This window comes from Loxodonta africana, chromosome 21 (assembly GCF_030014295.1).
Source record: "Loxodonta africana isolate mLoxAfr1 chromosome 21, mLoxAfr1.hap2, whole genome shotgun sequence".
Taxonomy (NCBI): domain Eukaryota; kingdom Metazoa; phylum Chordata; class Mammalia; order Proboscidea; family Elephantidae; genus Loxodonta; species Loxodonta africana.
This window is the reverse complement of record NC_087362.1, coordinates 13,805,075-13,949,253: the sequence shown is the minus strand read 5'-3', so window position 1 is coordinate 13,949,253 and position 144,179 is coordinate 13,805,075. Positions and strand designations below refer to the sequence as shown.

Below are 144,179 nucleotides of genomic sequence, written 5' to 3'. Positions count from 1 at the left end.
CTACTCTGTCCTATAGGGTCGCTATGAGTTGTAATCGACTCAACGACAACAGGTTTGTTTGTTTGTTTTTTCATATACCAATGCTACACTGCTTTGTGATACACTTTAAAATCCCGAGAATCTTGGAAAAAGGTCCTTTTAGCTCTTCAAGGCCCTTTGACATTCCATATGAATTTGAGAATTGGCTTTTCCAATTCTGCAAAAAAGGCTGTTAGAATTTTAATAGGAATTATAACTGTGGATCACTTTGGGTAAAATCAACATTTTTTTCTACTTTTTCAAAGTTTATTTTGTTGTTGTTGAGAATATACACAGCAAAACATACACCAATTCAACTGTTTCTATATGTACAATTCAGTAACATTGATTACTTTCTTTGAGTTGTGCAACCATTCTCACCCTCCTTTTCTGAGTTGTTCCTTCCCCATTAACATAAACTCACTGCCTCCTACGGTTCCTTTCTAATCTATCGAGTTGCTGTTGTCACTTTCATCCCGTATAGATAGTGCTTAAAAGAGCATAATGCTCAAGGCAGACATTTTTTACTAGTTAAGCTAAACTATTGTTTGGTTTTAAGAAGACTTTGGGGCATTTTTTGGTTTAAGGTTTAAAAAGATTATCTCAGGGCAGTAGTTTTTGGGTTCATTCAGCCTACATGGCTCCAGAAAGACTGAAGTCCATGAGTATTTGAAATTTTGCTCTGTATTTTCCCCCTTTGGATTTTAATCAAAATGTTCAGTAATGGTACCTGGACACTATCCAGTTCTTCCGGTCTCATGACAAAGGAGGCAGTTGTTCACAGAGGCAATGAGCCACACATTCCATATCCTCCTCCTATTCCTGACTCTCTTTCTTCTTCTGTTGATCCGGACAAATAGAGACCAATTGTTGTACTTGGATGGCCTCTTGCAAGCTTTTAAGACCCCAGGCACTACAGAATGAACCAGGAGGTAGAACAGAAGCACTCAGCACACTGTTAGGCCAATTAACTGGTATGTCCCATGAAACCATGACCCTAAAACTCCAAACTAAGGAACCAAATTCCATGAGGTCTTTGGTTGTACATAAGCAGCCTCAGCAGTTACTCCTTGTTCTTAGTTATCTAGTGCTGCTATAACAGAAATACCACAAGTGAATGGCACTAACAAACAGAAATTTATTCTCTCACAGCCTAGGAAGCTGGAAGTCTGAATCCAGGGTGCCAACTCTTGGAGAAGGCTTTCTCTCTCTGTCAGTTCTGAGGGAAGGTCCTTGTCATCAGTCTTCCCCTTCTCTAGCAGCTTCTTAGCACAGGGACTCTGGGTCCAAAGACATGCTCCTCTCTTGCTGCTGCTTTCTTGGGAGCATGAGGTCCCTCTACTCTCTGCTCTCTTTTCTCTTTTATATCTCAAAAAGGATTGATTCAAGATACAACCTAATCTCGTAGATTGTGTCTTACCTCATTAACATAACTGCCTCAAATCCTGCCTAATAAACATTATAGAGGTTAGGATTTACAACACATGGGATAATCACATCAAATCACAAAATAGTGAAAAACCACACGATACTGGGAATCATGGCCTAGCTAAGTTGACATACATTTTTGGATGACACAACTCAATCCCTAACACTCCTTTTTTTGTCATTGTTATAAATGTACCTATCACATAACTTTTGCCAATTCGACTTTTTACAGGTTTACAACTTATTGATAGCAATTACCATAATCAGCTGTGCAACCCTGTCTTGGTCGTCTAGTGCTGCTACAACAGAAATACTAGAAGTGGATGGCTTTAACAAAGAGAAGTCTATTCTCTCACAGTCTAGTAGGCTACAAGTCCAAATTCAGGGCATCGCCTCCAGGGGAAGGCTTTCTTTCTCTGTCGGGTCTGGAGGAAGGTCCTTGTCATCAATCTTCCCCTAGTCCAGGAGCTCTTTCTTGCAGGAACCCTGGGTCCAAACGACCAGCTCTTCTCTCAGCGCTGCTTTCTTGGTGGTATGGGTCCCCATGTCTCTCTGCTCGCTTCTCTCTTTTATATCTTAAAAGAGATTGCTTAAGGCATTATTTAATCTTGTAGATCTCATCAATATAACTGCCATTAACCCATCTCATTACATCATAGTGATAAAGTTTACAACACACAGTGAAATTACATCAGATGACAAAATGGTAGACAATCATACAATACTGGGAAACAGGACCTAGCCAAGTTGACAGACATTTTTGGAGGATACAATTCAATCCATGACAAACCCTACCCCTAATCAACACAGTATTTCTCTCACCATTAACCCCCTCCTTCCCACCTCTGGTAACCACTAAAAATCTTTGATCTCTATACATTGGCCTCTTCTTGTCTTTTTATATAAGCGAGGTCATACAATATTTGTCCTTCAGTGACTGACCTATTTCCGTCAGCATAATGTCTTCAAACTCCATTCATATTGTTGCATGTATCAAGACTTTGTTTTTCCTACTGGCTGAGTAGTATTCCGTTGTATGTGTGTACACATTTTGTTTATCCATTCGTTTGTTCATGGGCATTTAGGTTGTTTCCAGCTTTTCGGTATAGTGAATAGTGATGCAATGAACACTGGTGTACAAATAGCTGTTTGAGTATCTGTTTTCAAGATTTTTGGGTATATACCTAGGAGTGGAATTGCTGAGTCATTGGGTAGTTCTCCCTCACCTGTCTGTCAGTTTGTCACAGTGTAGGGGCTTGTGTGTTGCTGTGATGCTGGAAGCTATGCCACCCGTATTCAGGTACCAGCAGGGTCACCCATGGAGGACAGGTTTCAGCTGAGCTTCCAGACTAAGACAGACTAGGAAGAAGGACCCGGCAGTCTACTTCTCAAAAGCATTAGCCAGTGAAAACCTTATGAATAGCAGTGGAACATTGTCTGATATAGTGCTGGAAGATGAGCCCCCCAGGTTGGAAGGCACTCAAAAGACGACTGGGGAAGAGCTGCGCCCTCAAAGCAGAGTCGACCTTAATGACTTGGATGGAGTAAAGCTTTTGGGACCTTCATTTGCTGATGTGGCACAACTCAAAATGAGAAGAAACAGCTGCAAACATCCGTTAATAATTGGAACCTGGAATGTAAGAAATATGAATCTAGGAAAATTGGAAATCATCAAAAATGAAATGGAACACGTAAACATCAATATCCTAGGCATTAGTGAGCTGAAATGGACTGGTATTGGCCATTTTGAATTGGACAATCATATAGTCTACTATGCTGGGAATGACAACTCGAAGAGGAATGGTGTTGCATTCATCATCAAAAAGAACATTTCAATATCTATCCTGAAGTACAACGCTGTCAGTGATAGGATAATATCCATACGCCTACAAGGAAGACCAGTTAATACAACTATTATTCAAATTTACACACCAACCACTAGGGCCAAAGATGAAGAAATAGAAGATTTTCATCAGCTGCTGCAGTCTGAAATTGATCAAACATGCAATCAGGATGCATTGACAATTACTGGTGATTGGAATGCGAAAGTTGGAAATAAAGAAGAAGGATCAGTAGTTGGAAAATATGGCCTTGGTGATAGAAACAATGCCAGAGAGCAAATGATAGAATTTTGCAAGACCAAAGACTTCTTCTTTGCAAATACCTTCTTTCACCAACATAAACGGGGTGACTATACACATGGACCTCGCCAGATGGAACACACAGAAATCAAATTGACTACATCTGTGGAAAGAGATGATGGAAAAGCTCAATATCATCAGTCAGAACAAGGCCAGGGGCCGACTGTGGAACAGACCATCAATTGCTCATTTGCAAGCTCAAGCTGAAACTGAAGAAAACCAGAGCAAGTCCACGAGAGCCAAAATATGACCTTGAGTATATCCCACCTGAATTTAGAGACCATCTGAAGAATAGATTTGATGCATTGAACACTAGTAGCCGAAGACCAGACGAGTCGTGGAATGACATCAAGGACATCATCCATGAAGGAAGCAAGAGGTCACTGAAAAGACAGGAAAGAAAGAAAAAACCAAGGTGGATGTCAGAGGAGACTCTGAAACTTGCTCTTGAGCGTCGAGCAGTTAAAGCAAAAGGAAGAAATGATGAAGTAAAAGAACTGAACAGAAGATTTCAAAGGGATTCTCGAGAAGACAAAATAAAGTATTATAATGACACGTGCAAAGAGCTGGAGATGGAAAACCAAAAGGGAAGAACACGCTCGGCATTTCTCAAGCTGAAAGAACTGAAGAAAAAAATCAAGCCTCAAGTTGCAATAGTGAAGGATTCCATGGGGAAAATATTAAATGATGCAGGAAGCATGAAAAGAAGATGGAAGGAATACACAGAGTCATTATACCAAAAAGAATTAGTCGATGTTCAACCTTTTCAAGAGGTAGCATATGATCAGGAACCAATGGTACTGAAGGAAGAAGTCCAGGCTGCTCTGAAGTCATTGGAGAAAAACAAGGCTCCAGGAATTGATGGAATATCAATTGAGATGTTTCAACAAATAGATGCAGCGCTGGAGGTGCTCACTCATCTATGCCAAGAAATATGGAAGACAGCTTCCTGGCCAACTGATTGGAAGAGATCCATATTTATGCCTATTCCCAAGAAAGGTGATCCAACTGAATATGGAAATTATAGAACAATATCATTAATATCACAAGCAAGCAAAATTCTGCTGAAGATCATTCAAAAACAGCTGCAGCAGTATATCGACAGGGAACTGCCAGAAATTCAGGCATTTCAGAAGAGGACGTGGAACCAGGGATATCATTGCTGATGTCAGATGGATCCTGGCTGAAAGCAGGGAATACCAGAAGGATGTTTACCTGTGTTTTATTGACTATGCAAAAGCATTCGACTGTGTGGATCATAACAAACTATGGATAACATTGTGAAGAATGGGAATTCCAGAACCCATAATTGTGCTCATGAGGAACCTTTACATAGATCAAGAGGCAGTTGTTCAGACAGAACAAGGGGACACTGATTGGTTGAAAGTCAGGAAAGGTGTGTATCAGGGTTGTATCCTTTCACCATACCTATTTAATCTGTATGCTGAACAAATAATATGAGAAGCTGGATTATATGAAGAAGAACGGGGCATCAGGATTGGAGGAAGACTCATTAACGAACTGCATTATGCAGATGACACAACCTTGCTTGCTGAAAGTGAAGAGGACTTGAAGCACTTACTAAGGAAGATCAACAACCACAGCCTTCAGTATGGATTACACTTCAATGCAAAGAAAACAAAAATCCTCACAACTGGACCAATGAGCAACATCATCATAAACAGAGAAAAGATTGATGTTGTCAAGGATTTCATTTTATTTAGATCCACAATCAATAGCCACGGAAGCAGCAGTCAAGAAATCAAAAGATGCATGGCATTGGGCAAATCTGCTGCAAAGGACCTCTTCAAGGTGTTGAAGAGTAAAGATGTCACCCTGAAGACTAAGGTGCACCTGACCCAAGCCATGGTGTTTTCAATCACATCATATGCAAGTGAAAGCTAGACAATGACTAAGGAAGACCGAATAAGAGTTGATGCCTTTGAATTGTTGTGTTGGTGAAGAATATTGAATACACCACGGACTGCCAAAAAAACGAACAAATCTGTCTTAGAAGAAGTACAACCAGAATGCTCCTTAGAAGCAAGGATGATGAGACTGCATCTTACATACTTCGGACATGTTGTCAGGAGGAATCAGTCCCTGGAGAAGGACATCATGCTTGGCAGAGTACAGGGTCAGCAAAAAAGAGGAAGACCGTCAAAGAGGTGGATTGACACAGTGGCTGCAACAATGAGCTCAAGCATATCAACGATTGTAGGGATGGCGCAGGACCAGGCAGGGTTTCGTTCTGTTATGCATAGGGTTGCTATGAGTCGGAACCGACTCGACAGCACCTAACAACAACATGGTAGTTCTATTTTTAGTTTTTTTAGGAACTGCCAGTTTTCCACAACAGCTCTACCATCTTGCATTCTCACCAGCAAAAGTTAGGGGTTCCAATTTCTCCACACCCTCGTCAACATTTGTTGCTTATTTATTTATTTATTTAAATCTTATCCATCCTAGTGAGATGAAATGGTATCTCATTGTGGTTTCAATTTACATCTCTCTCTGATGCATCTTTCTGACTTTAAGGACCTTTTCATGTGTTTGATAGCCATTTGAATGTCCTCTTTGGTGAAATGTCTATTCAAGTCCTTTGTTTATTTTAGGATTGGGCTGTCTTTTTGCTGTTAAGTTAAAATTGATATCTTAATAATATTAAATCTTTTAGTGCTTGAACACAGAACATCTTTCCATTTATTTAGATCTCCTTTATTTCATTAACAGTATTTTATAGTTTTCAATGTAAATTTTGTCCACCTCCTTCTTTAAATTTATTCCTAGGTATTTTATTCTTTTAGATGCCATTATAAAAGCAATGGTTTTCTAAATTTCATTTTCAGATTGTTCGTTGCTGGTGTACAGAAACACAGATTTCTGAGTGTTGCTCTAGTACCCTGCAACTTTGCTGAATTTTTTTGTTAGTTCTAGTAGCTTTCTTGTGGATTCTTTTCAACTTTCTATACATAATAACATGTTATATGTAAATAGAGTAGTGTTATTTCTTCTTTTCTGACTTGGATGCCTTGTATTTCTTTTTCTTGCCCAATTGCTCTGGCTAGGACTACCAGCACAATGTTGAATAGCAGTGGTGAAACTGGGTATTCTTTTCTTTTTCTTGATCCTTGGGAGAAAGTTTTCAGTCTTTCACCATTGAATATGATGTTTGCTGTGGGTTTTCATAAATGCCCTCTATCATGTTAAGGAATTTCCCTGCTATTCCTAATTTGTTGAGTACTTTCATCACGAAAGGGTGTTGGATTATATAGAATTCCCTTTCTCTTTCAATTAAGGTGATAATATGAATTTTTTCCCATTCATTCTATTAATACAGTGTATGACATTAAATTATCTTCTTATGTTGAACGACTTTTGCATTCCTGGGATAAATCCCACTTAGTCATGGTGCATAATCCTTTTAATATGCCATTGGATTTGTTGTGCTAATATTTTGTTGAGGATTTTTCAATCTGTATCATAAGCAATATTGCTCTACACTTTTTTTTTTTTCCTTTTAGTGTCTTTATTTGGCTTTGTAATCAGGATAATGATTGTCTCACAGAATGAGTTACAAAGTGTTTCATCCTCCTCTATTTTTTGGAAAAGTTTGATAAGAAATGGTGTTAATTCTTTAAATGTTTGTTAGAATTCACCAAGTCATCTGGCCCTGGACTTTTCTTTGTTGGGAGGTTTTTGATTGCTGTTTCAATATTTCCAGTGAATATTTCTTTTCAATTATTGTACTTTTCTGCTCCAATATTTCTGTTCATTCTTTTTTATAATTTCTGGATGTTTATAAATATTCTCATTTTGTCACTGTATTGTTTTTTCTAATTTCCTTTAGTTGTTCGTCTGCATTTTCCTTTATCTTTATAACCATAGTTAATATAGTTATTTTATAGTCTTTACATAGTTAGTCTATTGTCTGAGCTTTCACAGGGATGGTTTGTCTTACTTTATTTTGTTCTTTTGAATGAGTCACCTTTCCCTATTTATTTGTAGGCCTTGCTATTTTTGTTGGAAATTGGACATTTGAATATTATAACATGGTATCTCTGGAAATCAGATTTTTCTCTTTCCCCAGGGAGTATTTTTTTTTTAATTGTTGAAGGTTGTAGTAGTCTGTTTGTTTTGTGACTTCTCCTAAGTATTTTTTGCAAAAACTGCCTTTTGGATGTGTGCAGTCACCGAAGAGTGCTTCCTTAGCTTGTGTTCAGCTAGTGTTTTGACAAAGAGCTAAAAGCACAACAAAATCTGTCTTAGTCTTTGCAGATTTGCTCCGTGCTGGAACACTTCAACACTTGCGTCGAAGCTGGGGCACTGAGCCTCAGGATCAGCCCAAGGCGAAAGCGTAGAGACTGGGCCAAAGTGAAAGCAAAGGATTTGCTAAGGTATTCTCTGGGCATGTGTATTTCTCTGGGCATCTGAGTGGCTTTCTAAATGCCCCCATATACACAGGAATTTTAAATGCCCTAATTTCCCAAAGAAGCTTTCTCCAGCTTGTCCTTCTATTCTGTATGCCTCTATTATACTATTTAGCAGCAGGTAGCTATAGGCAGTTTCAGCTTTTGGTTAATGCCTGCAACTTTTTTTTCCTGTGTGAGCTCTGAGGTAGGCCAGACAGAGGTGAACTCCTTGCTTCAGCCTTTCAGGTTGTCCCCAGAAGGTTTAGAATAAACACACACAATAGATTGAAAATAAAGTCTGTTTTGCTCAATCCAGAAACAAGGATCAGAGACTCTCAGAATGCAGACTATTGCAGGTTTAAGACAGCTGCTGATCCAGGGACACACACAGTAAATTACAAATGAAGTTTGCTCCACTCGATCCAGATCCAGGGACCAAGAACTCTGTGAATTGCACACAGCTTCAGGTTTAAGATTGCCGATTTCTTACTATTTTAAAGTAGTCTTTTTTTTGATTCAGCTTAGTTGCTGTAGACCATTGACTTGTTTCCAGAGGTCTGACAAAGTTGTCTTTGCCAGTTTCTGGTTGTGTATTAGTGTTTCTGGGAACACTGAACTGTATACACCACCATCTTACTGACATCACCATGCAATTTCTTATTGAAGACTAATACCATTCCATCGTGGTGGTCAGCCACAAATGGTTTTGTATCCAGAGTAAGTTTCATCATTTCCTGGCAATGACATCTGTTTTTTGTATGCTTCATGCTCTGATAAGAAGGAAAGTCAAGTAGAAACTGCAAAGACATGCTGACCAAAATGTTAGGCCCTGGACAGTATAAGAATAAGAATGTTGTTTTAACATAAACAGTACTAGTTATATTCACGCAACTTAAGGTAGGAGGTAAGAGGAACAGCAGACCATTTTCAATTCACTTGGCTTTAGAGTTGGAATCCCATACACCTTAATGATGGTAACCCTAGTGAAGCTCTCCCATTATGGGCTAAAACCTTCAAGGAACATAGTCCTAAGATTGGAATAAAATGTATTAGAATCATTTGGTTGTCTCAGGAATCCTCAAGCATTGGTTCAGAAGTATTGGCACACTTAAGTACCTAGTGGAAGGATTGGTAAGTTCTCTCTGTAGAAACATAACATAATGCAATGCTTCGAATTATTTCTATAATTAATTTTTCAAATAAAATGAGCAGCAAACGATCAAAGATAATAAGATACGAGAAGAGTCAAGGTAGCATGAGCCAACACCAGCAGTAACATGAGACAAAAACCAAATCCATGTGCTGTAGAGACCCATCTAAAACATCAGGATACAGAAAGGCTGAAAGTAAAAAGATGAAAAAATATGTTATGCAAACAGTTAGTAAAAGACAGAGGGTGCAACTATATTAATACCAGACCAAAAAAAAAAAAAAGAGGATATTGGAGAATTACAGTGGACTATTGAAAACTTAACCAGGTGGTGACCCCAATGACAGCTGCTGTTCCTGATGTGGTTTCATTCCTTGAGCAAATTAATACATCTCCTGGTAGCTGGTACGCAGCTTTTGATCTAGCCAATGCCTTTTTCTTGATTCCAGTTACAAAGGAACACCAAAAGCAGTTTGCCCTCAGCTGGCAAGGCCAGCAATATACCTTCACTGTCTTACTTCAGCGGTATATCAACTCTTCAATCCTAAAACATAATTTAATCTGCAGGGATCTTGATCGCCTTTTCCTTCTATAAGACGCCACACTGGTCTACTATATTGATGACATTATGCTGATTGGACCTAGTAATGAAGAAGTATTAATGACCGTAGACTTATTTGTAAGACATTTGTGTACTAAAAAAAAAAAAAAAGGACAAAAACTGAACCCCCAGCCTTTGGGTTGATTCCAACTCATACCGACCCCATAGGACAGAGTAGAACTGCCCCACAGGGTTTCCAAGGAGAGACTGGTGGATTATCCCGTGTGGTTACCAAGGCTGTAAATCTTTACAGAAGTGGGCTGCCATTCTTTTTCCCATGGAGTGACTGGTGGGTTCAAACTACCAACATTTTGGTTAGCAGCCAAGCGCTTTAACCAATGTGCTATCAGGGTTCTCTATTTGTGTGATAGAGGGTGGGAAATTAATCTGACAAAAATTTAGGCACCTTCCACTTCAGTGAAGTTCCTAAGGGTCCAGTGGTGTGGGCTGTGTACAGACATTCCTTCTAAAGTGAAGAATAGGTTGTTATATCTGGCCCCTTCTACAACTAAAAAGGAAGCACAATGCCTGGTGGCTTTCTTTGGATTTTAGAGGAAAGATATCTCTCATTTGAGTGTGCAACTCCATACCATTTATTGAGTGACTCAGAAAGGTCCTAGTTTTGAGTGGGGCCTGGATTAATAGAAGGCTTTGCAATAGGTTCAGCTGCTACACAAGCCTCTCTGCCACTTGGGCCATATGATCCAGCTGATCTAATTGTTCTTGAGGTGTCAGTGGCAGAAAGAGATGCTGTTTGGAGTCTTTGGCAGGCCCTATTGGTGAATTACAGCACAGACCCATAGGATTTTGGAGCAAAGCTCTGCCATCCTCTGTAGATAACTACTCTCTTTTGAAAAACAGCTTTTGGCTTGCTACTGGGTCTTAGTAGAGATTGAGCTATGCAGACTAAGCTGTCCATCATGAACTGAGTGTTGTCTGACCCACAGAGTTGTAAAGTCGAATGTGTACAGCAGCACTCCATTATTAAATGGAAGTAGTATATATGAGATCAGTCTCGAGCAGGACCTGAAGGCACAAGTAAGTTACATGAAAAAGTGGCCCCAGTGCTCATGGTCCTCACTCCTGTCACATTACCTTCCTCCTCCCAATCTGCACCTATGGCTTCTTGGGGTGTTCCTCATGATCAGTTGACTGAGGAAGAGAAAACTCGTGCCTGGTTTACGGATAATTTTGTCCAATATGCAGGCACCACTCAAAAGTGGACAGCAGCACTGCAGCCCCTTTCTGGGACCCCCCTGAAGGACAGTGGTAGAGGGAAATCCTCACAATGAGCAGAAATTCCAGCAGTACACCTGGTTGTTCATTTTGCTTGGAAGGAGAGAGGGCCAGATGTGGGATTGTATACTGATTCATCACTGTGGCCAATGGTTTAGCTGGATGATCAGGGACTTGGAAAGAACACGATAGGAAAATTGGTGACAAGGAGGTATGGGGAAGACATGTGGATAGACCTCCCTGAATGGGCCAAGGAAGTGAAGATATTTATGTCTCATGAATCATCACCAAATGGTGACCTTGGCAGAGGAGGATTTTAATAATCAAGTGGGTGGGATAAGCCTAGGACAGGACAAGGATGCATGTTAACGTCACTTCATTGCAACATTGTTCTGGAGTTCTAGCCATATAGCAGAGCAAGAAAGAAAATTATAAGAATTAGAAATGAAGAAAAACCAACTCTATGCATGCAAATGATATGATTGGGTGCCTTGACAATCCAAATGAATATATAGATAAATTATTACAAACAGGAAATTTTAGCAGTATTTCTGGGTATAAAAATTATTGCTGGAGGCGGAGCCAAGACGGTGGAATAGGCAGATGCTTTCGGCAAACCCTCTTTACAACAAAGACCCGAAAAAACAAGTGAAACGAGTATATTTGTAACAAGCTGGGAGCCCTGAGCTTCAAAGGCAAGCTTAGAAAAAGAACTGAGGGGCAGGGGTGGAAGAGACTGTTCAGAAGCGGAAAGGAGTTACCAAACCTAAATCACAGGGAGCCCTCAGGCACCATTCCTGGCTGGTACTAGTGTTCAGTTGCAGTTCCCTTAGGGAGAAGCAGCCAGCCACACAGCCTACTCATACCTCCAGAACCTGAGAAGAAGGGCGCTCTTGGCAAAACCTAAGTACTTGCGTATATTTTACTGCACCCCCGGACCCCCAAGCTGGCTTCAGCAGCTGAATTCCCTAGGCACTGTTGAGCACCTAGAGCCATGCTCCAGGCCTTGGGGAAGGAAAAAATTTGCATTTGGGGGAAAAGATAATTTGCTAGCTCTACTAACTGGGGGTGCTCAGGACAGAAGCAGATCCTGTCCAGGCATAAATCGCCCGTGGACTTTGAGCACCTTTCCCTTCTGCGTGGACCTTTGTGGGCCTATTTCAGAAGAATAGGCCCTTGTTGGCAGATTCCAACCATTTCAGCTGTGCGGTAGAGAGGTGGGTCTTTCATGTTTGATATTGCTTTGCCTATTAAACAAGGTCCTCACCTACCCACATCAGGGACCTAAGGACTGGTAGCTCCACTCAGGCCACCCAGCCACCTGTGACAGGGGTCCAAAGATAACTGGTACCTCCCAGTTCTTACAATCAAAAACATTGGGTGCCCATGGTCCACCTGCATAACCCACCCATCTGCATGCTCTAGGGAACAGGGACGTGCTTTCCTCAGAGACACTTGGGGGTCACTTCTCAACCCCCTGCCTTGTTCAGAGCAGGACCCTCTGCTGCAATCAGATACCAGTATATATGCTGATCACCCCTGCCCCTCTAAGATTCTAGGACAGATCCTGTACCACACACTTGATGATTAGCTACCTGGACACCTGAGTTGAATTCATACAAGAAAACTGAATGGACTCCTAGACTGATATACCTGATAACAGCTCTAGCCAGCTGGGGACAAGACTTCAGAGTTCCAAGGGTGAAAATAATCAAGCTAGCTCACTCAAGCAACCCATAGGGGTATACCAAAACAAAACAAAGCAAGCAGCTACGACACAGTAAGCAAGCATAAACTAATACGATAACTTATAGATGGCTCAGAGACAACAGTCAATATCAAGTCACATAAAGAAACAGACCAGGATCACCTCAACAGGCTCTCAAAACAAAGAATCCAGGGATCTTCTAGATGAAAGTGCATTCCTGGAATTACCAGATTCAGAATACAAAAGTTTAATATACAGAACCCTTCAAGACATCAGGAAGGAAATGAGGCAATATGCAGAAAAAGCCAAGGAACACACAGATAAAGCAATTGAAGAAATTAGAAAGATTATTCAGGAACATAATGAAAAGTTTAAAAAGTTGGAAAAATCCATAGGCAGACAGCAATCAGAAATTCAGAAGATTAACAATAAAATTACAGAATTAGGCAACTCAGTACAAAGTCAGAGGAGCAGAATTGAGCAAGTAGAAGCTAGAATTTCTGAACACGAAGATAAATCACTTGGCACTAATATATTTGGAGAAAATTCAGATAAAATAATTAAAAAATGAAGAAACCTTAAGGATCATGTGGGACTCTATCAAGAGAAATAACCTATGAGTGATTGGAGTACCAGAACAGGGAGGGATAACAGAAAATACAGAGAGAATTGTTGAAGATTTTTTGGAAGAAAACTCCCCTGATATCATGAAAGATGAGAAGATATCTATCCAAGATGCTCATCAAACTCCACATAACGTAGATCTTAAAAGAAAGTCACCAAGATATATTATAATCAAACTTGCCAAAACCAAAGATAGAGAATTATAGGAGCAGCGAGGGATAAACAAAAAGTCACCTACAAAGAAGAGCCAATAAGAATAAGCTCAGACTAGTCGGCAGAAACAATGCAGGCAAGAAGCAATGGGATGACATATTTAAAAAACTGAAGAAAAAAAATTACCTGCCAAGAATCATATATCCATCAAAACTGTCTCTTAAATATGAAGGTGAAATTAAGGCATTTCAGATAAACAAAAGTTTAGGGAATTCATAAAAACCAAACCAAAACTACAAGAAATACTAAAGGGAGTTCTTTGGTTAGAAAATCAATAATATCAGGTATCAACCCAAGACTAGAACACTGGGTAGAGCAACCAGAAGTCAACCAAGACAGGGAAATCTGAAAAAAACAAAGCAAGATTATAAAAAAAAAAGCTCAAAACAGGGTAACAGCAATGTTATTATATAAAAGCAGACAACATTAAAATAATAAACAGGGACTAAGAAAGGCTAGGCTTTCCATGTGGAGAGGAAGATACAGCAATACAAAGAAATAAAAGTTAGGTTTAAATTCAGAAAAATAGGGGTAAATAATAAAAGGTAACCACAAAGGAGAAAAACTATCCCACTCATCAAAATAAAATACAAGAAGGAAATAGAGACTCAGCAGAAACAAAACAACAACGAATATGAGGAAAGGAAAATATATAAAGACAATCTCCTCGGCACATAAAATTAAGTGGGAAAAAGAAACTGTCAACAACACACAAAAAAAGACATCAAAATGATAGCACTAAATTCATACCTATCCATAATTACCCTGAAAGTAAATGAACTAAATGCACCAATAAAGAGACAGACAGTGGCAGAATGGATTTAAAAACAAGATCCATCTACATGCTGCCTACAATAGACACACTTTAGACTTAGAGACACAAACAAACTAAAACTCAAAGGATGGAAAAATATACATCAAGCAAATAACAATCAAAAAAGAGCAGGAGTGGCAATATTAGTTTCTGACAAAATAGACTTTAAAGTTAAATCCATTATAAAGGATAAGGAAGGGCACTATATAATGATGAAAGGGACAATACACCAAGAAAATATAACCATATTAAATATTTATGCACCCAATGACAGGGATGCAAGATACAAAAAACAAACTCTGTCAGCATTGAAAAGTGAGATAGACAGCTCCACAATAATAGTAGGAGACTTCAACGCACCACTTTCAGTGAAGGACAGGATATCCAGTAAGAAGCTCAATAAAGACACAGGAGATCTAAATGCCACAATCAACCAACTTGACCTCATAGACATATACAGAACCCTCCACCCAACAGCAACAAAGTATACTTTCTTTTCTAGTGTACATGGAACATTCTCTAGAATAGTCCACATATTAGGTCATACAGCAAGCCTTAGCAGAATCCAAAACATGGAAATATTGCAAAGCATCTTCTCTGACCATAAGGCCATAAAAGTGGAAATCAATAACAGGAAAAGCAGGGAAAAGAAATCAAACACTTGGAAACTGAACAATACCCTGCTCAAAAAAGACTGGATTATAGAAGACATTAAGGATGGAATAAAGAAATTCCTAGAATCCAATGAGAATGAAAACACTTCCTATCAGAACCTTTGGGACACAGCAGAAGCGGTGCTCAGAGGCCTATTTATATTAATAAAGCACACATACAAAAAGAAAGGGCCAAAATCAAAGAATTGTCCCTACAACTTGAACAAATAGAGGTCAACAAAAGAAACCCACAGGCACCAGAAGAAAATAAATCATAAAAATTAGAGATGAACTAAACGAAATAGAAAACAGAAAAACAATTAAAAAGAATTAACAAGACCAAAAGTTGGTTTTTTGAAAAAAAAAATCAACGAAATTGATAAACCACTGGCCAAACTGACAAAAGAAAAACAGGAGAGGAAGCAAATAACCCAAATAATAAATGAAATGGGTGATACTACAACAGACCCAACTGGAATTAAAAGAATCATATCAGATTACTATGAAAAATTGTACTCTAACAAATTTAAAAACCTGGAAGAAATGGATGAATTACTAGAAACACATTACCAACCTAAACTAACACAAACAGGTAGAACAACTAAATAGGCCCATAACAAAAGAAGAGATTAAAAAGGTAATCAAAAAACTCCCAACAAAAAAAAAAGCCCTGGCCCGGATAGCGTCACTGAAGAGTTCTATCAAACTTTCAGAGAAGAGTTAACACCACTACTACTAAAGGTATTTCAGAGCATAGAAAAAGATGGAATACTACCAAACTCATTCTATGAAGCCACCATATCCCTGATAACAAAACCAGGTAAAGACACACAAGGAAAGGAAATTATAGACCTATATCCCTCATGAATGTAGATGCAAAAATCCTCAACAAAATTCTAGCCAATAGAATTCAACAACATATCAAAAAATAATTCACCATGACCAAGTGGGATTCATACCAGGCATGTAGGGATGGTTCAACATTAGAAAAACAATTAATGTAATCCACCACATAAATAAAACAGAAGACAAGAATGACACGATTTTATCAATTGATGCAGAAAAGGCATTTGACAAAGTTCAACACTCATTCATGATAAAAACTCTCAGCAAAATAGGAATAGAAGGAAAATTCCTCAACATAATGAAGGGCATCTATACAAAGCCAACAGCCAACATCACCCTAAATGGAGAGAGCCTGAAAGCATTCCCATTGAGATCAGGAACCAGACAGGGATGCCCTTTATCACTGCTCTTATTCAACATTGTTTTGGAGGTCCCAGCCAAAGCATTTAGGCTAGATAAAGAAATAAAGGGTACCCAGATTGGCAAGGAAGAAGTCAAAGTATCTCTATTTGCAGATGACAAGATCTTATACACAGAAAACCCTAAGGAATCCTCCAGAAAACTACTGAAACTAATAGAAGAGTTCAGCAGAGTATCGGGATACAAGATAAACATACAAAAATCAGTTGGATTCGTCTACACCAACAAAAGGAGCATCGAAGAGGAAATCACCAAATCAATACCATTTACAGTAGCCCCCAAGAAGATGAAACACTTAGGAATAAATCTTACCAGAGATGTAAAAGACATACAAAGAAAACTACAAAACACTTCTGCAAGAAACCAAAAGAGACTTACATAAGTGAAAAAACATACCTTGCTCATGGATAGGAAGCCTTAACATTATAAAAATGTCTAGTCTACCAAAAGCAATCTACACGTTTAATGCAACTCCGATCCAAATCCCAATGACATTCTTTAATGAGGTGGAGAAACAAATCACCAACTTCATACGGAAGGGAAAGAGGCCCTGGATAAATAAGGCATTACTGAAAAAGAAGAACAAAGTGGGAGGGCTTACTTTACCTGATTTTAGAACCTATTATACCGCTACAGTAGTCAAAACAGCCTGGCACTGGTACAACAACAGACACATAGACCAATGGAACAGAATTGAGAATCCAGGCATAAATCCATCCACGTATGAGCAGTTGATATTTGACAAAGGCCCCAAAACAGCTAAGTGGGGAAAAGACAGTCTTTTTAACAAATGGTGCTGGCATAACTGGATATCCATCTGCAAAAAAATGAAACAAGACCCATACCTCACTCCACGCACAAAAACTAACTCAAAATGGATCAAAGACCTACATATAAAATCTAAAATGATAAAGATCATGGAAGAAAAAATAGGGACAACATTAGGAGCCCTAATACATGGCATAAACAGTATACAAAACATTATTAAGAATGCAGAAGAAAAACTAGATAACTGGGAGCTCCTAAAAATCAAACACCTATGCTCATCCAAAGACTTCACCAAAAGACTAAAAAGACTACCTACACACTGGGGAAGAAGTTTTTAGCTATGACATTTCCAATCAGCGCCTGATCTCTAATATCTACATGATACAGCAAAAACTCAACTACAAAAGACAAATAAGCCCATTAAAAAATGAGCAAAAGATATGAACAGACACTTCACTAAAGAAGACATTCAGTTAGCTAACAGATACATGAGGAAATGCTCACAATCATTAGCCATTAGAGAAATGCAAATCAAAACTACAACGAGATTTCATTTCATTCCAACAAGGCTGGCATTAATCCAAAAAACACAAAATAATAAATGTTGGAGTGGCTGTGGAGAGACTGGAACACTTCTACACTGCCAGTGGGAGTGTAAAATGGTACAACCACTTTGGAAATCGATTTGGCACTTCCTTAAAAAGCTAGAAATAGAACTGCCATATGATCCAGCAATCCCACTCCTAGGAACATATCCTAGAGAAATAAGAGCCTTTACGTGAACAGATATATGTACACCCATGTTTACTGCAGCACTGTTTACAATAGCAAAAACATGCAAGCAACCAAGGTGCCCATCAACAGGTGAATGGATAAATAAATTATGGTATATTCACGCAATGGAATACTATGCATCGATAAAGAACAGGGAGGAATCTGCGAAACATTTCATAACATGGAGGGAACTGAAACGCATTATGCTGAATAAAATTAGTCAGTTGCAAAAGGACAAATATTGTATAAGACCACTGTTATAAGAACTTGAGAAATAGTTTAAACTGAGAAGAAAACATTCTTTTGTGGTTACGAGCAGGGGGGAGGGAGGGTGGGAGTGGGGCATTCACTAGTTCGATAGTAGGTAAGAACTGCTTTAGGTGAAGGGAAAGTCAACACACAATATAGGCCAGGTCAGCACAACTGGACTAAACCAAAAGCAAAGAAGTTTCCTGTATAAACTGAGTGCTTCGAAGGCCAGTGTATCAGGGGCAGGGGTTTGGGGACCATGGTTTCAGGGAACATCTAAGTCTATTGGAATAATAAAATCTATTAAGAAAACATTCTGCATCCCACTTTGAAGAGTGGCATCTGGGGTCTTAAATGCTAGGAAGCAGCCATCTAAGATGCATCAATTGGTCTCAATCCACCTGGATCAGAGGAGAATGAAGAACACCAAGGACACAAGGTAATTACGAGGCCAAGAGACAAAAAGGGCCACATGAACCAGCGACTACATCAGTCTGAGACCAGAAGAAAACTAGATGGTGCCCGGCTACAACCGATGACTGCCCTGACAGGGAACACAACCGAGAACCCTGGGAGCAGGAGAGCAGTGGGATGCAGACCTCCAATTCTCATAAAAAGACCAGACTTAATGGCCTGGCTGAGACTGGAAGAACCCCGGTGGTCATGACCCCCAGACCTTCTGTTGGCCCAGGACAGGAGCCATTCCCAAAGCCAACTCTTCAGACATGGGTTGGACTGGACAATGGGTTGGAGAGGGATGCTGGTGAAGAGTGAGCTTCTTAGGTCAGGTGGACACTTGAGACTATGTTGGCATCTCCTGTCTGGAGGGGAGATGAGAGGGTAGAGGGGATAAGAAGCTGGCAAAATGGACACGAAAAGAGAGAGTGGGCTATCTCATTACAGGGAGAGTAATTGGGAGTATGTAGCAAGGGGTATATAAGTTTTTGTGTGAGAGACTGACTTGATTTGTAAACTTTAACTTAAAGCACAATAAAAATTATAAAAAGATTATTGCTAAAAAATCAGCTTAATATATATTGGCAACAAAGAGAAAAAATGAAATAAAAAAAAGATATTGCTTACAATAGCATCAAAAATATCAAGTACAGATAAATAAACCCAGTAACAGATACGCAAGACTTCTGCAAAAACTGATAAATAAAATTACACTAAGAGATTTAAAACCAAAAAAAGCCAAAGCCGTTGCCGTCGAGTCAATTCCAACTCATAGCGGCCCTATAGGACAGAGCAGAACTGCGCCATAGGGTTTCCTAGGAGCGCTTGCTGGATTCGAACTGCCGAACTTTTGGTTAGCAGCTGTACATCTTAACCACTACGCCAGCAGAGTTTCCACTAAGAGACATAGAAGATTTAATTGAATTGACTTAATTGAATTGAAAGACATATTATGTGCATGGACTGGAAGACTCAATATTGTAAAGATATCTATTCTCTCTCAGGTTAATGCATGAATACAATGTAATATCAAACAAAATCCCAACAGAAGTTTTTTTTTTTTTTTTTTAAATACGTTTTATTTTTTAGAGCAGTTTTAGGTTTACAAAAAAATTGTGGGGAAGCACAGAGACTTCCCATGTACTCCCTTTCTCCCCTGCAGGTTGTTTCTCCTATTATTATTATCTTGCATTCACATGGTACATTTGTTACAATTAATAAAAGAGTATTGATACATTATTATTATTAGCTTTCAATCTTTGTGTTGTATAGTCCTATTACAGGGTATTTTCTTATTGTTATTGTTTATCTGTTCTGTTTTTCTTTTCAGTAGAATTTAAAAAGCTCATTCTAAAATTTATAAGGAAATGCAAAGGGCCAAGAAAAACCAAGACTCTTGAAAAAAACAGACACACACTGACTTACGACAAAAGTAATTTTGTAGAAGGACATGGATGACAATGTAGAAGAATAAGAGTATGGATGGATTTTTCGGTAAATGGTGCTTTGCCAAATGGGTACTAAGTTAAAAAAAAAGAAATTGGACCTCAATCTCCCCCTATACAGAAAAATCAATCATAATCCTAAACGGGAAAGGCAAAACAATGTAGCTTTTAGCAGATCATATAGAATACCTACTTAGGGATAAGGAGCTATTACTTAAGTCATAACAGTCGCCAGCTGTTTTAGTCATCTAGCGCTGCTGTAACAGAAATACCACAAGTGGATGGCTTTAACAAAGAGAAGTCTATTCTCTCACAGTTCACTAGGCTAAAAGTCCAATTTCAGGGCGCCAGCTCCGGGGGCAGGCTTTCTCTCTCCCTCAGCTCTGGAGTAAGGCCCTTGTCTTCAGTCTTCCCTTGGTCTGGGAGCATCTCAGTGCAGGAAACTCCAGTCCAAAGGATGCGCTCTGCTCCTGGAGCTGCTTTTTTGGTGGTATGAGGCCCCCAACTCTCTGCTTGCTTCCCTTTCCTTTTTATCTCTTGAGAGATAAAAGGTGGTACAGGCCACACCCCAGGGAAACTCCATTTACTTTGGATCAGGGATGTGGCCTGGGTAAGAGTGGTGTTACAATCTTACCCTAATCCTTTTAACATAAAATTACAACCACAAAATGGAGGACAACCACACGATGCTGGAAATCACGGCCCAGCCAAATTGATACACACGTTTTTGGCAGGACATAATTCAATCCATGACACCAGCCATATAAGAAAAGATTGATTTATGTCCCCTACATTAAAATACTTATTTAATCAAAAGTCACCACTACAGGGTCAAAAGGCAAACTAGAGTAGGAAAAGATATTTACAATCCGTAAAATTGCCAATGGGCTCCTATTCAGAATATATAGAGAACTACCACAAATCAATAGCAAAAGACACACCCAATAGAAAAATAGGCAAAAAAAAAAAAAAAAAAAAAAAAATCCTGAATAGGAACTTCATATTAACATGCAATCTTATGAATAATCAGGAAAATTGATTATATCTATACCATCTATACCCATTAGATTGTTAAAAGAAAAAAAAAGGCATAAAAATACAAAATTGCAGGAAAAGATGGAACTCTCAGACACTGCTTGTAGAAGTGTAAAAAGTTAGGAACTATCTAGTAAAGTTGAAGCTATGCAATACCCCTATGACTCAGCAACTGTTGTCATAAATATATATCCTACTGAAATGCACGCGCACACACAAACCCAAACCCGTTGCCATCGAATCTATTCCTACTATGTGAGCCACCCTATAGACATAGTAAAACTGCCCATAGGGTTTCCAAGGAGAGACTGGTGAATTGGAACTCCCGACCATTTTTTTTTTTTTGATTAGCAGCTAAGCTCTTAACCACTGCGCCACCAGGGTTCCACTGAACTGCAAGCACATGTATATCAGGGTACATGTACAAAAACTCCATGGCAACATTGCTTTCAATAGCCCTAAACTGAAACCAAGCCATATGTCCATCAATAATGTTTTTGTTGTTATTACCCATGTGTGACAAAGTAGAACTGCCCCACAGGAGTTTCCTAGGCTGTAATCTTTATGGGAGCAGATCGCCAGGTGTTTCCCTGGGAGCAGCTGGTGGGTTCAAACTGCTTTTTGGTTAACAGCCGACGGCTAAGTGCTGTGACACCAGGGCTCCTTCCATCAACAATAGAATAGATAACAAAATTGTAGTTTATTCATACAATGGAATATTTACTATAATGAAAAGAGTTAGTTAAACTATATACAAGTATAGTCTTACAACCAGAGTGAATTAAGCCAAAGATATCAGAATACAGACTACATAGTTCTACTTATATAAAGTTCAAGAACAGGCAAAACTAAAAAAAATATTTTTAGGGGTAAATATGGTAAAATTATAATGAAAAGTGTCATAGTAAATACCATAGAATGATAGAAGGGAGAGGGGGTTTATGACGGGGGCCTTCTGGGCTGTCAATCAGGGCTGACTATGTAATTAAGGGGCCCAGTGAAAAATGAAAATGTGGGGCCTCTCGTTCAAAACGCAGGAGAAAAATTCTTTTTCCTCTCTTCCACAGTCTCTCTCTGGGCCTGTCATGATGTTTTCTTATCTTTTATTGATTCTTTTTAATGGACACAGGGTTTCTTACAGGTTGAACGCAGAGCTTTACGGGGGTCCAGAGCCCTGTCCTGTGACTCAGTGTGAGGGCAGGGGTGGGGAGGAGCCTGCTTACCAGACCAACACTCCTGGTGATGGTGCTTGTGGATCAGACCGATACTGGAGGGGAGGGTGGAGAAAAGCAGGGACGCTGTGGGAAGCTGACTGGTTCATCAGCTACCTGGAGTAATCTAGGGCTTCAAGCCCCAGCTTCTCGTCCAGTGTTCCATTAGACTTCATTTGTAAAACACAAACACAAAGATAAAATTATAAAGAAGTTCATGATAGTGATTGTAGAGATTAAACCCCAAGGGGGTGGGCAGTGCAGTACACAGGGAGAAGGGCCTTTCAGAGCGTGGGGCTCTGTTTGGCTGCACTGGTTGCAGGCCCATGAATCTGTTCCTCACTTGGACAGATCCTTTTCAAGCTCTGTAGCTAATTTTGCCCCGGTGGTGCAGTGGTTAAGCGCTCAGCGAGAGGTGGGCAGTTGGAACCCACCAGCCCTCAGCAGAAGAAATATGTGGTGGTTGCTTCTGTAAAGATTACGGCCTTGGAAACCATATGGGGCAGTTCTACTCTGACCTATAGGATCGTTATGAGTTGGAATCGACTCCAGGACAGTGGGTACCTAATTTTGCATTGATAATTTTATATGCTTTTACTTAAAGAGGGCTCCTCAAATTATATAAGCTTGAGGTCCCCTAAAATCTGATTCCAACCTTGACTTTGAATTACACTTGAAGCAAGGAGTACCCACCCTGCATATGAAGATTTATAAAATAAATAATGAAATACGTTAATCATGAAAAATTTATTGAAGAGGTACTTTAAATCTGGTAGTAAGAATTTACATGTCACTTACTCTAGGAGTCCTTTCTACTTACCAGAGATTAATCATTCTCTCCTAGGTGCTATGTCTATACTTTTTCTCTAATTCTATGAAGGCCTGTATCATGCTCTTTTGAAATGTGCTTGTCAAGCCGTCTCCCCTAGTAACAGGTGAGCGCCAAAATGGCTAAGACCCTCTCCCAACTCTTTTTCTATCACCAGGGACTTAGAAAAGATCCTATTGTTGCCTGCTGTGGAGTAACCCCATGCACAATGGAACAAAATGTTGTGCGGTCCTGGACCATCTCCACGATCGGTTATGGATCCGATCATTGTGATCAGTAGGGTTTTCACTGGCTAATTTTTCAGAAGTAGATCGCCAGGCCTTTCTACCCAGTCTATCTTAGTCTGAAAGTTCTGCTGAAACCTATGCAGCGTACTAGCAACGGGAAAGCCTCCGCTGCCAGATGTGTGATGGCTGCAGGAGGTCTTCGGTCACGAATCGAAGTGGGTCTCCCTCATGGAAGATGAGTTGTACCACTGAACCAGCGATACCACAGAAAAAAGATCCTAGTATGCAATATGCAATAAACGAGTGTTTAATTGGATATTTTAGAAAAAATACTGTATTGTGTATAAAGGAGGTATAGCCACAATTCTTGACTTTAGTAAAGTTCATGTAAAACTGATACATAACTAACCCATACATACATACGTGAACTGATTTGGTCACATTTTACAGAAGATAAATTACAAGCTTGTAAGAGCAAGAACTAAACAATACCATGAATTTTTTTTTAATGTGAATTATTTTTTAAATACATTATAAGGAAAAAGGTTAAAACCCAATATCCCACTATTATCTTTGCTATATATATATACTTACAAATACAGCAGAAACTGCCTTTAAGATTGTCTTACTTTCTTAGTGCTGTAACAAAAATACCACAAGTAGGTGGTTTTAACAAACAGAAGCTTATTTTCTCACAATTCCTAAACTAGGTTAGAAGTCCAAATCCAGGGCACCAGCTCTAGGGGAAGGCTGTCTTTTCTGGGGAAAAATCCTTGTCTCAGCTTCTCTAGTCTTGGTCCGTTGGTGATCTCCACATGGCATCTATCTTTCCTCCATGTATACTTGCTTGTCTCTGTGTCTGATCTGTTCTTTTTAAGACACACCCTACACTGACAGCAAAGAAAACCCTATTCCCAAATGTGACTACATCCACAGGTATAGAGTTAGGACCCCAACATGTATTTTGGGGGGACACAATTCAATCTGTAACAGTCATTCCCAGATACTATCCCTTGGTCTCCCTCCCAAGATGTGACCACCATCCTGAGCTGGGGTGTATCCATCCATTCATATGTCCTCCTTTTTACCATTTAAGAAAATATATCCATAAACAGTATGCTTTAAACAGTGTTGTCTAATAGAAGTACAATGTGACCAATATGTGTAATTTTAAATATTCTAGTAAACCCCACTGCTGTCGAGTAGCATATTAAAAAAAGAAATAGATCAAATTAATTTAATATATATTATTTAACCAGTATATCAAAAAATATTATCATTTCAACATGTAATCAATGTAAAAATTATTAATGGACTATTCAATATTCTTTTTTTTTGTACCTAGTGTTTAAAATCCAGTGTGTATGACCTGACAGGGAACACAACAGAGAATCCCTGATGGAGCAGAAGAGCAGTGGGATGCAGACCTTAAATTCTGTAAAAAGACCAGACTTAATGGCCTGACTGAGACTAGAAGGACCCTGGAGGTCATGCCCCCAGAGCTTCCTGTTAGCCCAAGGCAGGAACCATTCCCTAAACCAACTCTTCAGACAGGGATTGGACTGGACTATAACATAGAAAATGATACTGGTGAGGAGTGAGCTTCTGGGCTCAAGTAGACACATGAGACTATGTGGGCAGCTCCTGTCTGGAGGGGAGATGAGAAGGGGGAGGGGGACAGAAGCTGGCTGAATGGACACTGGAATACAGGGTGGAGAGACAGAGTGTGCTGTCTCATTAGGGGGAGAGAAACTAGGAGTATATAGCAAGGTGTATATAAATTTTTGTATGAGAGACTGACTTGATTTCTAAACTTTCACTTATAAAAACTTATAGCACAACAAAAAGAAAAAAAAATCCAGCGTGTAGTGTAAACTTACAGCACATCTCAATTTAGATGCTATATTTAATTTTCTTAAAATTTAAGTTGAAAGGACACATTTATCTAAGTTCCAAACATACTAAACATTTTTCCATTAACTGATTCGCGTCAGTATTTAAATTTAAATTAAGTTCGTTTTTCAGTCGCAATAACCACAAACCGCTCAATAGCTATATATGGTTAGTGGCTACCCTATTGGACAGTGCAGCTTAAAAAACACCAAGTGCTTATTCAGCATCTTCCTTTTTCCCACTCAGTTTATTTACTTTTTTTTTTTTTTTCCTTTCCCATATCCTGGAACTGAAATACTACACATGAAAAGACGGCTTTGAATAACAACGTAGACAGCATTTTCAAACATTTTTTAAAAATCGTCTTTCATTCAATGTAGTAAGTCTAAGAGAACTTTCAAAAAGAAGTCCTGCCTGAAATATTAAGTATTTTTGTATAAACACTGGGATCGTTAGACAAGGCGTATCTGCTGATACAGGAAGCGCTGTAACGAAGTCACTGTAAAGCCGCAGCTTTCGTGTCAGCCCTCCCATCCTGTACCCCGCCCTCCGCATGCAGACGCGCACACACGCACGCACCCACATACACGCCCTTACACGCGCGCACGTGCACGCGCGCCGGGACGACCCAGGGATGTGGTTTCTATTTCCCCTCGCACTCCGGGGAGCTAACGCTGGCAAGTTCCTGAGGAGCCGGCCAGCCGCCTTGGCTTTGCCGTTGGTTTCACATTCTCTTAGACGCCGCCCTTTTCCGGATCCATCGGAGGAGAAATGGAAAGGATTGGGGGTGTCGGTGAAGAGCAGCCCTGCTACTGTCAGCTTGTCAGTGGCCCCACATCACGAAGCAGCTGACTTAGTGAGCCCCAAACCCAAACGTGTTCCTTGCAGGAATGTAGCAGGGTTTAGACACGGCCTTCAGTGAGGCATTTGTGAGGAGGACCGGTCAAGGGCGAGGGGTAGGGATGGGCGTTCTCCACCGAGCAGCAGATGCCCTGTTAATTGGGTGCGTGAATGGATGGGGCTGCTCTCCCCCGAGGGCCCGGAAAGCACCAGGACGCCCGAGTTCTCCTTGATTTAGGTTTCCCCATAAAGCGCGGTCACACCAAAAACTGTTGGCCACAGCGAGGAAAGCGGCCCCGAAACTCTGTTCCCTTCCCCACCCTCCCACAGGCTTACTCCTCCCGCCTCCGTTGTGCTTTGCCTCAAGAGTCGGCTGACCGCTTGGTCTGACGCGGGAGGTGTGATCAGTACACTGCCACACCACTGACTCCGCGAAATCCCAGGAGCTAACCACGGCCTAACTTCCCAGGAGAGACAAGTGCGGAGAAAACACCGTAACCCCCAATTACACGTCTCTGTTTACCCGGCGTTTCGAAAAACAAAAATAGAGTCCGAGAGCTTCCTCAGCCGCCCCGTCTCCGCGCGATGCATGCTGGGATAAGTAGTTCCTTCAACTCGCGAGGGACCCGGGCAGGGGCAGGGCGGAGCGCCGGTTGACTCCGCCGCAGAGAACTACAGTCCCCGTGGTGCTCCGCGGCAGAGTGGAGGGGGCGGGGAAGGAGGCGCGTCGCGCCTGCGCGGCTCCGGGGGCAGCAGGGAGGCGGAGGCGCGGCCGTCCAACTGCTGAAGACGGCATGTGACAGGGAACGGGATCGCCGCTCCAGGCGCCGCCCGCCTCTGAGTCCCGAACAAACAGTGTCCGCTGTCCCGGCGCCAGCAGACGCCAGCCGGCCCGGGACGCTCGGCCCTTGGCGGTGCCGCCGCCGGACACGGTGCCCAGTGAACTTCCCCGACACCCGGCCGGGCCCCCGCTGTCTCCCTAGCACCCCAGGAGGGAGGAGCAGCGGCCAGGCGGCCGAGGATTTCTGTCAGCGCCGGCGCCCCCGAGCGGGGAGACATGAACGGCTTCACCCCTGAGGAGATGAGCCGCGGCGGGGACGCGGCTGCCGCGGTGGCTGCCGTGGTGGCCGCCGCCGCCGCCGCCGCCGCCGCCTCGGCTGGGAACGGGGCCGGGGTGGGCGCTGGGGCTGAGGTGCCGGGCGCCGGGGCGGTGTCGGCGGCCGGGCCCCCGGGAGCGGCCGGGCCGGGCCCCGGGCAGCTGTGCTGTCTGCGGGAGGACGGCGAGCGGTGCAGCCGGGCGGCGGGCAACGCCAGCTTCAGCAAGAGGGTGCAGAAGAGCATCTCCCAGAAGAAGGTGAAGATCGAGCTGGACAAGAGCGTAAGTGCCGCGGGGGCGGCGGGCTGGGGGCCGTGCGGAGCGCGGGGCGGCGGGGCGGCTTGGTGACGGCGGGGCCGGTTGTGAGATCTCCGGCAGGAAGCGGGCGACACGGTGGCGGCGACGCCGACGGCCGCCCGGGACGCGCAGACGGCCGGCTGCACACGGGCACGCTGGCCGCGGGCCGCCGCCGCCCTCCGCGCGCCTCTCCCGCGCGCTCCCCGCCTCCTTCCTCTCGGGGCGGCCGGGAAGCCAGACAAAGGGCACCGGCGCTCCGGGCCCGGGAGGGGGCTCCGTGCGGCCCGGCAGCCCCTCCTGCCGTGGAGGCGCCTTTGTTTTGTCCCCAGAGCTGGCGTGGGGCCGGCGGAGCAGTTGCTCTCGTCTGGGGGAAGCGGGGTCGTGCAGGACTTTGCCCCACGCGCTAGGGCGATCCTGCTCGTTTCTGGGCTCCATGGCGTTCCCTGGAGCACCGGGGGGGGACCCGAGCCCCCCACCCGCTCCCGCCGCCCAGCAGGGAAGCCGGGTGGGGAGCGTTTTCTGCTCCGAACGTGGGGAGCGCGTCGCTTCTCGGCTGTCCGTCCGCTGGGCAGCCATCAGGATTTCTGTTTCCCTTCTTTCTGCGCGTCTATTCTCGGGCCATCCGTGAGGTTTTTAGAAACAGCCATTGCCACTTTTCGGAGCTCTGGCTTGACGGTATATGGATAACAAGATGCCAGAACCTAGCCCACCTCCTTTATTTTTTTCAGTTGCACTTAGCAAGCAAGAGATTTAAAAGCCTATAGCTCCGTCCCTAATTGTTCTTTTTAAAGGAATGAACTGTCAATGTATGAAGCCCAGTATTTCAAATGTTACTGTCCAGCTCTCAAGACTGTATGTAATTAAAGTTTTTGAAAAGTTAATTTGTGATACTTTCTGCCGGCTGAAACAGTTCTTCAAGTCGTGTTCATGAAAAACTTTTCAGGTGAATAGAAAAATTTCAGGTTGCTTTGATTGGAAAAACATTGTAGATAAATACGGTTCTTTTAAATACTCAGGAAGAAAAGTTTGTAATTGAAATTCATATATGGTTAGAATATGAAATGAGTAGCTCATTTGTAAAATGAATGTAGCTTTTGTATCTGAGATATAATTTGGATAAGTTAGAAAAAAAATCAGGAAGCATATACTAAAATATGCTATTTAAAAAGAGAAGATACTATCAAACAGACAATAAAATTGTGGACAACATCGTCTTTCCCCTTGTCAGTTAAAAATCCAGCAGTGAACTAACTAGTTAATTCAGTCCACCCTAGCTACAATTTGGTGACAAAACTCAGTGGGTTGGAATTTCTCAGTCTTTCTCTGCCTCCCTCCCTTCACTGTCTGGCACCCCTCCCCCTCTGTCCTATTAGCTGTGGTTGTATTACCAAGTTTGTCAGGCTTCTAAGTTTTAGCAGGGTGGAAGAAGGGCCTACAGAAACAGTGTTGCTTTTGACTGTTATTTTTAATAACTTAGTGTGGCCCGTGTGTTTTATTAGTATGTAGACACAACATTTTACTGTAATCATAAGCAGTCGGTGAAACTTTTCTGTTACAGGCAAGGCATCTTTACATTTGTGATTATCATAAAAACTTAATTCAGAGTGTTCGAAACAGAAGAAAGAGAAAAGGGAGTGATGATGATGGAGGTGACTCACCTGTTCAAGATATTGATACTCCAGAGGTAGGTGAAAGCCCCCGTGTGTTAAATGTAAACCCTAAACAGCCCATTATGAAACTTCATAAAAGATATAAGAACAATTTTTTTTAATGTTTAAAGCATCAGAAAACATGAAAATGAAAGCGAAATTAAATATACCCAGTTAACCTGCAGTTATACAGTTTAACTTGTTATATTTTCAATTGACAGTTCTTAGGGCTGTATTGTCTTATAACTTACTCGTCCCCTCCCCTGTTTTTAAAATGTTTATCCCCAAAATATTTAATATGTTTATAGTTTTGATTACATAAGAGACTTTTTTTGAAAAAAAATGAAATTGTTTTTATTGTGTTGAAGTTGAAATATTTGTAATTATGCATACTAATGGTAAGTTTTCTACAATTTTCAAGAACTAACTCATATATTTCAATTCTTTCTAGGTCGATTTATACCAATTACAAGTAAATACGCTTAGGAGATACAAACGACACTTCAAGCTACCAACCAGACCAGGACTTAATAAAGCACAACTTGTTGAAGTATGTATGAATTTTAAACTATTTAAACTTTAAATGAGCCTGTGGGTGCAAATAACGGGTCATTATATGCTAATGAAATTGTTAACATAGTATATGTAACAATACATCTCAGTTAGAAAGATCAAAGTAGAGTATCTACTGTGGAAAAATCTAGTTGTCTCAAAATGTTTGTCTGCCATTAGGAAATTCCTTTATGTCATGGCTGCTTGATGGATTGTGTGTAGTTTCCTTTCCTTCTTCTAACACTGACTTTTAAAATTACTGAACGAGACTTTTTCTATCGTCATTCTAGAAAGCTGTTCGTTTTAAAATTCCATTCACTCAGTAAGCATATATTGAACGCCTAATTGAAGCATAATAAAATAAATTAATAAGCCTTAACGTCTTTATTAGAATTTATATTTTGAAGGTTCTGGTGGAATAGGTCAGAAGATGAGCTCCTAAAAAGTATTCGCATAACTTTCTGGTTTAACTGTTTCAGAATTGATCTTTGTTGCTGTTAGTTTATTTGCGCATCTGTATTTTCTTCATATCTAGAAGAGGCAAGGATTAATTAGACTTTTATACACACTTATAGTTTGCTTCGATATAGGGCTTCTGTTACCCTGGTGCATATAGTCCTTTAGTGAGTTTTGAAAAGTCGGCTGAGTGTGTATGTTTTTTCAGGAAATAATAAAACCAAGAAATCTATGTTTCATATTATAATTTTTATGTATTTATATATTAATCACGTTTAAAAGAAAAATCTTTAACCTACTAGGCAGAATAGAAATGAAACCATATAAATTAGTTTTCTAATATTCTTCAGCTTGAATTTGGTAGTAATCCAACATTTTCTAAAACAGGCAAATTGAATGGAAGGTATAATTCTGTGGCAGAAGGCTTTTTAACATTGTTAGCATCCAGTGTATTTTACCCAGAATTTCTTCTTTACTTCTTACCTTGTTATGGTTAGTTGCCTTCAAGTCGGTTCCAGTTCATGGCAACCCCGTGTGTGTGCGGAGTAGAACTGCTTCATTAGGATTCTTGCCTAATTTTTCTTTAGATTTGATTTAGAAGAACCAGCCCTTTTGGATTCTACAGTACATTAATATAACATAAATATAGATACTGTCTACTGTGGAGAGACTGTATCAGATCCTAATTGAGTAACTACATCCTTGATTTGGGACAAATGCAGACTGATGAACTGATTATTTTTAACATTATGTTTGAATATATATACATACATATTTGTGCTCTATTTAAATATATATTTAAATGTATAAATAAGACCTGAATTTTTTTTTAAATACAACCTTCTAAAAACAGTTATATTATAGCTAGAGCTGTTTCTTTTAAAAAATGAGAAATTGCTGTAATTCAGATAACCATGAATGCTATAGTTTGCATAGTCAGAAATGCAGATATTTAAAAGTGTTCCCAGGCTTAACTGACTGTCCTCTTTAAGTCTCTTTAATTCTTGGGTAGATGGACTTTTTCTTTAAGAAATTTTGTTTTCTAAAATCTAGACATGCATATTGGCACCCCAGGCTAGCCTGCTATACTTCTGTTGGTAGTAGCAGTCCACATGTTAGCTCAGCACAACAAAAAGGCAAGAAAAGCAGATAAACAGTCTTCAGTGAACGTCTGTTTCTCCTCTCATTGTCCATCCATAATTTTTTTTCAGAAATTTTTTTTCAATGAATCTTAACTAGCAGAGTATTGCGAATGAATGAATAAATATAAGTTGCAGTGGACATATTTGTAAGATACCTCATGGTTTGTTTCTCTAAAGCCAAGAATGTCTTCAACTTCATATTTATCCTTTTCTCTGAATAGGATCTAAACCAGTATAGGTATGATGCAGAGGTACTCTTGACATTGTTTTATTTCATTGATATTTAAAAGTTGAAAGTAAAAATATTTACTTCCTAATCTAGATTCATATTATAAAATTTAAAACAAATAAAAGGAAATACACTAATTACTGTGTATTTAATTGAGTCCAAGGGTCCTTTGAAATCACACTATCTCTTGTTCATAACATTTTAGTCTAATGTGCTTTTCATCTTGTTGGTATTTTGTTAAATACAATTCTTTCTTCAAAGGATATAGCTCTTATCATCACATGTCACTTTTATTTTGATGAAACAGTATTTTTTTTTTTTTTACCTAATTTATGAAACCTGTTAATACTTATGATTTAATTTCCTCAATTTTTTTTTTTTCTTTATAGATAGTTGGTTGCCACTTTAGGTCTATTCCAGTGAATGAAAAAGACACCTTAACATATTTCATCTACTCAGTGAAGAATGACAAGAACAAATCAGATCTCAAGGTTGATAGTGGTGTTCACTAGAGAGATGGAATTGAGCCTAAGACTTGGATGTTCAGATGCTCAGACTGTTTACTGTTTTTTCACATGTAGAAATGTTTCTTGTGTATTTTTTCTACAGAGGATTTTCTCTGGTTTTATTTTCTTTCTTTCTGACTCTAGTAATTACCTGGAAACTCATGTAAAATGAGCTTTCCTGGATTACAAAGTATTTTAAATAAAGGTTATTACTATTATAGTTGCTTCAGTGTATTTATTTTGTGAAGCTTGATTTTTCTTTCAAACTGAATTTTAGGGACTAGTATTAATTGAGATTTTAATGTAAAGGTCCTTCATTTTGTTACTCCCCCCCTTTTTTTTTAATTCCAAGAAATTAACAGGTTAAAAAGAAGTAACAAATACAGCACATTTGTTTTCTTTGGGACAATCTGCTTTGGAATCAAAGACATCCTACATAGCAGTATTTTTTAAAGTGTTTTATAGAGCTAGCATGTTTGAAAAATAGATTTCCATTGGGGTACAACTTCTTATTTCCTTTTTTAAAAATTTTTATTACTTGATGAAGCATCAGGAAGAATAAATAGTTTTGTTTATATGCCTACCTCCTTACAAAGAAGACAGTGTGTGCCAGTGAAGATGAACACAGTGCTTGCAGTTGAAATGAAAGCACAGAATAGCTTTAGTTGTGTCTTAAATTTTGTCTTACGGAAAAGATATTTACATGCTTTAATATAGAAAGTACTTCTGTAATGACCCTTACTTCTCAGTCATGCCTTGTACTGTTTACACTTCAAATTAAAAATAATAAGTTAGAGAAATCTAAAAATCTACCAAGATCTTCATTTGAATTTTGGTCATAGGTAGCTCTCACTTGATGGATATTGTATTTTCTTTTTATATTTTGTTCTCTGTCAGTTTTGTAGTAAATATTTTTTAACTTCTTTTTTTGTGAGATTATATTGTTTAACCAAATTCTTAAAATGAGAAATCAAATTTTTAGCTTGTGATGTGAAAAAAAAGAAAAAAACCCATCTTTACTGAAATGTTCTGAGATCTTGTTACAGCTTTTAGGCTTGAAATAGATGAAACTGTTATTGTAGCTCACTCAAGGTTTCTCAAGGTTGACATTTTGGGCCTGGATAATCCTTTGTGTGGGAGGCTTTTGGATGTTTAGCATGGTGTCTACTCACTAGATGCCAGTAGCACCCCAAAGGTGTGACAACCAAAAATATCTCTAAACATTGCCAAATATCCCCTGGCGGGCAAAATTGTCCCTGGTTGAGAACCACTGTTGTAGTTAAATGTACAGTACTGGTTCATGAGAAGGTAAGCTCTTACTTTTCAGCGTCCCAAGTGTATTGACAGCTGGAAAATAAGGTGAACAATAAGCAACTGATCTGTGTTCTCGCTAAGGACATTTAAACATTTACTTGCTACTTTATTGATAAGCAGGGGCTGTGATAATTGGTATTATGGAGCTTGTTATCTCTGGTATCCCAGAAATCCCTGTGAGAATTTGTTTCTTAGCTGTACCAAAATGAATCACAGAAGTATGAGGTGAGGGGGTTTATTTGAAAAAAGTATTACTTCCATATTTTATATTTTTACCTAAAACTATAAAGACTTAAATTTTAAATAAATTTGTAGCTTGTCTGTAGCTTACTTTTTCTTATAAAAGTACACTCCTTTCTTGTGAAAAAAGCTTGAAATTACTTGCTTACATTAAAGTGTTTATGAATATAATCTTTGTCTAGCACTGTGAATTTCATGTGATTGTGTAAAGCATTGTAGTTGTATAAAAGATGAAAAAGGATAAGAGTTTGGATGGTGATTATACAATGAAATTAAATAATTGTTAGAGCAATTTAAAACATGAAATGTGGGGCCTTGTAAGTTGAGAACTTCTAGAACCTTTACCACAGACGGGAAACAGAAGCTGCAATGTAAAAGTCAAGTTTTATGAAAAAAAAATTTGATTCTATGCTATTGGGATTTTTAAATAAAGCTATGAATTCACTAGAAACCTTTTTACTCATCTATATTTGAAGAAAAAAGTAAATGGAAACTTGTAATTCAATAAGGGCATAGTTTATTTTTAATGTTAGAGCATCAGAAGAAGAATCTAAATTGGACTACCACTGGAATGGGAGAAAGAAAATATACTGAATGTGTAGCAGTGGCTCAAAAACTAAGTTACTTGGTAACCAACTTTTACTGAAAGACAGTAAAAGGCTAAATAGTAATGCCTGAGATACATTTCTTTAAAAAATATTCTCTATATTGTTTCTACATAACGTTTTGGTAGCAAAATTCTGATTATGCTATCTAGGCAAGTGATGGTCAAAAATAATTTTTTGCCATGTTATTGCTTATTTCTTTAATGGCTTTATTTTTAAAATGTCAAGCAAGCTCTTATAAAAAGAATTTCCTATCCCAGCTTCTTAGGCGTATTTCTCTTATCAATATATACGTATTTATTTCTCGTTTATCAATTATGAGTGCTGTTTACTACAGAGTTCATTCTTTTGGGATTATGCAGTTCTTTGTAGTTCTTTCTAGATAGCAGCTGATGGTTGCTATAAACTTTAGTTTGTAGTGTATTGTATTCTATTTTCCTTAACAGCCTACCTGCTAGACTGTGGCCTTCCAAAAATTGCTACTAGACTACCATGTATGTATTTTAGGACATTTTTTTTTTTTTTAACCCATAATACCCAATGGGTTTATCTTTTTTATTTCTAAAAACCTCTAGAAATACAGATCACATATATTCTTTTTTGTGGAAAATTGACTAGGTTTATGTTTATTAAATTCTTAGGATATATAGGCTGCATATGTGGCAGACGTTTCTCTCTAGATATACCACCACACAAAGATGAGCATATTGTGATACCATTCTGTAGCAGTGTATTGAGAAATTGAATTCTGTGCGAATTTACTATAATTTTCTGTTATCAGTTTTTCCTCAAAACTCAGAGAAAAGCTTAAGCTTAGGTTGTCGATTCAAGATTGATTTATATGTGTTTTTTTATATATATATTTCCTTTTGGGAAAATTATTTTAAAGCCCATAGTGCTTACTTATAGGATTATATACATTTTAAAACATCCACCATAATCTTTTGCAAAATGATTTATTATGGAAAGAACTCATATGTACCTGTTGGCCGTTATAAGGAAATTGAAGTTACAAAATGATCTGTGAATGTCCCTATCTGCCTCTCCCTTTCTCCAGTATTTGTTGCTCATTGTTTTGGTACTCCTTGTTGCTTCCAATTCTCTCATAATCCTCTAGGGTCAGTAACCACTGTGCCCCCAGGGCTTCTTTAACTAATCCTAGCAAACAAAAACCATCAAGGAGTGCCTATGGATTATGATGAAGAAAAGAAAAATTTTATCAAGAAGGGATAAACTATTAGTATTACTGTCAACTTTGTGCTTAGCACTGGGGGGTTCACAATAAGAAGAAAGATACAATCAAAGATAAAAATACAGAAGTGGTTATTTAGTAAGCATTTAACATATATAAGATAACTGAAAGGTACAATAGTATGTCCCATCCAAATACCTGTTTGCTTCCCTGAAAAGGAAATACATTAGTTGATGCTATTAAACAATGTTTTATAAGTCTAGATTCAAGAGTAAGACTTGGCATATTCAAAACCTGACTCAATCTCTTTGTATTTTTTCGTCCATAGAGCAGGGAGAATGACAGCACTTACCTCATTCAGTTGTAGTAAAACAGTGTTTAGAACAATTTTTGGCGCATAGTAAATTTTTTTACAAAAGCTTAGTTGTCTTTTCTTGTAGCTATATTGGAAAAATAAAGGATCTTATTCATTACTGTGATTGAATGAAATATTTGCTTTTAAGAACATATTTATCAAGTCAGAAAAAGTTACAAAAGGTAAGTTGTGTGAACATTCATGTTTTTACATTTAATAATTTAGTAACGTGATTAAATTTCATATTACAAAGTGCTTTCCAGAAAGGACAGAATGTAATGAAGAATGATCATCATAATCTATAAATTTCCATTTATGAAATATTAGCTTTTTTCCCAGTACTGTTTTTCTCATCAGGTTTTAATTGCCCTAAGGGAACTCTTATTAGTTGTTGTTGCCTCACAAATGCCTCCATGTGGATGAAATGGCGGTACTGAATCTTTAACACGTTTTTTCCTCAAGGAGAGTCTGTACCAAGTATAAAAGGAGACAGGTTTACTGATGGGTTTCTATGTTTACCTGTTCCATGCACTGTTGCAGCAAGGGTATGAGACTTCTATTATGTTAATCTGACTGTAATACCAGTCAGTTCAGTGAAGAAAAAAAGTCCAGTCAAATCACATGCTATGTTGATAAAGCAATTCATTTGATTTTTTTGATGGTTCTACTTCCTCATGCATGTTGTAGGAGATTATACTATTTGATAAACAGGTTCTAACTTGTGTTTGTATATATATTAAGAGGAACTGAATTCTGACTACCTGAGATTGATCCAGCCTAGTAATACTTACTGAAAACAATATATACCAGATACTGTTCTAAGTGTGGTCTTCAGAAACGGAGCAGGGACCTCAGAAGATGTATTTCAACGGAGCAATGTCACTTTTACTCACACAATGTTATCTCCTAGATTGGCTGCCTGGTATGGTGCTTCCCAGAAACCCTGGTGGCATAGTGGTTAAGTGCTATAGCTGTTAGCCAAGAGGTCAGCAGTTAAAATCCGTCAGGCACTCCTTTGAAACTCTATGAGGCATTTCTACTCTGTATAGGGTTGCTATGAGTCAGAATTGACTCGACAGCAGTGGGTTTATGGTCCTTCTCAACTTTTCCCCACAACAATACTTTATATAGCACCCTATACTTCTCATCTATAGCAAGCTTCAGATTTATAGATAATTATTTGCTTGTAGTTATTACACTTTTATTAGAATACATGTTCCCAGAGGTCAAGTCCATCTTATTCAGAAACTACTTCAGTGAGTAAACGCATACCTCTTAAACATCTGGGGGCAAAAATCTGCCTCTAACAATCAAAAAATATCTTTGAAGACACCAGTTTTATTTATTTTAAAATTTATGTAACTTTCTAATTCTCATCTGTTATATATTTCTTTTAATATAAAATGTGTTTTGTTATTCTCAAGACAAATTGCTACTCCAGGATAGACATCATGGTTTTAAGCACAAAGCTCTGTGTGTGTGTGTGTGTGCATGTGTGTGTGTGTGTTCACATGTGCTAGTGTATGTGTAATGGGGTTGAGGAAGTCTGAGGTGTGATAGTTAAGAGTTTTTCAGTTTTAGAAGTAGGGATATTAGAAAGAATATGGGTTTTGGGATTAGAATTGTGTTCAAATTCTGCCTTGATTTTCAGCAAATATCTTAAACTTGAGTTAGTATCTGATAAACGGGGCTGAGGATACTTACCTGGAAGTTGTTGTCGTTTTTAAGAGGCTGAAATGAAAATATACTTCAAGTACTTGGCATACATAATACATGTTCAAACATTGGCTCTCTTTTCCTTCTTACTAGAAAACTTCTAGTTTCCCTTCCAGGAACCTCAGTTTATACCTGGTTCTTTCTATTGAGTGTATATTGTCTATAACTCTCAACGAAGATCTCAAAGTGTTCTCAATCTTTGAGCCAAGATTATGGCAACTCAACTGAGAGAAAAAAATGCTTTTTCAGGTCATAGTGAACAACCTTGTAGATGAAAAATTTCCAGCCCAAATTTTTAAACTAGTGCCAATAATGTCCACAGAGAAAAATTGAATGAATTTTTTATTATTGCTTGTTTAACACTAGTTTACTTGTCCTGGACAAGTAAGACTCTATAGAATCTGTGCTCTATTGCACTAAATAGAAACTACAAATGCAGTTACACTGGTATAGTGCAGTTTGTGGGAGATTAGGGACGGCATGCTCCAGAATAGATGAAGATTCTCATTGATTGTTGCAAGGAATCACAAAAGAGATCTTTGGTCCAAAGAAGACATCCCTGAAAGAAATTAGAATAATAGTTAAGTTCAGCTGCAAGCTGAGGTATAAGTTAGTCTTTTCTGGGTTAAAAATGGACAGTGATTTCCAGGATTTCAGATATGACTATTCTTTTTAGGTGAATAAAGTACAAAAAGAATGAGTGGGAGGACTTGCCACAGGAGCAACGCCGACCAAGAAGGTAATCGATTCTTCTGCTTTTCCCCCATGTCCATTGATAATATGCTATCAATATTATCAATTTATCAATAAAAGAAAGGAAAGATTAGGTAATTTCAAAACTTCATCATCATATATAAAGTTTCATTTGATGTGGGTGGAGATGGGCCATAAAGTATGCCCATCTGCAAGTAAGAAACAGAAGATGGAAAATTTCTTAGGAAAGTCATTAAATAAAATTCTAAGTTTTATAAAGGAGAAATGTTAAAAAGCCATTCAGCTCTCTTCTGGTTGGAGAGCTCATAAAAGGTAAGGTGTAAAAATGCATGGAGTAAGGTAACATTTTATACATGTGCAGGGTGATATTATGCTTATGACTAGAAATATAATTAGCAAGGTGAATCTGCTGCTACTGGGATAATGATATCCCAAAATCAAATAGAAATTACTTTTGTATATCTACATTGCTGTTCTCATCCATTCACACAGCTAATCACAAAATTATAAACATAAGTCCATGTCAGCAAATTGGTTTCAAGTCATACAATTACCAAAGAAGTGAACACAATATTTTGATATTAGATAGCTTTTCATTTATGTAGACCAGGAAAAATTGATTTCTGTGTGAACTGTCAACTAAAATTCTTGGTGTCAAAGTTTAGTACAGTGATTCTCAGAATCACCTGGAGGGTTTGTTAAAACAGGTGGCTGGGACCCACCTGTAGAGTTTCTGATTCATTAGGTCTGGGGTGGGGCTCAAGGATGGACATTTCTAACAAGTATTTAGGTGATGCTGATGCTGGTCCTCTGCAAACCACATTTTTAGAACCATTGTTTTGGTAGGAAAAAAAATTGGCCCATGTCAGAAAATCTGGGTTCTAGTCCTCGTACTAGTTATATGAAATAGTGCAGTTCTACCTTGCCTTAGTTAGATGGTGATACTTGCCCTTCATACCTCACAGGATTCTTAGAAGAATGAAAATACAGGGGCATACATTGAAAGTAATTTGAAAAAGCTAACTTCAGTATGAAATACCCAAGATCACAGCACTTGAAAGATTCTTCAATAGTCAGAAAAAGATAATTTTAAAATTGAGAGCTAAGAATATTTTTGGATTCATCTACTATAGCAGCGGTTAAGAGCTCGAATGCTAACCAAAAAGTCAGCAGTTCAAATCCAGCGGCTCCTTGGAAACCCAGCGGAGCAGTTCTGCTCCGTCCTACAGGGTCGCTATGAGTCAAAATTGACTCAACAGCAATGCGTTTGGGTTTTTTGGACTATTGTTTTATGCTTAAAATACACCACTTTACAAGTCGGTGAATGACTTTTACTCAGCTCATTTTTGGTTAATTTACACAAGGAGCTACAAGGCTTTTCACTTACTATTACTAAACTTTTCTGTCCAGCTAACTACAGGTAGGCCCTGACTTAGGACGTATTCCAGTTACCACAAACCACAATTACGACCGTCCCTTCTTTTCTCTTTTGTAAATCTTATCATTAGTAACATGTACTACATACAACATCGCAGCACATGATTTGCTGGTTATCATTCTCAGGCCAACACCTGAAGATAAATAAATATGAGATTTATAAAGATGCTGATAATAAAAGGGAGTAATAATGAAAGCTAAGAAATAAATTTAAAATGAGGCGTTCGACTTACGTCAGGACAAACTTAGGACAGAGTCGATGGAATGGAACCTTGCCATAAGTCGGGAACTACCTGTACTTGATCCCATCTAAAACCTTTTATTAGTCAACAAATTGGTTTAAGATGGCAGCCTTGAGGTTGACTTCTGCTACTAGTTTTTTTGTGTGCGTGTGGTAAAAATCTATTAAATTCTAAATTCCGCTTCAGATTTCTTGTGGTAAAAATCTGATGGGAGATTTAGAATTTAATAGATTGAAGTGTTACTAATTTTTAGGATTTCATTTAGTTTTATTAAACTCTGTCAAACTCCATTTCTTAAATGAAAATATTCCTTACACAATGGTGATAATTCCAGGAAACAGCTTGGTTTTGAACAGTATTTTTACTAAAAAGTGTGATTAATTTCAGCAAACCCATTATGAAGGTGTCTTTAAAAAAGTTATGTGTATATTTCATAGCAATACATTTTATGATTGTGTTTTCTTACTTTGGGCAGCAGAGCAATTCGCTGAAATTGCAGTAACAGATCATCTCACATCCCTTCCCATCCCAGAAATGATTCTGGACGTTCACATCCATCTGTGTCAGGTCAGCTACTCCTTCCGGAAGGTTGTGGCAGTTGCCATCTCTGAGTATCTTTCTGTAGCAAGACAGGCGATTTACAGGCATGGCTTGGACTCCTAGCAGTAGAGTTAGCCCAACAGTGACCACAAGTGCCATAAATTTCATTTTGGCTTTTGGCCCTGGGATGGAAGAAAAAACAAAATGTGTCATTATTTGTTTTGCTAAAAAAAAAAAAGGAATCCATCTGAACATAAGGTTCTATAGCACTCTCATAAACTCTTGGATAGAAAGAATGGGAATTTGTCTTTTCTATTCTCTTCTTTGTACGTATTTCTCAAAGTGTAGTCTTATGACCACCTACAATAAAAACCACCTGGAATATTCGTTAAAAATCACATGCCTAAACTCCATGAAGAAATATTAAATAAGAAATGCTGTGGGGCAGAAGAACCAGAATCTGCATATAATAAGGACCCAAGTGATTTTTTTTTTTTGTATATTCAGTAGAGAGTAACTGCTTTGTAAGGTGGTATAACTCAGGTAAATTTCTAGAACAAATAGAATTGTTGAGTACAGTGGTTCTTGAGCTTGCATATCTTACATCCTAACAACAACATTGTCAAAGAACCTGGGTCCCACCTTGACAGAAACAAAAATCCCATTTATACTGACATTGACAGATGATAGTCTATAGATATAGTTCACCTAAGTTTCAAAAAAACTCCCAGAATAATTTTTAAGAGCCTCCCTTTTTGGGCAAATTTTTAGTAATGTGAATTTTTACCCCATATAGACTTCTTTATTTTGAAAACAGAGGTTCACATTCCCCCTAATAATCATCTGCCTTGTTCTTGAACACCTGTCATAATGGGAAAACCATTATTTGACTGAGTCAATATATTCCATTGATATAGTTCTAATGTTTTCATTACTGTAAAATATTTTCTGTAGCTTCCTCCCACTGGTCCTAGTTTAAACCTTTGGGGTTGTCCAAACAAGTCTAATTCCTCTTCCAGGAGACAACTCTTTAGGTATAGTATTTGTTAACTATGGGATATTCATTAACTGTTTAATCAGATCTGTCTGGCTTCCATATTTGACATGAAGAAATCAGAGGCTCTTACAGAAAAGGAAGAATAGCAAAATAGTGAATCAGAATCCACAGCCATTCAGATTTCATCTGTTGACAGGCCACAACACATCTTTCCTACTATGGAATATTAAAAAGAGGAAAAGACAGATGAATATTATGCTTTGAAAGGAAAGAATATTTTTGGCAGTAAATTTTAATATGAAGTTTTCAGTGGTTAAACACATTTCAAGTGAATCATTTAGGTAAGATAGTGGGTTTTTTAAGTAAACACATTCACCGCCTTTTTTTATTGTGATTTAAGTGAGTTTACAGAACAAATTAGTTTCTCATGAAACTATTAATACACAAATTGTTTCATGATGTTGGTTGCCAACCCCGCAATGTGTCGACACTCTCCCCGTGTCCACCCCAGGTTCCCTGTTTCCTTTCTTTCAGTTTTCCCGTCCCTTCCTGCCTTCTCGTCTTTGCTTTGGGGCTGTTATGCCCATTCGTCTTGGATATGTGATTGAACTATGAAGCATGTCCCTCGTGTGTGTTATTATTGGCCCTATAGACTTATCTTTTGCTAAAAGATGAACCTCAAGAGTGACTTCAGTACTGAGTTAAAAGGGTGTCCGGGGGCCATACTCTTCGGATTTCTCCAGCCTTTGTCAGACGAGCAATCCTGGTCTTTGTGTGTGCGTGAATCTGAATTTTGTTCTACATTTTTCTCCCGCTTTTTCTATCTGGAACCCTCTATTGTGATCCCTGTCAGCAGAGCAGTCGGTGGTGGTAATTGGGCACCATCTAGTTGTTCTGGGGCTCAGTATGGTGGAGGTTGTGGTAGTTGTGATCCGTTAGTCTTTTAGACTAATCTTTCCCTTGTGTCTTTGGTCTTCTTCATTCTCCTTTGCTCCAGCCGGGGTGGGACCAGTAGACGTACCTTAGGTGGCCATTCGCAGGTGCACTCACAGCTTTTTTTAACTTGAGAGAGGAAAATTACTTTCATATTCCTAAGAGTTAAAGATTTTCTTTATTTAAGTTAGTCATTATTGACTTTGCTTATATATTTTCTTAGAATTATACATATTCAGTTTAATTCTTACCTCCAAATATTAGTGGAAGAAAAGACAAAAATGAGATTTATTTCACTTTATTTTTTTTTCTGATTGGATGAAGAGTTCACAGTGTTATGTTACATCACAATCCAGCATATATATGATAACACCTTCCCATAAGCTTTTTGCAGACCATAACTTAAGTTTCATATTTTTAAAAATATAATTTCCAGAAGTGCTCTAATTCTCAGTTACTTCAGATTAGGACCATATCTATACCCACAATATATGCAGTGTAAAAAATAGCCATATCTCATTTCATTTTTTCAGGTTAACCTTCAAAGAAGGGTCACTAAAGCTACAGTTTATTGAGCATTTACTATGTGTCAGGAATCACTACAGCCATTAAGCTTTAAAAAACCTATTGGAGTAAACCCCTACTAAACAGGCAGAGTTTTTAAAACATCTTTGTTGAGGTATAATTGACATACAATAAACTGCAAATATTTAAAGCATATAGTTTGATTAAGTTTTGACATGTGTATACACTTATGAAACCATCACCACAATCAGGAGAATGAGCATATCCATCATTTCTAAGTTTCCGTGTGCCCCTTTGTAACCTACCCCACTTCCTCCACTCCCAGTCAAGCAACCACTGGTCTGCTTTTTGTCACCACAGATGAGTTTACCTTTTCTAGAGTTTTATATAAATGGAATCATAAAATCTGTATATATATCTTTTAAACTGGTTTTCTTTTACTCAGCATACTTTCTTTGAGATTTATCTGTACTTACTGTTGTGTGTATCCATAATTGACTCTAAATAGTCTGAAACTAAAATGTATTTCTCAATTTCTGGGTTTGTTTTTTGGTCAAAAGTAGCATTTACTCTGGTCAGCTAGCTCATACCTAACTTTAAAAAAAAAAATGTGTGTATGTGTATGTTTTTCAGAAGATTCAGTAACAATAGCAACCACCACCTGCCTTCTCTCTAACCTTCCTCTCCAGACCCCTCTCTATGAAAGAGCTGGGAGAAGGAGGTAGAGTTGTATGCTCTTTTTAATCTCAATTTTTCCTAATGCATTCAAGGAATTTTTCTATTATTTTAGGTCTTTGGCATTTTTTCATCTTTTACAGCTTTGATCTTCCTAGTTTTTTTACTCTGAAATCATGCTGTTCTTTCTTTTAGTAATCTAGGTAAATTTTGCCTAATTTTTGTGGCTTTTATAGAGTCATGCATTTAGCCAGCTTGGACTCTTATTACCGTCTTGCTGCTCCTGCATGTTGGTGTAGTTTGTTCCTGAGCTCATTCCACGACTGTTAACTGCTGAAACTTTCTTTCCATTAGATGGCTCTTACTTACAGTCATAAACCTGACAGGATATTTTCTTAAGAAAAGTACCTTTTCTTAAAAAAAATAAGTAATACATACTCATTGTAGAAATGGAGAAAATACCAAAAAACATATCTAGAATAAAATTCAACTGGAATACTAACATAGAATTTTCGTTAACATTTTGGTGTGTTTCTTTTCGGTATGCCTAGATCAGCTATATGGTTGGTGATGCTGTGAGTCTTCATTGCACCTTCCGCATAACATCAGCTTTCTTAAAAGTTTATATTCTTAGCCATGCTGACTCATGTCTTTATCTAGGATTTTGAGCGTGATCCTTATTTTTAGTGTTAAATATTCTTTATTTTATAAAACAATGGTGATTAGAAGCAGTAGATGTTTGCTTTCCTTTATTCTGAGCTTATGTCTTATACACATTGCTGGTTTTCAAAATTCTTTTATGAAATGATAGTGATTGGAGGTGGCAGCTGTTTTCTTAAGTCCCTTAGGGAAAGAAAAAAAAAAGTTGGTAACCTTATTTTAGAACTCCCACTTCTCTTGAATTGTACAATTCAATAATTTTTAGTAAAATCACTGTGTATGATCACTATAATCCAGTTTTAGAACACTTCCAGCACCCTCAAAATTTCCCTCATGCCTGTTTGCTGTTAATCCCTGCTCCCACGCCCAGCACAGGGCAACCTCAGAGCTGCTTTGTGGATAATATAATATGTAATCACTGGCTACCTTCACTTAATGATTTTGAGGTTCTTAGGTGTGGTAGTACATATCCTCAGTTTTTCATTTTCATTTCTGAATAGTACCCCATTGTGTGGATCCCTGGTGGTGCAGTGGTTAAGAGCTTGGCTGCTAATCAAAAGGTCAGCAATTTGAATCCACCAGCCACTCACTGGAAACCATGTGGGGCAATTCTAATCCGTCCTGTAGGGTTGCTATGAGTTGGAATAGACTCGATGGGAGCAGATTTGGTTTAGGTTTTGGTATGGATATACTGCATTTTTTTCCTTTTACATTGGTTACCAACCCCAGCACGCTCTCCCTTCTCAATCTTGGGTTTCCTATTACCAGCTTTCCTGTCCTCTCCTGCCTTCTAGTCCTTACGCCTGGGCTGGTATGTCCCTTTAGTCCCGTTTTGTTTTGTGGGCCTGTCCAATCTTTGGCTAAAGGGTGAACCTCAGGCGTGACTTCATTACTGAGCTAAAAGGGTGTCTAGGGGCCATACTCTCAAGGTTTCTCCAGTCTCTCTCAGGCCAGTAAGTCTGATCTTTTTTGTGAGTTAGAATTTTGTTCTATATTTTTCTCCAGCTCTGTCCGGGACTCCCCACAGTGATCCCTCTCAGAGCAGTCAGCATTGGTAGGCAGGCAACATTTAGTTGTGCTGGACTCAGTCTGGTGGAGGCTGTGGTCCCTCGTCTTTAGTTTTCATTTTCCCTTGCTTCCAATGGGGTGAGACCAGTGGAGTATCTTAGATGGCTGCTCACATGCTTTTAAGACCTCGATGCTACTCACCAAAACAGAATATAGAGCATTTTCTTTATAAAATATGTTATGCCAACTAAGCTAGATATTCCCCAAGATCATGGTCTACACAGCCAATTATATATACCACATTTTTTAAGTCGATTCACCAAGTGATGGACATTTGGATTATGTCCAGTTTTTTGGCTAATATAAATAAAGAATAAAGCTGCTATCAATATTTGTGGACATATGTTTTTAGTTCTCTTGGGTAGATTCCTGGGTTATATGGTTTGTGTGTATATATATATGTATTTTTTCGTTTGGTTAAGTTTTTTCTAATTGTGCTTTAAAAGAAAGTTTACAGATCAAGTTAGTCTCTCACACAAAAACTTATACCTTGCTACATACTCCCAATTACTCTCCGCCTAATGAGACAGCCCGCTTCCTCCCTCCACTCTCTTTTTTCATGTCCATTTCGCCAGCTGCTAACCCCTTCTACCCTCTCATCTCCCCTCCAGGGAGGAGATGCCAACATAGTCTCAAGTGTCCACCTGATCCAAGAAGTTCACTCCTCACCAACATCCCTCTCCAACCCATCGTCCAGTTCAATCCCTGTCTGAAGAGTTCACTATGTGAATGGTTCTTGTCCTCGGCCAAAAGACAGTCTGGGGGCCATGACCACTGGGGTCCTTCTAGTCTCAGTCAGACCATAAAGTCTGGTCTTTTTATGAGAATTGGGGGTCTGCATCCCACTGCTTGCCTGTTCCCTCAGGGGTTCTCTGTTGTGTTCCCTGTCAAGGCAGTCATCCATTGTAGCTGGGCACCATCTAGCTCTTCTGGTCTCAGGCTGGTGTAGTCTCTGGTTTATGTGGCCCTTTCTGTCTCTTGGGCTCGTAATTACCTTGTGTCCTTACTGGTCTTCATTCTCTTTTGATCCAGGTAGGTTGAGACCAACTGATGCATCTTAGATGGCCTCTTGCTAGTGTTTAAGACCCCAGATGCCACTCTCCAAAGTGGGATGCAGAATGTTTTCTTAACAGATTTTATTATGCCAATTGATTTAGATGTCCCCTGAAACCATCGTCCCCAAACACCCACACCACTACGCTGGCCTTTGAAGCACTCAGTTTATTCAGGAAACTGCTTTTGGTTTAGTCCAATTGCGCTCACCTCTCCTGTATTGTGTGTTGTCTTTCCCATCACCTAAAGTAATTCTTATCTACTATCTAATTATTGAATACCCTCTTCCACTCTCCCTCCCTCCCCCCTCTTGTAACCATCAAAGAATATTTTCTTCTCTGTTTAAACTATTTCTTGAGTTCTTTTAATAGTGGTCTTATACAATATTTGTCCTTTTGCAACTGATTAATTTCACTCAGCATAATGCCTTCCAGATTCCTCCATGTTATGAAATGTTTCACAGATTCCTCCCTGTTCTTTATCGATGCATAGTATTCCATTGTGTGAATATACCATAATTTATTTATCCATTCATCCATTGATGGGCACCTTGGTTGCTTCCATTTTTTGCTGTTGTAAACAGTGCTGCAGTGAACATGGGTGTGCCTATATCTGTTCGTGTAAAGGCTCCTATTTCTCTAGGATATATTCCAAGGAGTGGGATAGCTGGATCGTATGGTAGTTCTATTTCTAGCTTTTTAAGGAAGTGCCAAATCGATTTCCAAAATGGTTGTACCATTTTATGTTCCCACCATCAGTGTATAAGTGTTCCAATCTCTCCACAGCCCCTCCAAGATTTACTGTTTTGTGTTTTTTGGATTAATGCTAGCCTTGTTAGTGTGAGATGAAATCTCATTGTAGTTTTGATTTGCATTTCTCTAATGGCTAATGATTGTGAGCGTTTCCTCATGTATCTGTTAGCTATCTGAATGTCTTCTTTAGTGAAGTGTCTGTTCATATCTTTTGCTCATTTTTTAATGGGCTTATTTGTCTTTTGTAGTTGAGTTTTTGCTGTATCATGTAGCTTTTAGAGATCAGGCGCTGATTGGAAATGTCATAGCTAAAAACTTTTTCCCAGGGTGTAGGTAGTCTTTTTACTCTTTTGGTGAAGTCTTTGGATGAGCATAGGTGTTTGATTTTTAGGAGCTCCCAGTTATCTAGTTTTTCTTCTGCATTGTTACTAATGTTTGGTATACTGTTTATGCCATGTATTAGGGCTCCTAACGTTGTCTCTATTTTTTCTTCCATGATCTTTATCATTTTAGATTTTATATTTAGGTCTTTGATCCATTTTGAGCTCTTTTTTGTGCATGGAGTGAAGTATGAGTCTTGTTTCATTTTTTTGTAGGTGTATATCCAGTTATGCCAGCACCATTTGTTAAAAAGACTGTCTTTTCCCCACTTAGCTGGGGCCTTTGTCAAATATCAACTGCTCATATGTATATGGATTTATGTCTGGATTCTCAATTCTGTTCTTTTGCTCTATTATCTGTTGTTATACTAGTACCATGCTGTTTTGACTACTGTGGCAGTATAATAGGTTCTAAAATCAGGTGAAGTAAGGTCTCCTACTTTGTTCTTCTTTTTCAGTAATGCTTTACTTATCCGGGGCCTCTTTCCCTTCCATATGAAGTTGGTGACTTGTTTCTCCAGCTCATTAAAGAATGTCATTGGAATTTGGATCGGAATTGCATTAAATGTATAGATCGCTTCTGGTAGAATAGACATTTTTATACTGTTAAGTCTTCCTATCCATAAGCAAGGTATGTTTTTCCACTTATGCAAGTCTTTTGGTTTCTTGCAGAACTGTTTTGTAGTTTTCTTTGTATAAGTCTTTTACATCCCTCTTTATTGTTTTAATGTTGTCTTCTTTTACATAACATCGCTATTACTGTGTTTTGAGCATATTTTTATCTTGGTTTGTTTTTTGATTTCCTGTCTGGGTTGACTTCAGATGGCTCAGCCCAGTGTTCTAGTGTTGGGTTGATACCTGTTATTATTGATTTTCTAACGAAAGAACTCCCTTTAGTATTTCTTGTAGCTTTGGTTTGGTTTTTATGAATTCGCTAAACTTCTATTTATCTGAAAATGTCCCAATTTCACCTTCATATTTAAGAGACAGTTTTGCTGGATATATGATTCTTGGCAGGCAATTTTTTTCCCTCAATTTTTTAAATAAGTCATCCCATTGCATTCTTGCCTGTGTGGTTTCTGCCGAGTAGTCCGTGCTTATTCTTATTGGTCTCCTTTGTAGGTGACTTTTCATTTATCCCTAGCTGCTCTTAAAATTCTTTGTCTTCGGTTTTGGCAAGTTTGATTATAATGTATCTTGGTGACTTTCTTTTAAGATCTACGTTATGTGGAGTTTGATGAGCATCTTGGATAGATATCTTCTCATCTTTTACGATATCAGGGAAGTTGTCTATCGACAAATCTTCAACAATTCTCTCTGTATTTTCTGTTATCCCTTCCTGTTCTGGTACTCCAATCACTCATAGGTTATTTCTCTTGATAGAGCCCCACATGATTCTTAAGGTTTCTTCATTTTTTTTAATTCTTTTATCTGATTTTCCTTCAAATATATTAGTGCCAAGTGATTTATCTTCAAGTTCAGAAATTCTGCCTTCCACTTGCTCAATTCTGTTCCTCTGACTTTCTATTGAGTTGTCTATTTCTGTAATTTTAATCTTCTGAATTTCTGATTGCTGTCTATGGATTTTTCCAGCTTATTAAATTTTTCATTATGTTCCTGAATAATCTTTTTAATTTCTTCAATTGCTTTATCTGTGTGTTCCTTGGCTCGTTCTGCGTATTGCCTCATTTCCTTCCTGATGTCTTGAAGGGTTCTGTATATTAATCTTTTGTATTCCGCCTCTGGTAATTCCAGGAATGCACTTTTGTCTAGAAAATTCCTGGATTCTTTGTTTTGAGAGCTTGTTGATGCGATCATGGTCTGTTTCTTTATGTGACTTGATATTACCTGTTTTCTCTGAGCCACCTATAAGTTATTGTATCAGTTTATTGTATGTTTGCTTACTGTGTCGTAGCTTCTTGCTTTGTTTTGGTATGCCCAAATGGGTTGCTTGAATGAGCTAGCTTGATTATTTTCACTTTTGGAGCTCTGACATCCTGTCCCCAGATGGCTAAAGCTGTTACCAGGTATATCAGTCTAAGAGTCCATTCACTTTTCTTGTACAAATTCAGCTCAGGTCCAGGTAGCTGATCATCAAGTGTGTGGTACAGGCTCTGTCCTACAGTCTTAAAGGGGCAGGGGTGATTGGTGTAGGTACCAGTATCTGGTTGCAGCAGGGGGTCACATTCTGAACAAGGCAGGGGGCTAAGAAATGTCCCCCATGTGTTTCTTAGGAAAGCGTGTCCCTGATCCCTATAGCATACAGGTGGGTGGGTTCTGCAGATGGACCATGGGCACCCAGTGTTTTTGGTTGTAAGGACTGGGAGGTACGAGTTATCCTTGGACCCTTGTCGTGGGTGGCTGACCTGAGTGGAGCTACCAGTCCTTAGGCCCCTGTTGTGGGTAGGTGAGGACCCTGTTTAACAGGCAAAGCAATGTCAAACATCAAATACCCAACTCTCTGACGCACAGATAACACAGTTGGAGTCTGCCAACAAGGGGCTATTCTCCTGAAATAGGCCCACACAAGTCCTTGCAGAGGGGAAAGGTACTCAAAGGTTACAGACCGTTTATGCCTGGTCAGGAGCCGCTTCTGTCCTGAGCTCCCCCAGTTAGTGGAGCTGGCAAATTATGTTTTCCCCCAATTGCAAATTTTTTCTTTCTCCAATGCTGGGAGGATGACTCTAGGCACTCAACAGGGCCTATCTCAGGCCCAGGGAATTCAGCTGCTGAAGCCGGCTTGGGGGCAGGGCGGGGTGGGGGGCAGGTGCATAAAATATATGCAAGTACTTATCTTTTGCCTGTAGCGCCGTTATCCTCTGGTTCTGGAGGTTTGAGTAGGCTGTGTGGCTGGCTGCTTCTCCCTGAGGAAACTGCAGCTGAACGCTAGTACCAGCCCCTTGCCGCTGCTCCGGGAATGGTGCCTGAGGGCTCCCTGCGATTCAGGTCCGGTAACTCCTCTCTATTTCTGAACCATCTCTTCCCCTGCCCCTCAGTTTGTTTTCTAAGTTTGTCTTTGATGCTCAGGGGTCCTAGCTTGTCATAAATATACTCATTTCACTTGTTTTTTCAGGTCTTTGTTGTAAAGTGGGCTCACCAGAAGCATCTGTCTATTCTGCCATCTTGGCTCCACCTTATATGTAAATTTTTAAGAAACTGCCAAAGTGTTTTCCAATGTGGCTATACATTTTTATTCATACCAGCAATATATGAGGGCTTTAGCTTCTCTACATCCTCACCAACACTTGAGATTGTCTTCTTTTTTTATTATAGCCATTCTAATGGATGCGTAGTGGCATATCATTGTGGATTTAATTTGCATTTTCATGATGACTGATGATGCTGAGTATGTTTCATGTGCTTATTAGCTGGAATTTGATCATTTTTTAATTGTTCCCTTTAAGCTTCCATCTACCTTTATGTTCCAAACCAATTCTTACTATAAATGGAAATCAGCTCCAATAAAGCATCCACCTTATTTCTTTTTACAATGTGTTTCAGTACTAAAAAAGTATGCATCTGATTGATGATCTATGACCTCACCCACCCTCCACCCACCAGCCCCAAAGCATCGGTAGTTATGGGGTCCTGACCAACAGGCATGGTTAAGCGCTCAAAAGACAGTCTCATTTGCTATGATTTATTTTGTAAAAGAGCACCATTAAAATGTCACCTTTATTTTTAGAAACACTTACTTTAACCTTAGTATAAGTAACATTTGCCTAGAGGTTGTTAAGAAGGAGAAAATGAGATGGCTGGGACAGAACACAGGGAAACTAACATTTATGGACTGGGTAGAAGATAAGTCAGAGAAAGAGATTATAAACCAGAGGAAGGAGACTGAAAAGGAGATACAAGGCAGTGCTGTAATGACAGTACATAGAAAGGATAAGTGATTGGAAGGCTGAGGGTTGCTCAGACAAACTCACCTTAAAGAATGGTATTAACTGAGGCTTATTCCTCAGAGTGTCTCCACCCTCAGCATGTCAGCTACATAAAAGCAGATGAATTCAGAATCCATATGCAGTACCAATACTTCCTGACTTCTCTTACAGTCTGGGGTCTCTCTTATATACATGATATTCCCACTCAGACAATGATATTTAGCAGTGTTAAAATATCAAGTTACAGGATACCAAGCAAATTTGAATTTCAGATAAACAATGAATAATTTTTTAGGAAAAGTAAGTCCCCAGTATTACATCATTTTCTACCTCTTGAGTTATTTTTGACAATTTGTTTTGCTAAAAGATAACCCATTTTACCTACTTTTAAAAATTACAGTAGAGATATATTTAGTTTTTCTTTTTTATTGTGATTTAGGTGAAAGTTTACAGAGCAAATTAGTTCCTCATTAAATTGTTAATACACAAATTGTTTTGTGACATTGGTTGCCAACCCTGCATTGTGTCAAACACTCTCCCCTTCTCTACCCCAGGTTCGCTATTTCTATTTGTCCAGTTTTCTTGTCCCTTCCTGCCTTTTCCTCTTTGCTTTTGGGCTGGTGTACCCATTAGTCTAATGTACAGGATCTATGAAGCATGTCGCTCATGTGTATTATTGGTGACTCTATAGACCTAATCTCTGGATGAAGGGTGAACCTCAGGAGTAACTTCAGTACTGAGTTAAAAGAGTGTTCGAGGGTCATACCCTTGGGGTTTCTCCAGTTTCTGTCAGATCAGCAAGCCTGGTCTTTTTTTTCTGTGTGTGTGAATTTGAATTTTGTTCTACATTTTTATCCTGCTCTATCTGTGACCCTCTATTGTGATCCCTGCCAGAGCAGTTGGTGGTGATAACCAGGCACCACCTAGTTGTTCAGGGCTCACTCTGGTGGAAGTTGTGGTAGTCATGGTCCCTTCATCCTTTGGACTAATTCTTCCCATGTATCTTTGGTCTTCTTCATTCTTCTTTGCTCCAGCCAGGATGGGATCAGTAGATGCATCTTAGATGGCCACCTTCAGGCTTTTAAGACCCCAGTTGCTTACTCACCACAGTTGGATGTAGAACATTCTCTTTATAGACTATGTTATGCCAATTGAGCTAGATGTCCCCCGAGACCATGGTCTCCAGTCTTCAGCCCAGTAGCTCAGTCTCTCAGGGAGTTTGGATATGTCTGTGAAGCTTCTATGACTTTGCCCTGGTCAAGTTCTGCTGACTTCCTTAGTACTGTGTACTGTCTTACCCTTCACCAAAGTTACCACTTATCTACTATCTAGTTAGTGTTTTTCTCTCTCCACCCCTCCCCTCCCTCATAACCATCAAAAATTGTTTCTTTCTGTGTGGAAGCATTTTTATGTGTTTTTATAATAGTGGTCTCAGATATGTACAATATATTTTCTTATAATTAAGAAATATTTCTTCCTCCACTGAGATCTTTCTATATGCTGCCCTCTCAGCCAGGAATGCTCTTTAGTTAACTGGATTTTTCTCAACTTTCAGGTCTAAATTTAAATGTTATTTCCTTAAAGGCCTTCCCTTAGGCCATCCAATATAAAGTTTCAGCCTAACTCTCTCATAGTACTCTCTATTCTTTTCCGTAATGATATTTATCACAATTTAAATTAGATATTTGTGAGTTCACATATTTTGTCTGTCATTGCTGCATAAGAAAGAGGGAAAGTGAGCAGATCCCACCATTTTCACTAACCGCATAGAAGGATCAGTATGAACCCAATCCCCCAAAATGTTGAAATGGATCCAGTCCTCACCTTCCTACTTCTTCATCCTCATCACTAGCTACCCAAGGAGCACTCTCTCTCCAACTCTAGCCATCCAGAATTGGGTCAGAGCTCACAAGTTAGATAGGTACTGTCCTTCAGACCAGCTGCCCATGTAGCACTTCTATGAGCTTAGCCACCTGGAGCTGGGTCAGAGCTCAACACGTTCTTTCAGACTGCCAAATAGGCAGGCACTAGCCCCTGCTGGCTTTCACTGCCCCTCTGAGTTCAATAGTTTGCTGAAATGACTCATGGAATCTTATGGAGAGTATATCATACTTGTGACTACAGAATTATTACAACCAAAAGGATACAAATGAAGAGATGCATAGGGTAAGTTATGGCAGGGGTCCCTGTTCAGATCTTCCATGTCCCCAGTGACATGTCCTTCTCCTATGTATGGAAAAGACTTCACCAACCAGGAAGCTCATCTGAGTCTCAGGGTTCCAGGCTTTTATTGCCTCCTCACATGGCTGTGATAGATTGTGTCATGCTTCCTGAGGTTTAGGCAACAGTGGGCTCTCAGGTGGTTCCTCTTGGTCTAGTCAGCCCCACTCATTAGCTTCAGGTGTGGTTCCACTCTCAGGAACCAAGACCAAAAGCTAAATTGCTTTTTTCCAGGTGACTTATCAGCTCACATTCCTTTTAGACTGAAGGCTCCGTGAAGGCAGTCTATTTTATTCCTTACCAAATACCCAGTGGCTAATACAATGCTTGGCTTATATTTGTTGAATGGAATGAATGATTCTTCAAAAACACTTTTTCATCCTGGGTAAGAGCCTACAGCAATTTCATGTTATCTAAAAGACTGTGTGAAGTTCTTAGCTGTGAATCCTAAGACCTTCCTTCCACTTCCCCTCCACACCTATCATTCACTACTGCTGAGCTGGCCAGAGAGTCAAACCAGTCATCTCTTCAGTCCTACACATGTGTTTTTGCCTTGGTGTTCCCTCTTTCCTCTCCCTTTTATGTTAATTTCTGACCAAGCCATCCATTAAGAACAAACTTCAGACTCATCTTTTCTAAGAAGATGGTGTGAGCTAGCTCACACCACTCTAACAGTTCTCTTGCTCCATGTTCCCATAGCACTTATATATAACCTGCACTACGAGAACTGAGCATTGGCTAAACAATACCTTATCATTGTCAGCATTTTTCATATGCTAGTTAACTATATGGAGAATATGGCTAGTTAACTATATGGAGAATATGGCTAGCTTTAGGTGTGAGGGAGTGAGAAATTCACAGAAAGCCAATTAGCCATTTATTGAATTAGTTATTCCATGAATTTACCTAGAACCAGGAAGGTAGATCCGGAAAGATCATAAAAGGTTTTATGGGACGTGATGAAGAATTTAAAATCATGGAGTATACTGGGAAGCCATTGGGAGATTTTGGCAGGATAGTGATGTGATCTGATTTATGTCTTTAAAAAAAAAAAAAAAAAACCTGCCTGGTTGCTCTTTGAAGATGCATCATGGTGGGGCAAGAATGAATGTAGGAAGACAAGAAGTTATTGGTGAGAGTTGATGGTAGTTTAGAGTAAAATGTTGCAATGGTGATGGTAATAATCAGATTAGGACTACGTTTTAAAGTTGGAGCCAGTAAGATCTAAGGCAAGAAGGAAAGAATCAAGGATAACTCAGGTTTTTGGCGTTAATGGAGATGCCATTTATTGAGCTTAGGAAGAATTGGAAGGAGCCAGTTTTGGGGGAATCCAAGAGTAAGGCTTTGGACAAGTTAAATTTGAGACGTTGTTTGGACATACAAGTGAAAATGTTAAGTAGGCAGTTGAGTATGAGTCTGAAGGTCAAGGCTGGAGATACAAATTTGAGTTCTCTCGTAGTGCAAGTTATGTATTTATTGGCAGTATATATAGACAACGAAGAGAAGAGAAAAAGACTGAAGCCTGGGGAAGTTCAATATTCAGAGGACTGGAAGAGAAAATACCAGCAAAAAGACTGAGGAGACTGCCAGCATCATAAAGGCCAAGACTTCAAGTTCTACTTCTTTTGCATCTCTCAGACAGCCAGCTTCAATGCTAGAATCACAGTTGGTGTTCAGAAACATTCACTGAAGGAAAGGATGAACAAATAAACTGCTGGAAAAGTAAGTGGGTATTTTGCCATACCACGCACCTCCTCTGACTGTGCCCATGCCAGAGCAGAAAATAACATTTCTGCCACCGTCTCAGGCACATACTAAAATGGAAAGTTCCACACTTGGCAAGCACTTATGGTTTTTTTTTTTTTTTAAACACTTCATAGATTGCGGATTTAAACTGAAGTCTTCTTTACTGCAGTGCAGAATTAATAGCTTTAACTATTCTTCAGCAAGTGGGAAAATATCTGGATCAGTATGTTCTTGTGGTACATTGGTTGGTTTTTTCATTAAAGGACACCAACCTTAATCCTTGGCAATCCATCAAGACCATATTTTCAAATGCCAACAGGAGTGAAATTCTCTTTCATTTGAAGTACACGCACTTAAAATTCTTCTTGGACTATACCCAAATTACAAAAGAAAACATAGCCAGAAACTGAAGCTCTGGAGGAATAAGTGAGAGATAAATAGTTATTCACTGGTTCTTTGGATTCAATTTTGTGTAATTAACATTGTTCCTAATGTTGTTTGATACCGTTCATATCCCAATAGTGGTGTAATTTTTAAACAATCAATGCAGAGAATACAGAATTATAAGCAAGACTTTTCTAGTTAAGCAATAAATCATTGCCACCATCTTGTAGGTAGGAAAATTGCAAATTTTGGTTCTGTGAGAGTATTTGGCACCAGCAAGCTTTTGAATGGTTGGAGTTAAATGGAGACTTAAAAAGAAGAATTATCTCATTTGACAGCCAAAACTAACAGGGTGATGTAGTTTAAGTTCAGACTTTTATGGTACAGTGCTCATACAGGCGGCTTATGTCAGTTCTGGGCATGGGCATTAAAAGCAATGGGATGAAATGAAGTTGATGAATTAGAAAGGGCAGTCCATTTTCAAATGTCTTTCAAAAGGCAGTAAGAGAGAAGCAAGAGCTACAGAAGCAAATGAAAATTTGACAGTCCAGAACTTGACGTTTGAAATATCAAAACTACAGTTCAGAGGCTAGCTGAGGGTAATGCATGCCCAGGGGCAGTCTCTAAGTTGTGCCTCCCCACCCCCCAATTTCAAGATGAATAGACATTGATAGTTACCCATCAGCAGGAACACCTTCCCTTGTCTCGTCCTGGCTGCCTCAGTCAGGTGCCTTTCACATTTGTGGCACCTCCGAATGTCATTCAGTGCCTTGTCTGGCACCCCCTTGGACTAGTGCCCTTCCCTCCCTCCCCTATGCCTCTGCTATAGTTGGGAGAGATTAACAGCTTAGTCTGCGATGTTTCCCATTTCTCGTTCCTGGAAGATGAAAATTTATAAATTTTCTCTTTTTTTCCTTATTAACTGTCTAAGAAGAGGTTTGTGCTAGAATGACAGAGAGTCCTAAAGTGACACTTGTTGAAGTGTGTGATAAAGGAACAGAAAAAGTGTCAGAAAGTGGCTAAGTCTTTCAAACATCCTTAAAACAGACATGATCAGCTCAAATACCAAGAGACCTTCACAGTGGAAAAACAAAGTTCAAATCCTCCCAGAAAGGAATCTGCAGAGCAGGCTGGAAGATAATGTTAACATTTAGCCTCACATATTCTAATTGTTTTCCTGGCCACCATAAGTTGTCTTCACTGGACAAAAGGACTAGGACCCATGTGAGCTTTTTGTAGCCTGTGTAACTAACTTAAGGAATTTTAAAGAATGTTTTCTAAAGGGAAAAAGCTTCCCTTTATCTTAGCAGTACAGATACTGTGTTGTGTTCCGTGGTGGGGACAGCAAGGATGAATTCGATGAATTCCCTCTTTGTATCACACACTTAATACTCGTTTCTTTTCAGGAATGAGGATTTTTTAAAAGCAACAAACATTTCCTTTCTTAGATATTGCAGTTAACTTCGTATAGAATATAAAATACAGAGATACAGTCACTGCATTAAAATATATTGTATACCTTTCATCATCCTCATATAGCTCTGAGGGTTGGGGTAACAAGGCCCTGTTTGTGAGGGACTAGAGTCAGACTAAATGTGGACATTAATTATTAAGAAGCTACCTCTTCTTAAACCTATGATTAAATGACCTTCCCAGTCAAGGAGTATACATTTTCTATTCTCTTTCGGTCTGATTCTTTTCTTTTATCCTAACCAGCATCATCTTTTTCACAGTGCACGTACCATCTCCTCAGAAAATCTGTCTCTGTCTTTCCCTTCTGACTCAACACATACCTACACTTCTGCTATAATCCATAGCAACAGCTTGGAGTAAATGACATGAAATGGCCTTTAAAAAGAAAAACGGAAAAAAAAAATACATACCTTTTTTTCCCCTTCTTCTTTCCTTCCAGCCGTCTTGACAGAGGAATCTTCTTAAATGCTCCAAGTCACTGGCTGAGTTTAGGAAAGAGAGGAGAGGAGGTGCTGGAAGGAGGTCTTTACAAATGAGTCTTTGTCTGCCTTGCCTCTTGCCTGGGATTGACAGGCTCACTGCTCCAGCCAGGACTAGGGGAAGGAGTGGAGTGGAAGGAAGACAGGGCTGCAAGAACTGCCTCCTTGGATCCTTCCAAACCAGGCAAGAACAAACTAAATAGCTTCTTTGCAGAGAGTAATAACTAGTCTATACAAGAACCTCAAGGAGGCAGACTCTTGGAGCAATAAAATATAAAGCCTGAGGGATATAAAAAGAACACAAGAGAGTGATTTTTCCTTAAGAGAATTGGGGGGGGGGGCAGGGGGTGAGGAGGAAAAGAAGAAGAAAAAGAATAAGAGAAGAAGGAGAATGTGGAATGGCTGATATAATTTAGGAAGATAGCTGAACACTTCTTCCACTTTCATAGAGGAGGAGGAGAAGGAGGAAGAAGACAAGGGAGGGAAGAAAGGTGGAATGGGTAATACAATTTAGGAAGATAGCTGAGCACCTCCTCTGCTTTCATGGTTGCTTTGTGTTTTTTCATCAAGTTCTCCTCACCAGCAAGATCTCTTATTGCAACGTTTTGGCAGAAGATAAATTCCAACTCATAGTCCAGTGTTCCTGCCGCTCCCGCAAAGAGTCATTACCAGCCAATAGAAAGCAAAAATAAAATGGCTAAAGAAGAAATCTATTCTGTGTCTCAGAAATAAAGGCACACGTGGGATTTCACTCTGTTTTGAGCAAACTGTACTGGAATTGTAGCATCTGTTAAGTATCCTTTAGGATGTTTTTTTTTGTTTTTTAATTCAGTTTGGAGTAGTCTTGCTGGAGTTAGAAATGTTATAAAAGTAAGAATTATCTAGACAGAGAATGAAGGCCAAGGTATTCCAGGTCACATTAACAAAGGTATGAAGGTAAAGAAGAAGGTGATAACTTTGGGAGATTACAGGTAGTTTGGTCTGGGTGGAGCTAGGGCATGAGTAGAAGCTAAAAAAGCTAGGGAGATAAAATTGGAGACATAGAAAGAGGTAAGTTCATGAGGTACCTCATAAATATGCCATGCTAAATTTTTAAAATTTTATCCTGAAGGTGCCTGGAACAATGACGAAAAATATTAAAAGGATAAATGCCCTGGCTGCCCTGTGAAAGAAAGATATGGTGGGAAGGAGAGAGGCAGGAAAGAGGGAGAACAGAGCCTCTTGAAATAATCCAGAAAAGAAGATATTTAGGAAGCAAAATAAAGGGTTTTTCACTAATTAGGTATTTACGTTTAGGGTAGAAGTAGCTGAGAGAAAGGAAGAAGATTTTACTTTTCAAGGCTTAGTTCCCCAGGTGGATGGTGCTTCTACTCGTTAAGGAAAAAGAATACCAATGGAAGAGCAGCTTTGGCTGGAACACAAGTGGGGAGATAGAAATAAGTTAGTTTGTGAACGGTGAGTTTAAGGAACCGTAAGTGCAATTGGGAATGTGTTGTAGGCAGTTGGATAAATGGACCTAGAACTCAAGAAAGAAATCTGGGGTAGGGAATTAGTTTGTCATCAATGTAGGACAAACATGGCTGTGCATACCACTTTAACCTCACTTCAAAGTTCACGAGCTCTTACCGTGTGCCAGGCACTTCACATGTCTGGCTCATTTACTTTGCCCTATCACCCCATGCTCTTCACCATTGCCCTATACAGCCTTTCAGAACAGATAACAGAGTGAGAAGAGAATAGATCAGAACCTTTACCGACCCGTGGCAAGTAAGGGGCAGGTAGAGAACTCGGAAGGAAACAGACAAGGGGTAGCCAAAAGAGTACCGGAAAAATTAGGAGACTGTGGCTATGGAAGCAAAGGCAGAACATTTCAAGAATGGAGGTGAGAGGAAGTGGCGCATGCATACCCGGAAATGGAGGTACATGGAGCAAAGTGAAGGCCAACAGAACCAGATGCAGTTATTAGCCTTGAAAGAGATCGAATCTCTATTTGGTCTCCCTTCCACTGAAGCTAGAGCAAGTGGCGTGGAATTCAGGAAAGGAGATGAGAGGCGCGTGTGCGGTTGACTGCACATTTGCTTTGCGTATGTAAATAGAAGCCTCCTGGAATCCTTACTAAATAAAGGTCATGCCACAGATAGGTTAATTCGTTAAATGTGGGGAAATACGTCATTAGCAGGAGAGAAGTGGAAACTCCTCAGCCTTCCCTCCATCTTGAGAGCTGTCCATCCTGTCTATCCTGAGAAGATCTAGACCAGAAATATAGGGCCAACAATCTGATTTTCTCTGTGTATGGATCCCCTCTTTTCTTCTTTTCCTTCTCGTTTCCCTTTCTGTCTACTTCTTTTTTCACTTCCCTTATTGCATTGCTTGTTTTGTCTTCTTGTATCTGAATTCACAGCTGTTCATAATAGTTGATTGGTTTTTATATTCAGCAATATTAAAATCCATGCAATATGCCTGGCATTGTGCCCTTGCATGCCTGTTTCCAGTTCACAGCAGCTCCTGGGTACCTGTCTCATAGCCTCTGGATCGTGTCCCTGGTCACACAGGAACATTTCCCCTCAGAAACACGTTAGGACCGTGGCTTCCTCGTCCTGTGTTCTGAAATATTTATTGATTACTACCAGAACACGCCATCATTTCTAGGGAGAATTATTAAACATTGTTAAGTTAAATCATTTCTGGGAGAATTATTAAACGTTGTTATGTTAAAAAATGCCTATTACTGTACTCACCCTACCCAAGCATGATCCTCTCTGTAAAACTCCTCTAACTGGTATAATGATGTATAAGAATAAACTGAAGTGTACACATGAAGATTGTGGAAATGGCAAATGTTTTGTGAGCCACATACTATTTACCACAATAAAAAATATATTTTGGCAAAAAAAAAAAAAAAAAAAATGCCTAATGCTGTTCATCAGGATATCCATTGGAGAAGCACTTGAATTGCCAACCAAGGCCTGCAATTAGGAAACCTGTCCTTGTCATTTTTAATTCGGGGCTCATATCTGAAGCCACTATTTATGTTCTTGTACATGGAGAAGACTTTTTTTCTTTTTTTGTCTTGCCCAATGGGGCTGTTAGTTACTCAGGCCACTTGTTGAATCCCAAATTATGTTGCTCTGGAGACAGCTGCAGGTCTCTCTGAGAAAGCCCCTGGAGCTTCCCAAAGTGAAGCTCTTATGTGACATGTATATTTTAAGTAAGTCCGTCCAAATATGCTGTCCAGATTTCTAGAAAATATGTTCAGCTATTTTTTATGTGATGCTCTAATAAGCAAACAGTTTGGGGGTGTATGTGTGCTTTTTGGACATATTATCATATCACTCTTATGTCAATTCAGGTTTGTTACAAATAGAAAGTTGCCTCCACAAAGTAGTGGTGGAGTCAATTCAGGAGTAGAGGATCATTCTCATAGAAGTTAAGCAATTGTGTTGATGATAGTGGTATTAAACTTGAAAAGTGATCTGATAAATATTTCCTAAAAAAAGCAAACAGTAACAACAAAATACTTCTAACCAGATGAAGTATCAGGAGATGTCTCAGATATAAATAATTTCAGACATTGGACATCTTATGCTGGTGAGCAAAAATGGTGGCAGACATAGCACTCTTCCTCTGATTTCCACTGGGAGCTCATGCATATGCCCTGATTTAGAATCTGCCGTGCCTGTGTTCCATAACTGACCCTTTTCTCTCAGTTCCCTCAGGCTTACATCCTTCTGGAATCACTGATGGTAGTAATGTGGGGAGAAGCAGCAGCTGATTTCAGCTTTCATAATTCAGATCCTCCCAGGAGATGGGTAGGACCTGCTTATGTGTATATCCTTGATAAGAGACATTTCAAAACAACTACACTAATTGAAAACTAATTTGCAATATGTTTGTTGAAATGCCACTGAACTACAGACAAATTTACCTTTGAAAATTACCTTTAAAATCTTTCATTAGTTAAAAGAAACAATTAAGCTGCATTATTAACTTGGTTACTTTTGAACTCAGTAAAGGAGTTTTCCTTTTGATTAAAACTGTTTTGAATTTTCCCTTAAGATTTCCTCTTATCTTGGGACATTTCCGCTCAGAATGGTTTTTACAACTGGATTGAACAGGATAACTTTTATTACCCAAATTTAGCATTATGATACTGAAGTGAGACTTACAAAAACAAACTCCATTGAGAAGTCTCAAGTGAGCTTCTTGAGGAGACAGCAGAATTACCAAGGAGCTGTTTTGTAAGATGTTGAACTGAAGCTACTACAAGTACAGGACGAGAAATACTTCTGAGAGGCCTTCGTACTGGAATGCAATTTCTATGGTATGATGTACTTGGCAACTGCTAGGATTCCCACATGGGCAGCTCTGGCTATAACTGATGATAGTAGGGCCAGTCTTCTCGATCAAAAGGTTTAGTCAGCATAGCAGAAACAAGACCTCTTTTATCTGGGCATACAGAGGAAGGCATTGGCTGGGAGTGCTGGACTTTTTCCACGGCATTTATACAGAGAGGTTGTGAGCACCATGAGTAACACACTCTTTAAATGTGATAGAAATAAAGTCAGAAAAATGAACATTACAAGAGGAGCGTGTCGAGAGAAACTGTCTAGTTTTAGGAGCCTGTGGAATACTTAAAGTGCATACTAATGTTAAAATGAGAATAAAATTTGGCAGAAGAGGAGGCCAAGATGGAAAAGAACTTGAAAATAATTCCCTTGATTTCCTGGCAGTCTATAAGAAGCACTGGACTGAGAGTGAATAAAATCACAGCCTGGATCCCAGCAGTAATTTTGTGGTTTGTTGGCAATAAACCTACTCACTTATCAAGCTTAGAAAGATTAAGTGTGTCAGTGTTGGTTTTTGTAGATCCTGAATTATTGCCCTAAACTTCTCAAGGTAGCTTCACAGGTATGAGCATCTGGTCGATTGATAATGCTAACGTTAATAGTAATGATGCTAGTAATAACAACGACATTAACTGCCATTGCCAAGTCTGCTAAACACTTTACAAATTGTGGCTCATTTAATTCTAACTACATACTAATGAAAACCCATTGCCATCAAACAGGGCTCCAGGAATTGGTGGAATACCAACTGAGATGTTTCAACAAACGGATGCAACACTGGAAGTACTCACTCATCTATGTCGAGAAATTTGGAAGAGAGCTACCTGGCCAACCAACTGGAAGAGATCCATATATGTGCCCATTCCAAAGAGAAGTGATCCAATGGAATATGGAAATTATAGAACAATATCATTAATATCACATGCAAGTAAAATTTTGCTGAAGGTAATTTAAAAAACAGTTGTAGTAGTATATCTACAGAGAACTGCCAGAAATTCAAGGAAGATTCAGAAGAGGACATGGAATGAGGGATATTACTGCTGATGTCAGATGGATCTTGGCTGAACACAGAGAACCAGAAAGATGTTTACCTGTGTTTCATTGACTACTCAAAGGCATTCGACTATGTGGGTCATAACAAGTTATGTATAACATTGCGAAGAATGGGAATTCCAGAAGGCTTATTGTGCTCAGGCAGAACCTGTACATTGACCAAGAGGCAAACAGACCAAACAGAACAAGTGGATATTGTGTGGTTTAAAATCAGACAATTTGTGCATCAGGGTTGTATCCTTTTACCATATTTATTCAATATGTATGCTGAGCAAATAATCAGAGAAGCTGGACTGTATGAAGAAAAACACAGCATCAGGATTGGAGGAAGGCTCATGAACAATCTGCAATATGCAGATGACACAATCTTGCTTGGTAAAAGTGAAGAGGACTTAAAGCACTTACTGAGGAAGATCAAAGGCTACAGCCTTCAGTATGGATTACACCTCAACATAATGAAAACAAAAATCCTCACAACTGGACCAATGAGCAACATCAACATAAACGGAGCAAATATTGAAGTTGTCAAGGATTTCATTTTACTTGGATCCACAATCAATGTCCAGGGAAGCAGCAGTCAAGAAATCAAAACATGAATTGCATTGGGTAAATCTACTGCAAAAGACCTCTTTAAAATATTCAGAGAGTAAAGATGTCGCTTTGAGGACTAAGGTGTACCTGACCCAAGCCATGATATTTTCAATCATGTCATATGCATGGGAAATCTGGACAACGAATAAGGAAAACCGAAGAAGAATTGATGCCTTGGAATTATGGTGTTGGTCAAGAATATTGAATATACCATGGACAGTCAGACGAACGAACAAGTTTGCTTGGAAGAAATGCAGCCATAGTACTCCTTCGAAGCGAGAATGGCAAGATTTCATCTCACATACTTTGGTTATGTTATCAGGAGGAACCACTTCCTGGAGAAGGACATCATGCTTCGTAAAGTAGAGGGTCACCGAAAAAGAGGAAGACCCTCGACGAGATGGATTGACACAGTGGCTGCAACAATGGGGTCAAACATAACAACAACTGTGAGGATGGAGCAGGATCGGGCCACATTTCATTCTTTATACATAGGTTCGCTATGAGTTGGAAATGACTCAATGGCACCTAACAGCAACAAACTTACAAGGTAATTTTTCAGAGGGAACAATAGAGGCTCAAAAAGATTAAGCAACTTAATCAAGATCGCCCAGCTGTTAAGTCATGGAACTGAAACTGGAAACACAGACATACTTCAAAACTATGCTCTGGGACCGTTTCCTCAATAAACAGTGAAAAGAATAGAGATATTAGAGGATCTAGAATAACAATACTATTTAAAAACATTTAGCCCATAATCTGTGCATGAATGAACCATACCTACTGTCTGTGAATCATAGATCATCACTCCTAGTGTGCCTCCTCAATCTATTTTCTGATGATGCTTGGCTTGAAATAATTCTTACCTGGACACTTATAAACTAAAATCAGCTGAACTGAGTTTCTTACAAAATCGGATATGGAAAATTGCCAAAATGCCACTCAGTCCCTTGGATAGAGTTTCCAAGTTATAGTAGGGGTAAAATTATAGTGCCAGGCACTCAGGAAATAATGGTTGCATGAATGAGTGACTGAAGTTCTTGGGTAGCGGATAGGTTCTTGGGGACTTTCACTTTTCAATAATTTCCTATTGTGTGCCTACTGTGTACTATGATTGACATTGTAGTGTCACTGAGGATGAAGTTCAGCAGCTAGCCACCACAGTTTTTTCAAGACTTTCTCCAAAGTGTGGACTACTTACCACAAACTAGGCTGCTAAACCCTACTGTAAAGCCTCAGTTTGCTCATTTGTAAAATAAGAGCTTTGGCTGATTTCTTTATGGTCCCTTTCATTTCCCACTTTCTGTGGACATGATTCTCAATATTTGTTTTTAAATAACCTTTATTTTAGAACAGTTTCAGACTTACAGAAAAATTGCAAACATCATACAGAGACTTCCTATATACCCCATACCTTGTTTCTCCTGTAATTAACACCTTTCAGTGGTATAGTGGAGCCCTGGTGGTGCAGTGATTAAGAGCTACGGCTGCTAACCAAAAGGTCAGCAATTCGAATCCATCAGCCACTCCTTGGAAACCGTATGGGGCAGCTCTATTGTGTCCTATAGGGTCACTATAAGTTGGAACCAACTGAACGGCCACAGATTAGTATAGTACATTTGTTACAACTGATGTACCAATATTGATACATTATTATTAACTAAGGATTCTCTGAATGATGCAATGTGCTCAGATACTAACTGAAAGGTTTGGAGATTTGAGTCCACCCACAAGACCCTCGGAAGCAAGTCTTGGCAATCTATTTCTGAAAACTCTGTCATCGTGAGCCCTGTGGAGCACAATTCCACTCTGACACACAGGTGTTGGAACTGACTTAATGGCAACTGGTATTACTAACTAAAGTCTATACTTTATTCAGATTTCCTTAGTTTTTACCTAATGTTCTGTTCCAGAATCCCACCCAGGATACCACATCGCATTTGGTTGTCATGCTTCTTTGAGCTCCTCTTAACTGTGAGTTTCTCAGACTTTCCTTGTTTTTGAGGACCTTGGAAGTTCTAAGGAGTATTGGTCAGGTATTTTGTAGATTACTCCTCATTTGAAATTTTTTCTGATGTTTGTGTTATGATAAAATGTGTGTTACATGTTTTTTTGGACAAATATCACAGAGTTAAAATGCCATTTTCATCATATCAAGGGTTGTTGTTGTTAGGTGCCGTCGAGTTGGTTCCAACTGATAGAGACCCTATGTACAACAGAATGAAACATTGCCTGGTCCTGTGCCACCCTCACAATTGTTATGTTTGAGCCCATTGTTGCAGCCACTGTGTCAATCCATCTCATTGAGGGTCTTCCTCTTTTTCACTGACCTACTTTACCAAGCATCATGTCCTTCTCTAGGGACTGATCCCTCCTGATAATATGTACAAAGTATGTGAGACAGTCTCACCATCCTTGCTTCTAAGGAGCATTCTGGCTGTATTTCTTCCGAGACAGATTTGTTTGGTCTTTTGGCAGGGTCACTATGAGTTAGAATTGACTATATCAAGAGTACCTGCTATCAATTTGGCTTATCACTGTTGATATTAACTTTGATCATCTGGCTAAGGAATGTTTATCAGCTTTCTTTTCCACTGTCTTAGTTACTCTTTATCCACCCCTTTCTATTCTGTACTCTTTGGAAGGCAGTAACTATGCACAGCCCTGCCTAAGGAGTGAGGAATTTTGTTCCACCTCTTGGAGGCTGTGTATCTACATCAATTATTTGGAATTCTTCTGGACAGTAGATTTGTCTGTTCTCCACAATTTACTTATTCAATTACTTATGTCAGCATGTATTTATGAATATTTATTTTGTACTTGAAATTTGAACCCAACATTACTTTTTTTTTTTTTTTTTGGTGCTCAAATTATTCCACGTTTGGCCATTGGAAACTTTTCCAGTTGACTCGTGTCCCTTTGTCATATCCCCACCAAGCTGGGCTTCATTTCTTTTTTATATTCTAACATTATGAGATGCTCCAGGCTCAACCTGTATATTTCCTGCCCCAGCCCTAGAATCAGCCATTTCTCGAAGAAGCCCTAGTTCCTTTTATTGGAGGACGGTTTAGAAACCAACATCTAGTTACTAGGTGTGTGTGTTGTTACTGAGGTGTCATTGTTTCTAGGCTCTCTCTGCTGACAGAGAAAGGAAATTTACGTGTGTATACTAACCCATGTATACCCCCTAATTTCTATATGTAGCCATCTGTACCTATATGGAGCCCTGATGGTGCAGTGGTTAAGTGCTCGGCTGCTAACCTGAAATGTCAGCAATTCGAATCCACCAGCTCTGCAGGAGGAAGGTGTGGCAGTCTGCTTCCATAAAGATTTATAGCCTTGAAAAACCCTATGGGGCAGTTCTACTGTGACCTATAGGGTTGCTCTGAGTTGGAATCCAATCAATGGGAATGGGTTTTTTGTTTTTTTTTTTTTTGGTATCTATTTTTTTTTTTTATGTCAAGGCAAACATGAGTTTATACTGATATTACCAACTCTAATCCATTACCACATGAATCATTCTCGTCTCCTTCACTTGTTATCTGTAACCTCATACTTCAACAGGGAAAAACCTGGCTCCCACTATCTGCCATTTACTTAATTGTTCAATTCCAGTATACACGTATAGCAGTATCAGAATGATTAATTTGCACCCCTATGGGAAACAGTTTTATCCGCTGGAGTACAGTGCTTATGTCCAGTGTCTTACAGACTCCACTTATCTCCAGAGTTGCTTAGATCAGCACTTCACACCCCTATCCCCCCACCCAGCCACTCACACACACTCTTCAGTAAGCTTGTTTCATACATTCATAGTACAGTTAGATTGTTTTGTTATACATTCTACATTCCATCCTGGAATCCCCTAACCTCCTAAATAATATTTTTAAATTTGCATACATTAAGGTTACCCTTTGTGCTGTAGAAGTCTATGGGTTTTGACAAATACATGGTGTCACGTACCTACCATCATACTATCATACAGCATAAACTCGCCGTCCTAAAAATCTGTGCTTCACTTATTCAGCCCTCAACCCTGGAAAACTATGAATCATTTTCCCTCTACAGTTTTACCTTTTCCAGAATGTCATATATTGGATTCATACAGTATGTTGCTTTTTCAGACTGGCTTCTTTCATGTAGCAATATGTATTTAAGATTTATCCAGGCATTTTTGTGCCTTGATAACTTATTTTTTATTAATGAATAATATTCCATTATATGGATGTACCACAGTGTGTTTATCCATTCACCTAATAAAGGTCATCTGGACTGCCTCCAGTTTTTTGGCAATTATGAATGAATCTGCTGCTATAAACATCGCATGCAGGTTTTAAGTGGACTTAAATTTTCAAACTAGTTGGTCTGTATTTTTTTTAGCATTTGTTTTTCAGGAACAACCCTTCCTTGTTGGTTGGTAATCATCTAGCCTTTATGTGGCTTCTTAAATCCACTCCTACTACTACCGGTTGCTGTTGCGTCACCTCTGACTTATGGCCGCCCCGTGCGTTTCAGAGTAGAACTATGCTCCACATGGTTTTCAACGGCTGATTTTTCAGAATTAGATTTCCAGGACTTTCTTTTGAGGTGACTCTGGGTAGACTTGAACCTCCAACCTTTCTAGGTGGATTTGAACCTCCAAACTTTCAGTTAGTGGAGCATGTTTAAAAAATTCTTGGTGGCAGCATCTGACCTCCTCTAACTTCACAAGGAGGAAAGAGAATCAAGATCAACAGCCCAAGGCTGATTCCTATGAAATGGAGGTCAGTTATGCCTCCTCCCTCCGCCATCTTCACCAATTCTCACACCAGCTGTCCCTCCCACGGCACTGTCTACTTCTCTGCTGAGTTTGATCATTCATTGCAGTGCCACCCAGAACTCACACACAGTACTTATGATTATGGGTTTTACTAGGGAAGTAACAGGTTACAGTTCAGGTTCAGGAACACTCAGGATACAGTTCTTCCATCAGGACAGCCTCTTCTCAGTGGTGCCCACAAGCATACCTCTCTCTGGCCCTTGGCCTCTGCCCTGCTCAGGCAAGTGCTACAAAGCTCTTTCAGCTCTACAGATACGTGAAAGAGACACCCCACTCTACCAGTAAGCCTCGTCCTGAAGGTGCTCAGCTCTAGCTCTGTGGGTCTGCAAACCTAGCTCCACCAAGTGCCTGGAGGCATTCTGCCCCTCCAGCAAGCTTCCTGTCCAAAGGCACTCAGCTTTCTCACTCCATGGGCCAGGAAGCCCAATGTGCAGTCTCCTGCCAGTCTCTCCTGTGCCATTTCTCTGCTACTGCTTCTCTGCCACTGCTTCTCAGCTGTGTTCAGTGTTACAGTTCTCTTTGTCCCTCTTTCAGTCTCCTGGTTCCAGGAGCTTCTCAGCACAAGGATCCCGGGTCCAAAGGACACACCCTGCTCTTCGTTCTTCTTCCTTGGTGGTAGAGAGATCCTCTTCTCCCGCCTCTGGTATGGCTCATTTTAAGCCTAGTAGGATGGTAAAGGAAACCCTGGTGGCATAGTGGTTAAGTGCTATGGCTGCTAACCAAAGGGTCGGCAGTTCGAATCTGCCAGGTGCTCCTTGAAAACTCTATAGGGCAGTTCTACTCTGTCCTATAGGGTCACTATGAGTTGGAATTGACTTGACACCACTGGGTTTGGTTCAGTTTGGTTTAGGATGGTAAAACTGACCAATTCCCTCATTAGGGTTCCATATACCTTATTAGCATGGTCCCACCCAATCATTTGGTGGGAGTTACAAAGACCATAGCTAGAAAGACCATGTTAAATAATTCATTGCACCACAACATGTTAACTGTACCACATAAATAGGAACTGCAAAATATAGCTATTTAAAAAATAATAAATGCTTTTAAATAATAAATATGTTCAGAATCGGGAAACATTTTAATAAAAATATAAACAATGAAACCATATTTTACGGAAAAAAGGACCTTAAATTTAGGGCAATTTAGCAGTGTTTACATTTAATGTTCTTTGAAATATGAGCACACCTGTGGTCTACTACCACCAGGGCTAGTGCTACAGCTGCTAACCAAAGTGTGGGCAGTTCGAATCTGCCAGGTGCTCCTTGGAAACTCTATGGGGCAGTTCTACTCTGTCCTATAGGGTCGCTATGAGTCGTAATCAACTCAACGGCACTGGGTTTGGTTTTTTTTTGTTTTTTTGTGGTCTGCCAAGACCATTTCTTTTATGTTGCAAATAGGGAAAATTATAGGTGTTAAGTTAACTGTGAAAGTTTTCCTTTATTATTCCCTAACTGCAATAAAACACATTAAAAATTACATGTTTGGAAATCCAAATAAAAGCATTTGCAAGTGGAAATAGTAAATACAATATAGTATTAGATAATTAAAACCAGTTCCCTTTATATGTGTATGTATCAGATAGAACATGAAATGCCAAGAAATAGTAAGCAATGGAAACACTTCCCCTGGATATTTCATCTCCAAACACATGCTAAGTTTTACGTACAATATAATCCTATGAAAACATAACTTGTTGTCCCATAGGATGTGGGTACACATTATAGTGGGAGACGAATATGTCCATCAAAAGTCCAAAACATAATACAGTTCTAAAATTAAAAAAGTAAAGAAAAAAAAACAAACCCTTCTGTAACACAGCTTTCTATCAAATGGCAAGTTAGTCTTTAGTACTAATATTCCAAAGAAGGCTTCTTCTTTGGAGATGAATCAATAGAAATTACTCCCAAATCATTACCACCTTACAAAATTTTTACTGTATTTTCCCACAGTATCCAGGTGACTTTTGCTGGGAGGTTTGTCCAGTATGGATCAAGTATAATATATCCTGACATCAGAAAGTTTTAAAACTGTATTCTATGATTTACTTTGTGTCTAAAGTTACTTGATATAAAATATTTGAGAAAATGGAGAAGGTAAAATACCAGTGAGAATGAGGGGGTTTAAGAACAACATGCCATGTTGCTAGGTGCCCTTGAGTAGGCTCCGAACAACATTGACCCCATGTACAACAGAACAAAATGCTGCAAGTTCAATGTATTTTCTCTCTTCATAATGCTTATGATCTTTCTAATGTCAGAAAATTAATGAATCTAATGCCATTTTAGAAAATGCTTGGATTTTCTTCCCTGACTTAAAAGGTTCTGGAGTTTCTCAGCTAGGAAACTGTCTCCCTGAGAGGTGAGGACTAGTTTACTGAGAAGCCTGGAGAGTCCGGGCCTTTAGACCAGCAGAAGGAGTTTGGGAGAGAATCCTGGGACTCTGATTCTGTTTGAAGTAGACCAGGCCTTATGTTTCATTATATGGCAGATTCTGTAGCTGGATCATATCCCTTTTAGTATAAAAGATCATCACAGAGAAAATCCTCCTTCTATCCCTCCTTTCATTGCCCCTTCTCCATGTGATAGGGTGCCCTTCATAGTTGCTTCCAATGTCCTGGAATCTCTTCCTATTCTTTGTATTGAATTGCATCCCCCCAAAATAAGTGTTAACTTGGTTAGGCCATGATTCCCAGGATTGTGTGGTTGCCCTCCACGTTGTGATTTTCCTGTGTAATAAATCATAATCTCTGCCTGTGGTTAAAGGGGATTAGCCTGGAACATAGCACCTTGCTCAGGTCACATCCCTGAGCCAATGTAAAGGAAGTTCTGTTGGGGTGTGGCCTGCACTGCCTTTTATCTTACAAGAGATTAAAGGAAAGGGAGGCTAGTGGGGGGTGGAGGGAGACCTCATACTGCCCAGAAAGCAGTGCCGGGAGCAGAGCACATCCTTTGGACCCAGGGTTCCTGTGCAGAGAAACTCCTAGTCCAGGGGAAGACTGATGACAAGGACCTTCCTCCAGAGAGAGAAAGCCTTCCCCTGGACCTGATGCCCTGAATTTGGACTTGTAGCCTACGACTGTGAGAGAATAAATTTCTCTTTGTTAAAGCTACCCACTTGTGGTATTTTTGTTATAGCAGCACTAGATGACTAAGACAGCTCCCGTGAAGATCTATGCTCCATATCCTTCTACTTTACCTCTCAAGTAGGAAGAAAACTCATAAGCATCTCAGACCAATCTATTCCTAAGTGACAATTTTTACCTGTTCCAACTTCCCAGAAACATTCCTAGTGATTTGAAACTTAGTATTTTTTCTAGCTACAGAAGCGCCAAGATGGACCAAGATCTTTGCCAAACCAAATGAACCCCTTTGCCATCGAGTTGATTCTGACATATAGCAACCCTACAGGACAGAGTAGAATTGCCTCATTTTCCAAGGAGTAGCTGGTGGATTCCAACTGCCAACCTTTTGGTTAGCAGCTGAGCTCTTAACTACTGCACCACCAGGGCTTCAAGATCTTTGATAGTTTCCTGAATATTCTTAAATATGCCAGTAAAAGGTGAGTAGATATATATGTCTCCGGGGAAAGGAGATTTTGTGGCTTTACAAAGACTATTCTTCCGAATATGCCCCTGGGATGCCAAACCAAATTTACCTAAGGCCAAGGATCCTCCAGAAGGAAAGGGATCAAGACCCTACCTCCTGCTCTTTTGAGAGTCAATATAAATAGAAGTCTCTGAAACCCTGAGCTAGCCCTGAGATCCTCTGGTAGAAAAAAAAAAAAAAAAAAATCAGAGATCTCCCAGGAAGAAAGAGGGAGTCTGGCCTAGTGACTTAGGCTCAACTCCAGGGCCTGGAGGTTTGTGGGGGACAGCTTACTCTAGATACAGTGTGTGGCTGTGGGTAGAAACCCAATTAGCCTTGACCACTTTGGCAAAGCCGTCATGTTTGGGGAACAGTGGCTGATTGTGTGAATGTAAACCAGTAAGCTGCTGTCATCTTGGGAACATGTGGGAAGTACCACCCTGCTGCCTGTACAGGGTTTTGCAGCAACAAGGACATCCTTACAGCTGTGGGCAAGGACACACTAGAATGGAACCTGTCAGAACCGGTTGTCAATAGCAACACCACGTAGAAGTGATGATTAAACCTGGAAGCTGTTAATGAACTGGTTTGTTCTCTCCACATGAAATATTGAAACAAGACTAATCCCTTTGTACTGAGTTAAGTTCCAAGGGTTCTGGACAATTTGGGGAATGAAAAGTCCTTCAGTGAGAGATACAAAATTACCTACAGTAATTTGAGCACATAATTGAAAAATGAAGAGTGAAGCCCAAATTTTGTGTCCTAAACTGAAGGAGGTCATAAAATTATATTAATATGCCAGTGTTCATTATGAATCTTCAAGAGCTCTAGTGTTTGCCAAAGTTACTTGTCCACTGAGCCTTTTTTTTTTTTCTTTTTTTGAGGGAGTAGGTTCCAAGGAACACTTGTCAGAAAATACTTCTCTAATGTCAGAATTTTAGATGCTAGATCAAGCCAAAGGAGCAGTAAATTTGGGGCTGGGGCCCTTTCCTGGCACCCACTGATATGGTTGCTTAACCGGGCCCACCATGCTCTGTTGTTAATCACTATGTTCACGTACCTCTAACCCAAGGAGGACTAGTGTGCAGGGAGAGGGTGCTGAAATGGGATCCCCACACTTTCTTTCCCCTCAGCTGCATCTGTCATTTACCTCTGAGTAATAACCACCACTTCCAATCACTTGTTGATTCCACGAGAGTAGGGATTTCCATCTATTTTATTCTCTTACATATTCTCCGAGCCTAGAACTGTGCCTGGCACACTGTAGGTGCTCAACTATTTGAAGAATGTCTGAATGCCTGGTCTATCATTGTCCTGGCAAAGTTACCAAAATCCAACACCCCTTTCTTTTACACAGTTCGTACCTCGTGGCTGCAGAGCCGGAGCTTACAGAAGATTTGGGAGTTCTGAGGACAGCAGTGTCTGGAAATTCTTGACCAGGTTTGGGAGCCCCAATCCTAAGCAACAAATGGTAAGTAACAATTTCCTTTGTCAATCAAATGAAACCCATATTTTCCTAAGTCAGACTGATCTGGGATGGGGGGAGGGATCCAATGGAGCCATTTCAAACCCCACCAGCTGAACTGCTATTCCCCCCATCTAAGGATGATGAACAACATATTTAACAGCATATTTATGGCAGCATAAGTTATATAAATAAATGCATATAGTCATTAAAGTCATATATATAAATGCATTTACATAAATCAATATATAAACAAAAATTTTAAATATTTTCTGTTTATTCTCTAAGTAAACTAAACTATCATGAAACCATTCACTGTGTGATATATCTTGCAAGGCAAAGTGTTCACCGAATCCTACTAATAATTTCTAAATCATTGTTGATAATAGAAATTATCGGTACGATTTCATGTTTTGATAAGCTGTCACTAGACTAAATGCTGCCTGTCTCTAAGCCATGATTTATGTAGGAAATGGCACCAAACCCTTCCAATAACTTCCCCATTAAATGATGATTATTAGATCTGGGGCCAGGCACTGCAGCCGCAGAAGGGTGTCTGAACGGACTGCCTGTCATGTCCTAGATGCTTGTGCTTCTCTCATGGTCTGTACCTGGTGAGCCTTTGCTTCCACCCCCACCTACAACACTGCCACCAGCCTGGCCTGTTCCACTACTCCTGCCAACCCTGGGGCCCAGTGGCACTGCCTTCCTCCCAGCTACCACTTTGGTCTACTCAGCTCCTGCCTCAACGTCTAACTGCTCTGGAACCAAGCCACATTACCACTTCCTCAGTGGCCACGGGGCCATGTTGTCAAGAGACTTGTAGTCTAACAAGCTATTCACCAACCACCAGGGCAGTGTTGCTGTACTTTAACCTGAAATAACACCATGCTAGTTTTGACTCAATATCAGCCAACCCCTTCTGAGTGGTTCAGAAAGTCCCGAAGTCTTCTCTAAAACATGCTAAAACAAGGCCATTAATGCTGTTGTCTTCTGTCTCATGATATCTACCATTTCTTCTTCTGTCCACCACTTCCATAAAAGCCCCCATATTTATGCATTGATCCCTGGAAGCAGCTACTGTTTTTGCTTTAGCTCTTAAAGTCATTGAAGTGGTCACTCTTGCTGGGCCTCTACCCCTGAGCTAAAGCAGCAGAAAATCCCCTCCACTGGCCTGCATGGCACACTGTTGCCATGGCTGCCTTCTTCTCATGTCTTATTTCTTACTACAACCCTGAGTGTCTGGGCAGCCAAACCATAAAACAATAGGAGCATCATACCACACCCAAGTGATTGTTGCCTTCTAGCTCACCATTTTCTGAAGACCGGATTTTGACGCTCCTTCTGCTCTGGGTAATTTTTAACTCCTAATAGTTTAGGAGCTCAAGAAGAGGTCTTTGACCTCAGTGGTTTAGGGAAATTGTTCTCAGCATGGCTGAGTATCAGAATCAGCCAGCTGAGAGGGGTCGAGGCACGAAGATTGGGAAAACTCCAGGTGAACTGGATCTACACCCAGGATTGAGGCCCTTTAGCTTAGGGGTCTGTTTTGGGGGAGGCAAATATTCAGTCTTCCCTTCCATCTATCATGCTTACTCTGTTGGATCTACTGGCATGCCTCAATGGGATGACTTCTCAGGAAATTCACGAACAGCTTACATTGTTGCTCTGGGGCTCCCGCCAATTCTGTGGACCGCTCCTGTGAATACTAGTGTGCAATTGCCTTTAGGTTGATTCCATAAGTTGCGTTTCAAAATAATTTAAAAAAAAAAGAAGAAAAAACAACAACCCAGCATCACACGGAAACCACTTTTAGTTGCTCCATTTCCTGGAGCCTATAACTGGCAAGGTGCCGAGGACAAGATGTATTCAATTCAAATTAAAGCAAAGTTGTATTAGGAGAAGCAGATGGCCCACCTGAGGTGAAAAAATTACTTTTCTTCAGGTCACGGCAGTTTATTCACCTCGGAAATGTGTATGGGCCAAACAAACAAAACACACTACGGCATTCTGCAGATGAACAGAATAATGGGTGCTGAGCAAGGCTCTTCCTGCCTCCAGGCAGACCATGGGAATTGGTCATACACATATATTAAAGTGCCCCCAGAACTTGAAATTCATTCTGTCAGGACCTGATTGAAGAGACAAACCATCAGTAGCCCCTTTGAGAGCTGGTAATGAGGGGATGAGAAGATTGGGGATTACCCAAGGATGGTGAAGATGAGATGCATACAGATTCAGGAAAACAAGACTGAACGTAAAACAAAGCAGTGATGGTTGTGCTCTCCATCTGGCAATAAATGGGGTTAATGGTAGTGGAGGTGCAGTAGGCAATCTGCCTCCGTTTGGAAAAGGGGAGATGAGGCAGGAGAGAATCGTTGCTGGTTATCTAATGCTTCCTAGAGGAGAGACAATTTTCCTGGACTTGTGTTTAGCTCACTTTGAAAGCACATTCCACCCAGAAGACTTTTCCAATACTCACATGAAACATACCTGTTCGACAAGCAACATTCTGATTATGAATTTGATCTCCCAAGTACCCTAATAATGGGTAGGATGTACCCTGGGTTGAGGAAACAAGTTTTGAGGTCCCTGGAAATGTTTACTGTGCCCCCGTTATAAATAAATTCTTCTGTTTGATATGTCAGTCTCTTGAGAGTTCGGTTAGCGTAGGTTAGTCCGGCAGCCTATTTGCCCAGCGTCACAGACAGATCCACTCATTGGCCCTGCACAGATGAGCCATAGCCCAGAGCATTGTGACCACTACCCAGTGGGGTCCTGTGAGGCCCCACGAAGCAGCCCCTGGCCTTCTTCCCTGACATCTTTGCCTCTCTTTAAATTCAACACACAGCATCCCAGAAGGTCATCTTCCTACTTGTTTCTTTAAAGTCAACGGAGGATACTTCTAAATTATCTTCTCAGCAATGCGTTCTAGTACCTCATAGCCTAGCTCTGAACCTTAGCGGCAAGTTGCATGGTCTGTAATCACACTGTGGCCATACAGTTTCACCAAGCAGCACACGTACAGATTCCTGTGGTCCCTGCTGTCCTCTTCATCTTGAGAAAGCGGGCCACATTGAGGCCACATAATGATGTAGGAGGGCCCACATGTGCTTTAGCAAGGAAAGGAAGAATTGCTCCACCAAACAGTTCCTACCCAGTCTCCCTTGGGCCCCCTGATCACATAACTTGAAAGGTGGGTGATTTGGGTTATGTGAAGAAAGGGTAGAGTGTTATCATCCCCGAGAGCAGAACTAGATGGTATGGCCTTCTATCAACTTTGCCCACAGCGGTTGTGGGCGAGTGGAAGGCTTTGCCCGCTTTTGCCCAGTCAGAGAGAATGTGAGCTTCCATGGCTTTCCCAGGTGTTCTCTTCTCTGACTCTTGTAAAGATGGGGCATCGTCATATCAGTCGTCCTCCCCTGATTGCCTCTGTCCTAGGAAGTAAATGGTTAATACCATGCACCTGTTGGTCACTATTGCCCAGTTGTTGATTTGCTGTGGGACATTTGTCCATTGGCCTTTTGGTGAACAGTAGTCTTTGCCCATTTCCAGAATGAGATGGAAGCAGCGGTGACCCAACTCTAGAAATTATCTACCCACCTGAATCCCAAAAATTGCACTGTATCCATCGAAGAGGAAATTATCTTCCTTTTAAATGCAAAACGGAAATATCAATATTGCAAATAATTATTTTGGAGAGTTGTAAAAAAGACTAACAATGATAACTACTGTGAAAATTCTCTCAACGTTACCATTTCATAAGCAAGATAGCAGACACATTCTCTGCAAACTGAGATTCATAAAGGTTCTGTGAGGTGGCAAGATGGGATTGCAATTCAACGTGTTTATTGCTGCCACAGGCTGTGGCTACCCTCTTGTGAAGCCAGGTGTCCGTTAGCCAGAGACTGAGTAGTTACAGCAGAGAGCATTGTGTAACTCCTTCCTCTTTATTTCTTGTGGACCAGGGAGTATCCCACATCTCAAGCTGTAGGCCAGCTTAATAGATTCCAGTTTGGGGTATCTCCCATCACGAGAGCTCAGCATCTCTTGCGAAAGTGGCCACAAATAACCGTGATCACTAGATCTGTCTCTGTGCTGATGTTGAATGTGACATGCACATAAGGGCAAGCGAATCGCCTTGTCATTAAAGAGAACGAGAAGTGACACATAAGGTCGCTATGAGTCAGAGCCCTAACAACAACAATAGCCATACTGCCTTTATTTCTCATGGCAAATCTGTGAGATGGCAGCTATTTTCCCTATAATTATGGATGGGACAGAGGCCCAGAGACATTAAGTAATTTGTCCAAGGCAACAGAGTACCTAAAAAGCCTAAAATAAAACTTCCTTTCTGGCTAGTTCTGTGGAGGAGAAGTGGGATGTCAACACTGGATTTTAGGACTTAAACCCAGGCCCATCTGACCTCTAAACCACTGCCCCTTCCTTTGTATAATGTTGCCACATTCACGTACAAAAGGCTAAAGAAATGTCACAGGATTTTAAAGGCACCACTGATAAAATGATATGTAACAAGCGTTTTTTTAGTAAAGGCCAGCACTTGACTGCTCGCCACAGCAGGCAAAACCCTAGGAGGGCCTTTAAGGACTGACGTTTGTGCACCACGGGGTGGTCTCAGTGCCAGCAAGGTAGGAACAAGCACCGTCTCTGTTTAATGTCTGTGAGAAGTGCGAGAATAACCTCAGTACTGCCACCCCAGTCCTCTTCCCACTTCCAGTCAGTGGCCCTGACCTTTTCCTGGTTACCCAGGAGTCGTCTTTCACAGTGACCTAGCCTGCTTCAAGCTCCTTGATTTAAAACGCTGCCAAGTCCTAGCGACTCTGTTGCTGCAGCATCTTACCCGTTTCTGTTCCCGTGTTCTATTTCCCACCGCCCTGGTCCGACCTTTGCCACGTGGACTCTGGGCTGTTCCAAGGGCCTCCTTGCCACCCACTCCTTGCTCCCATCACAAGGCTGCTAGATACCGCATCCTAAAGCACAGGTCTCCTTATTTCACATCTCTGGTTATTTCTGCGCAAAAGGAGAAAAAAAAAAAAAAAAAAAGGAGAGAAGCTGCCAAATTCCGAAGCCGAGCCCTACAAGAGCCTTGTCTGAGACGGTCACAAAACTCGGAGGGTCCTCTTCCGAAGTGAGGCCCTGGGACTAGAATGGATGCCGTACCTTCAAAGTGGTGCTTTTGGAGGGACGCTCAGATGTGAGAATTCTGCTTCATAACCATCTAGAAGGAGAAAATAAAATTGGCCTAGAACTAAGGCCTTGGGGCGGGGGGAGTCCTTTTTTCATTAACTTGTTTTCTAGCGCCACCTGGTGCTAAAACTAAAGAACAGTTCTAGAGAAAAAGCAAAACCCAATTTTAGATGTTTCCCATCCCAAATAGAAGCCCTGGTGGTGCAGTGGTTAAAGCCCTTGACTGCTAACTGAAAGGTCAGCAGTTCAAACCCACCAGCTGCTTTATGGGAGAAAGATGTGGCAGTCTGCTTCCATAAAGACATACAGCCCAGGAAACCCTATGGGGCAGTTCTACTCTGTCATAGAGAGTTGCTATAAGTTGGACATGATGGCAATGGCTTTCGGTTTTTTGGGGGAGGTTGATATTCCAGATTAGGGGCCCTGGTGGCACAGTGGTTAAATGTTTGGCTGCTAACAAAAAGGTCAGCAGTTCAAATCCACCAGCCACTCCTTGGGAACCCTATAGGTCAGTTGTACTCTGTCCTTTAGGGTCACTATGAGTCGGAATTGACTGAACAGCAACAGGTTTTTTTTAATTCTAAATTAAGGATCTTGAGTACTGGGAGGAATTTTAGGAATCATCTAGGTAGCTGCTTCGTTTTATAGATTAGTAGTTTACCAATTATTTCAACAGAACTCAACCCAGAGTTCTTGAATCCCAGGCTCCTGAACTTTCCAGTGTGTCCCGTAGCCTCCTGAGCCTCTAAAAGAACTGGGCCAGAGCGATGCCATCTGTGGGAGACAAAAAAAAAAAAAAAAAATAACACTTATGGATCCCTCATTATAACCAGTTATGGTGCTCACAACCTCATTGATTCTCCACAGGTAGTCTGCTGTCACTCCTGTTTCACAGATGGACCAAGGAAGAGAGAAGTTGAGTAACTCATTAAGGTTATATTACATTATAACATTATAACATGATTCAGTCCCTCCTTGCTCTTGTCTTGCTTCTGTGTAATCAGAATATACTTCCTCGCGCCCGTGGAGCTTGGGCCTGGCCAGTGTGACTTTGCTTTGGTCAGTGGAATGTTGACTGGACGTGATGTGTGCCACATGAGAACACATGCCCTAAGGAGTGGCTGCTTCTTGTGTCCTGGGTCTTGGAATGAGATGGCACAGGAAGGGGAGCTGAACCCAACTGAGCTCAGCACAACAGAGTTGAAGCTGACCTACAGTCAACCTGCAGCCCTCATGAAACATGAGCAAGAAATAAATATTTGCTTTTTAAGCCACTGGGAAGTCAAGGTTGCCTCTTGCTGCAGCAAAGGCTGACCAATACAGGTTCTGAGAAAAGTCTAATTCCGAAATCTCTTTGGAAACTCTGAAAAAGAACACTTGCTTTCAGCGTGATGTCTAATTTATTCAATTTGAGAACCCACTGTGGGTTAGATTTTATGTTGCTGAGGTTCTCAAATCATTGGTGTCTTTGCTGAGTTCCACTCTCTCACTGAGGCTTATCCTGGCACCAATGTAATTCTGCAGTCTGCTCTCCTACCCCACCTCATCCAGACTCTAGTTCCCCCTTACCTGATATACCTTTTCTCTTTTAAAAAGCACTTATTATTGTCTGAGGTACCCTATAATTTAACTTATTTATAATGTTTTATTTAAATGTCTCCCCTTGTGGATTTTAAGAGAGAAGGTTTTTGTCTGTTTTGTTTACTGACTCCTCCTAAACAATGCCTGGCATCCAGTCAGTGCTAAAAAAAGGGGAAAAAAGTACTTGTTAACAGGTAAAGGAATGAAAATTTCAAAGCACTTCTCAAGAGTAGCTGTTGTAGTTTAATAACATGGCCAGTAGAGGTCATGGGTGAGTTCTTTAGAGACATTGAACCCGTAACTGCTCTTGCGTCTGTTTATACAAGGTGTGTTCACTCTGATATCTCAGTGATCGATGTGGATTACCACATGATCAGTTCGGTGGTGGCAGTTGGCATATAGCTCATGAAAACTGCTGAAAGGTATAAATTGATGGCTTAGTCTTAGGAGCCAAGATAGGGGTAAAAAACAAACCAAACGTGTTGCCGTCGAGTCGATTCCGACTCATAGCCACCCTACAGGGTAGAGTAGAACTGCCCCATAGAGTTTCCAAGGAGGTGCTGGTGGATTACGAACTGCCGATCTTCTGGTTAGCAGCCGAGCTCTTACCACTGTGCCACCAGGGCTCCGTAAGGTGGGCTTGGAGAGGAGCAAATAGTAAACACGATGCAAGATGGGGCAGAAAGTAATGGCTTTTACGGCTATGTCTATTTATATAAATTGCTTATAATGAAAGTTCAGTTCAGTCAAACAACCAGAGAAGATAACAAATGCTTATTTTTCAATCGCAAAGTTATTTGCTTGGATTAACAACCCCTCCTCCCCAAAACTCTCTCTGTGTGTGTTTGTATACGGAGAAAATCTGCTAATCCTAGGACACTTGACTGGCCTTTCCTCCTCTCTCTTTATGACAAACAATGACAAATAAAGGATCAGAAGCCATGATTCTGCCTGAATGTGGTTATTTCACTCCAGCTCGGTAGTTCATCCCTAAATGTCACAGCATCTAACCACATAGGGGAACGGGGACACTGGGTCGGATGTGAATCGTTTCCTTTACATTGTATGTTGATTTTCATGGATTGGTTAGTGCCCGGATAAACATTTGAGAATGAAGGCGATTTTTTTACTGATTGCCTCCCACATGTCAGGCACTGTGGTAAGTACTTTTACATGTTGTCTCACTTAATCACTTATCGAAGACGCACCTAGAACTTAGTAGAAGCTCAGCAATTGGTGAATGAATGAGTAAATGACTGCTAGGAAGAAGGACCTGTTTCTCTGCTTGCTTTGCTTTGTGTGAGGAGGTTGGTTGGTTTTATTTCCCTGACAGAACTAAACCCAATTTAACCCCAGAATACGAGTACCGGATTTTCAGCGTTCTTTATTAATTTAACATTTGCTGTTGAGTCAACTCTGACTCACGACAACTCCATGTGTGTCAGAGTAGAACTGTGCTCTGTAGGGTTTTCAATGGCTGATTTTTCTGAAGTAGATCACCAGGCCTTTCTTCCAAGGCACCTCTAGGTGAACTCAAACCTCCAACCTCTCTGTTAGCAGCTGAGCAGTTAACCATTTGCACCACCCAGGGCCTCCCTTTATTCGTTATAGTTGTCCATTTGCTGCGCCCTAAAAAGTAGATATGGAACACAGTCTCTGTCACAAAATACTGAAAGATCTTGATGGATGGGGATTTAAGATGAATTAATGTTGATCCTGGCCTTGTTGGGGCAATTAACCTTTCTTTCCATCTTGTACAATGAAAGTAATAATTATATAACTCCTACACTTTGTGCTCCAGAATATGTCATAATAAAAAGATAAGATGCCATATTTGGAAGTTATTTAATAACTCAAATGGAAAAGTTATTCAATAAATGAGGGTTTCATGGAAATTTTTCTAAGATGCTGTCTTAGGCTGGGTTCTCTAGAGAAGCAAAAGCAGTAAACCATATATATACGTATATATATGTATATATATGTATATATATGTATATATATGTATATATATGTATATATATGTATATATATGTATATATATATATATATATATATATGTAAAGGGAGATTTGTATCAAGGAAATGGCTCACCCAGTTTTTAAAGGTATAGGTCTCAAGTCCATGAGGCAGGAAAGAAGATTCTCCTGATTCACTTAGTCACAGGGGCTGGTGAACCAAGGATCAGCAGGACAGAGAGTAGTGCTGTTGCAAACCGTGAAGACTGACAGATCTCAAGGTCAGCAGACAAAACCACTGGTAAACTGCTAGCCCAAGTCCCAAGAACCAGAGGCCAGATGAACAGGAGCCAGCTGCAGGATCCGGAACAAGCAAAAGCCCGGTCCAGGCGAGCGGGAAGGAAGTAGGCCAGTAGAGCAGAGAGATGAAGGCTGAGGGACTGGTGAGTCACCACGAGCCCTGCCCCTGCCAGTACCACTCAGCATTAAATAACTGCCGAAACACTGAGAATCATGGCCCAGCCAAGTTGACACACAATCTTAACCATCACAGTCCACCCCTTGTCAACTTGGCACCTGCGCACATCTCCCCAAACCATATATAATCTCTGAATAAAGAAATTTGTAAAGTCATACTTGCACCTACATGATACAACTAACATGCATACAACTGAAAATACACTAGCCCTGTTTACATATTTTATAAGTGAAGAAAACAAAAATATTTGATGCACACAAACAAAGCAGAAATACTCATAACAATCACGGTCCTCTTTTCTGCAACGGGTCACGTGGCCATAACTGGTATTTAGAACTATGTTCTTCCACCACCCATTCCATATTCCTTTTGCCCTCAGCAGGCACCTCAGCTTGTCATGGTTCCTTGCCTGGTGGGGTGACCCAAACCTTCATTCCTGAAGGGCCTGGGCCATTAGTAGTCAAGTTGGAATTGGGTTGTCATAGTTTTCCATTGACCTTAATCACAGGGCATTGTAATACTAAGAGATGCCTTAAGGGATCTCCTGAATTCCAGACATACTCTTCTTTGCCTCCATTATGTAATATCAATCCAATTTCCCCTTTTTAATCAGGATCAATCACACCAGCCAGTATGGTAATTCCCTTCTTTCCCTGTTGATCCAGAGGCATAAGGAGCCCAAAGTGGCCAGGTGGCATTCTTAGCTTCCAGTTCAATGGAATCAGTGATGTGTCTCCAAGTGGAAGCATCCCTCCCTTTGGAACTAAGACCTCTAGACCTGCAGAGCATGAAGTCTCAGGCACAGATGCTCATGGGGGAGGGAGTCACAAACTTCATCCAGCAACACGTGTTGCCCTGACTGGCCTTTTCTAAACGAGAGGATGAACAAAACAGAATAATCTCAATGTCACACATTACTTACACCTATTCCGCCCTTGTGGGTGGTGTGGATTTCCAGACAGAAGAACTCTGTTGTGTTGGAATATTTAGAGAAATTGGTCTTCTTGAGCTTAGTGTTGTTATAGTGCCAGGTAACATAGTTTTTATTCTTTTATGAACATTGTGAACAGATAACCTTATGTTGAGGTGTCATCCATTCAGCCTTCAATATGGATGACATCTCAACATAAAGGAAACAAAAATCCTCACAAATGGACCAATAAACAACATTGTGATAAATGGAAAAAATATTGAAGTTGTCAAGGATTTCATTTTACTTAGATCAACAATCAATGCTCATGGAAGCAGTTGTCCAAAAATCAAATGCTGTCTTACATTGTGCAAATCTGCTGAAAAAGACCTCTTTAAAGTGTTGAAAAGCAAAGGTGTCACTTTGAGGACTAAGATGTGCCTGAACCAAGCCATGGTATTTTCAATCGCCTCATATGCAGTGAAAGCTGGACAGTGAATAAGAAAGACCAAAGAAGAATTGATGCATTTGAATTATGGTGTTGGTGAAGAATACTGAATGTACCATGGACTTCCAGAAGAATGAATAAATCTGTCTTGGGAGATATACAGCCAGAATGCTCCTTAGAAGCAAGGATGGCAAGAGTTCATCTCATGTACTGTGGACATGTTATCAGAAGGACCAGTCCCCAGAGAAGGACATCATGTTTGGTAGAGGATCAGCAAAAGAGAGGGAGATCCTCAATGAGATAGTTTGATACAGTGACTTTAACAGTGGGCTCAAACATAGCAGTGGTCGTGAGGAAGGTGCAGGACCAGGCAATGTTTTGTTCCGTTGTGCATGGGACCCCTTGAGCCAGAACCAACTCAGCAGCACCTAACAACAACAACAGCCAGATAAAAGAAGGAGCACTGAACCCAGCTGAGCTGAGCACAACACTCACAGCTGACCCACAGTGAACCTGCGGCCCTCATGAAACATGAGCAAGAAATAAATATTTCCTGCTTAAAGATAAATGCAAGGGTAGATTCTCTTGTGTGATGGTGTGAGAGAGAATACACACACTACTGAACATTTTCAGTGTGGGGCAGATGGGGTGGGAGGATGGGGAAGAGCGGCCATTTGGAAGAGTTTCCTCTCAGTTTGTTAAAAAAAAAAAAAATTTTTTTTTTTTTGTAAAGGCTCATTCTCACTGGGGAGCCCTGGTGGCGCAGTGGTTAAGAGCTTGGCTGCTAACCAAAATGTCAGCAGTTCAAATCCACTAGCAGCATTTGGAAACCCTGTGGGAAGGTCTATTCTGTCCTGTAGGGTCACTATGAGTCAGAATTAACTTGATGGTGAGCCTGTTTTTTTTTTTTTTTTTTTTTTTTGGTTTATTCTCACTGTAGCAGCAGCAGCAGAACAGGACTTCTTTCTACCTTTCCTCTTTCTTTTCCCCCCTTACCAGCACTTAGCACTTTAGTTGAGTCAGGCACATTATATAGGCATTGCAAGCACGATCACCACACAGAATGTAAAGATGTCAAGTGCACATGAACAAACTAGAAGTTCTTAGTCAAACACAAACAAATATAGACCTGATAATGGCTTTGGCTGAAATATATTTTTGTATTTTATAGCGTGTTCACATTTGCCAGTGGTTAACAAAGATGAGGCTTGCCAAACTTTAATGCGGTATAAATGCTATGTTCAAGGCGAAGTAAGTGGATCCTTACAGGATCTGGCAAATCAAAAGCACTATCAGCAGCTGTGGTTTTCAAATCCTTTGTGAGACTGGAGTAACAAAGCCCGTGTGCACTTGGAGTAGATATTAATTATCCCACTGACTTTTTTAAATATACCTCATGATCACTGGTAGTTTCATATGAATTTTATAGTTACTTTTGATTAGGTGTGACAATGGCGAGAGGCCAAAATTGATCAGTGGGTCTCTAGCTAATTCCCAAACCTTAATTAATCGATTGATTCATTAAGCATTTGTTGAGTGACAACTATGTTCAGAGTCATGTGCTTGGATGCTAATTGTAGCCAATCACTTTATCCCCTTCCACCTATTCTTTTGCCAAGACTGCCATGAGCAAACTGCTAATTTGATTTTCACCTTCTTCTATTTATCACCACTAGTGGACACATCTTTAGAAATGAAAAGTTAAAAGGTAGGAGAATTGTCACAGGGATAACGAAGAAATACAGCCATTCTAAGCTGTTTAGCAATTGCCTTCCGTTTAGCAGGATTCTAGACTGTAATTCTGACTACCTGATGTTAAAAACCATTTGAAAAGGGACAGGAGATTGACATTTTGTTTAATCTAGTGACTTGAATTAATAAAGTTTGAAAGTGAATATGACCATATATGGTGCAAATCATTATCAACATCTTGGCTTTTCATTTTATATTTTAAAAGTCAAACTCACTTACCATAGTTACAACCCTGTATAATGACTTGAAAATTGCCTGCCAGAGATGCTCTAATGTCAGGTTAGCTGCGTAGGGTCAGAATTTGCTCTGTTTTTATAAACAGCAGACTCAGAAGGTCATGTCTGGCCTTTGATGCTGGTGCTGGTTTTCAGTTACTTTCAAGAAAACCTGAGGGATCCATGATTCACCTGGGTTTACTTCACAAAGTAGCTGGGGAGGAACTGCCATGAACCCCATGACATTGGATTGATTAGAGAGGAAAAGAAAAAATCTGAATTATTAGTGTATTGACTGTGCAGCTTAAAAAATATAGTTTCATTAATCACGAATATTTGTAACAACACACTTTATAGCTACAAAGTGGATTTAAACACCGAAATCGTTGCCTAGTAAAAGTCCTTCGAAGCTGTTTTTAATGCAGAGACAGGACTTGATGCACAATTCGCAAACGTAAGTTCCTACACAGCCTGAACATCCAAGCCATCATTGTTCTTCTAGAGGCCACGCACCTAGTTTGGCCTCATAAATGCTTTTGCAATTGAAATGAAACGGCCTTCCCAAGAACAGGTGCTTAACCTTTTCAGTTCTTTAACCCTTCTTCCTCAATCAGATTAGCACAGTAATTTGCACGGTTGATGAATAACATGTTTGCTAAAAAAGTTAAATTTTCAGCCATCTGAAAATTTAGTTCCAGTTATTAACAAGAAAACCATATATTCGTATCCTCCTTTACTGTGAATAAAATCTTTCCTATGCTGGAATTCTCTTTGTCTTTTGGTATCAAACATTTTCCTACTGTGGATAGGGTCCTTCTGATGGGAGCTTGACGTACCACTAGTTCATGTTGGGGCAATCTTTGAGGGAAAAACTTGAGTAGATCAAGAAAACCAGATATCTGAGGATAAAATAAAAATTGTATCTTCTTCTCAAAAGGGCAAAACAATGATGTTGCGTTTACCAGGGCAGTAAGTCACTCTACTATGAATAGGTATCTCCATTTTGTGTCAACATATCACTTCTTTCACTAAGCCACAGTAAGTGGATATGTCAGGCCAGCATGCATCTAATTGACACAAAGCATTGCTCTATGGAGCATCCGATATCGGGCTAACCTTCTGGATTGTCACTATCCAAGGCCATTTTCTGTCTACACGGAGCCGAAGAAATGTGGGAAGCTCATCACGTTGAATGATTTTACAAACCAAGGCAGACAAGAAATTGTTGGTCATCATCTATTTTTGCCAACTTTCCAAGTTCCTATGCCAATCATTAAGAAGAAAATTACATATATGCTGTACGATTTCTTAGCCAACAAGAATTTGCTGCTGTGGACATACTTTCATGATCCTGTGATATCATTTGAGAATTTTACAGTTGAATAACCCAGAAGTAAAAGCATAATTTCAAAGAGAAAAAAGAAGTTATCAGTAATGTGTCAATTTTCATAACTACCATTTTGTCTTTTTAATTTAGGCTTAGAATATTCTTTTTCATTTTCCAAAAGATTTCTCATTACTAATTAGGAAGGTTTTGCTCATATTTAGCTGTAAATTCAGAAGACAAAGCTGTTCAAAAAGATAACCGTATGCTCTTTTTGGGTTTGATTCAATGGCAAGAAATTTTCTGGTCGTTTTTATTGGCAGCTGGCTTTCCGGCAGTTTTCTGATATAGTAATACTATTTTATTCCACTTAATCTGAAAGACCTCCACTTCTGTGTCTCACGTATCTACTGGATTTCTTCCTGTGTTCCCTCAGGGGAGCGTCTGGTGGACTACTCTGTTGGCCTGAAGTCCTTTGCACTGTTAGGGCTCTATATTCTTTTATTCTGTTGGCTCAGGGCCCAGTGAGACTCCATTGATCAATCATCCAAAGGCTTTGATTCTGAACCTTCCCATCTGAAACCAGCATGCCTTCTCCATCTTTTAACTTCCATAAGCTTTGCCAGGGCCAGTTCACCCTTGCGATAGTATTATTAGTCCTACTTTTTTTCTCTTGCTACATTCCCTTCACCACTGCACTGTCTCCAGGGACAAAAGAGGGTGTTTCACTAATTGCTATAAGGATAATAATTGCTGTTAGCTACTGTAGACTCAGCTCTGACTGATGGCAACCCCATGTACAACAGAACGAAACATTACCTGGTCCTGTGCCGTCTTCACAATCATTGGTGTACTCTAGTCCATTCCTGCAGCACTGTGTATTTTGAGTGTCTTCCAGCCTAGCAGGCTCATCTTCCCGCACTTTATCGAATAATATCCTGTCATGATCCATAAAGTTTTCATTGATTAATTTTTGGAAGTAGGTCACCAGGCCTTTCTTCCTAGTCTGTCTTAGTCTGGAGGCTCCGCTGAAAATTGTCCACCATAGGTGACCCTGCTGGTACTTGAAACACTGGTGGCAGAGCTTCCAGCATCTAGCAACATGCAAGCCACCACAGTACAACAAATTGACAGATGGGTGATGAAATTATAATGTTGTTGCCCTGTGCCGTTGAGTCAATTCTGACTCATGGTCATGCTATAGGGAGAGTAGAACTGCCCCGTAGGGTTTCGTAGTCTCTTCTCCCGTGGAGCCACTGGTGGGTTCTAACTGCTGACCTTTTGGTTAGTAGCGAGCATTTAACCATTTCACCACCAGGGCTCCTTGGAATGATAATAATAGTTAATATTTATTGAGCACTTACTACAGGCCAGAAAATCCAGGAGCTTTACAGGTGGAGCAAGAATGCTTTCTCAGACCTAGTATCAACACTCCCTCACTGCTATGCTGTGAAGGAGCTGGGGACCCAAGCTAAAAGCTCTCCTGAGGTAAGGTTGCAAGATTTAGCAAATATGAAAATACAGGACATCTAGTTTAAATTTAATTTCAGATAAACAATGAAAAAGAGTTAGTGTAACTATGTCCCAAATATTGCATGGGATATGCTTATATTAAACATTATTTGTTGTTTATCTGAAGTTCAAACATGACTAGTCTTCCTACACCTGTGGAAGTAAGCCACAAACTCCAATGTCCTCTGGCTTCTCCACACCAATACAGATATTTGAGGTTGGGCCCAGGGAAGATCAGGGTGGAGAGCAAAAACACTGGTGTCTTATTTCCTCTTCTCTCCAGCTCCGCTTTTTGGTTTTCAGCTTCTTCCACCTCATACCCTCCTTATCTCTACCCTAGATAGACATAAAACTCTGCGATCTAGTCATCCAGTCCTCTCGATTGGGCTTGCTCAAGAAGCCTGAATGTCAAGATTACTGTCTTGCTATAGACTTAGAAACTCTATTTTGAGTATCAGAAATTATTTATTAACTTTTTAATTGTCTTTCATTCGTCCTGTATTATGGCATCCCCTCCCCATTCCCTGGCAGAAAGGTGACTCAGGCTAATAGGATACCCAGAAATACAAAAGAGAAACGTACGTCAATGTATTTGTGAGGGGGATTTCCCCCATTAAATTATATTTTAGCTTATTGTCTGTTTTTCCTCCTTCTTCCCACCCCAATCTAAAATTTAATCTCTATGAGAATATGGACCTTGTCCTGGAAATACTGAAATAGTACCTGAAACATAAACCAAAAAAAAGAAAAAACCAAACCAGTTGCCACTGAGTAGACTATTATGGTAACTTAAGAGGTGCCTCTGGGTAGATTTGAACTGCCAACCTTTGGATTAGTAGCTGAGTGCTTAGCTAGTTGCACAACTCAATGACCCTGCCTGACACTTAGTAGGCATCTAATAAATATTTATTGGGTGAATGAACAAATTCTCATTTCACACTGGGGAAATGAGGCTTCCGAAGTTATTTTGCCCAATTTGCAATGCAGATGGAGGCCTCAAATGTAGTTCTGACTAACTGATGAGCCCCAGCCCTTCACTACCACACATTTCTGCCTGTTTGCTCTCTAGGAGCTCATGACGCCTCCCTCCCTGGTGTGTTTTTCTCTCTTGAAACTTTGGTCCCATCGTGGAAAAGGCAAAATCATAAATTACATTTCTTTACTTCTTCGGTTCAACAAAAGGGACTTTTCAACAACAACAAAAGTAAAGAAAAACCTTAAGGGAAACAAAGGAAGAAAATTTCAGCATAAAACCATCATGTTTATAAAGTACTGCTGTTAATACCTTCAAAACCAAAAGACTCTGTTCTATTCTACATCTTGTCTGAGGGTCCAGCCCAAATGCTCAATCTTGAGATAATTATGTCTTGAATAGGGCCTATAAGGAGCTTTGTGAGAGTTAGAAAAAGGTGCACCCTTTGCTGATCAGGCACAGCCCGTCCAGGATAGGCAGCTTGGGAAGAGAAACTAAGGCTGAATTCTAGCCCCTATTCACCACCTTGGCTGGGCAATTTCATGGAGTGAACAATCCACACTTCTGTAGGTAATGGCCCCTTTCTTGGCATAATTGGCTCTTGGACCAACATTTTGGCCATAGAAATCTTTCTTTCCTCCTTGTTTGTTTTTAACCACTTGAGTTAAAACAAGTATCTATGGGTATCCTCCACCAGATCCTCTCCCAGGAAAAATACTCAAAGATTTCCTTCCTTTCTTCATGTCCAGTTGTCATAGTCAGAGTTCTCTAGAGAAATAGAGCCAGTAATACACACAGAGATTTACTCCAAGGGATTGGCTCACACAACTGTGGGAGCTGGAAAGTCAAAAATCCAAAGGTCATGTGGCAGGTTGTAGAATCTTGATGTCTCACAGGATTGTAGTGGCTAGTAGGTCCAAAATCTGTACATCAGATGGCAGCTGGAGACTTCTGCAGGCTTGTGTTTCAAGATCCATAGGTTAAGTGACAGGAATAGTGCAGAGTAGAGAGGGAGAGCAAATTCTGCCAAAATATCTATTTATAGTCTGAAGACAGACCACACCCTAAAGAGACTTGCCTTTCAGCTGATTGATTGATTACATTATGGAGTGTGATTGCATTGTATTACATTACATTATGGAACAGCAACTAGTCTAGTGTTTGGAAAAACCACTGGGAACCATAGCCTAGCCAAGTTGACACACAAAATTATCCACCACACCAACCTCAACCAGGCATGCAAGTACAAACTTCCTAAGGACCTCTCACTCATGTCTAGTTTCACCTTTCTAATTTCCCATTAATTTCCAGGATAAGGTAACCTTTAAGGAGGTACACCTACTCCTCACTTATTGACTATCTCATTATCTGATGTTTTGCATTTACAACAATAGTAAAAAATCTACTATCTGACTATTTTGCACATTAATGATGTACATCTGGAAGTAATGAATGCTGAGGTGTGAGGCAAGTGTAATGCTGGCTGTGTTGGTTAAGATTATGTGTCACCTTGGCTGGGCCACGGTTCTTGGTGGTTTGGCAGTTATGTAATGATGTAATTTGGCAGTTATGTCATGATGTAATTTGGAAGTTATGCAATGATACAAGTTGACAGTTATGTACTTTGGTGGTTATGTAATGTTGTAATTTGTGATGATGTAGTTATATAGAGATGTAGTCATCCTCCATTTCATGATCTAATGTGGTCATCCTCCATTTTCACATAAGAACCTGGTCTTTGGAACCTAACTATGTAGATAAGTGAAGAGTAGGTGTGTAAAATAAATTTGGAGGCAGAGTGATATACTGGAAAGAACACAGCTTTAGAACAAAACAGATCTAGGTTCAACTATACCTCTACTACTTACTACCTGTATAAATTTGGGGAAGATCTTTAATCTTCTTATGATGCAGTTTATTTATAAAAAGGCAATAACACTTGTAGAGTTGCTACAAAAATTAAATATATAACATGTGAAAACCCAGGACAAATCCTGGGTTAAAAGAACTTAATAATAGCAGCTGTTATAGACATAAATAGTTTTGACTTCTGGTCTTTTAGAATGGTCTTATGAATACATGATTACTCTCTGGGATTAATAGATATATATGCTTCAAGTTGGCCCCTGGCTCACTGCAACCCCACGTGTGACAGAGTAGAACTGCTCCATAGGGTTTTCTTAGCTGTAATCTTTATGGAAGCAGAGCGCCATGTGTTTTCTTCTGTGGAGGTGCTAGGTGGGTTTGAATTACCAACCTTTAGGTTAGCAGTCCAACCTTGCTTGCTGAAAGCAAAGAGGACTTGAAGAACTTACTGATAAAGATCAAAGACCACAGCCTTCAGTATGGATTGCACCTCAACATAAAGAAAACAAAAATCCTCACAACTGCACCAATAAGCAACATCATGATAAATGGAGAAAAGATAGAAGTTCATCAAAAGATTGAAGTTGTCAAGGATTTCATTTTACTTGGGTCCACAATCAACACCCATGGAAGCAGCAGTCAAGAAATCAAACAACGCACTGTATTGGGCAAATCTGCTGCGAAGGACCTCTTTAAAGTGTTGAAAAGCAAAGATGTCACCTTGAAGACTCAGGTGTGCCTGACCCAAGCCATGGTATTTTCAGTTGCATTGTATGCATGCGACAGCTGGACAATGAATAAGGAAGACCAAAGAAGAGTTGACGCCTTTGAATTGTGGTGTTGGAGAAGAATATTGAATATACCATGGACTGCCGAAAGAACGAACAAATCTGTCTTGGAAGAAGTACAACCAGGATGCTCCTTAGAAAGATGGTGAGACTACATCTTACATACTTTGGACACGCTGTCAGAAGGGATCAGTTCCTGGAGAAGGACATCATGCTTCATAAAGTACAGGGTCAGCAGAAAAGAGGGAGACCCTTAATGAGATGGAGTGACACAGTGGCTGCAACACTGGGCTTAAGCATAACAACGATTGTAAAGATGGTGCAGGACTGGGCAGTGTTTCATTCTGTGGCACATAGGGTCACTATGAGTCAGAACCGACTCAGCGGCACCTAACAACAACAACAGGTTAGCAGTCAATACCAAACCACTTGCATCACCCAGGCTCTTTAATGGACATATTTAGAGAGGGCCTAAGTGGTAAGGAAACCCTGGTGGTGTAGTCATTCAGAACTACGGCTGCTAACCAAGAGGTCGGCAGTTCGAATCCACCGGGTGCTCCTTGGAAACTCTATCGGGCAGTTCTAACCTATCCTCTGGGGTCACTGTGAGTTGGAATTGACTCGACAGCTGTGGGTTTGGTTTTTGGTAACTGAGCAATAAGGAGCCTGAGTGGCAGAAGCAGGTTGCAATTGGCTGCTAGCCCAAAGATCAGTGGTTCAAATCCAGCCAGTGGCTCCACGGCAGAAAAGGTTTGGCGAACTGCTTCTGTGAAGATTACAGTCAAGAAAACCCTACGGAACAGCTGTGCTCAGTAACACAGAGCCATGAGTTGGAATTGACTTGAAGACAACTAATAACAAGAATGTGGGGAAGTTGAAGCAGAAAATATGTAAATATCGAGAAAATATCAGACACTGGAATCAATTATTAAAGACAAAAGACTTTATGTTTGTATGTGCATTTGGGATGGAGGGGAAAAAAAGAGCAGGGATATAGGGTAGATGATGAATAGCAGTGTTAGAATTTCATCATCCGGGCTGACGGACTTTGGATTGACTAACACTCCATTTTACTTCACTTTGGGAGCTGTCAAAGAGAGGCAGAGATGGAATCAAAGTTTACCAATTTGAACAAGATAATTTGTGCAGTCAACCGTGCACTGCGCTTTAGAGCAAAAAGGGCCATTAGAGAATCGACCACTTGGTTTTGATGACAGAAGTACTCAAACTATAATTATTCTGCAAATGGCATTACTTGGAAAATATTTACTAGAGTAACATTTTCAAGCCTCTCTGGGCTTTAAAGCCGATAGGTTTTCTGTGGCACCTTTGGTTTCAGTGTATTGTTTGAAGAGCAATTCTCACTGTTAATAAAACTAGAAAGGAGAAAATTCTATTTGTTAGTTCATGAAGAGAGACGTCTCTTTTGATCTTGAACTTTTCCCTTCAGGGTATCCTCCACAGCAGCTGGGTAACTAAGACAATGCAATGGAATGCAGGGCTGAGATGGTGAGTCTTCAAGTAGATGAGGGGTTATTATTTAAGAATCTGTTCTCCATTAAGAATAGAACAAGAAGAAATACGTTTGAATTGCAGAAGGAAGAATTTAGGTTAGATCCAAATATTCTCTGACTCTGCTCGTAATCAGTAAAATAGATGCCTGAGAGGCTAAGCAATACCATTCCTAAGAAGATCTATACAATTATGATAGAAATTGCATTGCTAATGGTTTTCAAAAATCACAGGGCCTTATGAATATTCTATCCAGCATATGACATTTGCTTTACCACGTGCATTTTTCCAATATTACTTTCTCTTTTCTAAATAATACCTCTGATTAATAATGCTCAGTTCAATCAAATGTATGTTTTTTAAAAAAATGATTGTAGGGTTTGATATAATTGGTCAAATGAAAAGCTAATTTTGGTGTTGTAATGGCATAGTCTTAGAATTTTCCCACTGGAAGATTTCCATTAAAATTAAGGCAAAGAAAAAAAGAAAATGGAAAGAGCTCCAAATATTAAATTTAAGACCTAAATCCTGGTTTCCCCAGGGAGAGCTTAGATTTCTTTGAAGATGGAGGCTGTTCTTTTTTTTTCCAAAAAACCAGGCAGTTCCTGACTTCAAGGAACCTTCCTAATAAGGAAGCATTCACATGCCCTGTGTTGTTTTCGAGAGTACCAGAAAGCTTTTGAACTCTGTTTGTATGGGGTGAACAGAAAGAGGGACTTCAGCCTCCATATTGATTGTTTCAGTTGTTTGATGCCTGCAGAAAATTGCAAAAAAAAAAAAATCTTCATTTTGTCTAAGAAGATACTTTCAATGTAAGTCTATAAGGGATCAAAATTGGTTGTTAAACAAGTCTATTTTCAGAAGTGACTTCATATCCAAAAGAATCTTGACAGCTAACAAGAACAGAAATGTTCAAAGTAGACTTTCATTTCTAGCAACAGTGCTGACAAGAGAATCTGAAAATTCCCCTGCTATAAATCACTTAGATATGCTGGATAAAAATAAAGGATACACGCTTTTAAATACTAATAAAAAAGTAAGGCAAATCTCCCCAGAAACTGATCTTTTGGCTGTTCTGGATTGTTTACTTATTTGTTTCTATTATTTTATTGCCAATCTGGTTAACAATGGGTTTGGCTTTTAATGACCAAGAAGGTGCAGGAGATAAATCTTTGGGCTTATATGGGGCAGAAATTTGGAACTAATGTATCAACACTGTGTTGCACAGTTGAATGACTGTGTATCTGTGAAGGGTTAGAACTGAAAACATTTCTTCCCTCCAAAGGGAGACTTCAGGGAAACGTTTTGCGTGCCCTGATCCATTGATGGGGAGAGGGGAAACAGAAACACCCTGAGAATGTATAACTTCCGGCTGCCCTCACTCAGGTTAAGGGTTTGAATTTACACTATCTGGAGGGTCTAGATTCTCCAGGAAAAGAATACAAAAAGCCGTCTTAGCCTTCTAACAATACTGGTGCCCCTAACAGAAGCAACTAGAAGCCTTCTCTGGGAAAACGTTTCTTCAACCCAGGCTACACAGGATACCTACAGATAAAGTCCCACCGAACATGAGCTCAAGATCCCAAATTACAAAATACATGAAGAACCAATTGGAAATAATCAGAAATAACAAACAATATAGTCAGGCCCTAAGAACTTCAGGCCTACGAACAGGTTGACTATGCACGCTCTTTTTTGTTTGTTTATGAAATAACTCAGGGCCAGAGTTCTACTTAAGGACAAAAGGGTCCTCCATGTTATGTTCAGACCACCCCCTCCTGTGTAGGTTGAGGTTCAATGACCAGAAGTGAACTGATTTGGTCGGAATACTGACCTTCAATTGTGAGCCATTGAACAAAAGGCAGTTTAAATCTGAATTCCAGCTGAAGAAAACCTTGGAAAGAAGACTGATGAATTCCAAAGGGTGAGAAGAGCAGGAACTAAATGAAAGAGGAGCAAGACAAAGCCGGTAAATTTAGGAGGTGGAGGCTGTGGTTTCCTCTATGGCAAAGGAACAGAAATGGAAGCGACCTTTTATCAGTCACCTTCAGAGCAGCCTGTGGTTGGGAGCTGGCTTGGGCACTATTCAGAAGTGTCATTTTAACTGTGAAGTGAAACCAGATCCATTGAAAGACATCTAATTTCAGAAAGAAATTCTGTCTACTAGCTAGGGTGTTAATAGGAGATTTCAGTCCCTGGCACTTTGCATGTTTAACCAGGATTGCTTTCTCCTATATGTGCACCGGGAACTTCTGTCCTTTGTTATGTGGGAGTTGGAAACAAAACTGTCAGAGTCCTCTGTCTCAACTCATCACCTTCCAAACGAATGGAACAGAAAAGTTTTCTCAACACTAGAATTGGACCGTGATGTTTCATCTTAACGTGAAGATTTAGGATCATGTCAGGTCTGTGGACAGCGTATCATAATGAAAGGAGATATGCTGAAGTCCTGGGACGGTCACTTGCAGCCACATTGAGCTGTTTGGAATGTTTTGGTGCCTCTTTTTAGGATAGGGAATGGAAAAGTCAATTAAATAAATAAGATAAACTCAAACTGCTTTTGCTTAAGAAACTTCCAGATTTGCAGACAGGAATCAGCTGTCCTCACGAAGAAAATTCAACTCAGAGGTAAAAGCCAGACTAGCATAACTTGATCAGGGACACTTGTATTAGTTGGGCATTTTCGTGTTATAAAAAGAAAAACCCTAGATAAAAAGGAATTATTTAGAACAGTTCTCACAGAATCTGGAAAATCATCAAGCAATTATTCTTCCTCTTTCCCTTCCTCCCTCCCTCCCTTCTTCCTTTCTCTCGCTCTCTCTTCTTCCCTTTTCTCCTTTCCCACCTCTCTCTCCCTCCATCATTTTTGTTCCTTTTCTTTGAGTATCTCTCTTTGCAGACAACCTTTACTGCCCACCCTCTGCATCTGCCAAATGGTGACTTCAAACCCTGTGTCTAGATAAACCACCCAGCTCAGCTCCCCAACGTTGACTGTGTTTCCACCTCAGTCTGTGTCAGGGGCTACAATCAGGTGCCTCTTCCAGCCTGAGGCAGGCATGGGTGGGATAGAAATAATCGTAGTCTCAAACGTTACAGAAAGCGAGGGAGAGAAATTCCTTTTCCCTCCTTGAATAAAAATAGAACTACTCTTCGCCCAGTAGGAAAATTTTCAAACTACTCTGTGTTTTTAAAGGCAGCTGGGCACCCCAGGTCACTGTGAGATGATTCATACACGTCCCTATTTCTTGCAGATTTTGTTGAAGTTAGTGGTCGTTGTTACAGCCCATGATTAGTGATTCTTCCGTCAGTTGAGTCAGGAGTTTTTTCTCCTAACACAGTGTGGTAAAGGACAGAGGGGGGTCCTCCTTATAGGCATCAGGGAGTGTGAAAAAGAAGTGATTACATTTAATAATTTACAGATAAAATTCTATTTTTCTTCCTAATTATTTGGTTTTAATTGGATGCATTCCTTTTTTCTAGCTTTAGGAGCTAACAGATAAAAAAAAGTAGGTTGGACTTTAGTGGTATTGGTTTTTTAAGAACAGGATTTACAACATAGTTTGCATGTTCTGGGGAATAGCATATATATATATATATAAATGTAACCAAACCAAAACCAAACCCAGTGCCGTCGAGTCGATTCCGACTCATAGCCACCCTATAGGACAGAGTAGAACTGCCCCATAGAGTTTCCAAGGAGAGCCTGGTGGATTTGAACTGCCGACCTTTTGGTTAGCAGCTGTAGCACTTAACCACTACGCCACCGGAGTTTCCATATATGTATATGTATGTATGTATATGTGTGTATATATATGTATACTTTTTTTTTTAAAGAACTCTACACCTAATAAATTTTAGAAATACTTAATGAAACAACGTTAAGCAGGTTCCTTTACTGCAGGACTTCTCAGGTCATTTAATATGCCAGTGGGCATTGTGACACTCCAAGAGTGGATTATAGACATGCGGGTTTCCCAGATTTACTTGACCGTCAAAAAAGCATAGTCATGGAAGCAAAAGCTTTTAACCTTGTTCCAACTGATGCATTTTCCACTGCTTTCTTGAACCAAAGGGTAGCCTGTTGTTGTGTCCATTCTTAGCATACTGCCTCTCAGTGCCAAACCCTTCCTTCTGTGATCTGCTTGGTGATGCAAGGGCCAAGACTCTGGAAAGCAGATTTCACTTTGGTCAGCTGGCTTCCCGTTAGAGTGCCCTGGAGGGCAACAAGACAGCAGGAAGAGGGGAGGGGACTTCTCCTTCTTCCTGCTTGTTAGCTGTTTCTAGGTGTCACCCTATCAAGGCCTCTCACTGGGCAGCGGTAGTTGATTCCAGTCTTCAGTTTTTTTCCTTGCCTCCAGAACCTCATTGCAGTCTATCAGAGGCAGCAGCATCCAGGTGGTGCCTCTCCTCAGAGGTCAGAGCCCCAGATCAAAGAGGCCTCTCTCCTAAGCACCTGGGGTAGTAGCAGGGGTTTGACAATGCTCCATCCTGACACCTACATCATAGCTCTATGTGGCTGTCTTATCAGCTTCTAGTTCTGTTAACTCCAGCCTCTACCTTTTTTTTTCCCATGATTGACAGCTGCTTCCTACATTTACTCTCTGTTAGCTCTGTGTCCCTTTTGGCTTTTTCAGTCCTCTAACACTCATAACAAATTTCCTATCCCAAATTTCCCATCCCAAATTTCCCCTGGTAAAACACCTGGTGTGGTGTCTATTTTCGTGACTGGACCTTGATGGAGAAAGAATGTACATGAGAGCTTCACCACAAGAGTGGCTTTGGAGATGGAGGGAGGCTGGGAATGTGGGTAGAGGAGCCAGGAGGAAAAGCCTTGAATGTTTTCCTTTGAGCTAAAGCAATGTTTTTCAAACTTTAGAAATTTAGGTGAACTCAAAGGAATTTCAATTTGAAATTTTCACAACATCCCTTGAGATAATGAGATATTCTGGGGTATTATGGAAAATAGAATTACAAATACATTTCTCAAATACTCACTTAAGCTACCCAGCAAGTATGGTAAAAATAGAATTGAATGAATCCTTCTGCAGGGTTATATTTGCTACGACAATAAACGACTTCTTCTGAGGTGCATCAGGGTAGACTTGAACCTTCAACCTTTGGGTTTTCAGCCAAGCGTGTTAGCCATTCACACCACCCAGGGGCTCCTTGAAGGCCTGATGGTCTACATCTAAAAAAATCAGTTATCAAAACCCCTACAGAGCACAGTTCTACTCTGACACGGAAGGGGTCACCATGAGTCAAAAGCTACTCCACAACTACTAGGAGGAGATAGTGTGAACTGGTATAGTACTGGAATTGGGAATAAAATGCAAGTAATATGTTCTAAATGTAATCTCCAAAGAGAAATTTTTAAAAATATATATATGATAAAAATTGATTAGACAAACTGGTTTAAAAAATAACTAAGCCAAGTTTCTAGTTCTCAAATATGGCTGATCATTAGAGTCACCTGTGCGGAGAGGAGCACTACAGATTGCTAAGCTTGACCACAGGCCCAAGGATTCAGACTCATCTAGGTTGGGACCCTGGAACTGGTATGTTTTGGAAAATCTCATATGATCAAGAGGTTCTGAGGATCAATAGGTTTAGCATTCATTGTTATATCAATGGTCCCTGGGTGGTGCAAAGAGTTAACGTGCTTGGCTGCTAACCAAAAGGTTGGAGGTTCGAGTCCATCCAGGAGCACCTCAGAAGAAAGGCCTACTGCTCTGTTCTGAAAGCCCTGTGGAGCACAGTTCTACTCTGACACGCGTTGGGTCGCCATGAGTGGGATCAACTTGACGGTAACTGGGCACTGGATTATATAGGATTAAAACCCTTTTTATCACATTTTGTATTTTATGATTTTTTTAAGAAGATAGATCTATAATTCAGTTTTTTTTTTTTCCCCGTTAGAAGTATGAGGAAGGAACACGGTGTTGACAGTCTCTGTCTTGGCAGGGGGAGTGGAAGAGACAGAAGACAATGGAGCTTCCTCTCTAGGCTGATTTTTGAAGGGCTTTTGATCATTCTCCACCGGTGTCAAAGCCAATCATGGCTCCTCAGAGCCAAGGCTGCCCTGACAATTCTGTTTCCACGCTGTGCCACCATCTCTGCCTGGGTGCTGGGCGTGGAAGGGGTACCCTGTTGTCAGGATGCTAGTGATGCTACAGTCAGAGGTGGGCCTTTCACCCAACGGTGCAGTTTGTTCAGGTTGTTACCTTTTTGTGATTTTTAAGGTCACATCTTACTTCTTAAACAGCCAAATATGTCTGCAGATAACTGCTAGAAGCCTATCAACTAAATGGAAAATGAAATAAACGAAAGAACCTGTCCGAGAGTAAGCAGAGAATCTCGTTTAGCTTAAGCCTGGGTCAGTTTTCTTGCTGTGTGACTTTGAAATGAAATATAGAGCTGAGGAGAGCCTCGGTATTTTTTAAAAGGTCTTGTGAAGAAGGTGAAAAAGCTAATTGTTTTCTAATTGATCCAATCGGCCAAACACCCTGTGGAGTCTGGTTTGGATAATCTTGTTGGGTTACTTAGGATGGCATAGCGAGTCCTGGATTTGATCAGGAAATTCATCAGGCGTGTGGCTTTTCAATAGTGGAATCTGTTGACACGAAAAATCCTCAGCACATTGGGTGATTCAAGTGCACTTTCATAATTTGCTCTCCTTTTACCCCTTTTGTTATTTCCACATGCCACAAGAATCCGTCACTTCTCTCTGAGTTATGTGCTGCTCAGGACTGATGCTCGTACCACCCACACGGGAAGGGCAACCTCAACTTCTTGAACTCACAGAACTCATTGTTCTGTCCCTTCCTCACCCAGTGCTGTCACTGCAGCCCTGTACCTCCAGCCGGGAGGGCAGAGAAATGACTCCCCAGAGCGCCATTTATCACAGTAATAAATGTTCTGTGTTTTACTAAGTTTCATCAAAGTTCACCTACACACCAAAGCAAAACAATCGTTCTCTACGCGTTTTTTTTTTTTTTTTTTTACATAAACACACATTGCTCATAAAAGCGTGTCAACTTTTGTATACGGGTGATAGGCAAACTTGGAGTTGTGTGTGCATTTGCACACAAATTGAGTGGGGGCGTGCTGGTGTGTTTTCAGTGTATGGAAGCACCTGGCTGAAGGCTGAGGTGTAAAAGACATCTTGATGCCTGGTGAACCACCAACTGCATAGACTTCATGTAGACACAGCAACTGCTTTTTAAAGAACCCCTCTTTTCCACTTCTTAGCCTCTCAGGTGTGTTGATTTTAATTGCTTCACTCATTTAAACATCTCTGAAGACTGTACTAGATTAATTAGCAGTCCCAGCGGCTTCTGGCTTTCCCTCCGGGTTCCCAGCCCACACACCCGAATTAACCGGAAACATTCATTGCTCAGTAGTGAGGTTGGGATTCCTCTCTGTGGAGTCCAGGAAGACATAAAAGGCAGCCTGTCTTTATGTTAACATCAACTCTTGCTTTCCTGGTCCTCTTTCTGTTATACATTCGCTGCAGACTTACTTTAGAAAGTCAGCAAACATTACACAAATTTCCCAGGGTGTGCAGTTGTGCTATGCAAGACACCAAAACCAAGCAGAACACACACACGCACACTCCACCCTGTATGTCAAAACAGAATGGTTTGGGCATTGTTTTTATTGTTGTTGTTTGTTTGTTCTTAAACCTCATTTGTTCACTAGCATACTTAATAAAGCACATCCCACCATCCCACTTACTAATATTTGTCTGGTGGTATTTAATCCAGTAACTCACACACAAAGGAAAGCCCGAACATTCAGCCACACATGTCATCAAATAAGGGAAGGTTTGTAATAATGGCCTATAATCTGACATTTAGGTTTTAAGAGATGCCCTGTTAAGAACAACACGAGAGCTTATTAACTCATTTGCCCTCCTTATTAACTCTATTTTTGAAGGGACTGCGTGAACACCCAATTAGAGTGATAATTTATTAGGGTCATAAAAAAAAAATTTTTTTTTTTTTTATCATCAGCTAAAAAGAAAAGAGAAAGAAGAAAAGCTATTGCAGAAGCTAGCAATTACCAAAGGCTTATCTTGTTTGAGTTAAATTAAAACAAGTTCAGGGACCTTGGAAACCATACATTGAAAATGGATGAGACACAAGATGGAAGGAACCTGAGTCCCAAAAGTTACTGATTGAAGGAACACTGCCCATTGGCCAGGAATACCCATTTTTGTGATCCGGGAACAAATTTGTGTGTGTGTGCGTGTGTGTGTGTGTGTACGTGTGTGTGTGTTAAACCACTATGACTGTTGTGTGTATATGTTATTACAACAAATACAGGAGGTTATCCAACATATGAAAGCCTTCTTATTTGTGGCAAGTAGGCGGAGACAGGAGTCCCTGGGTGGTGCAAACAGTTAATGTGCTCAGCTGCTAATGGATAGGTTGGAGGTTTGAGTCTACCCAGAGGTGCCCCAGAAGAAAGGCCTGGCAATCTACTTCAGAAAAATCAGCCACTGAAAACCTTATGGATCACAGCTCTACTCTGTCGCACATGGGGTCATCATGAGTTGGGGTCAACTGAATGGCAACTGGAAAAAAAAAATGTGGAGCTAGGTCCTACCGCCTACCACTGTAGCTAAAAACCAAACCCAAACCCATTGCCATTGAGTTGATTCTGGCTCATAGCAACCCTGTAGGACAGAGAAGAACTGCTCTGTAGAGTTTCTAAGGAGCACCTGGTAGATTTGAACTGCTGACCTTTTGGTTTCCACCATAGCTAAAGGTGGCTACTACGCCATCAGGGTTTCCACATAGCTAAAGGTGGCTAGGTAATCCTTGTCCCTTCTTCCCGGTAGCAAGAACACAGGCATGTGGCCTTGATCCAACCCAAAAGATGTTCCTGCCAGGGCCTTTGACACTTGAGGGAGTGACATACTTAATTATTCTTGTTTCCTTATTTTGAACAAGGACATGTGACACTGTCTCCACATAACCGATTTTCTTCTTAAATTCTAATATTACTATATCCTTTCCTCTTAAGTTCTAACTTCCTTTGTGGCTCTTAATCCAACTAATCAAGTTGTCAACAGTGAAAATGTCTTTAGGTGAAATTTCAGAGAAGTACTTCTGAAGAATTAGTTATATTTCTGGAAGAGTATTGTGACATTCTGTCAAAATTAGGAGGTTCAGGTTTTAAGGTGTACATAAACAACCTTCCCTTAGTTTCTCTCTGGTTTCACACTAGGCAACTGGTAAACCCTACATTTTTCTTTAGAACACTCCATGGGTTAGGCCTGTAGTTTTCACCATGTTTGCCATAAAGGACTCCTTTTGTCAGTTCTACCCTGTACAGAGTCTGTGTAGATTGGAAGATCTTTAATCCACTAAAGGCTTTTATTAAGTAATAATAAATTTACATTTCCATACTTCATTACCTCTCTCTTACTCCTCACCCTGGGATAAATGACAGGGTGGGAGGGTATTTCTAGAGTCTAGACTTGGCTTAAGGAGCCCTGGTGGCACAGTGGTCAAGTGTTTGGTTGCTAACCTGAAGGTTAGCTGTTCGAACCCACCAGGTGCTCCACAGGAGAAAGATGTGACAGTCACCTTCTGTAAAGATTTATAGCCTTGAAGCCCTACGGGGCAGTTCTACTCTGTCCTATAGGGTTGCCATGAGTCAGAATCGACTTAATGGCAAAAAGTTTGTTTTTTTGGTAGACATGACTTTGACATGGGTTGGTGGAAGTTTGGAGTTTTGGCAGGCATGGGAAATTTTAATTTTGGTGAACAATTAGAATTGTCAATCGTGTCTCAAACAGTTTAATAACATTCATTTTGGTCAAATATTGTGTTAGGTGCTAAAGATACAGAAATGACTGAGACATGTTTCTACCTCAAGCAATCGTAAACTAGAAAGGAGACATGTACACAAACAGATAGTTCAATATGGTGCAGCAGTGTTGTATGTGGTTGTAAGGGGACAAGGACTCCTGACCCAGGTGAGGGAAAGTCAGAGAGGGGATCAAAGGATGTTTCCTAGAGGAGGAGAGGATACCTGAGCTGCATCTCGAAGGGTGAATGGAAACTAAAATAGAAATAAAATGATTCATTACCTGAACTTGTGTGATACTGTAGAAGGCAGATTTTAAAATGTCTCCTACACAAAAAAAAAGTTATACTGTTTTAATTAAGATGTTCAGTCTCTAAACATTTACTTTCTTTTTCCTATAGCAAGGTCTCCTTCGCAGCTCTAATCCAGGCAATCCTACTTCATTCTCAGCTGTGAAATATTTAGAGTCCATGTGCTAAATATGTATCACATTAACACTTCCTAGGGCAGGAATCCATCTGTAATCCCAGCCCCACTGACCTCGTTCCAACTGTGAACATGGAACACCTGTAGGCCTTCCATTTCCCTATGATATGGGGTCCAGGGCTGTCCTCACTCAAAAGGAAATATTAAGGTTCACTGCATTAGGATTAGAGCTGACTTCATTCATTCATTCATCCATTCACTCCACAATCTTTTTTGAGTATTAGCTGTGTGCAAACTACTCTACTAGGTGTGCAGGAGACCAAAAAGATAAATACGATATGTGTTCTGTCCTCATAAAGTTTACAGTCTAATAAGGAGAAAGAAAGCACAAGCAGGATACAAGGATGGCCCATAAAACTCACGATGAGAGTGAGCATGTCAACTTTGTTTACAGCTCTGTTTCCACACCGAGTTCAATTTCCACCACACAATCATTACTCAAGAAATATTTTCTGAATTGAACAAAAAGGTTTAAACATTGTTGGTAAGGGGAATTATTTCTGATCTTAAACTCTCTGAGAGCTGGACTCCAGGCACTCACCCAGCCTGCATCTTTAAAATATACTTAATTACTCCAGAAGTTGGTTCCTTGTCAGCTATGAAATTCAGTATTAATCCTGCTGGGATCCCTGCCATCTCGCCTTATTTCACCGTGACTCTCCCCACGGTGAAGTGAGGACATGCCAGTTCCTAGGAGCAGCCATGTCTCACATGTGTCTCTCACAGCTTGCTGCTAATGGGTCGACAGTCTCTGCTGGGGCAAATACACCCCTGATTACTTGGTGGGGCAGGTGATGCAAGACCTTTCTCTTTTCCTGAAACTACTACCGTTACTTCTCAACTAATTCTCATCCCATGAAACTTGTGAGAAAGATGAAGTCATCACCTAAACTTCAAACTTAATATTCTGAGTTCGGCAGGACAGGTAGGATAGGAATTTGAATAATGGTCCTCCACATTCCTATTTCCTTTCCATGTTTATGTTTTAGCACAGTGCTGGGTGTACAATAGTGCATTTAAAGGGTCAGGGTAGGAAAGTGCCTAAAAGTGGTGGGTGTTTTTGAGGATAAGAGGAAATAGTCACAGATTCTTTCCTAATTAACTCGAGGATTTTCTGATCTCCAGTCCTCTTTACTGGAGTGAGGCTTCCAGCTTTACCTCACTAAAATCGGTTCTAACACCAACGGCAGTGCAGTTCTTCTTCTAACCCTACCTACTTGGAGTTAGGTCAGATGTCACAGGTAAGGGTATAGTACTCCAGACTTCCAAGTCTGCCCAGGACTTCAGGCACCAGCCACAAGTTTAGAGTTCCCAGGACACCCACACTTCTCACCAACTGGCTACAAATTTGGGGGTTTCCTAATGCTCTAAAAAATTTACAGGCAGGTAAGTTAGGTGTGATGTGGGAAAGAGGATTCAGGGAGGCCATGAGCAATAACTGGGTTTATTACACTCACAGGTCTCAGAGACAGGGAGATACAGCATGCCATGGCACAGGACCACAAAGGGGTTGCACCCGGGGACAATGTGACAACAAGCTGGAATTGCAGAAGAGGGCATATATATGGCAAGCATGGTGGGGTTAGCTAGGTTTCTTGTGCTTTCTGAGAACTGGCCATTTTTATAATTCTGCAGACTCTGGGGTATAGGGACTGTCCTTAGTAGTCAGGTGCCTGGCCTCAGGGTGCATAGTGGTTGGGTGCATAGTGCCCCACAAGTGTGAGATCTGATAAGGGTTGTGGTTGGATAGTGGACTTAATCAACTGCTCAAGAAAGAGAATGGACCAGCCTTCAGCCAGGGCCTCAAAACTGGGGACGAAAGTATTTAAAGAAGATGATATTGCACCTACCCCCATCAGGACACCAGCTGCAAGTTTGGGAGTCCCCAGGACATCTGCACTTGTGAACTGCTGGCTACAAATTTGAGGGTTCCCACTACCTGCTCAGGTTTGATAATTTTCTGGAAAGACTCACAGAACTCAGGAAAGTGCTATTCTTATGACTACAGTTTTATTATAAAGGATCCTTCACATGCTGCGCACCTGTCTTTTAAGAGTGAGCACCTAAACACAAGGAAGCTGAGATAGACAGAAGTCTACTCAGGCCAGGTTTCTAAGTGTCTCATGAGACATTTTAGGAGAGAATTTGTGCACTTCGAAAGTATTTTTGCCTTGCCTTCATTCGTCGTTTTCTCCTCTGAATTTTCACAGCACTTGTAACTTTTGGCACACTATACATTCAGTAAAAAAAAATTTCCTAAATACTCCATTAGTTTATCTCCACAACGAATTACCATTCAAGGGCAGACTCTGATTTTTAGAGCCACTCTATCTTATAGTGGTCATTGTGGTTAGTTTGCTGTCATTTATCTTGCCACGAATGATTCTCTACACTAGAGGTCAGCAACTTTTTCTGTAAAGGGCCAGATAGGAAGTATTGGGGGTTTTGCCAGCCATATAGTTTCTGTTGTAACTATTCTACTCTGTTTTTGTAATGAGAAAGCAGCCATAGACAATATGTAAATGAACAAGGTTGGCTGTGTTTCAACAAAACTTTATTTACAAAAACAAGTTATGGGACAGATCATTTAGACTACCGTATTTTGACATAAACAACACGTGCCTTCTACTTTTGCTTGCTAACTGCCCTCCCCCCACTAGGTATTTTCATAAGCGTGTTATGCTAATTTTTTTTTTTTTTTTACTGCAACATGTAAAAATAATTGGCATAGCGGAGCTTGTGAAATACCTCATGGGTGGAGGGCGCAGTTGGCAAACAAGAGTAGAGAATGCACATTATCTGGGTAAAAATATGAGAATGAGTAAGTCAGGCTTTCCAAATGGCCTAAAAGTTGGTCTCCTACCAGGGTGACTTCAATTTCTTCATCTTTGTCATTAGCGTTTGGTGAATAAATCTGAATAATAGTTGTATTAATCTTCCTTGTAAGTGTATGGATATTATCCTGTCACTGACAGCATTGTACTTCAGCATAGATCTTGAAATGTTCTTTTTGACAATGAATATGATGCCATTCCTCTTCAATTTGTCATTCCCAGCATAGTGGACCATATGATTGTCTGATTCAGAATGGCCACTAACAGTCCATTTTAGCTCACTAATGCTTAGGATATCAATCTTCAAGTACTCAATTTCATTTAGATCAAGAGGCAGTCATTTGAACAGAACAAGGGACTATTGCATGATTCAAAATTAGGAAAGATGTGTGTCAGGCTTGTATGCTTTTACCATACTACTTTTTCAGTCTGTATGCTGACCAAAGAATCCAAGAAGCCGGACTATATGAGGAAGAATATAGCATCAGGACTGGAGGAAGACTCATTAGCAACCTATGATAGGCAGATGACACAACCATACTTGATGAATGTGAAGAGGACTTAAAGCACTTACTGATGAAGGTCAAAGACTACAACTTTCAGTAGAGATTGCTCCCCAACATAAAGAAGACAAAAATCCTCACAACTAGAGGTGAGCCAACATGGCACCCCAGACAGACATATCGTGCCATCCCTGTACAGCAAAGATCTGTAAAACAGATACAAACATCAATCCTGGAACCCTAGGCATCAAACGAAGTGATAAGGAATTAGATCAAACACTGAATGAAAGAAGAAACTGAAGGAAAACAGAAAACAAGGAGAGATATGAAGTGGAGACCACCGCTAACTAACACAGCCCAGTGTCATCATCCTGGAACACAGCCAGCAATGACCTTGGACAGGGAGTATGGGGAGGAAACTTCACAGAGCTCCCAGTGGAGACAGAGCACCAAGTAACCAAAAAAACATGGCTTCCCATCCCTCACACTTCTGCCCTATAGACCACCTACACCCTTTCCTGCTAGTCCACGCCACACCACCCTGGTTAGAGAGCCACTGGCCCACTGCCACCCTGGGTCCAGCCCACCCCCTACCTGTTGGTGCCTACTGCACCATTTCTTTTCCCTTTCTTACTTTTCTTTCTCCTTCCACTTAGCCCTACACCCCAAGTCTACTATTCTCCACTGGGCCACATCTTGCCACCTTGGCTAAAAAGCCTCCAGTCCACCGCCTCCCCAGGTACACACAGCTCTCACCCACTGGCTCCCCCCTCCCACCTAACCCTGTGTGTCACTTTTATCCCTTCCCATTAGGCCACATCACACAGCCATGGCTAGAGTGCCACCGGCCTCCTACCATCCCGGGTCACCTCCACCCCCATTCATCAGCTCCCATCATACCATTTTTTTTTCTCTTTCTTCTTTTTCTTTATCCCTCTTACTGAGCCCCATAGGCCACCTCCCCCCTTCACACCATACGCCACCACACCACTGTGGCTAGAGAGCCACTGGTACCCCAGCCCACCACCGCCGTGGGTCTACTCTGCCCCAACCTGTGACCACACCATGCCATTTTCTTCTTATTCTTTCTCCCTCCCACCTAGACCTATATGGCATTTTGCCCCATTCCTGCTGACCCCCATCATGCTGCCATGGATAGAGTGCCACTGGCACACCAGCCCACCACTGCTCCAGGTCCACCCCATCCCCACATTTAGGCCCTTACCGCACAGCCATTTTTTCTCTTTTCTTTCTTTTTACCTCCCACCTAGCCCTATATGCCACCTCCTTCATTTTCCCACCAGCCCCCAAGTCCACTCCACCCCAACCCACTGGCTATCATTTTTTCTTTTTCTTTTCTTCTTTCTCTTTTCCTTTCTTCTCCTCCTCTCCCCCATCTAGCCACATACACTGCCCTCCCTTCCCACTAGTCATAGCTAGAGCATCCCTGGCACTCCGGTCTGTCACCACACCAGGCCAACCCTGCCCCTCTCCTCCCGCCACTCAATCAACTGCTGAACACTGGGAAGCGAGCCCATACCACTCCTCATTTGACACCCTACCTATCTGGCAAGGGGCTGTGAATGTTCCCACACCACTGGACAAACATCAGGAGTCAGACAGCATCTGCCTAGCCTGATCTCAGCCATTTCATCAAACCATTGTACATGAAGTAGGCTCACTGTGCCTGCTGCTTCCCTGCCAACCTGGACCAGGTGATGAGACCTATACTGCCCACAGAGAAGCAAACACCATGCCTGGCCTGCCCACCCTGACATATCAAAACAAAATAATTGAACATACAATCAATAAATAAAATAATATCTTAATGTGTTGGAGACAGCAGACAATATCAAAACATACAAAAAAAAACAGGACAAATGGCTCCACCAAGTGACCAAAATAAAGAAGCAGATGGCCTTCCAGTAGAAGAAAATGCAGTGGAACTACCTGATATGGAATTCAAAAGACTGATATTTAGGGCTTTCCAAGAGACTAGGAAAGAGATCAATGAAAGCACAGACAAAACCAAGGAGAAAATATACAAAATCATGGAAAACACAGACAAAAGCAACAAAAACATAGCCAAAATCCAGGAAAACACAGACAAAACAATAGAATAATTAAGGAAAATGATACAAGAGCAAAACGTCAAAATAAACAATTAGAAATTATACAAAACAGCAACTAAAATCCAAAAGATAAACAACAAAATTTCAGAAACAGACAACTCAATAGAAGGCCTAGGAGCAAATTTAAAACAATGGAAGACAGAATCAGAGAAATTGAAGACAAATCCATGGGGGCCACTTTGATGAAAAAAATCAGAGAACAGAATGCAGAAACCTAAGCATTATGTGGAACACAATCAAGAGAAAAAAAAAATGGCACTTGATTGGAGTTCCAGAACAGAGGGAGAAAATGGAAGACACACAGAAGATTGTTGAAGATTTGCTGGCAGAAAACTTCCCAAATATCATAAAAGAAAAAAAGCTGACCATCCAAGAATCTCAATGAACCCCATATAAGATAGACCCCAAAAGAGAGTCACCAAGACATATCATAATCACACTTGCCATAACCAAAAACAAAGAAAGAGTCTTGAGAGCAACTTGAGAAAAATTAAGAGTCACTTACAAAGTGGAAACAATAAGACTAAACTTTGATTACTCAGCAGGAACTATGCAGGCAAGAAGGTGGTGGAAAGACATGTATAAGACACTGAAAGAAAATAACTGCAAACCCAGAATAACATGTACTGCAAAACTTTCAAATATGATGGTAAAATTAGGACATTTCCAGATAAACAGAAATTAAGGGAATTTGTAAAAACCAAACCAAACTTACAAGAAATACTAAAAGGAGTCCTTTGGTTAGGGGACCAACAACATTGGACAACAACTGGAGCCTGGGACACAGGATAGTATCAGGCAGTTACCAACCTAAGTAAAGAGCTCTTAATAATAACACAAAGCTAAAAGGCTTAAAATGCAGAAACAGAGATGTCAACCTGTAATGATGACAATGTCAAAACAATAAAAAAAGGGAATAAACGGTGTAGGCATTAAACTTTCAAAAGGAGAGGAAGTCAAGGCGATATCAAGTAATTAAAGATTGGTGCAAACTTAGGAAGATAAGGGTAAATTTCAAGTAATTAAAGATCGGTGCAAACTTAGGAAGATAAGGGTAAGCACAAAGAAAATTAACAAACCTACTCATCAAGACCCTCAGTGACATGGATTGACACAGTGGCTGCAACAATGGGCTCAAGCATAGCAATGATTTGGAGGATGTCACAGGACCAGGCAGTGCTTTGTTCTGTTGTACACGGGGTCGCTATGAATTGGAACAGACTCAACGGGACCTAACGACAACTCATCAGATTAAAAAAGAAGAAAAACTCAAAGTCTCAGTAAACACAACATCTATAATAATGGAAGAAAATTCACAAACAAAAGAAACTCAGCTCAGAATAGTAAGAGGAACAAAGAAAATGTCAGCAGCACAGAAAAATCACAATAACATGACAACAATAAACTCATACCTATTAATAATCACACTGAATGTAAATGGCTTAAATATACCTTGTAAAGCAATAGGAAGGAGTGGCAACATGGATAAAAAAGCATGATCCATCAATATGCTGTCTACAAGAGACATACAAAGAAATATATTAAAAGCAAAGGAAGAAAAAAAAATATATCGAGCAAACAGTAACCAAAAAAGGGCAGGAGTGCTGCAATACCAATCTCAGATAAAATAGACTTGAAGGCAAAATCAACTATAAAAGACAAGGAAGGACATTATATAATGATTAAAGAGACAATCCACCAAGGAGACATAATGACAGGGCTCCAAAACACATAAAACAAGCTCTAACAGCTCTGAAAATACAAATAGACAGTTCCACAATAATAATAGAAGTCTTCAAAACACTATTCTTGGTAAAAAAAACAAAAAAAAAATTCTTGGTAAAGGACTGAATATTTAGAAAGAAACTCAAAAACGATATAGAAGATCTAAAGGCCAAAATCAACCAATGTGACCTCATAGGCATATATAGAACATTCCACCCACAGCAGCAAAGTATACATTCTTCTTCAACGCACGTGGAACATTCGCCAGAATAGACCACAGTTTAGGCCACAAAGCAACCTTCAATAAAATACAAAACATCGAAATAATACAATGGATTCTCTCTGATCACAATGCCATAAAGGTAGAAATCAGTAACAGAAAGCAAGGGAAAAAAAGTCAAATACATGGAAACTGAATAACACTTTGCTTAATAACAACTGGGTGATAGAAGAAATCAAATCGGGGATCAAAAAATTCCTAGAATCAAATGAGAATGAAAACACACCATACCAAAACCTTTGGGACACAGCAAAGGCAATACTCAGAGGTCAATTTATAGCAATAAATGCACACATCAAAAAAGAAGAAAGAGCCAAAATCAAAACCTTAGCCCTGCAACTCAAACAAATAGAAAGAGAACAACAAAAGAAGCCCATAGTCACCAAAAGAAAGGCAATAATAAGGATTACAGCAGAAATAAATGAAATAGAGGACAGAAAGACAATAGAATCAACAAGACCACAAGTTGGTTCTCTGAAAAGATCAACAAAATTGACAAACCATTGACCAAACTGACAAAAGAAAAACAGAAGAAGCAAATAACTCAAATAAAAAATGAGATGGGGGACATTACAACAGACCCAACTGAAATAAAAAGGATCATTACCTAATACTATGAAAAATTGTACTCCAACAAATCTGAGAACCTAGAGGAAATGGACAAATTTCTAGAAACACACTACCTACCTAAACTAACACAAACTGAGATAGGAAACCTGAACAGACTCATCACAACAGAAGAGATCAAAGAGTGTCTTAGTCATCTAGTGCGGCTATAGCAGAAATACTACAAGTGGATGGCTTTAACAAAGAGAAATTTATTGTCTCACTGTCTAGTCAGCTACCAGTCCAAATTCAGGATGTCAGCTCCAGGGGAAGGCTTTCTCTCTCTGTTGGCTCTGGAGGAAGGTCCTTGTCATCAATCTTCCCTTGATCTGGGAGCATCACAGCCCAGGAACCTCAGGTCCAAAGGATGCAGTCTGCTCCCAGTGCCGCTTCCTCGGTGGTATGAGGCTCCCACCTCTCTCTGCTTGTTTGTCTCTTTTATATCTCAAAAGAGATTGGCTTAAGACACTATCTAATCTTGTAGATCTCATCAATATAACTGCTGCTTGTGCATCTTATTACATCATATTTACAACACATAGGGAAATCACATCAGATGATAAAATAGCAGAAAATCATACAATTGTACAAAGGAATCATGACCTAGGCAAATTGACAGATATTTTGGGGGGACACAATTCAATCCATGAGAAAGAGGTAATAAAAGAAAATCTCCCCCTACCCAGCAAAAAAAAAAAAAGCCCTGGCCGGGACAGCTTAACTGGAGAATTACACCAAACATTCAGAGAAGATATCACACCAGTACTACTCAAGCTATTTGAGAGCATAGAAAAGGAAGGCATACTCCGAAATCATCCTATGCAGCCATCATAACCTTGATACCAAAGCCAGTGAAAGACACCCACAGAAAAAAAAAAAGTTACAGACCAATATTTCTCATGAATATAATATACTACTACCAAGTGGAATTCATGTCAGGATCCAAGGATGCTTCAACATTAGAAAATCAATCAATGTAATCCACAAATAGAACAAAAGAATCATACGGTCATCTCAAGTGACCCAGAAAAGGCATTTGATAAAGTTCAACACCCATTCCTGATAAAAAAACTCTCAATAAAATAGAAATAGAAGGGAAATTCCTCAACATAATAAAAGGCATATATATGAAATAACCAGCCAACATCATTCTCAATGAAGAGAGGCTGAAAGCATTCCCCCGGAGAACAGGAGTCAGACAAGGATGCCATTTTAACATTGTGCTGGAAGTCCTAGCTAGAGCAATAAGGCAACAGAAAGAAATAAAGAACTTCCAAATTGGAAAGGAAGAAGTAAAATTATCCCTGTTTGCAGATGATATAATCCTATACATAGAGAACCCCAAAGAGTCTACAAGAAGTCTCCTGGAATTAGTAGAAAGATTCAGCAGAGTAGCAGGGTATAAGACCAACACACAAAACTCAGTTGGACTCCTATAAACCAATAGAAAGAACTTCAAAAAAGGAAATCAGGAAAACAATACCATTTATAATAACCCCTAAAAAGATGAAATACTTGGAATAATTCTAATCAGGGATGTAAAATATTTATAGAAAGAAAACTACAAAATATTATTGCAAGAAACCAAAAGAGACCTACAAAAATGGAAAAACATACCGTGCTCATGAATAGGAATACTCAGCATTATGAAAATGTCAATGCTACCCAAAGCGATCTACAGATACAATGCAATCCTAATCCAAATACCAACAGCGTTCTTCAACAAGGTGGAAAAACTAATCATCAACTTTATACGGAAAGTAGAAAGGCCCTAATAAGCAAAGCGTTATTGAAGAAAAAGAACAAAGTAGGAGGCCTCACACTATCTGTTCTCAGAAACTATTATACAGCCACGGTAGTCAAAACAGCCTGGTACTGGTATAAAAACAGACGGATAGACCAATAGAACAGAACCGAACCCATCTATAAATCCATCCTTCTGTGGTCAGTAGATCTTTGAAAACAGACCAAAGTCCATTAAATGGAAAACAGATGGTCTTTTTAACAAATGGTGCTGGCAAAACTGGATGTCCATCTGTAAAAAATGAAACAGGACCCGTACCTCACACCATACAAAATATATTTAGATCAAAGATCTAAATATAAAACCTAAAGCAATAAAGATCACGGAAGAAAAAACAGGGACAACACTAGGGGCCCTACGAACTATAGCTAACAATGCACAAACACCAGAAGACAAACTAGATAACTGGGAGCTCCTAAAAATTAAACACTTATGCTCATCAAAAGACTCCACCAAAAAAGTAAAAAGAGAACCTACAGACTGGGAATTTTTTTTTTTTTTTTGCTATAACATATCTGACAAGAGTCTAATCTATAGAATACACCAACATCTCAATAACAAAAAGACAATCCAATTAAAAAATGGGCAAAGGAAATGAACAGACACTTCACCAAAGAAGACATTCAAGTGGCCAACAGACACGTGAGGAAATGCCTGTGACCACTAGCCATAAGAGAAATGCAAATCAAAACTACAATGAAATACCATCTCACCACAACGTTACTAGCATTAATTAAAAAAAAAAAAAAACAGAAAATAACAAATGTTGGAGAGGCTGTGGGAGATTGGAACTCTTACACACTGCTGGTGGGAATGTAAAATGGTACAACCACTATGGAAAACAATATGGTGCCTTCTTAAAAAGCTAGACATAGAAACACCATAGGATCCAGCAATTCTACTACTAGGAATGTATCCTAGAGAAATAAGAGCCATCACACGAATAGACATATGCACACCCACATTCACTGCAGCATTATTCACAATGGCTAAAAGATGGAAACAACCTAACTGCCTATCATGGATTGAATTGTGTCCCCCCAAAAATATGTGTCAACTTGGTTAGGCCATGTGTAGTTGTCCTCAATTTTGTGATTTTCCTATGTGTTATAAATCATAATCTCTGCCTGTGGTTGAAAGTATTACTCAAGTCACCTCTCTGATCCAAAAGGGAGTTTCTCTGGGGTGTGGCCTGCACCACTTTTTATCTTTCAAGAGATAAAAGGAAAGGGAAGCAGGCAGAGAGTTGGGGACCTCATACCACCAAGAAGGCAGCACCAGGAGCAGAGCACGTCTTTTGGACATGGGGTCCATGTGCCTGAGAAGCTCCTCGATCCAGGGGAAGATTGAGGACCAAGACCTTCCTCTAGAGCTGACGGAGAGAGAAAGCCTTCCCGTGGAGCCGATGCCCTGAATTAGGACTTGTAACCTACTAAACTGTGAGAAAATAAATTTCCCCCTGTTAAAGCCATCCACTTGTGGTATTTCTGTTATGGCAGCACGAGATGACTAAGACAGTGCCCATCAACAGATGAATGGATAAACAAATTAGGGTACATACACACAGTGGAATACTATGAAATGATAAAGAACAATAATGAACCCATGAAACATCTCCAAACTCGATGAATCTGAAGGGCATTATGCTGAGTGAAATAAGTCAATCACAAAGGGACACATATTGTATGAGATCACTAGTGTAAAAATCCAAGAAAAGGTTTACATACAAGAAACAACAACAACAACAACAAATCTTGGATGGTTATGAGGGAGGGGAGGGTTGGTTAGGGAGGGAAAATTACTAACTAGGTAGTAGGTAAGTGTTAACTTTGCTAAAGGACCAATAAGCATCATCATGATAAGTGGAGAAGATATTGATGTCAAGGATTTCGTTCTACCTGGATTCATGATCAATGCCATGGAAGCAGCAGTCAAGAAATCAAATGACTTACTGCGTTGGGCAAATCTGTAAAACACTTCTTTAAAGTGTTAAAAAGCAAAGATGTCTCCTTGAGTACTAAGGTGCACCAGGCCCAAATCATGGTATTTTCAATTGCCTCATCTGCATGTGAAAACTGGATGATGAATAAGGAAGTATGAAGAAGAATTGATGCCTTAGAATTATGGTGTAGGAGAATAATATTGATTGCCAGAAGAACAAAAAAATCTGTCTTGGAAAAAGTACAACCAGAATGCTCCATAGAAGCAAGGATGGTGAGACTTTTCTCACATACTTTGGATATGTTATTAGGAGGGACCAGTCCCTGGGAAGGACATCAAGTTTGGTAAAGTACAGGGTCATTGAAAAAGAGGAACACCCTCAATGAGATGAATTGACAGTGGCTGCAACAACGGGCTGAAACAGAGCAACAATTATGAGGCTGCCACAGGACTGGGCAGTGATTCGTTCTTTTGTACATAGGGTCGCCATGAGTTGGAACTGACTTGACTGCACCTAACAACAACAGCAACAACTAGGATGACTAACTTTTCCCAATTTGTCCAGGACTTTTCTGGTTTTAAAATTCCAGCATCCTGGGAGTACCCACTATAGGGATGCTATGAGTCAGAATGCACTCCACATCAACGGGTTCAGGAGCCCCCTCAGGCCTAGGCAAAACAGTCAACCTCTCCTACAGTTACTCAACTTACCTTACAATAATGCAACTTTTCTTCATTTTAGTTTGGCAAGACTTCTCTGGTCAAGCCTACATGCCTAAGGCCAACCACAGTTGGATCAAGTCATCTCTTGACTGGGGCACCTGACGTGCTGCTGTATGTCTTTGTCGCACAGATGAACAAGCCAGAAACAAGGCTCAACTGCACAGAGACAGGGCCCCAAACCTAATAATTTTCCCAGAAAAGGATCCTGGCTAACTCAGCCACTCCTTTTTAAGAACTATTACTTTTCAGGTTGAGTCATCACTATCTTGTTGCACTACTTGCTGGCGGTGTTGACAAAGAATATCGAATATACTATGGACTGCCAGAATAACAAACAAATCTGTCTTGGAGGAAGTACAGCCAGATGCTCCTTAGATGCAAGGATGGTGAGACTTGGTCTTGCTTTAGACACATCATCAGGGGAGACTGATCACTGGAGAAGGACATCATGTTTGGTAAAGCAGAGGGCCAGCAAAAAAGAGGGAAGCTCTCAGTGAGATGGATTGACACAATGGCTGCAACAATGGGCTCAAACATAGCAAGATTTTGAGCATGGTGCAGGACTAGAAGTTTCATTTTGTTATAGATAAGGTGGCTATGAGCTCGTGCTCACTCAACAGCACCTAACAACTCACAGAAAGACAAAGAGATGAGCCTAAAATGACCTTCCTAAGAATAAGGTTTGTGCCAGGATTTGAAATACTGGAAAATTGTGCCCTAGAAAAGAAACTCCTGCCTTAACACGAGCAAGTTGAAGCCTTATTTTTATTTGTTTTTGTATTAGGAGAGGAACGGAGACGTCATTCGTGTCCTAGACACATCTTAATTTGTTTGTTTTTCTTATTTAACTCTCTTAATTGGATGAAAGTATGCTGCTGACGATTTATGGATCTCCAGTTGTGCCAGGCATCATTTTAAATGTGCACAGCTGCTCTGCAGTAGCTTAACTTGGCAGATGGTGTTAAACCATTGAATTGTGTCATTTATTTGTATAGTTTCCTAGTACAGGTTCTCCAAAAATCCTTGCAGGAGCAGCTTGGGATCAGGCGTACAAGGAGTTGCATAGAGGGATTTATTATTTTGGAAGCTGTTCTGAGTTTCCAGAGTGGAGAATGAGATAGCATTTTGTGCCACTGCTAATTCCCAAGGGAATCAAAGACAGGCTGAAGTGGAGAGGTTAACAGTGTGAGAGGTCTCAAGCTGATGTTTGGGAACTTCATGTAGGACAAGTTCCTGCTGACAACAGTCTTGCTCTTATTATGACATGTCACAGGGAAGTAGCTAAAAGAGTGAGGTGATCTAATACAAGTCATTGCAGGCACAAATAGCTTGAGAAACTCTGTTGACGATAAAAAATCTGGCATTCACCGTAACAATGCTATCTCCAAATTCAAAGCGCCCTGAGATTTGTCACTGGTGTCCTCTGTAGTCAAGGATGATACTGTTGACACTGTGGTTCTCCCCACATGCAAGTGTGGCTGAAAATACCCAAGTGTGTCAGATGATAAGGGCTTTCTGCCAAGAGAACGTGGAAAACCTTTTTTTGGCTTGTGTCTGTTGGCCTCCCAGGGCATAGCTTGCCTTGTCCCGAAGCCGTCACGTCTCTGTCTGCTGCAGACCCAGCTGCTCTACCTATGACCTCCACCTCCGGTGTACCACAGATTTCGCCCCTGCTTGATCTTCTCTCCCCTGAGGTTTTGTGAAGATTACACTTCCTACCTGGCCTGCTTGCTGTCTCCCAAACCAAAGCTCACCAGGCAGGCTAGTAGTGCCAAGCCCCCTTCCTGTGTTGTGGCTTGTGAGAGAATCACTTTGAGGCTGGCTGTGTTCCTCTATTGCTTGGTTTATTTGATGATTTTATTTGCCACTTGGAAAATTGAGTGTTTTCAGCTGGAAAGATCTTACGGGCTTAAAGAACAGGTTTTTCCCCCTCTTTCTCAATTCTGCCTGGCTCATTGTTATTGTTTGCTGCTCTCGCCACAACGGAACAAAACACTGCCCCGTCCTGTGCCATCCCCAGGATCAGTTGCAGACCCGACCATTGTGATTCATAGGGTTTTCACTGGCTGGTTCTTGGAAGTAGGTAGCTGCCTGGCTTAGACCAGAAGAATTCCTTTTGGCCAAGCTATGCCTCTCCTATAGGTGGACAAGTCGTATACTTAACAGTTTATTGCCTTAAGAATAAAAAAAAAAGTTTCCAAGTCAATACTCAAATTTTTTTTTTTTTTAAGGCTGGAAATTCCCAAAGGGTCATCTCTGAAGCCCTAGTAATGGACTTTCACAAGCCATTGTGAATATCTCAGAACGCTTTCCAGTGCTGACTGCTCAGGCAACATGCTTTGGGGAGCAATTTTACCAGGTTAGGGTGCAATACCAGTTATCTCGTGTAAATAACAAGCACTGTTTGACATTTGATTACTTTGCCTCTTTGGTAAATTATAATCTTTTTTACAGGTGGGTTCAGGACAAAAAACCAGGGTTAGGAAAAAAAATAAAAGGACTTCTTGTCCTTAAAATTTACGACAGGAGAAACTACAAATTCTATTGGGTAGGGACCTAACCCCAAAAAACCTTGTTAGCTATTTAATCACAATTGTTGGCTGAATTTTGTCCTTGTAAAAGATATGTTGAAGTCCTGACTGCCCCCCTGCACCTTTGAATGTCACCTTGCTTGGAAATAGGGTTTTTGCAGATATAATCAGTATGAGGCCAAACAGGAGGAGGGTGGCTCTAAATCCAGTACGACTGGTTCCTTATAAGAAGAGAAGAGACGCTGACATAGATATGGAGGGAAGACGACCACCTGAAGACAGAGGCAGAGATCAGAGTTATGCAGCCACCTAAAGCTGGAAGACACAAAAAAGGATCTTCTCCTAGAGGCTTCAGAGGGAGCATGGCCCAGCCAGCACCTTGATTTCAGATCTACAGCCTCCAGAATAAATTTCTGTGGTTTTAAGCCATCCAAGTTTGTGGTAACTTGTTATGGCAGTCCTAGGAAATTAACACAACTTCTGAGTGAATCACTTTATCAGCTATTCATCCAGAAGACTGAAGTGAAGGCAGATTCATGCATAAGAAAATTGTGATGAGTACAGTTGAGAAATAAGAAGAAGAGCTGAGGCCCAGCCTAGGTCCATGGGTTTCCTCAGAGAAGAGAGGCCTGATCGGGGCATCCACAAGCAGCAAAGGGACACTGAGTATCAGTCATGGATTGAATTGTGTCCCCCCAAAATATGTGTCAACTTGGCTAGGCTGTGATTCCCAATATTGTGTGGTTGTCCTCCATTTTCTGATCTAATGTAATTATTCTGTGTTGTAAATTCTAACCTCTATGATACTAATTAGGCAGGACACAATCTACAGGATTAGGTTGTGTCTTTTTTTTAATTATTGTACTTTAGATGAAGGTTTACAGATCAAATTAGTTTTTCATTAAACAATTAATATACGTATTGTTTTGTGGCATTGGTTGCCACCCCCCGACATGTCAACACTCTCCCCTTCTCACCCTTGGGCTCCCCATTACCAGCTTTCCTGTCCCCTCTTGACTTCTTGTTCTTGCCCCTGGGTTGATGTGCCCATTTAGTCTTGTTTTGTTTTATGGGCCTGTCTAATCTTTGGGAGTGACTTCAGTACTGAGTTAGAAGGGTGTCCAGGGGCTATACTCTTAGGGTTTCTCCAATCTCTGTCAGACTAGTAAGTCTGGTCTTGTGTGTGTGTGTGTGTGTGTGTGTGTGCGCATGCATGTGTGTGTGAGAATTATATTCTACATTTTTCTCCATCTCTGTCTAGGACCCTCTATTGTGATCCCTGTCAGAGCAGTTGGTGGTGGTAGCCAGGCACTATCTAGATGTGCTGGGCTCACTCTGGTGGAGGCCGTGGTAGATGTGGTCTATTAGTCCTTTGACAAATCTTTCCCTTGTGTCTTTGGTTTCTTCATTCTCCATTGCTTCAGATGGGATGAGACCAGTGGAATATCTTAGATGGCTGCTCACAAGGTTTTAAGACCCCAGCTGCTACTCACCAAAGTAGGATGTAGAGCATTTTCTTTATAAACTATGTTATGTCAGTTGAGCTAGATGTTCCCTGAGTCTGTGGCCCCCAACCCTCAGCTCAGTAATTCAGTCCTTCAGGGAGTTTGGATGTGTCTATGAAGCTTCCATGACTTTGCCTTGGTCATGTTGTGCTGGCTTCCCCAGTATCGTGTACTGTCTTACCCTTCACCAAAGTTACCACTTATTTATTGGGATTAAGTTGTATTTGAGTCAATATCTTTTGAGATATAAAAGAGAGATGTGAGCAGAGAGACTTGGGGCCCTCAGTACCACCAAGAAGAGGAGTCAGAAGCAGATCGTGTCCTTTGGACCCAAGGTCCCTGGGCTGAGAAGCTCCTAGACCAGGGGAAGATTAATGACAAGGACCTTCCCCCAGAGCCCACAGAGAAAGAAAGCCTTTCCTTGGAGCTGGGGCCCTGAATTTGGACTTCTAGCCTCCTAAACTGTGAGAGAATAAATTTTCTGTTTGTTAAAGCCATCTACTTGTGGTATTTCTGTTACAGCAGCACTAGATGACTAAGATGTGTCCAAGAAAGGATACCCTATCAGGAGAGAGGACCAAAACCAAAACCAAACCTCTTGCCATGGAGTCGTTCTAGCCACTGGCGACACCATGTGTTACAGAGTAGAACTGAGCTCCACAGGGTTTTCTTGGCTGTAATCTTTGCGGAAGTAGATCACCAGAGCTTCCTTTTGTGGCTTTGCTGCATGGGTTCAAACCACCATCCTTTTGGTTAGTAGTCAAGAGCAAACCCTTTGCACCACCCAGGGACTGCAGGAGAGAGAAGGGGCCTAAAATTAGGAAGGGGAGGAACTGAGAATGAACTTTGCCTCTTTTCGGTTTGAGATTATCTAATACAGTCCCATCTGAGGCAGCTTTTGAAATTATTTCTCCAAGGAATGTCTCCAAATCAGTTTTTGACTCTCCTTAGCCTCCAAGCACTCTGGGTGAGCATAGTTCCTCAAAGCTCCAGTGCATGTGTCAGCAGTCTCTGGTCTTCTAGTTGTCATATTTTGCTGAGAGGAACTAAGTGGAAGAAAACTAACAGTAAGTGACCATCTAACATGAAGAATGTTTTGTTATTCCTATTTGATAGGTGAGGAACCTGAGGCTGTTACTGGACCAGGGTCAAGTAGGAGCCAAATGGTGAGCTGGGATTGAAACTGAGGCCCATCTGCCAGGGGTGAGCAGGGCCCCAAGTGAGCTCAATTCAGAGGACTCTCTGACTTTTTCTTCTCCAATTCTTTCTCTAACTTTAGGGTTCTGCTCTAAAGTACTGATTAAAAACTTTACCAGGAAGACAGTAAATTCTGAAGTTTGAGAGACCACTGACTGAAGAATAAGCCTCAACTGTATCCCTGCTGGTCAACTAAAATAGTAAATAATGTTGTTGTTAGTTGCCATTGAGCTGGCTCTTATTCATGTTGGTCTTATGTTTAACAGAATGAAACATCATCTTCATGACCATTGATATGTTTGAGTCCATTGTTCTAGATATTGTACCAGTCCATCTCATTGAGGGTGTCCTTCATTTTTGTTGACCCTCTACTTTACCAAACATGATGCATCCTTTTCTAGTGATAAATAATATAGCAAACAGTAGTATGACTAAAATGGTGAATATTTAAAATACCATCTGTCTCTCCCTTGGTAATTTTGAAGGTATCATGCAAAATCTGCAGTTCCAAGGCCAACAACTAAATTATTTTTTATTAATAATCTTTATTGGCTTTGTTGAGTTAAAGTAATGTTCTTCACCCCACCATGTGAGTTGGAAAAGAAGTCAGAAGAAAACAGTTACTCGGAGTAGCTCATCAAGAAGATACTTACAGGTTTGGAGAGACTGAAATCCAAGAGGTGACTGACATCCCTCCAAAATAAATATTTGCACTGGATTTCAAAATGTCAGAAATCACCATCCTCATGACATGTAACCTGATGGGGTTTCTTCTAGTTTTTAACATTCCTTATCATGAATTGTTTCATGGTACCCTCAAGGAAGCCCGGGGAGAGAGTCAAGGCCTGTATTTTCCTTCTGTTTCTATCAGGTGAGGAAACTGAGACTGAAAAAATATATGTATCTCGGAAGGTATCATGACTAGTAAACAAGAGAGCTGGAACTAGAATCCAGAACTCTTGATGCTGACTTCAGTGCTTTCAACATTGTCCCACCTTGCCCCTGACTCCATACTAGCACAGAAGTGTTTATTAAGAATCATATTTTTGCATAAAGCAGCCTGAGGAGCAGCAAAGGTCATTTGAAGCTGAGGACTTAGGCTGTGGAGCTGGTGGGGTTTGAGCTTGTCTTAGCTTGGGATTGGTCCTAAGGACTTGAATCACGGCTTAATTTATGACTGGGATGCAAGAGAAAAGATGTCAAGATGGAAGCTAGGCCCAGCCTGACTTTAGGCAGTGTTGGTAGCACTCAATACTATGATGCATTTTCAAAGTACGTAGGAAATTTTTCTGAGGTGATAAAACTTTTACGTCCAAATAGTCAACAAATATTTGAAACAAGCCATTCGTCATCGTGTTGATGCAAATATTCTTAAGACATGCCACACACATGTATAAGTTTGCCTAAACTCTTTATAAAATACAATGAATTCAATTGTTCAAAACAGGTTTTCTTTTGGACTACAGTGCAACATATGTGTGGATTGGTCGTAGCCCTACTTTTCTATGTTTTTGAGCATCATATAGACATAGAATGACACTTTTCTTAAGAAAAGTGATTTATAATAGACTTTGCACTTGATGAAAATTATGCTTGTATATTAAGATTAAGCTCACCCATGTGAAAGCAAACCAAAAAATGACAAGGGTTTAAAGATAATAGAATTTCAGTTCTCCATCATGTAAAAGAGGTCAATTGATAGTCTGGTCAAGGTTGGTATGGTAGCTTCATGGTATCAGGGGCTCACTTTGCTCCTGTCTTGTTACTCCATTGTTTATGATTACATTCCCAAGTTTACCTCATGGTCTAAGATGGCTACTAAAGCTCCAACAGTTATCTCTACATTCCAGGCAGCAGGAAGGAAAGGAGGCAAAAAGAAGAGAACTCTCTCCCTTTTAAGGGTACTTTGACTTATATCTCATTGACTAGGACCTAGTGATAACAGCCACATCTGGCTATAAACCCCAAAACAAAGCCGAACCCATTGTCACTGAGTTGATTCCGACTCATAGTGACCCTATAGGACAGAGCAGAACTTTCCTATAGGGTTTCCAAGGAGCAGCTGGTGGATTTGAACTGTTGACCTTTTGGTTACTAGCTGAGCTCTTAACCACCGTGCCACCAGGGCTCCATGGCTATAAAAGAGGCTGAGAAACACATTCTTCTAGCTAGCTGTCATGTTCTCATCTAAAATGAAAAAAAAGGGCGGGATTCTCTTCACAAAGGAAAAAGGAAGCATTAATACTTGGAGGCAACTAGGAGTCTCTGCCACAGCTTACTTCTCAAATCTATTCTCATCTTCTTGTTTCTCTCCTCCCCAGATTCTCTCCTCCCCCACTCCCTCTCACACTTAAGCATTAAAATAAATTAATTAAAAAAAAAACAAACCGTTTCTGCTTCAAAGCCTGGATCATGCAGAGCAGAAAGCATGAGTATGGCTTGGAATTGGGTCAAATTAGGGAGTTTGTTGCTATGACGATTTTACCTTATTAGCAGTAGCATCTATAGCATCATCAATAAAACTTAAAGTGTGCTTACAATGTATAGGAAAAAATATCAGGAATGTTCAAAAATATACAGGATACTTGTATCTAATCCCGGACTTTCTAGTTTAGGGCAGATGAGAGTTCCAGGGAAAGATACTGTCAGGAATGGTCTGAGATTTCGCTGTATTTGCAAGCTAACAAGTTAGCCTGCCACGGTGTCACGGATGCTAGCAGAAGATACAAGACTCCTGGATCAGAGATAAAGGACTTTATTACTCACAGCAATAGCTGTAGTAATAACACCAACCTTTTTTTGTACTGGTTCCTCAAGTCCCAATTTCCACAGGGTGACATAGGAGGGCACAGAGGGTGACACACAGTGGATTGTATTACAGGAGGGGAACCCTGAGTTTAGAAAACCAAATCTTTTATAATGGGCATTAAGCCTGGCTGTCCTTTGCTCCAAAGGGAGACGCTATCTCCTTCTTCTAAGGCCGTTCACTATAAAAATAAATAAATAAAAACCTGTTGCCATCAGGTCAGTTCTGACTCGTGGCAGCCCCATGTGTGTCAGAGTAGAACTGGTCCACAGGGTTTTCAAGGCTGTGACCTTTTGGAAACAGATCACCAGGCCTTTCTTCCAAGGCACCTCTGAATAGGTTTGAACTGCCAACCTTTTTGTTAGTAGTCAAGCTCTAAACCATTTGCATCACCCAGCTACTTCGTTCACTATATAAGTATCCTTAAAATGTTTGTCCAGAACAAAGGCAGCCAGTGCCTCTGGTTGTGAGATGTGCAGACACATGAGAGACTCATGAAAAGTTGTCTCCCAACAGCTATGAGGCAGCGTATGCCAAGTGCTACACAAGTGCCAGAAACACTACTGCAAGCATTCCCCTGATGAGCGAGAAGTGGGCACTGGAGGCAGAGCAGTTGGGAAAGCAGCTGGACCTTGAATAGAAGGGAGAACCTGGACCAGAAGGGAGGAGAGGGTGCGTGGAGGTGTGGAGGCAGGAATGCTATGATCAGTTTTGCTGAGGTGAAAGTTTATTTAGGAAAGCTGAGGAAGGTTGAGAGTGGTCTCTGGAGGGCCTGGAATGCCTAACAAGCCCTTTCCTAGAGTAACGAGGAGGGAAAGTAAGAGTGCTAAATGACAGCACAGTGTAGGATGGGCCAGGGTGAAGGAGATCTGAAGGAAGACAAAGTGACTATGGGATGGTTAGTGCAATGGTCTAGGCATGAGGTATTGACTACTTGAATTTTTTGTGTGTGACAGGAAAACATATTTGTATTTATTTGATTTAGTTTTCTTTACTGAAGAGCACCAAGGCAAAACTTGGTAGGTTACTGTGTATGTTTAAGGACTGATTTACAGCATCACTAATAAATCTATTACCTTAAGTGGCACTTGGAATCCATGGGTGGTGCAAATAGTTAAAGCACTCTGTTGCTAACTTGAAACCTGGTGGTGGGAGTCCACTTAAATGCACCTCAGAAGAAAGGCCTGGCAATCTACTTCCAAAAAAATCAGCCATTGAATATTCTATGGAGCACAGTTCTATTCTGGTACACATGGGGTCACCATGAGTTGAAATCGACTCGACAGCAACTGAAAAAGTGGCACTTACGTAGATGTTTTCATTCAAGCGGGGATCATCCAAGCATGTTTAGTGCTGGATTCTCTAATACATTCTGGGATCAGACCATTCACTGAAGGGGCCAGTGGTCAGATCTAAGGGACCTCAGGGGATCCTTCCTGGCCAGCATAAGGGAGGGCTTTGGCGGAGGGGGTGGAGATTGATTGAAGTGACATCTGTTGTACATGGGGGACCAGTTACAATATCAGCTCTCGAAGTGGGAAAAATGAGTGCAAAAAAATATGCTCCCCTAACCCCTCAAGGAAACCCAGGTGCTAACAAGCAAATGGCTGGAACAGAGTGAACCATTGATAGCTTAAGTGCTAAATCGCCATAACTTTAACCCAAAGATTAGAGGTTGAAATTCTAGGTGCCTTATAGTAAATTTTTTTTTTTATAGTAGTTTCTTATTATTTCTTATGGTTCCTTGACTCTGTTGTGAGAAATTTGCCATAGAGGCACATCTCACACCTTCCTCCTCACAAATGAAAGAAGTGACACCTTCATGTTCCCTGGGCTCGCATCAGCCTCTGGGGGCCCCTCACACTCTTGCGGCCTCAGCAGTTCTGCAAGAGGCCACTAGATCATCACTGAAGGCTTGGGCGGACCACCGCATAAGCAGACTCCTCAATATTTTTAACAGAGCCTGTAGTTGACAGCAGTCAAATTTTATATATTAAAAAAAGGGGGCATTAAAAACACAGTTATTTCCCATAATTTATTATGCACAATGCCCATAAATACATTACCTTTGCCAAGGAACATAGACCTGCAGTCAGCCTTCCAGAGGAGAATAAACAACACTTACCTAACGAGAAGCTGATGCCGTTGTGCAGATTTCAAGCACACCAAGGTTCCAGCATTGAAGCTGAGTCATGGTTGGCAATCTCCTTTAATGAGAAGTCCCCTGTACTAATGGCCACCTGTGGTGTGTGGGCCACGGGGTAGGAACCCCTGTAATTGGTCAGGGAGCAACAGCCCTTATGGCCTTACTCAGACCCATCATTAATCTGTTCACTGAGAATGAGCCTGGAAGTTTTCACACCAGGGAGCAGTGTAAGCTTTCAAGTAGAATCGGAATGAATGTAGTGGCTAACGCTGAGAATAGCCATCCATCATAAGTAAAAAGGGCAGGCGGATGAAGTACCAATTTACTGACGGGATAGCACACCTGGTGCCTTGTGTTTGATTGTGGGCCCCACACTTTAGAAGGAATATAAACAAAAAAATGTGATAAATCGAGAGGAAGTGACCACCTTGACACAAAATCGTGCCATGCTGGGAACAAGGAAACAGGAGATATGTGAAGGGGAGAAGACTTGGGAGGCCATGACAGCTGTCCTCAGATACTTTTGGGGTTGTCAAGAAGAAGATTTCTCATGGGGAAGAGAGGTGGAAACCATGATAGTGGGTGGAGACCATTGAAAACAGCTTGGAGCTTAAAAGAAGGGGGAGGATACTTTCTAATAGAGCTTTCCAAAAACGGAGCAGGCTGCTTGGGTGATCCTGAGTTCCCTGCCATTTGAGACTTTCAAGCATTGACTGCACAACCACAGAGGAAGAATATCATGGATGGACTCAAGCACCTGATCATTGGACTAAACGGCTTTAAGTAATTTGCAACTCCAGAATTCTGTGATTCTCCATATGGAGAACTAGAATCTGAGGTAGAGAGTCCTCATGAAAACTTCACAACTTTAACTCACAATATACATTGAATTAAAAATCTTTATGATAATGAAGTCTACCTTATTGGGTAGAAAGCATCCAAAAGTATATTCTCAAATTCAGTTGTAGATAATTGTGCAAGATGATTTGGTCTCAATGAATCTAAAGGTCTGACTTGTGTCAAAAAATTATACCACACCCAGAGCCTTCTCCTGGGAAGTTCCCTTTTCCAATTTCATCATTTCTTCTTCTTTTTTTGTTTTGTTCTTTAGATGAAGGTTTACAGAACAAACTAGTTTCTCATCAAACAGTTAGTACACATGTTGTTCTATGACATTGGTTAACAACCCCACAACATGTCAACACTCTCCCTTCTCAACCCTGGGTTCCCTATTACTAGTTTTCCTGTCCCCTACTGCCTTCCAGTTCCTGCCCCAGGGCTGGTGCACACCTCTAGTCTTGTTTTGTTCCACGGGCGTGTTCGATCTTTGGCTGAAAGGTGAACCTCAGGAGTGACCTCATTACTGGGCTGAAAGGGTGTCCAGGGGCCATACTCTCAGGGTTTTTCCATTCTCTGTCAGGCCAGCAAGGCTGGTCTTTCTTTTTGAGTTAGAATTTTGTTCTACATTTTTCTCCAGCTCTGTCCAGGACCCTCTATTGTGATCCCTGTCAGAGCAGTCAGTGGTGGTGACTGGGCATCATCTCGTTGTACTGGACTCAGTCTGGTGGAGGCTGTGGTAGATGTAGTCCATTAGTCCTTTGGACTAGTCTTTCCTTATGTCTTTAGTTTTCTTCATTCTTCCTTGCTCCCAATTTGGTTTCAGCATTTCGTTTGGCTGAATGCCATCATCTAGAACACACACACACACACACATACACACGAATATTGCTGTAATTAACAGCTTGGGCTGCTTTATCATACGCAAAAAAAGAAAAGCTTTCTTGTGTGTTGTATAATGTCCACCCATTTGTAAGCATCTCTTATTCAAAGTTGCAGAGGTCGTATATGGAAACCCTATATTTCCACTATTGGCAAGGCAGTAGGGGAGTATATCAAACAGCGAAGAATATGTTCAAAATTAGGAAGGAGTTAGGGAAAACAGCTGCAAGAGATGAGGAAAAAGTAAGAGGAGAAGAAAGTGTTATACTGCTCCAAAGAGAGAGAAAGCTTTGGTTGGTGTCTTAGAAGACAACTTACCTTCCTTGTCCTTCATCAGGGTGGAGATGATGGGAGGAACAGCTGTCAGAGTTTCTATCTCCCAGGGGATCTCAGCCTAAAAATTGGTATTATGAATTAAATTGTGGTCCTCAAAATATGTGCCAGAACACTAACCCCTATACCTGCAAAGAGGACCCCTGGTGGTGCAACAGTTAAGTGCTCGTCTGCCAACCAAAAGTTTGGTAGACTGAACCCATGACGTGGCTTTCAGGGAGAAAGACCTGGCCATCTGCTCTCATAAAGATCACAGCCTAGAAAACCCTTTGTGGCAGTTCTATTCTGTCACGTGGAGTCACTATGAGTGGGAATCAACTGGACAGCAGCTAGCAACAACAACATACCTGTAGATGTGATCTGTTTCGAAATGAAGTTTTTTTTAGGTTTATTAGATCATACCCAAGTAGGGTGTATAATTTCATAAGTAAAAAGGGCAGAGAGATAAAGTGCCAATTTACTGATGGAATTTAGCACACGTCGTGTGCTTAAATCTAATCACTTCTGAGTTATAAAAGAGCAGATTAGACTCAGAGGCACAAACACACAGGGGAAGACAGATGTCACGTGAGAATCGCCAAGAAACTAAGGAATGCCCAGGGCTACTGAAAAGGAAGGAATAGACAAGGCCAAGACCCTGTTATGGGCTTTTAGCCTCCAGAACTGTGAGAAAATAAATTTCTGCTTTTTAAAGTCACCACTTGTGGCATTTCTGTTACAGCAGCCCTGGGTAACTAAGACAATAGGTCTTGTTTGCTTTGGGGTCAACAGTTGAAACTGTGTCTCAGAAAGGCTGTGAAAGGGGCTTAAGGAGGTTCTTTTTTCCACCTCTGTAAGAGGCCAGAGAGGTACAGAAGAGAATTAGGAGCCAATGCATTTGTTCCCGTGTTGTCAAAACTAGCACTTACCAAAGACACAAGAGAAAGATTAATCCAAGGAACTAGTGGACTGCAAGTACCACGGCCTCCACCAGACTGAGTCCAGCACAACTAGGTGGTGCCCAGCTACCACCACCGACTGCTCTGACAAGGATCACAATTAGAGGGTCCCAGACAGAGCTGGAGGAAAATGTAGAACAAAATTCTAATGCACACACACACACACACACACACACACACACACAAAAGACCAGACTTACTACAGAGGCTAGAGAAACCCCGAGTGTATGGCCCCTGGACATCCTTATAGCTCAGTAGTGAAATCACTCCTGAGGCTCACCCTTCAGACAAAGATTAGATAGGCCCATAAACAAAACAAGACAAAATGGGCACACCAGCCCAGGGACAAGAACGAGAAGGCAGGAAGGGACAGGAAAGTTGGTACTGGGGAACCCAAGGTTGAGAAGGGGAGATGATGTGTCATGGGATTGGCAACCAGTATCACACAAAACAATATATGTATTAATTATTTAATGAGAAATTGGTTTGCTCTGTAAACCTTCATCTAAAGTACAAAAAAACCCTAGCATCTACCTGTGTTGAAGGCCAGGATGGCTGAGCTCTGCCACCACCTGTGGTGCTTAAAGGCGAAGTGGGCAGAGGAAGGGGAGCGAGGGTTGAGAGGGCCCACCCAGGAAACGTAGGCTACAGGAGCAATGAAGAAACACTTAGAGCTCTTGTGAGACAGAAAGACACTATAAATGGTATTTTGTGATGACACTGATTATGCTGATGATGACACTTGGTAGCAAAGAAAAAGGGGTTTGCTCGCATTTTGGAAGACTCTGGGAGTAGAGCCAATTCCCTGAGTTTCTTTGGTGTTATGAAACAACTGAAGTGTACACATATGTATATATACATATAGAGAGAGAGAGAGAAGAAATATTTATCTCAAGGAAACGTCTCACATGGTTGTAGAAGCTGGCAATTCCCAAGTAGTGGTTCAGATGTCTGGCTGGAGGCTTCTCCTGACTCAAGTAGTTGCAGGGGCTGACAAACCCAAGATCGGCAAGTCTGATGGCAGACTGTGGAGGTCAGTGAATCCCAAGATCAGCAGGCAATATGGCAGGCTGCTAACTCAAGTCCCAAGAACCAGAGTTCAGATGATGACAAGCCAGGTGCTGGATCCAGAGCAAGCAGAAGCCAGTGGGCTTTGTCAGAACGTCCATATAAATGTTGGGTGCAGGCCACACATCCGAGGAAACTGCCCTTAAAACTGATCGGCTGATCACATCATGGAAGATGACTACATCATTACATAACTGCCAAACCACTGAGAATCATGACCCAATCAAGTTGACGCACAACCGTAACCCATCACAGTTTGGGGGGAAAGAGCTGAGTGGGCAGGATTCACAGAACAACAGCAAGCGAATGGCCTGCATTCTGACCCAGAGATTAACAAAAAAAAAAGTGAGCAAAAGAACAAAGCTAGTGGCATAACAGCCAAACCAGAATCAAAGAGGCAGGGGGAAAAGAATACTGATTCAAGCAGTAGTCAACCAACATTCATGACCAAATTTTAAAATTATTGAAAGAGTCTGTGGTCAAGTGAATTGACCACTTTTTGGAATCTTCTTTTTTAGTCGGTGAGAGGATGGTATTAGGGAATGGGGCTTCGAAACTGTTTTGTAAGAATCTGAAACCATTCTTCCACATAGACTGTATCTAAACACACAAAGCAAAGTAGAAAAATTGAAAATTACCTGGATAATTAAATAAAAACTACATTATCTCAACAACTTGTGTAGTTTATGGAAAATATTTGAAGATGTCTCAGTTGACTTTATATAATTACTCACTACTCATTTTTTTTTTTTTACTCACAAGGAGTAAAATGTGCTTTAATGAACAGAGTGACAGTCCATGTGTATACATTAAACAGAACTAGAAAAGGTATAATTCAGGGTTTTCAGGAAGTAGTGTTGATAAACATTCAGTTGGAAACTCTATTATAAATTATACCTTCTCAACGATCAAAATAACTACCAGATTAACCAAAATTTGTTATGGTAAAGAAACACTACCAGCAAAGTTCCTATCTTCTGTCAATATGTAATTGTCAAGATGTTAAAAAAATATATGGGTGTGTGTAGACAATACATACAATGTTCCAACCTTACCTTTTGGTGCATGGGGCAAGTGGTCTATCTTCCCAGGTGTGAAAGGACTGTCATTTTCTTTTCCTCCAAGCCTTCCTTTAAACAGAAAGGAAAATCACCAGCAAGAGGGAAGATTAGGCACTAGCTTAAAGCCAGGCCTGTTTCCCCTTGGTTTAAATAACATTTATGGATGAAATGGCCAATCTGAAGTTAAAGAGGGGGAGGGACTTAAAAGAAAAATCTTGTGAAACTTCAGAGCATTAGGGTTTACACTGGAGATCAAATGGAATAAGTTTCTTTTATTTGGTACATAAACTTGTCCTAAACAACATAGGCAAAGGGAACATTTCCAAGTAGCAGTGCTGAGTTTGGAGTCATTTGTCATGTTAATAATGATATATTTACTTTCCCGGAATAGCATCAGCTGGAGCATGTTACATTCCATCCTAGGAAGGAAATCCAAGTGAACAATTCCCAACAAACAATTGTTCTGTCTCCAGAAAAGTGAGACCCTCTAAGTCTTTTCATTACTGTTCACAGCATTTTTCACGATCTCCCAGCTGGGGAGATGTGGTCTGATGGGAGAATGTGGATTGGGACCTTATACACAGTTGTGAAACTGACAGCGTGTCTATATTAGAGGACACCGAGATTCTAGTCAGAAGGCAATGCCGGGTTTGGTACAATATATTCACCTTGGGAAAATGGAAAAAATAAGTCAGGCCTGATAAATGTTTGCTGTGAACTTAAGAAAAGAGGCCAGATGTTTAACTCAGCCTGAGTACTATGAGTTTGAGATAAATTGATGGTCTAACAGTGGAATTTTAGCATTCAGCAATGTAGTATTTTACAAACTAATGTAATTAACACCCAAAACTGCAAAAGTGCAGCCAGTTGTAAAATTGGATATCAATTTGAAAACTAGACCAGATATAAAATGTAAAATTTTGTATTTCTAAGATGTTAGTATGCTCACTTATTCATCTGAAGTAAAATATGTCAATATTGTTCGATACATTGATGTAGCCACCTTAACCATGAATTTTTACAAGAAAAAAAAATGAACTTGACTATAATCTAACTTGTCTAGTTTCTGAGTGTCATCAGTTATGAGCTCTCCTAGTCTTCCAAATTTGAACCTGACTTCAGTATCAATGGTATTGAAGGAAGAAGCCCAAGAGGCACCAGAGACATTGGTGAAAAATAAGGTTCCAGGAATTCATGGAATACCACCTAAGATGTTTCAACAAATGGATGCAATGCTTGAAGGGCTCACTCATCTTTGCCAAGAAATTTGGAAGCCAGCTACCTGGCCAACTGACTGGAAGAGATCCATATTTGTGCTCATTCCAAAGAAAGGTGATACAACAGAATGCGGAAACTATCAAACAGTATCATTCATGTTATACAAAAGTAAAGTTTTGCTGAAGATAATTCAAAAGCAGTTGCAGCAGTACATCAACAGGGAACTGCCAGAAATTCAGGCCGGATTCAGAGGAGGACCTGGAACCAGGGGTATCATTGCTGATGTCAGATGGATCTTGGCTGAAAGTGGAGAATACCAGAAAGATGTTTACTGTGTTTTATTGACTATGCAAAGGCATTTGACTGTGCAGATCATAACAAATTAGGTATAATATTGCAAAGAATGGGAATTCCAGAACACTTAATTGTGCTCATGAGGACCCTGTACATACACCAAGAGGCAATTGTTGGAACAGAACAAGAGGATACTGCCTGGTTTAAAGTCAGGAAAGGTGTGTGTCAGTGGTGTATCCTTTCGCCGTACTTATTCAATCTGTATGCTGAGTAAATAATCTGAGAAGCTGGAGTACATGAAGGAGAACGAGGCATTAGGATTGGAGGAAGACTCATTTTCAACCAGTGATATGCAGATGACACCACCTTGCTTGCTGAAAGTGAAGCGAACTTGAAGCACTTACTGATGAAGATCAAAGACTACAGCCTTCAGTATGGATTACCCTTCAACATAAAGAAAACAAAAATCCTCACAACCGAACGAATAAGCAACATTATGATAAAGGTAGAAAATATTGAAGTTGTCAAGGATTTCATTTTGCTTGGGTCCATAATCAAGAAAGCAGTAGTCAAGAAATCAAACGACGCATTGCATTGGGCAAATCTGCTGCAAAAGACCTCTTTAAAGTGTTAAAAAGCAAAGATGTCACTTTAAGGACTAAGGTGTGCCTGACCCAAGCCATGGTGTTTTCAATTGCCTCATATGCATGCAAAAGCTGAACAATGAATAAGGAAGTCTGAAGAAGGATTGATGCCTTTGAATTATGGTGTTGGTGAAGAATATTGAATATACCATGGACTGCCAGAAGATCAAACTAATCTGTCTACGAAGAAGTACGGCCGGAATGCTCCTTAGAAGCAAGGATGGCGAGACTTCGTCTCACATGCTTTGGGTATGTTATCTAGAGGAATTGGTCTCTGGAGCAGGACATCACGCTTGGTAAAGTAGAGGTCAGCGAAAAAGAGGAAGCCCCTCAATGAGATTTGACACAGTGACTGCAACAATGGGCTCAAGCATAACAATGATTCTAAGGATGGCGCAGGACTGGGCAGTGTTTTGTTCTATTGTATACAGGGACTCTATGAGTTGAAACTAACTCTACGGCACCTAACAACAACAACAACAAAAACATGAGACTTGGTTGCACAGTGGTCAAGCATTCAGCTCTGCTAGCCAAAAGGTGGGTGGTTCAAACCCACCAACTGTTGCTTGAGAGAAAGACTTGGCAGTCTGCTTCCATAGAGATTACTGCATAGGAAACGTTATGGGGCAGTTCTGCTCTGTCCTACAGAGTCTCCAGGAGCTGGAATTGTGCCTGGCATATAGTAAACATTCAACAAAGGTTTTTCATCAATGAATGGATAAATGGGTAGATTCTGTGAGTTATAATGGGTTAAAATACATAGAGAATCATTTTACCAATATCTTTCAATAATCCCAGGTTTGTGAAGCCTTATTTCCATTTGAGTCCAACGACTTGAGAATAATCTCCTCCTCAATTCCCCACTCTCTTGTAGTTGAAAATCATGTTCTTAGATTACTTCAAAATGTTCTCTACCCACTCCTGAAGCTGGTTAGCTTGACTGACTCAACTCAACATGACTGAATATCGGAACACATGTAGCTTTTAAAATTTAGGTGAAATGGAGTTAGGAGTAGATTCAAGCAGTCTGGCAATACTAAACCTCAGAGAACCATTTTAAAGTGAGTGTTCTAATGCTTATAGTTAGCTCCAGCTAGGAGGGGTTATAAGAATTATAGGCAAATGTCAAATTACAGGCAAAAGTTACCATCTTTTCTAAATTATTGGCAAAGTTCTCCCAAAACAACGCAAGGCGAAATCTGGCCTTGAGCGACTGACAATTTTTTTCAAAAAATTCTGTCTTTTTCACACTCCTCACGCTCATATAAACCCAAAAGGTGACAGCAATGTCAAGGATCAACTGCTTTGCTTGTGTTTGCTTGTCTCCTGGGTGGATTCATTTACTTTTAATCTAGTGCGTTGAGTAGCTTATGTTAAATTCTAGCAATTCTATTTGCATATTATAAAGAATGTCTAGATTCTGGGCCAATGCCAAAAAACTCTAGATGATGTGATTCTCTAGTAGAATAGGAAAATGCCATTTCTTAGTAGACTGTTTACTCACATTCAAACAAGGAAATAATAGAGAAAATTAATTGATAAATTATGATTAAGAAAAACACTTTTTTTAAAAAAAGTTGTTGCTTCAATTGTATATGCCACGGTAAATATTTTTTTAGCAACCTATGAACCGCAGAACGAAACACTATCTGGTCCTACACCATACTCACAATCGTTGCTGTGTTTGAGCTCATTGCTACAGCCACTGTGTCAATCTATCTCCTTGAGGGTCCTCCTCTTTTTCACTGATGCTCTACTTTACCAAACATAATGTCCTTCTCCAGAGAGTGATATCTCCTGACAACATGTTCAAAATATGTGAGACAAAGTCTCACCATCCTCACTTCTGAAGAGCATTCTGGCTGTACTTCTTCCAAGACAGATTTGATTGATCTTCTGGCAGTCCGTGGTATATTCAATATTCTTCGCTAACAGCATAACACAAAGGCGTCAATTCTTCTTCAGTGTTTCTTATTCCTTGTCCAACTTTCACAGGCATATGAGGCAATTGAAAACTTCATGGCTTGGGTCAGGTTTGCCTTAGTCCCTAAAGTGACATCTTTGCTTTAACACTCTGAAGAGGTCTTTTGCAGCAGATTTGCCCGATGCAATATGTCATTTGATTTTTTGACAGCTGGGTGTTGATTTTGGATCCAAGTAAGATGAAATCCATGTAGGGTGTTAAACAACACTGGTGTGTAAGGGAAACAAAGAAAAAAGCACTCTCTGGCCCTGCTAAGAGTGAGATTCTCAGGGATGGCTCAAACCAGTTGTTGTGGTTTAGATTGTGCCCCTTTAAAAGAAATGTGGAAATTCTAACTGCTGTATCTGTCAAAGTGACTCTGTTTGGAAATAAGGGCTTTCTTTTGTTATACTAATAAGGTCACATCGGAGTAGGGTGGGCCTTAAACCTAATCCCTTCTGAGTGGTGTCTTACAAAAAAGATGAAAATAGACACAGACACACACACAGGTGAAAGACAGACATCACGTGAGGACATGCGTGTGAGCAAAGGAATCCCAAGGATTGTCAACAGACATCAGAAACTAGGAGAGGAGCCCACAGAAGTAATCTACACAGCTGAGACCCTGATTTGGACTTTTAGCCTCCAGATCTGGGAGGAAATAATTTTCTGTTCTTTAAAGCCACCCATCTGCGGCAGTTTTCGCTACAGCGGCACTGGGAGACCAAGGCACCAGACAGAGGTAATTGCCTGTGTGCATTGTCAGTCTCTCCACCACTTACATTTTTCTAGCAGTCCAAAGGAGGAGATTGTGATTCAGGCTGTCCTTAAAGTATTTCGTCGATCTACCTGTTTGCAACTGACAGGCATCAGAAAGGAATCTTGCCCAATGGATAGCCAAGCAGACTTATGACACAATGTATGGCTTGTAAGTGAACTCATGTCTTTTTTTTTTTTTTTCTTTTCTTTTTTTTTATTAACTTTTATTGAGCTTCAAGTGAACATTTACAAATCAAGTCAGTCTGTCACATATAAGTTTATATACATCTTACTCCTTACTCCCACTTGCTCTCCCCCTAATGAGTCAGCCCTTCCAGTCTCTCCTTTTCGTGACAATTTTGCCAGCTTCCGACTCTCTCTATCCTCCCATCCCCCCTCTAGACAGGAGATGCCAACACAGTCTCAAGTGTCCACCTGATATAATTAGCTCACTCTTCTTCAGCATCTCTCTCCTACCCACTGTCCAGTCCCTTTCATGTCTGATGAGTTGTCTTCGGGAATGGTTCCTGTCCTGTGCCAACAGAAGGTTTGGGGACCATGCCCGCCCGGATTCCTCTAGTCACAGTCAGACCATTAAGTCTGGTCTTTTTATGAGAATTTGGGGTCTGCATCCCACTGATCTCCTGCTCCCTCAGGGGTTCTCTATTGTGCTCCCTGTCAGGGCAGTCATTGATTGTGGCCGGGCACCAACTAGTTCTTCTGGTCTCAGGATAATGTAGGTCTCTGGTTCTTGTGGCCCTTTCTGTCTCTTGGGCTCTTAGTTGTCGTGTGACCTTGGTGTTCTTCATTCTCCTTTGCTCCCGGTGGGTTGAGACCAATTGATGCATCTTAGATGGCCGCTTGTTAGCGTATAAGACCCCAGACGCCACATTTCAAAGTGGGATGCAGAATGTTTTCATAACAGAATTATTTTGCCAATTGACTTAGAAGTCTCCTTAAACCATGGTTCCCAAACCCCCGCCCTTGCTCCGCTGACCTTTGAAGCATTCATTTTATCCCGGAAACTTCTTTGCTTTTGGTCCAGTCCAATTGGGCTGACCTTCCATGTATTGAGTGTTGTCCTTCCCTTCACCTAAAGCATTTCTTATCTACTAATTAATCAATAAAAAACCCTCTCCCTCCCTCCCTACCTCCCCCCCTCGTAACCACAAAAGTATGTGTTCTCAGTTTATACTATTTCTCAAGATCTTATAATAGTGGTCTTATACAATATTTGTCCTTTTGCCTCTGACTGATTTCACTCAGCATAATGCCTTCCAGGTTCCTCCTTGTTATGAAATGTTTCACAGATTCGTCACTGTTCTTTAGCGATGCGTAATATTCCATTGTATGAATATACCACAGTTTATTTACCCATTCATCCGTTGATGGACACCTTGGTTCCTTCCAGCTTTTTGCTATTGTAAACAGTGCTGCAATAAACATGGGTGTGCATATATCTGTTTGTGAGAAGGCTCTTGTTTCTCTAGGGTATATTCCGAGGAGTGGGATTTCTGGGTTGTATGGTAGTTCTATTTCTAACTGTTTAAGGTAACACCAGATAGATTTCCAAAGTGGTTGTACCATTTTACATTCCCACCAGCAGTGTATAAGAGTTCCAATCTCTCCGCAGCCTCTCCAACATTTATTATTTTGTGTTTTTTGGATTAACGCCAGCCTTGTTGGAGTGAGATGGAATCTCATCGTAGTTTTAATTTGCATTTCTTTAATGGCTAATGATCGAGAACATTTTCTCATGTGTCTGTTAGCTGCCTGAATAACTTCTTTAGTGAAGTGTGTGTTCATTTCCTTTGCCCACTTCTTGGTTGGGTTGTTTCTGTTTTTGTGGTTGAGTTTTGAAAGAATCATGTAGATTTTAGAGATCAGGCTCTGGTCGGAGATGTCATAGCTGAAAACTTTTTCCCAGTGTGTAGGTAGTCTTTTTACTCTTTTGGTGAAGTCTTTAGATGAGCATAGGTGTTTGATTTTTAGGAGCTCCCAGTTATCTGGTTTCTCTTCGTCATTTTTGGTAATGTTTTGTATTCTGTCTATGCCTTGTATTAGGGCTCCTAGGGTTGTCCCTATTTTTTCTTCTATGATCTTTATTGTTTTAGTCTTTATGTTTAGGTCTTTGATCCACTTGGAGTTAGTTTTTGTGCTTGGTGTGAGGTATGGGTCCTGTTTCACTTTTTTGCAAATGGATATCCAATTATGCGAGCACCATTTGTTAAAAAGACTATCTTTTCCCCAATTAACTGACACTGGTCCTTTGTCAAATATCAGCTGTTCATATGTGGTTGGATTTCTATCTGGGTTCTCAATTCTATTCCACTGGTCTATGTGCCTGTTGTTGTACCAATACCAGGCTGTTTTGACTACTGTGGCTGTATAATAGGTTCTGAAATCAGGTAGAGTGAGGCCTCCCACTTTCTTCTTCTTTTTCAGTAATGCTTTGTTTATCGGAGGCTTCTTTCCCTTCCATATGAAGTTGGTGATTTCTTTCTCTATCACCTTAAAAAATGACATTGGAATTTGGATCGGAAGTGCATTGTATGTATAGATGGCTTTTGGTAGAATCGACATTTTTACTATGGTACGTCTTCCTATCCATGAGCAAGGTATGTTTTTCCACTTAAGTAGGTCCTTTTGAATTTCTTGTAGTAGAGCTTTGTAGTTTTCTTTGTATAGGTCTTTTACATCCTTGGTGAGATTTATTCCTAAGTATTTTATCTTCTTGGGGGCTACTGTGAATGGTATTGATTTGGTGATTTCCTCTTCGATGTTCTTTTTGTTGATGTAGAGGAATCCAAGTGATTTTTGTATGTTTATCTTATAACCTGAGACTCTGCCAAACTCTTCTATTAGTTTCAGTAGTTTTCTGGAGGATTCCTTAGGGTTTTCTGTGTATATAATCATGTCATCTGCAAATAGTGATAACTTTACTTCTTCCTTGCCAATCCGGATGCCCTTTATTTCTTTGTCTAGCCTAATTGCCCTGGCTAGGACTTCTAGCACAATGTTGAATAAGAGTGGTGATAAAGGGCATCCTTGTCTGGTTCCCGTTCTCAAGGGAAATGCGTTCAGGTTCTCTCCATTTAGAATGATGTTGGCTGTTGGCTTTGCATAGATGCCCTTTATTATGCTGAGGAATTTTCCTTCAATTCCTATTTTGGTGAGAGTTTTTATCATAAAAGGGTGTTGGACTTTGTCAAATGCCTTTTCTGCATCAATTGATAAGATCATGTGGTTTTTGTCTTTTGTTTTATTTATGTGGTGGATTACATTAATGGTTTTTCTGATATTAAACCAGCCTTGCATACCTGGTATAAATCCCACTTGATCGTGGTGAATTATTTTTTTTGATATGTTGTTGAATTCTATTGGCTAGAATTTTGTTGAGGATTTTTGCATCTATGTTCATGAGGGATATAGGTCTGTAATTTTCTTTTTTTGTAATGTCTTTACCTGGTTTTGGTATCAGGGAGATGGTGGCTTCATAGAATGAGCTGGGTAGTATTCCGTCATTTTCTATGCTTTGGAATACCTTTACTAGTAGTGGTGTTAACTCTTCTCTGAAAGTTTGGTAGAACTCTGCAGTGAAGCCGTCCGGGCCAGGGTTTTTTTTTGTTGGGAGTTTTTTGATTACCGTTTCAATCTCTTTTTTTGTTATGGGTCTATTTAGTTGTTCTACTTCTGAATGTGTTAGTTTAGGTAGGTAGTGTTTTTCCAGGAATTCATCCATTTCTTCTAGGTTTGCAAATTTGTTAGAGTACAATTTTTCATAATAATCTGATGTCATTCTTTTAATTTCAGTTGGGTCTGTTGTGATGTGGCCCTTCTCATTTCTTATTTGGGTTATTTGTTTCCTTTCCTGTATTTCTTTAGTCAGTCTAGCCAATGGTTTATCAATTTTGTTAATTTTTTCAAAGAACCAGCTTTTGGCTTTGTTAATTCTTTCAATTGTTTTTCTGTTCTCTAATTCATTTAGTTCAGCTCTAATTTTTATTATTTGTTTTCTTCTGGTGCCTGATGGATTCTTTTGTTGCTCACTTTCTATTTGTTCAAGTTGTAGGGACAGTTCTCTGATTTTGGCTCTTTCTTCTTTTTGTATGTGTGCATTTATCGATATAAATTGGCCTCTGAGCACTGCTTTTGCTGTGTCCCAGAGGTTTTGATAGGAAGTATTTTCATTCTCGTTGCATGCTATGAATTTCCTTATTCCCTCCTTGATGTCTTCTATAACCCAGTCTTTTTTCAGGAGGGTATTGTTCAGTTTCCAAGTATTTGATTTCTTTTCCCTAGTTTTTCTGTTATTGATTTCTAGTTTTATTGCCTTGTGGTCTGAGATGATGCTTTGTCATATTTCAGTGTTTTGGATTCCGGAAAGGTTTGTTTTATGACCTAATATGTGGTCTATTCTAGAGAATGTTCCATGTGCGCTAGAAAAAAAGTATACTTTGCGGCAGTTGGATGGAGAGTTCTGTATAAGTCAATGAGGTCAAGTTGGTTGATTGTTGTCATTAGGTCTTCCGTGTCTCTATTGAGCTTCTTACTGGATGTCCTGTCCTTCTCCGAAAGTGGTGTGTTGAAGTCTCCTACTATAATTGTGGGGGTGTCTATCTCACTTTTCAGTTCTGTTAAAATTTGATTTATGTATCTTGCAGCCCTGTCATTGGGTGCATAAATATTTAATATGGTTATGTCTTCCTGATCAATTGTCCCTTTTATCATTATGTAGTGTCCTTCTTTATCCTTTGTGGTGGATTTAAGTCTAAAGTCTAATTTGTCAGAAACTAATATTGCTACTCCTCTTCTTTTTTGCTTGTTGTTTGCTTGATATATTTTTTTCCGTCCTTTGAGTTTTAGTTTGTTTGTGTCTCTAAGGTGTGTCACTTGTAGGCAGCATATAGACGGATCGTGTTTCTTTATCCAGTCCGAGACTCTCTGTCTCTTTATTGGTGCATTTAGTCCATTTACATTCAGCGTAATTATAGATAAATGTTTAGTGTTGTCATTTTGATGCCTTTTTATGTGTGTTGTTGACAATTTCATTTTTCCACATACTTTTTTGTGCTGAGACGTTTTTCTTAGTAAATTGTGAGATCCTCATTTTTGTAGTGTTTGACTTTATGTTTGTTGAGTTGTTACATTTTTCTTGGCTTTTATCTTGAGTTATGGAGTTGTTATACCTCTTTGTGGTTACCTTAATATTTACCCCTATTTTTCTAAGTAAAAACCTAACTTGTAATGTTCTATATCGCCTTGTATCGCTCTCCATATGGCAGTTCTATGCCACCTGTATTTAGTCCCTCTTTTTGATTATTGTGATCTTTTACACTTTGACTTCAGTGATTCCCTGTTATGAGCATTTTTTTTTTAATTAATCTTAATTTGTTTTTGTGATTTCCCTATTTGAGTTGATATCAGTATGTTCTGTTTTGTGACCTCGTGTTGTGCTGGTATCTGATATTATTGGTTTTCTGACCAAACAATATCCTTTAGTATTTCTTGTAGCTTTGGTTTGGTTTTTGCAAATTCTCTAAACTTGTGTTTATCTGTAAATATCTTAATTTCGCCTTCATATTTCAGAGAGAGTTTTGCTGGATATATGATCCTCGGCTGGCAGTTTTTCTCCTTCAGTGCTCTGTATATGTCGTCCCATTCCCTTCTTGCCTGCATGGTTTCTGCTGAGTAGTCTGAACTTATTCTTATTGATTCTCCCTTGAAGGTGACCTTTCTTTTCTCCCTGGCTACTTTTAAAATTTTCTCTTTATCTTTGGTTTTGGCAAGTTTGATGATAATATGTCTTGGTGTTTTTCTTTTTGGATCAATCTTAAATGGGGTTCGATGAGCATCTTGGATAGATATCCTTTCGTCTTTCATGATGTCAGGGAAGTTTTCTGTCAGGAGTTCTTCAACTATTTTCTCTGTGTTTTCTGTCCCCCCTCCCTGTTCTGGGACTCCAATCACCCGCAGGTTATCCTTCTTGGTAGAGTCCCACATAATTCTTAGGGTTTCTTCATTTTTTTAAATTCTTTTATCTGTTTTTTTTTTCAGCTATGTTGGTGTTAATTCCCTGGTCCTCCAGATGTCCCAGTCTGCATTCTAATTGCTCGAGTCTGCTCCTCTGACTTCCTATTTGTGTTGTCTAATTCTGTAATTTTATTGTTAATCTTTTGGATTTCTACATGCTGTCTCTGTATGGATTCTTGCAACTTATTAATTTTTCCACTATGTTCTTGAATAATCTTTTTGAGTTCTTCTACTGTTTTATCAGTGTGTTCCTTGGCTTTTTCTGCAGTTTGCCTTATTTCGTTTCTGATGTCTTGAAGCATTCTGTAAATTAGTTTTTTATATTCTGTATCTGTTAATTCCAGGATTGTATCTTCATTTCGGAAAGATTTTGATTCTTTTGTTTGGGGGGTTGTAGAAGCTATCATGGTCTGCTTCTTTATGTGGTTTGCTATCGACTGCTGTCTCCGAGCCATCACTGGGAAACTTGTTTTTCCAGAAATTCCGCTAAAAAAAATGCAGTCAGATCCCTATCAGAACTGCCTTTGGATTATAGCTGCCACCTTGTTCCCTGTAAGGATGAAAGTCCGAGATTTGGATCATATATGCTTGGCTGTAGCTGGTTCTGTGTTTTTAGTCCAATTAGGGATGGATTTTTGGTCCCTGGGTTTTTTGTGGTTCCTTCTCTCAGACCGGAAGAGTGGGTCAGGAAAAGACCAAAAGAAAAAAAGGGGGGGGGGAAGCAAAGCCGCCACGGAACCGGAGCTGTTCTCCTTCTGGCTCAGGTAATTCCAATGTTAATGAAGCCGACTGGGGAGGGTGGGGGAGGGATCAGAGAGATAGGAGAGTAGCACCTCAGAATATAGCCAGAGTTGCTTGTCTTGCTTGGAATGACTATTATATCTGAGATTCCCGATGGGGCGTGTTGCCTATGTGTGTTGGCTGTGTGGAGATTGCCCACGGGGGTCTGGCCCGCTGAAGCCGCGGTCAGATCCTCCGCTGCCAGTCCAAATACTAGCGTCAAGGTTCCCCTGCTGGGACGCAGCACTTCCGGCTCCAAAACCAGTCACTGCCTCCCAGGGAGTTCTCCCACCAGCCACGTCACCGTGCCGCCCACGCAGACCGGCTGGGCCCCCTCCCGGGTTCAGTTCAGGGGAGTAGGGCTGCGCCCCTGTTTGTGCCGTCACAAGATTTATGAGTTCAGCTCCCCTGGGCCCAGATGTCCGGCGCCAAGGTTACCTGACTGGGACGCT

The 144,179-nt window shown here is 40.4% G+C and overlaps 2 protein-coding genes across 6 annotated transcripts; one reads left to right on the top strand and one right to left on the bottom strand.

Annotated features, from left to right (window-relative positions):
• The first annotated feature begins 26,773 nt into the window (after positions 1–26,773).
• SAP30 (Sin3A associated protein 30) lies at positions 26,774–82,118 on the top strand. Of its 4 annotated transcripts, none has more exons than XR_010318793.1 (6): positions 26,774–27,369; positions 28,943–29,068; positions 29,485–29,583; positions 38,017–38,079; positions 73,256–73,369; positions 79,436–82,118. XR_010318793.1 is itself a non-coding variant. In XM_064273569.1 (5 exons), the coding sequence occupies exons 1-4, from the start codon at positions 27,049–27,051 to the stop codon at positions 38,038–38,040; spliced, it is 570 nt and encodes a 189-aa protein (XP_064129639.1). In that variant the 5' UTR covers positions 26,774–27,048; the 3' UTR covers positions 38,041–38,079; positions 62,571–64,735. The 4 variants fall into 4 exon arrangements, 2 of the variants coding, with proteins under 2 accessions (XP_064129639.1, XP_064129638.1); XR_010318792.1 differs by lacking the exons at positions 73,256–73,369; positions 79,436–82,118 and adding exons at positions 61,643–61,823; positions 62,571–64,735; XM_064273569.1 differs by lacking the exons at positions 73,256–73,369; positions 79,436–82,118 and adding an exon at positions 62,571–64,735.
• Positions 37,845–79,273, bottom strand: SCRG1 (stimulator of chondrogenesis 1). 2 transcript variants are annotated; one of them, XM_064273570.1, is made up of 3 exons: positions 79,253–79,273; positions 78,542–78,599; positions 39,826–40,455 (listed from the first exon to the last, which is right to left on the bottom strand). In XM_064273570.1, exon 3 carries the CDS (start codon positions 40,439–40,441, stop codon positions 40,196–40,198), a length of 246 nt encoding a protein of 81 aa, XP_064129640.1. In that variant the 5' UTR covers positions 40,442–40,455; positions 78,542–78,599; positions 79,253–79,273; the 3' UTR covers positions 39,826–40,195. The 2 variants fall into 2 exon arrangements, with proteins under 2 accessions (XP_023410753.2, XP_064129640.1); XM_023554985.2 differs by lacking the exons at positions 78,542–78,599; positions 79,253–79,273 and adding an exon at positions 37,845–37,899 and having other exon boundaries at positions 40,200–40,639.
• Positions 82,119–144,179: the final 62,061 nt, after the last annotated feature.

Coding starts and splice junctions, on each gene's coding strand:
- SAP30 (XM_064273568.1), top strand. CDS start 27,049: ATGAACGGCTTCACCCCTGAGGAGATGAGCCGCGGCGGGGACGCGGCT. Junction 27,370..28,942: donor AGATCGAGCTGGACAAGAGC/GTAAGTGCCGCG, acceptor TTTCTGTTACAG/GCAAGGCATCTTTACATTTG. Junction 29,584..31,801: donor ATAAAGCACAACTTGTTGAA/GTATGTATGAAT, acceptor TTTTCTTTATAG/ATAGTTGGTTGCCACTTTAG.
- SCRG1 (XM_023554985.2), bottom strand. CDS start 40,528: ATGTTCAGATGGATTCCTTTTTTTTTTTTAGCAAAACAAATAATGACA. Junction 37,900..40,199: donor GAATTGCTCTGCTGCCCAAA/GTAAGAAAACAC, acceptor AATTTCTTTCAG/GGATGTCTTCTTTGGACCAA.